The 144,179-nt window shown below is 43.0% G+C and overlaps 1 protein-coding gene across 2 annotated transcripts; it reads left to right on the top strand.

Annotated features, from left to right (window-relative positions):
• Positions 1-33,436: 33,436 nt before the first annotated feature.
• LOC123373338 (solute carrier organic anion transporter family member 4C1-like) lies at positions 33,437-142,094 on the top strand. 2 transcript variants are annotated; one of them, XM_045022329.1, is made up of 13 exons: positions 33,437-34,335; positions 45,136-45,399; positions 85,603-85,797; positions 90,721-90,817; positions 92,082-92,203; positions 93,450-93,565; positions 104,557-104,701; positions 108,429-108,624; positions 118,800-118,953; positions 122,996-123,183; positions 128,565-128,629; positions 131,132-131,269; positions 140,698-142,094. In XM_045022329.1, the coding sequence occupies exons 1-13, from the start codon at positions 34,110-34,112 to the stop codon at positions 140,820-140,822; spliced, it is 2,031 nt and encodes a 676-aa protein (XP_044878264.1). In that variant the 5' UTR covers positions 33,437-34,109; the 3' UTR covers positions 140,823-142,094. The 2 variants fall into 2 exon arrangements, with proteins under 2 accessions (XP_044878264.1, XP_044878265.1); XM_045022330.1 differs by lacking the exon at positions 45,136-45,399.
• The last annotated feature ends 2,085 nt before the right edge of the window (positions 142,095-144,179 follow it).

The following is a 144,179-nucleotide window of genomic DNA, read 5'->3' as shown; positions in this document are numbered from 1 at the left end:
TAATCCCTGCTCCCTCCCTTCAGAAGTTCCATCATGAACCTGAAAAAATGCTTTAATTGAACCTTAAAAAATTTCCATTTTGACAAACTGGTATATTCCTGGCCAAAAATGTTTTGTTGAAATCTTCCACAACAGTTCTATATGTGACATAAAGAGTCTTCTTAGTTACTGAAACAATTCTTAAACTCCGATTCTTTTTCTACTTCCTCATTGGAAACCCTAAATTTAGCTAAACTTATATGATATTGTTTTAGTAAAGTAAAGTGTTTGGAAATTGCATTGCTTTGTTCCTTTTTTGTATCTGTTATTTATATGACAGGTTTCAGAGTGGTAGCCATGTTAGTCTGGATCTGTAAAAAGCAACAAAGAGACCTGTGGCACCTTATAAACTAACAGAAGTATTGGAGCATAACCTTTCGTGGGTGAACACCCACTTCAACAGATGCATCCAGTGAAGTGGGTTTTAGCCCACAAAAGCTTATGCCCAAATAAATTTGTTAGTCTCTATGGTGCCACAAGTACTCCTTGTTCTTTTTAGTTATATGACTGTCCTTATTGTCTGTCTTTATATAATTGCTCTGTGGTTCAGGAAGCAGCTACACTTCACAGCTGGTGGTTTTTTTAGTGCACTCTGTTTCCTTTTCCAGATATTCACCTCACTCACTTTTCTTGTAAATGTAATGTCAAAGATTACTCAGTGTGTTAAAATATTTTGGAGAGAGAAATGAACAGTTATAACACAGAAGCCTGTAAACAAACATGACACACCCCAAAAGTTGCAGTCTTATTCAGAGCTTACAGAAGTTGATGGGAGTTGGACTGGGACCTATATTCATAAAAACTCTTCAGCTAGATCTTATAGAATTTATTTATTTGAATAGTTTAGATAGATACAGGCAGTTTTAATGTAGGCATTGATCTAAATGGAAGATTATATGTATATAGATTTCTTTGTGGCCTGGATTAGAAAAATAATTTAAGTGCTATCTGGGAGAAACATAAAATGCTTTGTAGCTAACTTTTATCTGGCTCTGAAATATTTAATCAAGATCTGAAAGAATGGTGTTCCATTTCTGCATATAAACATTGTAACCTCTACTATTCACTGCAGAGAAACAGACTCCCACGCACGTCTCATAGCTGTATGATTCATTACACTGGAATTTGCTGTGAATCTACTTCTCTTTTGCAGCTATCAAAATGTAGATGCATATGAGACAATGGGAACTTTCAAAGAGTCAATGAAATGGGTATGATTATAAAGAATTGTTGCTTATCTGATAAAACCATTACTGAAGCGTTCACTGAATTTTCACAGCATATATAAATGATTCATTGTGTAGAACAAAACTGTAAAAATTGCATCCCTGTTGTTCTCACCTATTGCAGAATAAAAGGAAAAAGTCCAAGAAGGTATATACATTTTTGCAAGTAGATTTGCCTATATGAAAGTGGTGGGCTTTTCTTTTAAACAGTGCTCCCATTCATGTCTTTCAAAAGAGAAAAATCCAAGTATTATCTGGGAAAATATTGAAGAAACAGTTAAAAGAATATAACACCTCACTGAAATACTTTCTAAACATTTAATGGCCCTAAAAATGATCAATGATTTGAAAGCTCACTCTGTCATAAAGATATTTTCCTTTACACATCTTCCCACCTTTCTTTTAGGAAAAAGACAATCAGTAGAGTAACATAAACAAGGAACAATTACATACTCAACATACAAACATGTCATGGTTAACATATGATGATTACATATACTACACTATTGACCCTGGGGTTGGATTCACTCATTCTGGCATATGGAGGTGAACTTACACTTCTATGTATTCACTTGATCTCTCTCCATCAAGGCGAAAGGGGACAAAGGGGGGATTCATCCTGAGGGAAGGCAGAAAGTGGCATTACTGCAACACCTCTTCTGCATTTCAGAGGGGGTAGGCGGCTGGAAATTTCTCTAGAGGCCACAGATGGAAAGGGCTTGTGTAAGCCCCTTGTTAGCAGAGTCAGCATTTGAGCCCCATAGAAGAGAAGTAACATTTTGTGCATCCAAGCACTAGCAGCATTGCTTTGATAATAGTAGCAGTTATCACTGTTCCATTAGAACATAGTTGAGTACCCATGGGGGATAAAAGTTATACCTGTCTTTTTTTTCCTTTTTTGATACTTGGTGAATGTCCCTTCTCTGAGAGATATGGCAAGGAGATCTTATTGCATGAAGTTTAAAGAGCTGTGGAGTTCACTGTATTAACAATGAAAAAGTTATGTATTATTGCAGGATTGTATTTAGCTTGTCTAGGAAGAGACATGGTCAGTGAAAACCCTGGGAAGTGTTACAAACTTCTAAGAACTATTTTACACAAAGTGCCAGACAAGAATGAACTTCTGGGACAAAGTTCAAAGGGGGTTCCCACGAAATCTCAAACGTATCCCTTCTGGTTATGCAAGAACTCAGCCTTTTGAGCTTCACCCTGAGGAGGGAACCTTTGTCTGCTAATCACTTATTACATGAGGAGACGGTCAAAGGCCCAAACTGTATAAAGGAAAGACTGAACAATTCATGGGTGTGCTTGTTCTGAGCTAACAGCTATAATGAACTTGTAACCACAGAAAAGCCCCTTGGTGGGCAGTACTGGGTTTACTAGGGCACCAATGCTGCTATCATGCCAGGCCTGCACTGGGAAAGGGATCCTAATGACTCCATGCCCATGGCCAGGATGTGTGGCAGAGAGCTCCTTTGGCTCCATGGCAGGAGCAGAGAGCCCACCATGGCCTGTGGCTGTAGGAGCTCCCTCTCCCCGCCATGGCCCCGGAGCCAGAGGAGTGCTTTCTCCCTGCCACAGCCCCAAGGCCAGAGAAGCACTATGCCCCAGCTGCAGCCCTGGGTTGGAGCACCTGTCAGCTCCTGCCATGGCCCTGGGACTGGAGGACCTGTCGGCGCCCCACCACAGCGGGCAGGGCTGGAGGTGGGATGCCAGAACCATGTTCGTTCCCCATTGGAGCCACAAATATGTTTGGTACCGGGCCCACAAAAGTTAATCCAGTCTTGTTGGTGGGGTTTGAAGGACTGATCACATGCCTGAGCCCTTGTTGAAGTTGGGGGTGATTTTTTGGTAAGGGTAAGCTTATTAGTATGTGTGCAAATTCTTTTATTGTTTTTAAATTGTTTTCTCTATAATGCTTTCACCTTAAGAATAAATGTGCTTGCTTAGAAAGGGCTGTATGGTAACTGCTAACTGTGGGCAATTAAGCTGTTTATAGTCTCTGAGGAGAAACCAATCAGGCCTCCTTTTGCAGGTTGCCTTGCTGGGGAACTCAGTGTAGGCAGGGAACTGTGCAGACTTGAAAAACCTGGGTCAGAAGGGAGAGAGATGTGGGCTCCCACCCAAAGGAGGTGATGGCTGGGATGTGAGAATCTTAAAAGTTAATTCCCTTGTTGGACTACAAAGGGAGCATATAGGTGCAGTTGCCCTGACCTGGGATATGCTCCATTTCTCACCCCTAAGTGTGTTATATTTTCAAAACTCAGCAGCAAAGTAATGCAGCAATTCACTGACAATTCAGGAAGGATGCCACAGCAACAGCATTCTTGTGAATCCTGTGAGACAAAAGATACCTTTCAGCAGAGAGGCTGACATTTGTTCCATTACCACTGACAATGAGACTATATAAAGACAGTCACTTCACTCTCATGGGAATGATGATCTATAATGTTATTTCAGCAAAAAAGATTTCCAGAAATTTTACAACTACATTCTTTTCCATCATTCTAATTTTGCTTTCCTACAGTCATTGTCTATATTCAAAGGTGTAAACAGCACATAAGATGCATCTTTTTTCCTTGTCATGTCTCACTATTCCCCCCATGGGATTCTTGTTTCAAAGATCAAACAGTTTGAAGCCAGCAGCAGCTGTGACAAACATTCTTGCTAGCTAATAAGGAATATGGTTGCTACGAAGTACATGTGACAGTGCTTTTGTCAACATTATTAATTCACTGGTACTGCAGCCATACCGTAAAAGAAAGATTAATGAAACACACCACCAAATCAATGCACAGGTCATTTGCAATATTTAAAGACTATTTAAATAAAAGCTGCACAAGAGTTAAATTAAAAGCACAGGTTTCCTTGTATCTCATGTTTTCAAGCTCCCATTTTGAAGAGTACTGGAAGACTCCACATTACTAGCATTCAAGAAAAAAAAGGGGGGAATTATATGAGATCTGATCCTTCTCCCATTAAAGTCAATGGCAAAAATCAGGACTGGTCAAATTTTTTCTGTTGAAACTGTTTTTTGACAGAAAATGGGTTTTTGACTAAATATATTTTTTCAAGAGAAGTGCCTGCTCTCTCTGGAAATTTTCATTTTTTTTCATTGATATATTTTGGCCAAAAACTTGAAAATTGCTGTGGGGAAAATAATTGTTTCTGAACAGCTCTAGCAAAAATCCCATTGAATTAAATGGGAACAAGATCAAGCACTTAAATTCTAACAGTATTTTAAAATTAAAATGGAATTAATGTTTAATTGTAAAGATTTTTTTCTAATGCACTGGGTTCACAGAACTCCAGAGTCTGAAAGAATTTTTTTCCAAGCAGTTTGTAGTGGGGTCCACCTTCTTCTAGCTCACTAAGCAGAGCTCATCGGCTAGAATCACACAAAGGAGTCCAACTCAAACAATTTAATTTGGTTGCAAGGGCAGACACTGAGGGACTTCGATTCTTTCCAACTTTTTCTGTGTCTCTACCTTTCATAGATGTAGACGTGTGACCTCTCCAGCTTGCATAATTCCACTGCTTGGAAAAACTATGTTAATTTCATGAATTATCTCAGGCAAAAATTTGCTGTTTTCACAAAAAATATTTTATTTTTTCTAAAAACAACTTAACCCCCACCCCCACACACTTAAATTAGGTGCTGCCGATCCATACCTCAAAATTTAAAATGAAAGGATTAAAGTAGAAAGTCACACCCCATTTAATGAACTCTTTCCCTCCAAACCCTCTTACAAAACAGCAACATTTCTCATCCAACCATCATCTCTCTCTGAGAATCCCTCTCCTAATGCCTATGCAAATAAATAGACCTCGCTGCATGCTGAGAAGGTTAACAAATTAGAGGTCTGATGGACCAGGGGGAGGTGGAATAGTCAGTTTCAGAACTGAGGCCCTGGTTTAATTCAGAAAAGGAACAGGTTGTGGTACTCTTCCAAGTTCTGCCGATAAAATTAGCTTTGCTCATGTCAGTTACCAAAACAAGACACCGTTCACAGTAGATTGTGTAGATGTTCAAAATATGATTGTGCAGCTCTGAGATGCCTTGGGCTCCCTGAGTTTGACTCCTTTTCAGTGGGTCTTTCTTGAGCATACTCTTGGGCTTTTCTGGGCTCAGCTCCTTCTTGATAGGAGGAGAAAAAGAGTGGTGACATCTCCCAAATACCATTCATCTGCGGCAACCAAGAGAATTCACTCACAGTAAATTGTGCAGCTCTGTGACTCTCTCCTTTCTCACATAAGGAGAAAAATAGTTAATACTGACATTTAAATTATCACCACTGAGCTCTTTTCAAACTCATACAGACATCCCTGCATTAGTTACACCCTTGGTTCACATTTTTTGATTTTCTTTACAGCTCCAGAGCAGCCTCAAACTATGGTACAGAGTATAGGCATGTACCAGCCTTTTCCAAGCCCTGATGAGGCCTTTCACAGAAGAAGGCCTGCTTTTAATTCTCTCTCAATCCAGGGACAATCATGATAGGCACTTCCAGTGACTGCAACTGCAGTAGTACTATATGGTGAAAGAGCCAATTTTTAAAGTTTTACAGTAGGACTTCATAGATCAATAGCCAAACCTTAAATTTCACCAGAAACCCAGCAGGAAACTAATGCAGACCATGGAGACCTGATGAAATATGCTGTCAGTGAGAAGTCCCAGTTAGTAAAAAGGCAGCCACATTCTGCATGTAACTCAAGTTTCTGAAAGTTCCATGTAATGTGCACACATATAGCTAATTCTCCAGGCAATGGTGGCATTGATAACTGCAACAAGATTCACTTTAAAAAAACATGCACCCTTTTCACCAAGTGTGCATGGGAAAAAGCAGCCCTGTCCATGGCTATTATCTGCATATACAGAAGCAGCTTAGTACTTCACATAAACCACAGTCAAAGAGGCTGATGAATTCTCTGATTTTTCTACTGGTGATTGCCTCAGCCTATCATATTTATCTCCATCTTGTCTGGATTGGGCCTCCACCAGCTAGCTGTCATCCAAACCCTAATCCCAGCCATACACTGATCAGATGAGCTAGAGATATAGAGCAGAATGTCATCAGCCTCATAAAGACAATGTCACCAGATTTCATTAACTCTAACAGATTCCTGTGTACATTAAACAAGGGGAGTGACTGTGACACTGAAGATCCCTGGGAAAGGGTCCCCTGTTCTTTATAAAAAAACCTCTCACATCAGACCTGACAAACTCACTCTACCAAACATATCTTGTAGACTATATATCCATAAATGTTAACGTAAGGAGTCTACAGAAAGCTTATAACTTATCAAGACTCATAATCATCATGAGATGTATATATGAGTAATATTTAAGGAATAATGTATTTATATTGAACATTTGCTTTATGGACTTGGAGTAAAATCAGTCATGATGGCCCAGTAATACAGGATGGTTAACTGACACTAGGCTCAATCATCTAGCCTTGCTTCATGCCAAGACTTTCAGTGGAAAAACATCAGAGACAACTGCAAACAACGGAAGCCACTTGGAGGTAAAAAAGGAATATTACAACAGACAGAGTTTTGCCCTGCCTATGAATAAAGACAAAAGATTGTTTCAGTATAACAGAGACTTGGAAAAGACACTCTGAACCCTTTCACTGAGGAGACATCTTGGGAAGCAGGGAGGTTCTCAAGAGAAATTGGATCCTGGTTCATATGAAGCCAGCCAGGTCTGTAACAGGCTCAACTTTCTGGAGAAAACCCACTTTATTAGATAAGAAAGATAAGACCCAGGTTTGCATTTTATGATTTTGTTTGGTATTGTAACCACTTGTTTCCATCATTCTCTCTTATTTCTAGGGAGCTCTCTATTCTTTCTTTAATAAACTTGTTTTTCTTTTAGTCTAAGTGCTCACCAGTGCTGTGTGATTTTACAGGAGCAGTAAAACTAGTAAACTGGTGTATATTTCTCCTTTGGGGGCAGATGATCTGGGTTTTCTGTGAGCAGCCAGTGTCAGGGGCTGGATATTACAGGGGAATGATTCAATGGGACTCAGCAATTGGGTGCACCTATTATTACCCTGCAAGGCAAAGACAGGTCTGGCACAGCCCATAGGAGGGTGCTTGACTGACTAACAGGCTGATGGTGTTGTAATAAATAAATAATTTATGTGTTAGGTGTTAGGGAGCTAACACTTACTTACCACAAACAAAACACCCTTATTCTGGAGGCACGGGATTACAAGGTACCCAATAATCATCACAGTGATAAGAAGGAACCTGGCGATATCCTGCAAGAATAACTTCACAGTACGTTTGTCTCTCAGAAAATGAGCAGTCTCTCTCAAGAGTAGCCCCATCAACCTCTGGCAGAGACATGGAATGGCAAAGGAGAAATTATACTGCAGTGGTATCTGTGGGACACTCTTCTTTTCCCATCACAAACTGTTTTCTAGTTTCATAAGTTAAATACAAACCAATACTACAAGTAGGACAGCAGAAATGTACTGACAGAGCATGGATGTAACAGATTATGTATTACTGATGTTTAATTCTTAGATTGTGTAAAACTATTCTATTGGCCAATAATATTCATTTCTTTACTGATTACATAGTTAACATTTCCACATTTAGCTTGATTTAAATGATGTTTTGTAGGAACACTGGCAGGATCTTGACAAGGGCCATCAGAACCAAAGGTCAGAGTAAGGTCAAACCTGGGGCTGGGAATAGCAGAGGAGTTTTTAGTCAGGTTCCAGGTCAAGGATGATACCAAGGGTCAGAGTCTAAGTGAGGTTTCAGGGTCTGGGTCAGGAGGTGAAGTCCAGATTAAGCCAAGGTCAAAGCCAGGAAGTCAAGAGCAGGAATGGTCATGGAGATTCATACTGTTGTCTTGACAATTTCTGGAATGCCCCTTGGGTTTATATAGGGCAGGGAGCCAATCATGAGCCAGGAGGCTGTTTTCTGTCAGACCTCTTGAGGAGGGACTTCCCAATGGTCTATGTCCACAGCAAGTCATGGGTAGGAGTGCACAAGCTGGTTACAACTGATGCTGGGTAGCAGCTCTGTAGGCCTGGGTTTGAGACCTGCTGGCCCTTACAAACACAATATCAGCAATCTTTTAAAAGTGAACAAAGTTTAAAAAATATAAACAAATTAGCTACAATTTTATGTTTCTCCTTTTATGTTGAAATGTACAAAATATATTGAGGATACATGGAACTTTATATTTTTTATAGATAGAAAGCACCATATATACTTAATAAAATGTGTATGTTGGTTAAATATGGCTCAGTGAGACTAGGGTCATTGACAGATGACTGGGGATGACTGGATAAGAAACAAGGACAAATACACAGAGGGGCAAAGATGAAAGCATAATAAAGAGTTGGAACATGATGGTGTAGAGAAGAGGGAGCCGGTGGAGAAATTAAAAGAAGGGTGATGTGGTGAGACTGACAGGTAAGTAAGGTGATCCCGGTGACAGCATTTGGTAAGTACTGGAGGTCAGTGGGGTCAGGAGGAGTTTACAATAATTGTAATGGGAATAAAGGCCTGACTGAAAGTTTGAGTTGTAGGGTTAGAGGGATTCAGACTGATCTTGGAAGAAGGAGAACTGAAAGGATTTGGAAACACCCCAGCTATGTTTGTCAAAGAGGAAGGAAGAAACAAAGATGACCTTCTGGTCACAGACCTGAATGACTGGGTGGATGGTGGAGTTATCACTAACCAGAAATGAGAGGAGAAGAGAGGGTTTGGGAAGGAAAGCAAGAAGTTTGATTTTGGTTGAAATACAGGAATGGAATATTGTTTTTTAATTCTGAAGACAAAATGTTGTTTAAGGTGTAACCTGTTTGATCCTGTAATGCTTGTTTTTACTGGGGAATAACTTTATTTTACAGTAGATTGAATTGCTTCAAACATAATCCTCCTAGCAAAAACCAAAACCAAGCTGTCTGTGATGTCAAGAAACCTTCCTTGATGAGTCATTAACTATCAAAACATTAATATTTTTCACTTTTTATTTTAATAAAAAACTCTTTAAAAGGAAGTAGCAGCTAGATGGAAGAGTTCAGATTGTGAAATGTGTGAATGTTTTTTCACTGCCTACATTGCTTCTGATTTTACATTCTATTTTCATCTTCCCCCACCCAGTTCCCATTGTAGGAGTTTGAGTGGAAACTCCAACTTTAGCAAATGTCAGGATAGAAAGTAAGTTTTTCCTAGTTATTTGGCTCTAAGAATCGACATATTTGTTCTTCTGAACTTGTATGATATTACAAATTATAAAGGACAGGTAACAGGAAACAGAGAGTTCCACCTCTATGCCAGTGGTTCAGCTCTACCTCAGGTTAGCAGTCTATGTGAAAGAGTTGATGTCTTATTTCAACCATGTACATCAATGGTCACAGCTGGCACTAGTTAATCATCTCAAAGGAGAGGCTAATGACTGAGCAGTCATTTTAACTAATTTGCCCTCTCACCTACAGAAGTGTTTTTTTGAAGTCAGGGTTGAGACATATTGGCAGCTAGCTTTCACTGATTCTACCTCTAGTGCATCTTTTCTGTGGATACAGAATACTGTTCTTTAGAGTTGTCACTGGAATCTTTTGTCAGCAATAAGTTTACTTAAAATAAATAAAATAAAAGAAGGTACAGTAACTCCCCACTTAACGTCCTCTTGCTGTTTCGATCTTACATCCCTGCTCAATTACAGAACATGCTCCATTTAAAGTTGTGCAATGCTTTGCTATAACGTTGTTTGGCTGCCTGCTTTGTCCACAGCTGGCAGGCCCCCTATCAGCTCCCCTATGCCCCCCCCCACGGCACCTTCCTCTCCACCACCCGCCTCCTACCCGTGGCAATCAGCTGGCTTGCAGCATTCAGGAGGGAGGGGGGAGGAGCGAGGACTTGGCATGCAGGCTCCCCCTTCCTCCCCTGCCTCCTGAATGCCACAAACCAGCTGATTGCCGTGGGCAGGAGGCAGGGGAGGGAGAGCGGCACCTGTGCGGCGAGTCCTCGCTCCTCTCCCCTCCCTCCTGCCCCCTGAATGTCACAAGCCAGCTGATTGCCGCAGGCAGGAGGGAGGGGGGAGGAGCGAGGATGTGGCGCACCTCCCCCTTCCCTCCTCTGCCTCCTGCCCGTGGCAATCAGCAGGGAAGGGAGAGGGGAATCTGCGCGCTGTGTCTTCACTCCTCCCCCTCCCTCCTGAACACTGCAAGCTAGCTAATTGCCGCCGGCAGGAGGAATGAGGACACGGCATGTGGAGTAAGGCGGGGGAACCTCCCAACTATTGTATTGTAATGTATGGCAAAAAAAAATTTCCCTGGAACCTAACTCCCTGTCATAAACATACAGCTAAGGGTAGCATAAAATCCCTCCTTTACCTGTAACGGGTTAAGAAGCTCAAATAACCTGGTTGGCACCTAACCAAAAGGATCAATGAGGGGAAAAGATACTTTCAAATCTGTGGGGGAAGGTTTTTGTTTTGTCTGTTCGTGTGTTCTCTCTGGGTCAACGAGGAATCAGGGCAGGGAAAATACATCTTCCAAAGCCATACCTGAACTAAGCATCTAAGATTACAAATTGTAAGTAATAGGAAGAAAATGTGTTAGATTATCTTATGTTTTAGCTTGTGAATTGTCCCTATGCTAAGAGGGAGGTTTATTCCTGTTTTTTTGGTTTTTTTTGTAACTTTAAAGTTTTGCCTAGAGGGAATCCTCTGGGTTTTGAATCTGATCACCCTGTAAAATTACCTTCCATCCTGATTTTAGAGTGCTTCTTTTACTTTTTTTTTTAATAATAAAGTTCTGCTTTTAAGAACCTGATTGGTTTTTAGTGTCCTAAAAACCCAAGGGCTGGTATGTGCCCACTTTCTTAACCTATTTGGTTGGTATATTATTCTCAAGACTCCCCAGGAAAGGGGGTGAAGATGTTTGGGGGGATTTTGGGGGAACAGGAACTCCAAGTGATTCTTTTCCTTGAATCTTTGTCTAACTCACTCGGTGGTGGCAGAAGTACTCATTCATGGACAAGGAAGGATTTGTGCCTTGGGGAAGTTTTTAACCTAAGCTGGTAGAAACATGCGGGTCCCCACATCTGTACCCCAGAGTTCAAAGTGAGGAGGGAACCCTGACACCCCCCATTTATGTTCATTCTTATGGGGAAATTGGATTCGCTTAACATTTCACTTAAAGTCGCATTTTTCAGGAACATAACTACAACGTTAAGTGAGGAGTTACTGTATGTGGTAGATCACATGGAAATGGTTACATTAAGCTGCTGCACTTTATTCTACTTGTTAAACTAAATTAAGGGTCAAATAAAGTTTATAGGCCAGTTTAATATATTCACAGCAATAACATCATATAATGATAAGCAGTTTCTTGTAGGTTTTAAGCACACCCTTTAAAGAACTCAGTTGATGTAGTACCTAGTTTGTGTATCATTAAGAAAACAGATGTCACAATAAACACACTTTAAAAAAATATATTGTCCAGCCTTGTGAATTTAGGAGTTGGACTTATTGTCTACGTTTTTAGAACACCATGGGACAGATAAACAGCTGATGTAAATATTATGCATTGATTGAACTATGCTGGTTTATGTCAGCTGAGTATCTGGTTCATTACCTTTAAATCTTAAAATAATTATTTTAAGTGGTTACCAATCATTAATAACTTAGTTTTAAAACAGCAGTCCAAACAGTGGTATTGAATTTTTGATATTTACTGGCTCTGTTTCTGGCTGCTATCCAAGTAGGTTCCTGTGAAGTAGCATTGGGTAAATTGGAGCACAGATATACAGCATTACCTGTAGTTTAAAGCCAAAATAAACCAGAAGATATCTCTGAGAGCAGCTGAGGAATTTAGGAGGAGGAGAAGCAAGTGACTTGCTTGGGCTCTAGAGGATTTAATGTGAGCCAAATCCAGAATAATGGGTGAAACATTAGTAAATGCTTCACAGTTTGCTGTTAGAATATTTATTCTATATTTTTGAAATTTACCTATCTTCAAAAAATATAGTATGAAAGATAGTTGTTGAAGATTTCATATTAGGGAAACTGAATTTATATTTTATAGTACCAGTACAAATGTCATTTTTATTTAATAAACCCATGATATTTTCTATAACAATTTATTAACATTGAAACTTATAAACACTATTAGAATTACATTACTATGAAAATATAAATAGCACATTTCAGAGTGTTTCTGAAGAGTTAGTAAAAGAACATAGATAAACAACCATAGATGAACGTAGATGTTTATAAAGTAAAAGTTATGGCATTGTGTAAAATTTTGAAGAAATTTGTCTTCAGGTGGCTGCTGTTGCTCTGCTTTACAGTAAACTGTAGTCATTTCCCAAAGCAGCTCTTAAGAGAAAAGTTGCCACCATCCTATCTGAAAACTGACTAAGACCAAGATTCTTTCTGGACCTACCAGGAGATTGAGGAGTGGCAGAATAGTGAAGAAAAGGGTGCAATGAGGCTCCCCTCACAGCACACCTGCACCTGAACCCTGACAAAATGGCCATCCTTGTGTCCCCTAGTCCACAGCTTCTCCTACAGGGCATGGAATGATGGGTCAAGGGTGAGGCCATTGCCCCTACTTTTCCTTATCTACCAGTGCAGCTTGCTAAGCAAACAAGGGAGCAAGATACTGCCTACTTAGAAAGCGGGAATGCAGCAGTCATTTGGGAGTCTATGGACTATGCTTTCAAGAGATGCGATAGAGGCCTATACCAGGAAGTACAGTTGGCTGCATCTGGGTGGGGTACATGCAACATACTCTAAAATAGCTCCAGTAGAGGGCTGATGAAACGTTGTTGGTTATGTCTCCGTGTATGCTTCCTGTGTCCAATACCAAACCAAGGACATTACACTGTCTATTCTCCAGAGAAATCTAGGAAACATTGTTATTTCCCAAGGCACAATGTCTTCTGAAACTGTAATTAGACATGGCACCTCTAAGCAGGAAATCTACCAGAAAAAGACAGAGTCAGGAAAGGAGCAGAAGAGGTGTTTCTTTCCTGATAATCAGCTCCTTGAAGGAGTTTAATCTGACACTTCCTTTTCCAAAAGAGCTTCCCATATAAATTGATTTTTCTGGAGATATGCAGCACAGTCTCCTATGTAATATTGCCAGCAGTAAGAAATAAGTTAAAAAAAAATCCATCTTCTGTTACTGAGGGCTTAACATTTTACTTCTGATGGCTGAGAACCAGAGCTACATTTTACAAATAGAGCAATTTTAATAAATTCACTATTTATACTACTGAACTACGTGTGCTACATTGACAGAGTGGTTAAGCAGAAATTGGCCACAGAGAGTTCCAAATTCCCACCCCTTACCTTGAGGTGAAGATCACTTCTACTGCCTTTGGGAAGAAAGGAATTCACCCAGAAATCATCCCAACATCATTATCAGTAACACACACCTCGCTTTATTAGCAACAGTTACTTTGACCAGCCAACAAGCAGTGCATCCTCAGCATCACTTGCCAAACATGGCCTCCTTCCTTAATGACATGCTAAACTATATCATACTGTTCAGGCACTAGGTGGCACTATGTGTAAAATACCTTATTTGAACTAACCTCAGCTATACTTGAGGGAGCATTAAATGATCTTATGATGAACACATCTGGTGTGTATAAGCAAACTCTGTAGCCAGTCCATATCTGGTACAGGACCATGACAACTTCCTTTGGGCTCTGACTGATCTTCATGTACAGTGTGGTGTGAGCTGAACGGGTCCACATGCTTAGGCTTTTTTCTGGGCCCGTGCCCCAAACCCAAGTGTATACTCTTGGCCTGCTATGTCACTACTGCCACACATCCTCTCTTGCTGCCCATGCCATCCCTTCTTTCCAGGAGAGCTTGTAACAGGAAGTTGGTGCTGGATTTTCTGCCATCTCTCAGCCAAATCAGAGATCGGTGGTGGTGTACAAGGCAGTTTCTCTTATTTGCTCATCGCCCTGCCAATCTGGGCTCTGGAGACAGGACTAGCTTTCATAGCACTGCTGATGATCTGTGGCATGGCTGCTCCAACATGGAAAAAGGGGTAAACAGTGAGGTGGCAAAATCTTCAGATGATACAAAACTACTCAATATAGTTAAGTCCCAGGCAGACTGCAAAGAGCTACAAAAGGATCTCTCAAAACAGGGTGACTGGGCAACAAAAAGGCAGATGAAATTCAGTGTTGATAAATTCAAAGTAATGTACACTGGAAAACATAATCCCAACTATAAATATAAAATAATTGGGTCTAAATTAGCTGTTACCACTCAAGAAAGAGATCTTGGAGTCATTGTGGATAGGTCTCTGAAAATATCCACTCAATGTACAGTGGCAGTCAAAAAAGTTAACAGAACATTGGGCATCATTAAGAAAGGAATATATAATAAAACAGAAAATACCATATTGTCTCTATATAAATCCATGGTACACCCAAATATTGAATACTGTGTGCAGATGTGGTTGCCCCATCTCAAAAAAGATATATTGGAATTGGAAAAGGTTCAGAAAAGGGCAACAAAATTATTAAGGGTATGGAACAGCTGCCATATGAGGAGAGATTAATAAGACTGAGACTTTTCATCTTGGAAAAGAGATGACTAAGGTGGGATATGATAGAGGTCTATAAAATCATTCCTGGTGTGGAGCAGGTAAATAAGGAAGTGTTATTTACTCTTTCTCATAACACAAGAACTAGGGGTCACCAAATGAAATTAATAGGCAGCAGGTTTAAAACAAACAAAAGGAAGTATTTTTTCACACAACACACAGTCAAACTACAGAATGCCTTGCCAGAGGATGTTCTGAAGGCCAAGACAATACCAGGGTTCAAAAAAGAACTAGATAAGTTCATGGAAGACAGGTCCATCAATGGCTATTATCCATGATGGACAGAAATGGTGTCCCTAGCCTCTGTTTGCCAGAAGCAGGGAACGGGCGAAAGGGGATGGATCACTTGATGATTACCTGTTCTGTTCATTCCCTCTGGGGCACCTGGCATTGGCCACTGTCGGAAGATAGGATACTAGGCTAGATGGACCTTTGGTCTGACTCTGTATGGCCATTCTTACATTCAAAGCTGATTGAACCATAGATACTAAACTAAGCCTTTCATTATTAAGTTATGACATTGCACCTTATATGGCTTAATTCTGCAGTCCTTGATTTCAATTTGAGTTTGCCTGTATAAAAAAAAAGAATGCAGACTAAGATGTGAAAGCACTGCATTCTTTCTCACCTGCTTTTCCTGGGCCATCTCAAAATAAGAGGAACTCAGTGGCTTAATAAAATTTAATCCAGATAGATCTTCTGGTTATCTATTTTACCTGAATCTAATTACTAACTTTTTAAAAAGAAAAACTTGTTGTCACTTATTTCAAGAAGTAAGAGAGAATACATCAGTTTTGAGACAATAAATATTGTGATAAACTCAGGACAGACAGCTGCAAGGGAGGGGTAGAAATTCGTCTCAGAGGGTTAAAAGGCCCTCCTCCCTATCAACTGGGGGGTAACTACAGGTCAATCAGGTTCAGGTGAGAAGGGGTTACCAAAGTATCAGTTAGAATCAGCTGAGAGGGAGCTACCTGAGGTTAATTAGGATCAGCTGATTCCAACTAAGGGCTGCCTGAGACCTTTTTAAACCCTCCCCGGGGAAGGAGGAGGGAAGCAGAGAGAGAAGGAGCCCTGTTGTCAGTTGGTTAGGAGCAGCAGGACAACGAGACTCACCAGGAGGAGAGGCAGTATCCTCTCCCACAAGGGAGAAAAATAGGCTAAAAAGGACTGGTGGAGAGAGGGAACGGACTTCTCCTGTGTCCCAAGGGGGACCATATTACCCAAGCCTGTCTTGCCGGGGCTAAAAGCAGCGGAGGCTGGGGAGACCGAGAAAGTGCCTTGCCACAATATATTGTTTAGAAAAACAGTTTATTAATGATTTTTTGTAAGCTCATTTAATTTAGTCCATCTGCCTTCAAGTAGATAATCAAATGGAGTCTTGTAATCAGGTGCAGAAACAAAACACAGCAACAGAGTGTCGGGTCTGTGTTGATAGAATCTTTATAAACATAAACCAAGGTTATATAGAATCAAAAGAAATAAAAAGACTTTTTAAACCTGGGGCTCACCCTAACACTCAGAGCTTGAGTAGGAAGCCCTGCCTTCCCACAGCATTTTCCTTTTCCCACCAACCCTTTCTTACAGCCCTTCCCCTGATCCCTTGTATATTAGGAAGAACAAGGGAAGCTGCAGTTAGCCCTTGTGTAATGGGGGCAACATAATGCCCTTGCACTCTGTCAAAATACAGTAGTAAATCAGTGCATTTCACTTTCTTCCTTTATCCTTGCCAACTGTATTTCTATTGTGGCTCTCCCATCTCCAGTGCACAGCAATATTCACAACAGGTTACTAAGAAAGGCAGCTAGAAAAAGACCATAGAGGCCCAGTTTTTAAAAAACACATTTCTAATAAGACAAAATTGCTTATTAGAGATTTCCTGTTATTTTATATATCCTGACATTTGTGCTTTTAGTGCCAACATTTATCTAAATTTGTTATTTTTCTGCCTGAAATATTTTCATGGACAAAACAGCAGAACAGACCTCTTTTCAGATTCTCATAATTTCTGATATATTAGAAATGTAATGTATTGCATGGAAATAGATTGTATTGCGATATATGTTTGCATTTTGTTAATGAAATGCTTTGTGGTGTTCTTGAAAAAATTGCATGACACCAAATGTTTAAACAGATTGAACCTAAACAGTAACACAGAAATATTAGGCCAGTCCAACTCTCACTAAAGTGAATGGGAGTTGTGCCATTGATTTAGATGGGATCTGAAATAGGCCTATTCCTTTGTTTTTCCTCTCTCTGTTGTGGGAAGGAGTTAAATATGAATAGGTAAATATTTAAGCTTTAAATAGCTTCAAATTCAACATGCAAAAGATTTTAAACTAATAATTTGTTCAGAATTAAACTATTTGTGAATTATTTTGGCTCCTTTTCTGAAACCCTTATACTGAGTGGCATTTACTCATTGAGTGGGACTACTTGAGCAATGGGAGAGTAAGCATTCTAGACCTGGAACAGATTCTCAGGAATATATTTTCTTGGTCATAGTCTCATCCCTATTTCCATTCCCTTTACACTGCAGTGCAATGGCAGATGAAATCCGCAGCAGAGGGGACTTCTCAAGTGGTTTAAAGGTGGTAGAGCTAGCTCCTACACAAACCACTCCCACTCCACCCCATCCCTCCACACACATACTTTCTCCCTGCCATCAGCACAGAAGATGCATCAGGGAAGTTAAAGGGAATATGGAGGTGGAATGGAGCTCACCTTGGTAATTATCAGCTGATGTGCTTCTTTAGGTACCACAGCTAGCTGGATTAAGAGTTATTCTAATTTACCCCAGTGCTAGGGCTACAGCAGCTTGAAAATCAAAGATAGCTCTATTTGGTCAGTTTCACGCCAAAATGGTTTCCAAAAATTCATTTGCTGGTGCAGTGTTGTTTAACTCTCTCCAGTAATAGGATTTTGGCCCCTCCTACCATCATGGAGAATCATGGAAAATCCCAGGCCTTCACAAAGTTCAGACCTGCTCTGGGGAAACCTTCTCTGATTGGCTGCCTTCCCCATTTTCCTGCCAGCTAGGGAAGAACAGCCACTCCCATTTGTAGCAGGTGGTGGGCAGAGTTCTCTCTCTCCCCTCAAGAGCAGAGGGAGGTTTTTGGGTAAGGGAGAGGGAGTATCCCATGCCATTTTCATAGAGAGGAGGAAGCAGAAAGAGCCCATCAGCTCAGAGCAGTCTGTTCCTCCATTGAAAAATGGGTCAACTCCTCTCTGTAACACCAGGTCAATGAAGGAGGAGAAGAGTACCCCCACTAGAATTGCCCCCTCTTGCTAAGTGTGAAAGAGTGCATGGTGAAGAATTCCTGGAGTCCCACCTCACCAGGCCTGGTACAGCAGGGTGAGGAGGCCCTGAACTTACACCCCACAATCCTGGAAGAAGGATGAAGGACCTCCACAACTGCAGCAGGAGCAGAGGTGTGCTAGGAGTCAAGGGGTAGCAGTGGGACTGCAGGAGTGCAGAACTGATGCATGGATTAATGGTCAGTGTTGATATGGAGCTGGAATGCACAAGATTAATTGGCTTGGAGCTGGGGTACAGAGTTAACATGGGGCTACTAGCATGTTTCATAGATAACTTACGTGGGTCCATGAGACAGGAAGATGTTGGTCTTTGGGGACACATCATTAATTGGCATTTTGGGAGAAACTGAGAGACCTCTGCACCATTAGGGAGCACTTTATATATATTTTGTGTCACAAGAGGTTGGAAGGTATGGGTTTTGATCTGTGTTCTAATTTTGGAACTCCCACACACAGGGGGAATTCAAAAAGCAGAAGAGAGATCAAAAATGCTGATTTGACCTAATCACACGATTTTTAAAAACTCTTGGCATTCATAATACTGCTGGTGATATGTTAGATTATGACAGTTGACTGACAGAACTTTGCAAATGAAAATGCACTTTTTGCTGCAGATATTTGCATTGGTTGGATATAGGATTTAAATTCTGTCCTTGATGTGCATCAACCAATAGTGCCAACACCTTATTACCTTTTAAAAACGTCACTTGTAGTAGAAGCTTTAGACAGATTAGATAAAGTCATCTGGCAATATTGCTTCATCCCTATCTGCTTTGCTTTCAAATTAAGGACCTGATCCAAGAGATTCTGAGCATCTGCAATTCTCTGTGGAGAAAGAAGTAGTTCGGGACTATTTAGAAAAGCTGGACGAGCACAAGTCCATGGGGCCGGATGCACTGCATCCGAGGGTGCTAAAGGAGTTGGCCGATGAGATTGCAGAGCCATTGGCCATTATCTTTGAAAAATCATGGTGATCGGGGGAGGTCTCGGATGACTGGAAAAAAGCTAATGTAGTGCCCATCTTTAAAAAAGGGAAGAAGGAAGATCCAGGGAACTACAGGCCAGTAAGTCTCACCTCAGTCCCTGGAAAAATCATGGAACAGGTCCTCAAGGAATCAATTCTGAACCACTTAAAGGAGGGGAAAGTGATCAGGAACAGTCAGCATGGATTCACCAAGGGCAAGTCATGCCTGACTAACCTAATTGCCTTCTATGATGAGATAACCGGCTCTGTGGATGAGGGGAAAGCAGTGGATGTGCTATTTCTGGACTTTAGCAAAGCTTTTGATACAGTCTCCCACAGTATTCTTGCCAGCAAGTTAAAGAAGTATGGGCTGGATGAATGGACGGTAAGGTGGATAGAAAACTGGCTAGATGGTCGGGCTCAACGAGTAGTGATCAATGGTTCCATGTCTAGTTGGCAGCCGGTATCAAGTGGAGTGCCCCAAGGGTCGGTGCGGGGGCCGGTTTTGTTCAATATCTTCATTAACGATCTGGAGGATGGTGTGGACTGCACCCTTAGCAAGTTTGCAGATGACACTAAACTGAGAGGAGTGGTTGATACGCTGGGGGGTAGGGATAGGATACAGAGGGACCTAGACAAATTAGAGGATTGGGCCAAAAGAAATATGATGAGGTTCAACAAGGACAAGTGCAGAGTCCTGCACTTAGGACGGAAGAATCCCATGCGCTGCTACAGACTAGGGACCGAATGGCTGGGCAGCAGTTCTGCAGAAAAGGACCTAGGGGTTACGGTGGATGAAAAGCTGAATATGAGTCAACAGTGTGCCCTTGTTGCCAAGAAGGCTAATGGCATTTTGGGTTGTATAAGTAGAGGCATTTCCAGCAGATCGAGGGATGTGATCATTCCCCTCTATTCAGCACTGGTGAGGCCTCATTTGGAGTACTGTGTCCAGTTTTGGGCCCCACACTACAAGAAGGATGTGGATAAATTGGAGAGAGAGTCCAGCGGAGGGCAACAAAAATGATTATGGGGCTGGAGCACATGACTTATGAGGAGAGGCTGAGGGAACTGGGATTGTTTAGCATGCAGAAGAGAAGAATGAGGGGGGATTTGATAGCTGCTTTCAACTACCTGAAAGGGGGTTCCAAAGAGAATGGATCTAGACTGTTCTCAGTGGTAGAAGATGACAGAACAAGGAGTAATGGTCTCAAGTTGCAGAGGGGGAGGTTTAGATTGGACATTAGGAAAAACTTTTTCACTAGTAGGGTGGTGAAGAACTGGAATGGGTTACCTAGGGAGGTGGTGGAATTCCTTCCTTAGAGGTTTTTAAGGTCAGGCTTGACAAAGCCCTGGCTGGGATGAAAAGGTGTGTGCCTCTGCTTTTTCATGAAATTTTTTTAAAGGTTTGGGTTTTGTTCCACATCGGAGCAGAACAAAATATCAAAACTGATTTTGTTGGGAAACTGAGCCAAATTCAAGGCCATTAGCTATTATTCTTGAACCACAAAACACTTTAATTTCTGAAAAATTAATACCTGGCATTTACCTTATTCTTTGTTTAGACATTTTAAATGGTTATTTTTAAGACTCAGAGACTTTAAGGCCAGAAGGAACCATCATGATCATGGCACATTGCAGGCCACAGAACATCACCCACCTACTCCTATAGACTATTCATTAATACGTCACTTCCTTCTCATCTTTCAGAACTGTTCTTATTTCCAATCCTCTTGACTAGTTTATAATAAAAAGCTTGCTTGAGACTTCCTTGTCTCTATTCCAAGATAACTAGGGTTTTGTAATCTCAGAACTCAACATTATGATTTCAACCCCTTTAAAAAGAATCTTTCTATACTTGCAGTTCATTATGGATGTTTCAGTTCTTATTTGCATTTGGTAAGTTTGTCAGCATGTATTTCTACATCTGTATACATCTTATGGGAAAGTGGTGACAATGTTTCAAAACTATATATATTTCTAACAGGTTTATACTCCACATTTATGGAATACTTTTTAAATGCAAGAATTTGTACATACTTGATGGTGAATAGAAATGTCTTGACTAATGTTGTAATTAGGTCTGGGAGGAAAGCAAGAATTCCAGTTTGCAAAAAAATTGCAGTTTTGATATTTGTTTTCAATCCACATCAGAACAAAATTAGAACCTTTCAAACATTTTCATGAAATCAACCTATTTCAAAATAGCCTCTCACCTTGAAAGTGGGAGACCCAGGTTCCAGTCCCTGTTCTAAATCGGGAAGAGGGACTTGAAGCTGCATTTCCCACATCTCAGGCCCTAACTACTTTGGTATGGGCCCCTCCCTCCCTGGATTTGATGAGAAATCCCATCCTGGACCATCAAAACAAATAGATTTCCACAAAGTTTTGGTTTTGACTTGCTGGATTTTTTGGATGGAAAAATGTCAAAATATTTCCACTGTCTCTATTGTAATCTGTTTCTGTTTCCCTAATCTTCTCTGTATAGTCATCTATATATATCTCCTGCCTGTTATCGCTTTTCAGGCGTATACTATTGGTGATATTCCTTTTGAGCCAGACCATTGAGCCCTAACCAGGATAGTTCTATTGAAAAGTATGGAACTATCTGAGCTCAGAGTCATTGTGCTCAAAGATTGTTTGTTTAAGAGTGAAAACCTGGCTCAGTAATGTCAGTGGCAGAACTGCCAATAATATCAGTAGGGCTAGGATTTCACCCTAAGCACATTCTAAGCTTTGTTTTAATTCTTTGTCTTTTAAAATAAGTTCCTTCAATGATATTTAGTTCTGCCTTAATTAAAGTGAGGATCACTGTTCGTAATTGTACCCAAGAACCTAGGTAGCCCCCTTCACCCTCTTGTTTTTGCATATTTGGATTGTCTCATTTCAACCCTGCTCTGGGAGCACAGTATGTCCTAGACTTAAGTAAATATAATTGTACACTTTCACATTCAGGACTCTGACCAGAAGTGGATTTTGATTTTTTTCTTTTTCTTCATATATATGTGGCTTTCCAGACACATCATCTATATGCTGCAGATTTTGATTTAAATTTCTCTGATGCCTTCAAAAAGTTGGATGAATGGTCTATGGAAAACTTGTGTTGCCACATTATTCCAAAGGCAGTTGAAGTTGAAATGTATAAACATTTTTGAAATTGTCACTTAATATCAGCGGCCAAATTAATGAGCTCACAGCAAGGAAGCATAAAATAACCCTGGAACATTTGCTAGTAACTTCCTCAGCCAGTCATGTTGTCTTTGCAAAGCAGAAGATTGACCTGTGGGATTTAAACTGACCTTCGCATTTCTTGCATCCCATTAGTGACAAGCGGGTTTGCCCATTTTATGAGTTGTTGTGTATCTTGGATCCCTTTCCAAGCTTCTTCCACTTATTTAGAATGATTTCTGTTCTGTTTAGTTCCTTTTCAAACTTTCCCTTAAAATGACTAGTAATTTTCCATGGGAAATATATTCTGGCTGGAATTGATTTATCATTTTTTCTGTCTAGGGACCCAATACTGTGGAAAACCTATTCATTTAGGCTTAAATACACCCTTGTTTAGAGGGCTAGGACAAAAGCCTTCTGTCCCAGTCTTAAACTGGACACAACTCTTCCCCTGGACTCTGATCAGTCTTTGGCTTCTCCTTGTTTGCTGGGTAGCTGTGTTCCCTCACAGAGAGAAAGTTGAGTCTGTTCAACATCTAGCACCATGTGGGGTTTCTCCCCAGCTCCAAAGCATGCACTGCCATGCCCAGTCTTTACAAGGAGGTTTGTTTCCTTGACTGAGGTAAGCATACAAACAACCAAACATTCTTAACTCATTCCTTAGCCTCAGGCTTCTGGGCCACCGCTCCCAGAATCTCTGGCACTACAGCTCCTAGTCTTAGTCAGCTCTGCTTCCCTTCTTGGAGCAATAGCCCCAGGGCTGCTTCCCTGAGCCCCTTGCTCCAAAGACCCACCACAGGAGCTAGTGCCACTCCTCTGTAGTTATCCTTCTCCACGGCACAGCCTACGTCAGCCCCTCCCTCAACTCACATTAGCAGCTCTTTAATTGGCTGGATTGTATTCACCTGCTCTGATCCAGAAGAGCTGGGTTCAGTGTATCCACAGGGACCAATTATCCTGTGACATACTCCCCCCTCACATTTCCAGGAGAAAAAATATATATATATTTTTCCTTCTATGAGGTACCTCTCAAGGCTACTCTCACCCCCTCTTGGTGTAAAACATAATATCATTTTCCACAAGTCCCACCTAATCACCCAATTCTCTGAGTCCTAGAGACCATAGCCAGGGTTCCCTCAAGTGCAAATTCTTGGTCCCAGTCACCTTTCATTTTATGCAGTGGGGGCCAGGGTCACACACTCAGGAGTCAGGCACAACAGGTACAGTCCCTACTTAGTCTTATTGTCATCTTCTGGACTTCAGGTTTGCTGCACACCTATGCTTTTCTGTCACTGCATGCAGAGTCTCTACTTCAGTTTCAAGTTTTTGAACCATGAGGAATAAATTATCTCTTTCCTGGTCCATGAACTGGAGATCTGTGACCAGTTGTTCTTTCTGGAAACTGAGGTTCTGCAATTTGCTTTCTGCTAATTCCAGTGGTTCCATAAATTCATCAGCCCGTGGGCGGGGGAGTGGGAGTATAAAACAGGTCCACACTATCCCTTTTGCTGTACTGGGTCCTGGTTCCAGCCCTCACCCCCTATTTGGGCCTCTGCTTGCTGGAGGGGTCCTTCCTGAGTCCCCATGCTAGTTTAACAGGTAGTTCCACCTGGGTTCCCATGGTACCCTTTTGAATTTGGGATTCTGTTTGGGTCCCCATCATATTCTGCGGGGCTTGAGATTTCATTTTGGCCTACCCAGTGTCCCGCCAAGTCGGGGACTCCATCTGGGTCTCTGTGGTATGCTGCTGAGGCTGGGACTCCATCTGGCTCTCTATGGTACCCTGTTGAGTTTTCTCTATCTGGGGCTGGGCCAATTCTTCCTGTAGGGCCAAGTATTGTTGCTTCCCCCCCCCCCAGTTCTCCCCTGAACCCAGGCCAACTCTTGTTCTACCATGACCAGCTGGTTGATGATTTACCCCTGGGAAATGGTTATATTGTCCAACTCTTGTTCAACCTTCAGTCCTTGGGAAAGATTGTAATTTCCCGGTTGGCATCCCTTTGCCATCCTTATTCTGGTCTCTACCCCTCTCACTTCCTTTCCTAGTCAGTCCCAGACCATCTCTGGTTTTGGGTTGTTATTCTAGCCCCTTTTGTATGAGGGCTGAGAAACCCACCCAGTTTATGGGCCAAGGCAGACCATTGACCATCCTGACTGCAGTCGAGCTCTTTGACCCTGAACCTCCAGATCAACTTCTGCAGTGGGTAGACTTGGGTTTTACCTTGGATACAGGAGATGTACTAGAAGATGTTAGTCCAGGCTATTTCCCTCACCTGAGTTTCCCGAACTGGAGTGCACCCACAACTTGAGTCTACAAGAGCCTGAACTATGTTCTGCCCACCCTACTGCTACTACCAACAACAGGACACCTCCACATTTTGGAGTTGGCCCCAACTGCCTGTTTCCACTGTAGTAACAGATTAAGTAATCACATTCCATAACTTGGCAATTCCTTTTAATATGTCTGGACTGGCCACATCAAAATTATGAAGCAAACCACAAGGCCCTTGATTGCCTTCCACCAGTATCTCCACTGCACTGCAGGACTACCCGGGACCCTTGTAGGTCCTGTGTATCCCCTGAGTTTTGGCCACTCAAGGTCTTTCCTCCTTGAGAGCTTCCCTGGGTTAAGCACTGGGGAGCTCCCCTTTGTTAACTGCACTGCCCCGGCTTCTCATGTCCTTCAGCCTCAAAGAAGTCTTCATCCAATTCCATAGCTTCTCCCACTGAGGCTGTCTAAAAGCAGATTACCTAGCTCTGCACCCCTCTGGGCAGCACCTTCAGGCACTACTCCAGGATGGCTTGATCCAGGACTTTCTCGATTGAACTGGTCTCTGAGCAGAGCCACTGCAAGGCAAAGTCACATAATTTCTGGGCCACTACCCATGCTTGGGCCTCTCACAGGAATGGTTCTACCTGAAATCTGTGTCTATATGACTCAGGAATCAGCCCTAAAAGGCCAGGGTGGTGGCCTTTACACTGGATAAGAGGTGTCTGTTCATTACTTATTTTCTGGTAAGTTGCCTGCGCCTCGCCCATCAGTAACGGTGCTATGTGAACTGTCCAAGTTGACTCCTCTCAGTCTGCTGCCTTTGCCACCCTCTCAAATGTATAGGATCATCTTCTGGTCAAAGCTTCACCAGGCCTGGAGCCAACTGGCCTCCAATCTGATCACCAATCACATTACCAGGCACGGCTCAGCTCAACTGCTTCTGTAGCCACTCCTGTTGTTTGGAGTGGACTTCTTGCTATTTCTGTTGTGCAACAATTGGGCCTCATGATGTTTGTTTGTTGTCTGGGTCTGGGTCTGGGTCTGCTGCTGGTGCTCTTGTTGGTGCTGCATAGCAGCCACCTGCTGGTGCTGTCCTGCTACTAACAGGCACATCATCTCCTCCATCCTTCCTCTTATTCTGGAAGGCCAGAATCCTACTTCTGGTACCCCATGTCACCAGCATGAGCTTCTCCCCAGCTCCTAAGGATCACTGCTATGACCAGTCTTTTGCATGGAGGTTTATTTTCTTAACAGAGGTTAATAAACAAACAAAAAGAAAACAGCTATTTAACTTGTTCCTTATCCTCAGGTGTCAAGCAACCCATCCTAGGGTCTCCTGCTCATGGCAATTTCCCAGTCATCTTTGCTTCCTTCCTGGAGCAACAGCCCCAAGGCTGCTTCCATGAGCCCTTTGTTCAAGGAACCCACCATGGGAGCTAGCTCTACTCCAGTGTGGGCCTTTCCTCCCCAGGGCACCACCTGTCTCAGTCCTCCTCTCAACTGCCCATTAGCAGCCCTTTATAGGCCGATGTGCAGCCTAGCCCTCTTTTGTTGGCTGGATTGGGCTAGGGTGACCGGATGTCCTGATTTTTATAGGGACAGTCCTGATTTTTGGGTCTTTTTCTTATATAGGCTCCTATTACCCCCCCAACCCCTGTCCCAATTTTTCACATTTGCTATCTGATCACCCTAGATTGGGCTCACTTGCAGTGGTCCAGAGGAGCTGGGCTTAGTCTGTTCACAGGGACCAGCTACCCTGTGACAACACCTTACACACATGCTCCTCTTATTTTCTCCACATGGGGTGGTGAGCTAAGTGGCACAAGTGCAGTTGAGCCCCAACATTCTTTAAGGGCCAGGTCCTCATCTGACAGAGCCAAATAGTAAGCCTGTAGAAGTCACTAGCAAAGTTTGGACACATGTATCTAACATCTACTATAATGACATAAAGTTTTGCCACATAGAATTTTTTTTGTAATATTGATAATTATTCAGATCTGTAATATCTTAACTTCACTGTGTGAAAAATATGGATGCAGTGTCCTCTATAGAAGGCCATCAGGTTTGGCTCATTTCTGCTCCATCAGGACCTCTGTTTCCACATTGGAGGCATCTTCCTTAGGTTAACAGGATAATCCCAGTGCTTCGGCCTCCTAAACAAAGCAGAAGTCCTTCCCTCCTAGTGCAAAACAAGAATCTAAACAACACAAATCCAAACCATAAATGAAACTACATGACTTTAAAAACATTATTAATGTTGCAAAGTCAATCATTCAAAAAATAAGAAATGCCCATGCAACTTTCTCTTATATCAAGCCCTTTATTTTGTGATATTGTGCATTAAGTAAGAGTGATATAAATTCATAGATTTTAGGTCTCCTGCTAGGGTAATTTTCTTCATAGTTTCTTATTAAAGGTAGACTCTAGGTTAAAAACAATCTTTTTCTTTACCTACCTCATAAACAACTCCTTAAACACTAAGGACTCTTCCAAAAAATTCCCATTGTTGCTAACACTAGTTCACCTACATCAGTTTAAGCAATGTTGATAGCTGTAGTGCATATGGTTTTCTCCGTCTTTGACAGGTTTCTGGAAGCCAAAATTCTCCCATACAAACACGGAGTTTCTAACTCATTTTGTTTCACACACATGCACCACCATGACTCAGCAAGAGCAAAAGTTATCCAAGGAACTTAAGTGGAAGCAAATGATTTTTTTGGACAGGGAGGGTAACAGTTAGTTAAAGTCAGACTTACATCATTTAGACAAATACTAGATTTGCATATATTAGGAAAGCTGGAAAACCCCTCAAAAATCCCTACAACGATGAAGAGTAAGAACTGCTGCGAATTTCATCTTATTAGTTTAGCTATGGGGCAACTCTAAAAGTTAACTCTAAAAGCCTGAACATTTTGAGTGAAAAACATATAATATGGGAATGAAGTTGCAGTTGGAACTGGTCAAACGATACATCTTCTCAAAGAAACCCAGCAATTTTATCAGAATAAATTTCCATGTACAACTAAGCATTCAACATATGACGGCTATAAATGTGAATATATGCAACGATCCAGAACATCCTGGAGCATGCTAAGGAAATAAGAAGCCAGGTAACTTGCAGGATTGGTACAGAAATCACCATATAAACTTTGCATTCTTAGATTTGGTCTACACTTAACATTTACATCAACCTAGCTGCATCATTCAGGAGTATGAAAAATTCACGCTCTTGAATGCCATAGTTAAGCTGACCTAACCGCTGGTGTAGACACAGCAAGGTTGATGGAAGCATGCTTCCATCGATCTCACTACCACCGCTTGGAGAGGTGGATTACCTACAGCAATGGAAAAATCCCTTCTGTTGGTGTAGAAAGTATCTACATGTTGGTGATACAGCCGCACAGCTACAGAGCCGTAGCTGTGCTGCTGTGATGATGATGGGCGATCACTTGTTACCGAGTATGATCATCTTCCATGGGAGTTATGGGTCCTCAGGTGACTAATAAGGCCCATCCTTGAACCACAAGTTCTATTACAATGAGGGCAGAAGTTTTCAGGCTCAGCAGGAGGCTGTTGACCATGACTGGAAGCCAGTCTCTCCTTCCTCCTGTGGCTCTTGTCCTCTTCAGCTTGTCGGCGAGCAAGTCCAAAATGCAGGGATCATCACATAGGACTTCACTCCATTTTAAGTGATCCTGGGCAAGTGTCTCCCAAGTGTTAATGTCAATATTAATATTATTATTATTATTGCTTCATGATAACATGAAAGCGACTGTTCTGAGCAGCACTGGCTCCCAGAGTGAACCTTTTAAAGTACACAAAGGCATCAAATAGGGCTGTATCATTGCTTCAACAGAAAAAAATGTGCTGCTGTAGCATTTATTGTATAGACGTGGCTTTAGTTAAACTGCTTTTCTTCTATTTTGAAATTAATTTTTTTTCCAAACTCACCAAGCCAATGTTCTGCTTTGCAGGGCCCAGGTCTGTAAATTAAGAGAAACCTATTCATAGGTCCTGTAATTCTGAAGGTAGCAATTATAATATAGCCACATTCTTAGGTCCAATGCATCTGTCTAATGAGGATTGGAATGCTCCAGAGCATAGAATTCTACCGCTGTTTCACAGTCAACCACTAGATGTCAGGTATCTGCAGGTAAAACAAATTACTATTGCCCTCAATCATCAGTTACTGTTTGGTCAGGCTGTGAACAGAAAGTAATAAACAAAATAATAAATACTCCCCACCTCTAGGGAAGAGAGTGAGTGTGTATCGGAGTAACTAGCACCTTCAAGAAGAAGTCTCTACAGACTTGCTTAACAGATTCACAATCTCAAAGACAAATATGCTGTTAAACTTTTTCTATAAATGAAAAACCAAGGACTATATTAAATAAATTTGGTTCTGTGTAGTTAGCAATGAACTGGCATATAGATCACAGAAAAGACCACCATACTTTACATAAATGAAAACACTGGCAGACTCGGCTGAGAAGTTAAAAGCTAAATGGGCTGTGCTCAAGGTCAAAGTGAGGCACATTTTGTGAGGAAGCTTGTACACCTGCTACTCATGCTGTACCTGTTCTGTGAATAAATGCAATACTTAATTTTTAAGGGGTGCCAATGTGGCACCTTTTGTAAGTACTAAATTTCACACATAAAAAGCAAACTAGTAAATGTTGTGGTAGCAGGAAGCAGGGGCGGCTCTAGACATTTCGCCGCCCCAAGCATGGCGTCATGCCCAATGTTTCCTACACAAACAGGAAGAGCACATAAAAAGAAAGAAGAGAGTATTCACTACTACTATTTTGAAATAGAAGGATAAACTAGAAATAATTACATCGCTCTGGTTAACCATTGAAAAAACATAACTTTTACCCCACTGTGCATACAGAGCCAGATTCAGCACCGCTGCTTCGGATCAGCATAGCTAGCACAATTAGGTTGCAGGGCAGTGTAAGGCCCTCACCACCCTGGTGAATAGCATGGGTACAGGAGACCTCTACACTAGACATGAAGCCATCTCTGTGCACCTGGTGCAGGGATTGTTCTGAGGTGGAAGGATAGAGAAGGGAGGAGGCGTGTCTGGGACTGTCATACCTGGTGATCCCCTGCTGCCACGAGATCCATCTGGTCCCCAGCAGGGCTTAAAAAGGGGAGGCACAAGATACCTGTCCTCAGTCTTTGCCTTAGTGCAGTTTGACTGACAGTTTTTAATTACACAATCACATACTATTTCTCAAATAATAGATTTTTTTCTAGTCTTAGATACACAGATGCAGCATCCTATAATAACTACAGACAGCATCCATTTATATGTAAAGTACACAAACCATTCTGACAACATTCTATCCATTAAGTATAACATAAAATAAACATGAACACAATAAACTCACCTAAATTTTCAGCTAAGTTAGTTTCATAGGTTTTAAAAAAAGTAAATTAACATTTTTTATATTCTAAAACCCAGGAAAAACGTTTGAAAAAACAAGCAACAACAATTCATTCCTGTGTAGAATTCCTGGAAAACTATCCACAAGAAACTTATTACTCAAAACACAACAGAAAGTCAGTGTTACAAGTTTTGTTGTGTTTCCTCTATGAAAAATTGAAAAGTACATAAATAAATTAAAAGATTTACCAAAAATGTGAAACAATTCAAAATATAAGTAATAAAACAAAACAAACAAAAACAAAACAATGATATGAAGAACTAAGCAGAGGAAAAGAAGGGAAACAGAGAAGGAAGAGAATAATTGTGACAGGATAAGTGGAAGAATATAGGAGTAAAGAGAAGGCATGACTGACGGGCTTGGCTACACTTGCAAGTTGCAGCGCTGGTAGAGGCTTTCCAGCGCTGCAATTAGTAACCGTCCACACCTGCAAGGCACATCCAGCGCTGCAACTCCCTGGCTGCAGCGCTGGCTGTACACCTGGTCAGGTTGGGGTGTAGCGATTGCAGCGCTGGTGATCCAGCACTGCTCATCAAGTGTGGACACACACCAGCGCTTTTATTGGCCTCCAGGGAATAAGGAGATATCCCAGAATGCTTTTAACTAAATTACTTCCTTTGTTTTGTTATGCAGCCTCTCTTTGTTTTGTTGTGAACTCCGATCGGAGCTCCGTTGAACTGCTTATCTAAAAAACAAACACTGATCACAGCAAACAGGAGCTATCTGTACCTGGCTGTGAACGATCAAATGAGAGGTAAGCAGTTTGCTTGACAGAGAAACAGCGTTGGATGCAGGCTGTTTGCAATTAAGACTAAGGGTTCGCGAACATTTTGTGATTTTTCAATCCAGGGAAGCTAACACACAGTGTTGGCTCCAAAAATCCACTCTCTCTATCTTCCCCGCTCCCTGTCACAGTACACCACAGGGAGTGAGTGAAACAGCGGGGAGTCCGTGTTGGAGGCAGGCTGTTTGCAATTAAGAGTTAAGACTAAGGGCTCACGAACATTTTGTGATTTTTAAATCCAGGGAAGCTAACACACAGTGTTGGCTCCAAAAATCCACTCTCTCTATCTTCCCTGCTCCCTGTCACAGTACACCACCCTCCACTCCCCTCTTTTGAAAAGCACGTTGTTGCCACTTGAATGCTGGGATAGCTGCCCATAATGCAGCACTCCCAACAGCGCTGTAAATGCTGCAAATGTGGCCACACACCAGCGCTGGTAGCTGTGAGTGTGGCCACACACCAGCGCTGGCCCTGCACAGCTGCACGACCAACGCTGTAACTCCCAGCGCTGCAACTTTCAAGTGTAGGGTAATATCACTACGTTGCCAGTACTGCAAAGCAATCCAGGCAGATCAATGTCTGCTCCCATGAGGAGTTCCATTGAAACCAATGGGACTCCCCATACATACGAGTGTAGCCATCCAGTTCCAGTTGCAAGGTCAGGCAGTACTTTGGAAGAGGCAGCAGTAGCTGTGTAATATCTTGTATGAGATTCCAGGTAAAATAGAATAAATTCAGGGTATCATTTCTAGCTGATGTAACTTTTTCTATTGTAAACATTATGTGATCCAATATTTCCATTCACTGGGGGAAGAGCAGTGACAAAGGAGGATTCTTTTTAAAAGAGGTAGCACTGTTAAAATGGCTTTGAAAGATAATTTGGAAAGGGCGTATGCACATCTCAATCCAGAAACTGAAAATGATGTAGAGAAATTTACTGAAGTTGAGATAAGATTACATAGAACATCTCTATTCACAGAGAAGCGATTTTATCATAGTGCCAAAGTATGAGATAAATATGTAGAGGAATGTTGACATTTGAAACCCAGCAGAAATTGAAAGCCTGCCTGAAAAGTGTCTTGCAGAAATCCGGTATTATCTTTTCAGGATCTTATTTTGTAGTAGATGGAGAGAGGATGAAGATGGTGTTAACAATAAATTGTGCCAAATACTTAGTCAGCTTCAGGGTAGGGTGAGATTGAGATCAGTATTCCATTTGACTCTAGAGGGACGAGAGAGTGATATAGAGAAGTGTATTTGTTCAGTCTGACAGGATCTCATCTAAAAAGGGTAGGTGTCTTCCCCAAAATCCTTCTTGCTAAAGGCCAATACAAAGTCGTAGTGTAGCTTCTCTGCAGTTGTCTTGTCTTCCTTAACTACTCCCTGTACTATCCAATAGTCAACCAGCTCTCAAGTAGTCACATAGGTTTCAGTCAGTCCAACTGAAATCAGAGGGACTATTCAGTGACTAAGGATAGCAGAATTGGGCCCTACATGATATTTAACAAACAGGCATAAATGCAGAGGGATGTTTAGCTAAGTCTGTGAGACAGGTGAAGGCATTTACTTTCATAGTATCATACTCTGCCTTGGTCTGGTAATGGTATGGTGACATCATCCACCAACTGTCACTCTCAACTGCTATGGAACAGTTTGACTCCAACATTCCATCTGACTTCTAAAAACGGTCCTTGCTCTAAAAAAGTATTTTCCTTCTGTTTCACAATCCACTGCTCTAGAATAGTTAGGCTGTCTTTTAAAGCAAAAATAATTATGTTCTTTTACTGCTTTGAATTATCACAAACCTTCTCTATTTTAAATTTTCTGTCCTCTTGCTATGTGCTTCCTTGAGTTGCTAGGAATACTTGAAACTCCAGGCTGCTTGCTTAAGGGAAAGAAATCCTGGTTGAGGAGTCAGACATATGCCCTGAGACTTAAACAAGGCCTTTTCTAACACCTGCTGACTTGATTTTATTCTTTCCTATGAGTCTAAACTGTTTTGGACTCATGAAAGGGGATGGAGGATCCCTTAGGACAAATTTGTACTGCCCTGTGATGAGCACCTGCTGGTGCTATTAAGTCATCCCTGGACTCCTTCCAAAGTGTTCTTGTTCAGAGGGGTAAGATGATTAACTCCTATTCTTTCTAAACAAACTAGTACTACCACTAAACACTTGATGAACACCCACACTAGATGCCTCCACAAAAGTTGTAATACCGCTTCCTTGTTCTGTGTCAGGAATATATTTATAGGCTTATGAGATGCAAGTATCTATCAGATCCACCACACAACCAGTCTCTGTGAGTCAACACTGGAAAAACTGTTCTCAGAAACAACATTTGGAAAATGTTTTTTGGTCAGAAATTGGATTAGTGATTCAGGATGGGTTTCATCCCATCTAACTTTCTGGGCATGAGGAAGGACAGCACCGGGAATAACTACCCTCTAGCTTTTTCTGTCAATAGCATTTGATGTTCTGAAAGTTTTAATTCCAGCAAGAGACTTTCAGGAGGGGATTCTTTCAGGTACTTGATTTTTAAAAATACAATGGGGTTTCTGTCTATCCACCTACAGTCTGATTTCATAGCTCTTTGCAACAATGCCAGTCGCTCACATCCACAGCCGCTGTGTGGTTGTGGAGCCTACATCAGTCACCCTAGCTGGGAGTCCAGGCTAGTCCCATCTCCACCGGCTGTTTTTCCCTGACTTCATGCACCCTGACAGGCTTAATTACGTAAACCATTATGACTCTAGTAACTAAAGGAGAACTGGGTATTGAGGCATAACCATGAATTTGCAAAACGCTTCCAGTGGCGGTGCGCTGTCACTTTGCAGGTTTCTTGGGTGATGATGCCTTGGTAGGGCGAAAAGCCCCCGCGCAGAAGAGGGGCAGGGAGGTAGAAGGCAGGCCGAGAAAAGGCGGCTGTACAAAGTTTTCCTTCGAAGGCGAGAGGGCTGCTGGCGAACGGCCCGGCCTGGGGCAGGGGTAGCTCCCGAAGGCTGAGGTGCACGAAGCCCCTCCCCTGTAGCGACCGCCCGCAGCCTCCCCTCAGCCAGGGCTGTGCTGGGCAGAGCGGCAGGTGCCGGGCAGCAGCCGTAGCCGCCCCCGCTCTTCGAAAGCGCCCGAGCCGGCTCTCCAGTCGCGGGCAGGGCAGGGCAGGGCACGGCGGCGCGGCCCCAAGGGAGGCAGCAGCCACCTACCCCGAGTATTTAGAGGGTCCGGTCCCGGGTGAGGCTGCCCCTGGCCGGAGCTGGGCAGGTGCTGAGCGCGGACGGCATCGCTATGAAGCGGGAAGGCATCGCGAACCTGGCTTTCGAGCCCTCCAGCCCCGACCTCCGTCTCCAGTCCAGGGTGAGCGTCAGCCGCCCACGCCCGGCCCCCGGCCGCCCCCCGCCGGAGTGTGAGGAGGGGCCGTGCGGGTGGGGCAGCTTCACCCCTCGGGCTCTGCAGCTGTGCAACAACCCCGAGGGCTACCTGAGCGCCTACAGCCTGCTGGCCGTCTTCCAAGGTAACCCTCCCCTGAGGGGGCGATCCCTGGGGGGGGGGGGGATCCCTACCGTGCCCCTGGGGGGGAAGGTGGAGGAGAAGGGTGGGATGAGATCATGGGCTAGGGAGGCTGTGGAGGGGACTTTGACTCTTGGGATAAGAGAGGAACCGGGGGTGTGAGCTCCAGCAGGGTTGGTGTCAGCCTAAAATCTTGTGACTTCGTCAGGCTCCATGTTATGCATATTCAGGCTCCTAACTAAAGTGACCTAGATAATGCCAGATTCTCAAGTGCTTTCCCACTACCCCTCTCACCCTTTTCTTTACTTATTCTTAAACTTGTCTGAGTACCTCTCTGGTCAATCGGTTTCACACCCTTTCTTGTGCCACTTCACTACTACTTATAATATAGGGAAAATGCTCCCACCTTTTACTTTATATGACTTTACAAAGAAATCAAATGTTAACACAACAATAAGTGTGTGGTGGTTAGGCCATGGATAATGCAACTAGCTGTGTTCCAAGCAAGTCAGCCACTGTTTTTCATCAGATTGGTTAGTTTAGCTACAAAATTAAAGTATATTTTCAGACCCTTGTATCTGGTGTTCTAACAATGGCTTAGTACTGAAAACTTCCAGCAGTCAAACCTGAGAGCCCAGTGCATCAATGGGTATACAGTCATGACTACACACAGGCCCTGATCCTGGAAACTCTTAATCAGGTACTTACCTTTATGCATGGAAGTTATGCATATGTGTAAATTTCTGCAGAGTTGGGACCATAGTCAGGATAACTTAACTTTTTTTAAAAATTTTTTAAACAAATGTTTTCTAGGTGTCACTGACTCCAGTAAAACAATTTTTCCTGGTGCTTGAGTCCAGTAATCACTGAGTTCTAGGACTAAATCATAAAACAAAGAAATAGCTGAAAAACTTGCAACATGCAAGGTTATTTTGCTTGTAATGTTCACAGTGCAGTTCTAGAGATCAAGAATCACCTTCGGGGGTGGCACCAGCCTCTTCCCAATTGGGGTGAGGGGGCTGAGGAGAGAGAGCCAGGAAATTGGGGTGTGTGCGTGCAATACATCTTGTGGGCACTGGTCACCTTTACTTCTGCAATTCTCTGCCACCAGCAACAGCGCATAAGTAAGGGAGGCAATACCATACCATACCGCCCTTACTTCTGTGTAATGTTTGACCTTTGGGCTGGGACAGATATTTTCAGTCAGTATTACATTTCCTTAAAACACATTTGTGGAATTAATGATAATTTTGCCTTGATCTTGCAGAGAGCCATGCCAGGTGGCTGCCTGAATTAAGCCTCTTTCACTTCATTGGTATGCTTACCAGATTGCACCCTCCTCTGTCCACTAAAAAGAAAGCAGGAGGGGGCACTAGCCTCTTGCCCAGTATTTCAGTGGTTACAGCAGTGGTTCTCAACTGGTACGCAGAGGTTTTCCAGGGGATACAGCAACTCATCTAGATATTTGCCTAGTTTTATAACAGGCCACGTGAAAAGCATTGGCAAAGTCAGTACCAACTAAAATTTCATACAGATAATGACATGTTTATACTGCTCTATATACTAAAACAGTGTTTCTCAACCCTGGGGCTCACGACTTATTTTAGACTTGTATGGTAAACATGAGAAAGTAAGCAATTTTTCAGTAATAGTGTCCTGTGACACTTTGTATTTTTACATCTGATTTTGTAAGTAGTTTTTAAGTGAGGTGAAACTTGGGGTTATGCAAGACAAATCAACCTCCTGAAAGGGGTACAATAGTGAAATAGTGTTTCCTAATATCCAACCTGTTATATCCTTGGGGCAGCCGGTGTAGGAAGCAATCACTTGAGGCCAGAGAGCAGGCAGCTAACCAAAACCTCCATTTTATTTACAGATATACAGAGAGCTCACTCAGCCGGTTGAAACTGGTTGAGCTAACCCATAATAATCTAACTCAGTTGCCATAGCAACAAAAACCATGACAACCAAATACACAACACAACCAAGACCTCCCCCACAGAAACTTGAGACCATTGCTTCTTGTTCTGTCATCTGCCACCACTGAGAACAGCCTAGCTTCATCCTCTTTGGAACCCTCCCTTCAGGTAGTTGAATGCTGCTATCAAATCCCCATTCACTCTTCTCTTCTTCAGACTAAATAACCCCATTTCCCTCAGCCTCTCCTTGTAAGTCATGTTCCCCAGCCTCCTAATCATTTTTGTTGCCCTCTGCCCAATTTGTCTACATCCATTCCATGGTGGGGGGGGACGACCAAAACTGAACACAATACTCCAGGTGTAGCCTCACCAGTGCTGAATAGAGGGGAATAATCACTTTCCTTGATCTGCTGACAATGCTCCTACTAATATAGCCCAATATGCCGTTGGCCTTCTTGGCAACCAAGGGCACACTGTTGACTCATATCCAGCTTCTCATCCACTGTAATCTCTAGGTCCTTTTCTGCAAAACTGCTGCTTAGGCCTGGTCTACACTAGGACTTTAATTCGAATTTAGCAGCGTTAATTCGAACTAACCGCTCAACCGTCCACACCAGGAAGCCATTTAATTCGAACTAGAGGGCTCTTTAGTTCGAATTTGGTACTCCACCCCGGCAGGTGGAGTAACGCTAAATTCGACATGGCTAGCTCGAATTAGGCTAGGTGTGGATGCAAATCGAACTTAGTAGCTCCGGGAGCTATCCCACAGTGCACCACTCTGTTGACGCTCTGGACAGCAGTCGGAGCTTGGATTCTCTGACCAGCCACACAGGAAATGACCCGGGAAAATTTGAATTCATTTTCCTGTCTGGGCACTTTGAATCTGACGTCCTGGCTGGACATCGGGGCGAGCTCCGCAGCACCTGCCACGATGCAGAGCTCTCCAGCAGAGGAGTCCGGGCAATCCCAGAATAGAAAGAGGTCCCCAGCATGGACTGACCGGGAAGTCATGGATCTGATCGCTGTGTGGGGCGAGGAGTCTGTGCTCTCGGAGCTGCGCTCCAGCAAGCGGAATGCAAAGACCTTCGAGAAGGTCTCGAAAGCCATGAAAGACAAAGGATACAGCCGGGATGCGATGCAGTGCCGCGTGAAAGTCAAGGACCTAAGACAAGGGTATCAAAAAGTCAGAGCGGCAAACGGACGCTCCGGAGCCAAGCCCCAGACATGCCGCTTCTACGAGGCACTGCATGCCATTCTAGGTGGGTCTGCCACCACTGCCCCACCAGTGACGGTGGACTCCGAGGACGGAATAGTGTACCGGGACAGTTCCTCCTCGATGTTCGCCGATGGGGAAGATGAGGAATGGTCTTTGGAGGACGGCGCAGGCGACAGCGAACCCACTCCCGCTTTCCCTGACAGCCAGGATCTCTTCATCACCCTCACAGAGATCCCCTACCAACCCTCCCCTGCCGTTAACCCGGACTCAGAATCAGGGGAAGGATCAGGCGGTAAGTGCTATAGACTTGTAAACATTTATTTTTTATAAAATATGTATATAAAAAATAGAAACACTATATAAAAAATTGTAAATATTAAACTATACGAAAAGTAGGTCCACACAAAGAGGGATTGAAGAAAAATCCTCTAGCGACAATTCAACGAAGGTGTCATACAGTTCCTCGAAAAGCCTCCGCAGGAGGTTTCTTGGGAGAGGTGCCTTGTTGGGCGCTCCGTTGAAGCAAACTCTTCCTTGCCAGGACATCCGAATATACAGAGGGATCATCGCCTCCACGAGCATTGCTGCATATGGTACTGGTCGGTGCAGCGCTTCCCTTAGCATCCTCTCTTTCTGGGCACGGGTGACCCGCCTCAGGGTGATCTCGTTCTGGAAATACTGCATCTAAGTAGGGCAATTAGTGTATTGTTACTATTGTTAATGGTTTAAAATTAGGTTGCATAACAATGACCCTCGCCTAACAGCCACGTGCTAGAGGCCACAGAGAACAAGCATACATTGATCTTTCCCGTGCACTGGTGGGAGGGGCTGCAAAAGGCTCATCCTTTCTGCTTTCCACATTGCCTTTAGCAGGAGAGCACAGCTATCCACTAACTGATAAGCATTATCTACTGTAAGGCTTACCAGGACTGTGTGCAAGACGGATTCAGCTGTCTCTCCCCGCTTGTCCGCTCTCCTGTGCAATGGCACCGCCAATGAGAGCGTACTCCGAAATCTCGAACTAGTTCTGAGATCTCGCGAGACTTGGTGCCCTGTATAGTCTTGCTCTCTTAAACTGACTTGACTGTGTTCACTGTCCGCAAACCTGTATTTGGTCAAGGAAATCACTTACTTTTTCGCATCACACAGCTTCGGCTCTTTCCCGGACTGCCCCGGCATCCCCCTCGCAGAGGCTGGCTCAGATTAGACGGCGAAAGAAAAAGACTAGGGACGAGATGTTCCAGGAACTGATGGCCTGCTCCAGAGCAGAGGAGGCAGAGCAGAGACAGTGGAGGGAGACCCTGTGTCAGCAGCATCGCACACACATCGAACGGGAGGATAGGTGGCGGCAGGAAGACCAGCAGGCGACTCAAACGCTGCTTGGTCTAATGAGGGAGCAAACGGACACGCTCCGGCGCCTTGTAGATGTTCTGCAGGACCGCAGGCAGGAGGAGAGAGCCCCCCTGCACTGCATCTGCAACCGCCCTCCAATGCCAAGAAGTCCTGTCCCCCCCTCACCCAAAGTAACAAGAAGGAGGGGCGGTAGGGGCCGTGAGAACTGTCACTGCACCGCAGCAGAGCGCTAATGTACAAGACACCTCTCGCGCTCTAAATTTGTAGAAGTTCTTCCCTTACAGGATCACCCAGTCCCAAATCCAAGTTTCAACCCCCCACTGTGTATAACATTATTAAAAGCGGTTTGCTGTTACTCACTGTTTCCGTCACGTTTCTCGTGTCAGAAGACTTTGTGTGTAGGGGGGGGGGATTTTTAATTGCAGTGCATAGCCCACATTACCAGGGTACAGACTTGGGGGCAGGGTCAACTGCAGGGCACACACAGACTGCAGTCACTAGTCACCAGGGTCAGTCTGTGTGGTGTATGCTGCCCCGGGTGATTCGTTGATGTGTATGCTTGTCCAGGGTCCTGGCGCCTGCCATCCCCGAATGTAAAGGCAGGCTTCCCTTACGATGCACTTCGACCGTAGCCACGAGCCTCTCCGCTGCCCTGAGCCCCAAAAAGAGCCCTCATCCAGGGACAGATACTCACCCTTCCCCCACACACCTCACCCCTTCCAACGCCCAAACCCACAGCCCACAGCCGTCATGCAAACCCCTATCCAAAGACGGCACCCCTCGCCCCTTCCTGCAAACCCATCCATTCCTGCAAACCCACCTCTACATGCACAACCACTGTAAACCGTCCCCCACCCCACAGACCTATGTAGGAGCAGGAGGCTGTCCGTCCTGTATTGGACAAGCGGTCTGTACATCAGTGCACACCGAACCCAGCACAGTATGCTTCCATGTTTCAACCCAGGAACAGAAATGCAAAGTCAACGAAAGATTTATTATTAATTACTGTTACATTTCATTAGTTTTAAAACGTGCTTTGGAAGTGGGGGAAACTTGGAGAACCGGGTTTGTGAGCTCAGATCTAACTCGACACATACAGACACAGGCTCATGATCAGGCTCTCTTAAAATCAAGTGGACAGTCACAGGTTACCCTGCTCTGCGAGGAAACTAGCTTTCAAAGCCTCCCGGATGCACAGCGCTTCCCGCTGGGATATTCTCTCGGCACGGGTGTCTGGCTGATCGTAAACAGCAGCCAGGCGATTTGCCTCAACCTCCCATCCGGCAAAAAAGGTCTCGCCCTTGCTCTCACAGAGATTGTGGAGCACACAGCAAGCAGCAATAACTACGGGGATATTCTTTTCGCTGATGTCCGAGCGAGTCAGTAAGCTCCGCCATCTCCCCTTGAGACGTCCGAAAGCACACTCCACGACCATTCTGCACTTGCTCAGCCGGTAGTTGAAGAGTTCCTTCTCACTGTCCAAGGCGCCTGTATAGGGCTTCATGAGCCAGGGCATTAGCGGGTAGGCCGGGTCCCCGAGGATCACTGTAGGCATCTGCACATCCCCTACCGTTATTTTGTGGTCCGGGAAGAAAGTACCTGCCTGGAGGCGTTTGAAGAGACCAGAGTTCCTGAACACACGCGCATCATGAACCTTGCCCGCCCACCCGACGAAGATGTTGGTAAAACGTCCCCTATGGTCCACCAGTGCTTGCAGCACCATAGAAAAGTAGCCCTTTCGGTTAATGTACTCGCTGGCCTGGTGGGCTGGTGCCAAGATAGGGATGTGAGTCCCATCTATAGCCCCACCGCAGTTTGGGAATCCCATCGCGGCGAAGCCATCTATGACGACCTGGACGTTTCCGAGAGTCACTACCTTTGAGAGCAGTTGCTCAACGATTGCGTGGGCTACTTGAATCACAGCAACCCCCACGGTAGATTTGCCCACGCCAAAGTGGTTCGCTACTGACCGGTAGCTGTCTGGCGTGGCAAGTTTCCAGAGGGCTATGGCCACTCGCTTCTGCACACTCAGGGCTGCTCGCATCCGTGTGTCCTGGCGCTTCAGGGCAGGGGACAGCAAGTCACACAGTTCAAGGAAAGTGCCCTTACGCATCCTGAAGTTCCGCAGCCACTGTGATTCATCCCAGACCTGCAGCACTATGCGGTCCCACCAGTCCGTGCTTGTTTCCCGGGCCCAGAATCGCCGTTCCACACCATGAACTTGACCCATTGCCACCAGGATCTCCACGGTGCGGCGTACCCTGCTTTGTGAGAGGCCTGCGCCACTCTCCTCACCGCGCTGCCGGAGCCTCCTCGCCCGATTTCTCAGCAGCTGACTGTGGAAGAGGTGGACGATAAGGTGCGAGGAGTTGACAACGGCCATAAGTGCAGCGATGATCGCAGCGGGCTCCATGCTCGCAGTGCTGTGGCGTCCGCGCTGTAACCGACCAGAGAAGGGCGCGATCAGATTTCCCGCCGGCGCTTTCAGGGAGGGAGGGCGTGATTGACGGTTCAATGACGACAGTATCCCAAAACCGCCCTCAACACATTTTTTCCCCCAGCAGGCATTGCGAGCTCTACCCAGCATTCCAATGGGCAGCGGGGACTGCGGGAACTGTGGGATAGCTTCCCACAGTGCACCGCTTCGAAAGTCGACGCCGGCCCCGTTAATGTGGACTCAGAAGTTCGAATTAGTGTATTTAGTGTGGATACACAAATTCGACTTCATAAGGTCGAATCCACAAATTCGACTTAAGTAGATTCGAAATAGTCTTGTAGTGTAGACAAGGCCTCAGCCAGTCAGTCCACAGCCTGTATTGGTGCATAGGATTCTTCCCTCCTAAGTGCAGGATTCTGCACTTGTCCTTGTTGAACCTCATCAGATTTCTTTTGGCCCAATCCTCCAATTTGTCTAGGTCACTCTGGACCCTATAATGCTGCTTACTTCTTGTTTTCAATGTCACCTGAAAGTGAGAACAGGCATTTGTATAGCACTGTTGTAGCCGGCATTGCAAGATATTTGCATGCCAGATGCACTAAAAATTCATATATCCCTTGATGCTTCAATCACCATTCCAGAGGACAGGTGTCTGTGCAGATTACAGGTTCTGCTCAATAACTACCCAAAGCAGTGTGGACCGACGCATGTTCATTTTCATCATCTGAGTCAGATGCCACCAGCAGAAGATTGGTATGTGGTGTTTTTTTTTTTTTTTTTGTGGTTCGGGTTCTGTAGTTTCAGCATCACTGTTGCTCTTTTAAGACTTCTGAAAGCATGCTCCATACCTCATCCCTGTCAGATTTTGGAAGGCACTTCAGATTCTTAAATCTTGGTTCAAGTGCTGTAGTTATCTTTAGAAATTTTCCATTAGTATATCTTTTCATTTTGTCAAATTTGCAGTGTAAGTGTTCTTAAAACAAACATGTGCTGGGTCATCATCCAAGACTACTATAACATGAAATATATGGCAGAATGTTGGTAAAACAGAGCAGGAAACATAGAATTCTCCCCAAGGAGTTCAGTCACAAATTTAATTAACACATTTTTTTAACTAACATCATCAACATGGAATCATGTCATCTGGAATGATGGCCGAAGCATGAAGGGGCATATGAACGTTTAGCAAATCTGGCACATAAATACCTTGCAATGCCAGCTACAGAAGTGCCATGTGAACGCCTGTTCTCACTTTCTGGTGATCTTGTAAATAAGAAGCAGGCAGCATTATCTCCTGTAAATGTAAATAAACTTAGTCTGTTAGTCTATAAGGTGCCACAGGATTCTTTGCTGCTTTTACAGATCCAGACTAACACGGGCTACCCCTCTGATACGTAAATAAACTTGTTTCTCTTAGCGATTGGCTGAACAAGAAGTAGGACTGAGTGGATTTGTAGGCTCAAGTTTTGCATTGTTTTGTTTTGGAGTGCTGTTATGTAACAAAACTACATTTGTAAGTTGCACTTTCATGACAGATTGCACTACAGTACTTGTATGAGATGAATTGAAAAATACTATTACTTTGATTATTTTTACAGTGCAAATATTTGTAAAAAAGATATAAACTGAGCACTGTACACTTTGTATTCTGTGTTGTAATTGAAATCAATATATTTGAAAATATAGAAAACATCCAAAAGATGTAATAAATTTCAATTGGTATGCTATTGTTTAACATTGCAATTAATTTTTTTTATCATGATTAATTTTTTGAGTTAATTGCATGAGTTAACTACAATTAATCGACAGTCCTAGTAAAAAGTTAAAATAGTAATGACTAGCTTTAATAAAGTAAGTCAAAGATTAATGACTTGCAACTAACATCCTAGTTCTTTGGTGCAGTACCTCTAGTGGACCACACTGTGGACTAGCCTTCACATACTGCAGAAATGCAAGTAGTTGAAACACTGTTCTTTAGCTAATATTTACTCGAGTGCTAAGAACTCTTGGAGTAAGACCTGGGAGTTGCCAACAGTATAGTGTCTGGATCAACAGGCTGCCATCTCTGCTAAAGCAACTGTGTTGCTCCTTTTGTAATAAGGAGCCATTGACCATTATTTTGCCAGCAATTACATTTAGCACTAAATTATAGTTTAAACTCTCATAAATGAATTTGCTTGTTATTTTAGTCAGTGATTGAACATAGGTAACTAAACCAATGACCAGTTACAATAAGAATGTTTAACAGCTTTTTGTAATCAGTTACTGACCTACTTCACTTTTGTGGTGTACAGGTATTTAACTCTTGTGAGCCAGTTTCCCATCTTTAAAATATAAAGATGCTTACCTACTTCATATGAGTGCTCAGGGACCTAAATAGATGTTTGAAGTGCTATACATATGCCAAAAAAAATGACAAAAGCAGAAAATCAGTTTGATATTTGCTCAGTCCTTTAGGTCATTAAGGCCTCTAGTCACCACTGTGTTTGGTGAAGTAAAAAACAATCCATCACGCCAACAGTTTGTCATAGTGGCCTTGAATACTGGAATTCCTCTCCCCTCCCCCCAGTACTCCAACATATTAATTAAATAGCTTGGATATTACAGTTCATAGGGTGAGCCCTTCTCCAGGCCTTTATGCTAGGTGTGGCAATTAAGTCGCTCTCCCTGACCCAATACTGGGCTTTAAGGATTTCCCTCAGTGCAGGAACTATGGAGGCAAGCTGTAAGATTGACTGAGGACCCCTCAGAAGCCTTGCAGTAATGGATATGCTGGGCATGGGGCTAGCAGCAGGAAGGGTATGCTGCAGATGGTCTGAGTAGTGTTTCTGCCTATAGGGCATTCTTGAGAGGCTGCTATAACATAAGTTTGTCTATGCTTACAGCTGTGTGTAAAGTACAGACACTGCATGCCTAGCTAGTACAGTTATAAATCGCATGTGGATGGTGAAGCACTGTTTAGGCAAGTAGAGTACAAGCACTCCTGAACCTTGTGGGTACATACTGGGTAAATACCATGGGTATATAATCACCGAAGCAGTATCTCCCCACCTATCCTGCTACAGGAGTTTTTCCCTGCCACAGGGAAAGGCTTCTGTAGCTCCCTGCAGTGGGGAAAGGCTCTGGCATCTCCCTGCTGCCCAGCCGTTCCCTGCTGCCTCTCCCCTGCTAGAGCCTTTCACTGACTTGTGTAGCTACACACACAGTGTGGATTCAGCCTGCTTTTCAAACAATATATGTTGTCACAAGAGGTGTGCAGTATAGATGTAGCCTTAGGACATATACCCTATATGGCTCTCTACAGGCCGGAGCAGTACCTCCTCTGTTTATGCTGCTATTTTTAGCAATGTTACTGTCCTGCTGGAGCCCTTCACTGCCATGTGTAGCTTCACAACACACTGGGGATGCAGTCTGCCTTTCACTGAAACATGTAGCTACACATAACTATGCGCTGCTGCAAGCAGAGACAAGACTTTAAGCAGTCCTGAGAGTTTCTGCAGCTCCAGATCAAGAGGGCACAAATGTGCCTTGAACCTGAATCTGGATCTCCCACATCCTGGATGAGTGCCCTAACAACTAGGCTAAACACTAGATGGAGAGTGGCAAAATCTCCTCTTCACTAATAGTTTCAGGTCAATCAAAACCTTTCTGTAAACTGTTCATCTGGAGAAAAAAAAATTGCCCAGTACTAAGGTCTGAATTAAGTTCTTTGCTGTCATGATCACTAAACTCTCTCTCAAAAGAGCTGAGTGATTGAATGGCAAGATTGAATTTGAACTTGCACATGATCCAGTGGTAAGATTACACAGTAGTTTTTCAAGAAAATAATACTTATTTGGTTTGTCTAATTGTCTCTCTCTTTCTCTTTTTTTTTAATAGGTATTGTGGTGAATGGCCTAATAAATGTTAGTATTTCCACTATTGAAAAACGTTTTGAGCTGAACAGTTCCCTCACTGGTGTCATCTCTGCAAGCTATGACATTGCTTTTTGTGTATTGTCGCTGTTTGTATCTTTCTTTGGAGAAAGAGGGCACAAACCAAGATGGCTTGCTTTCTCATCATTTATGATAGGATTGGGATCACTTGTGTTTGCCTTGCCACACTTTGCTGGTGGAATATACCAATTTGGATCTAAACTTGAAGGTAAGCTCATATTTTAGTATTTTTGGTATTTTTCTAACAAAATGAATAGGATAACTGAATGTGCACAGAGTTGTGTTAAATAGATTCCTATGTATTTGAATATGAAAGTGCATTATCTAGATTAGGGTATCAAGTGCAGAGGAAGATGTGGGATATGTTCCCTTTTTTTGTTTTGCATCCACATAGTATTGCTTACTGAGGCTTTGGGTGTGCTTACAGTTGTACCCATCTCATAGGTGTGTGTGTTTTTTTTGTTTTTTTTGGCTTATTAAGGTTTCTAGGCAGACTCTTGGGCTCCCTACTGATATAGATCAATGCCTTCTTTATGTGCTGCAAAGTATGAGGCACGATTAAATTGCTGGTGGTATCTTCTCCATTAAGGTTCCATCTTGATGTTAAACTTCACTAACTGCTACCTTATCTCAATTTTCTGTTTTTAGTAGGGCTGTTGATTAATCACAGTTAACTTGTGCGCTTAATTAAAAAAAATTATCACTATTAAAAAAGTAATTGCAATTAATTGCACTGTTAAACAATAGAATACCACTTGAAATGTATTAAATATTTTTGTATGTTCTTCTATATTTTCAAATGTATTGATTTCAGTTACAACACAGAATACAAAGCCTGCACTGCTCACTTTTATATTTTTGATGAGATAGTATTTTTCAGTTCACCTCAGACAAGTACTATAGTGCAATCTCTTTATTGTGAAAATGCAGCTTACAAATGTAGATTTATTTATTTTTTTGTTACATAACTGCAGTCCAAAACAAAACAATGCAAAACTTGAGCCTACAAGCAGGGCCGCCCAGAGAATTCCGGGGGCCCGGGGTCTTCGGCGGCGGGGGGCCCCGCTTCAGCAGTAATTCGGCGGCGGGGAGCCCTTCCGCCCCTCTTGCCCCCCCCCCGCCTGGGCGGCCCTGGTCTCACGTCGGGCACAAGAGCGAGACTGGCCCCGCAACCAGCGGGTCCGTGCTGGGAGCAGACCCCGGGCTGCCCGGCTCCCCGCCCGCCCTGTACCTCAGCTAACGGAGACACGTCCTCCCTGATCAGTGTCCCGGGGCCAGGACAAAACTCCCGGGGCTCCCTGCCGCCTCCCATGGCCGCGCGCGCTGCCCCTTCCTCCCCCCCTCGGGCTCCCTGCCGCCTCCCGCGGCCGCGCACGCTGCCCCTCCCCCCCCCCCGGGGCTCCCTGCCGCCTCCCGCGGCCGCGCGCGCTGCCTTCCCCCCCGGGCTCCCTGCCGCCTCCCGCGGCCGCGTGCGCTGCCCTCCCCCCCGGGCTCCCTGCCGCCTCCCGCCACGCTCCGCAGCCCCCTCAAGGACACACCGGCCCCGACCTCCTGGTGCTCTCTTGGTGGCCCCGCCCCGCGGCCGCGCTGTGTCGGCACCTCCGGCGGGTCTCGAAGATGGCGGCGGCCCGGCTCCTGGCCCCGCGGTTGCAGTAGCCACGCTCGGTTCCCTGCCGGGGCCCTCGGGCGCCCCCTCTCCCGCGCCGGCTGCCCCGGAGCTGAACGACCCCCCTCCCGCCAGCAAAGACGGGAGAGGAAAAGTTTTCCGGGCCCCCTGGAGTGAGTGAAGGACCCCGCTCCAGGGGCCCCGGAAAACACTCGTGGGGGCCCCTGCGGGACGCGGGGCCTGGGGCAAATTGCCCCTCTTGCCCCCCCCTCTGGGCGGCCCTGCCTACAAGTCCACTCACTCTTACTTTTTGTTTAGCCAGTTGCAAAGAGAAACAAGTTTGTTTACATTTATGTAAGATAATGCTGCCAGCTTCTTATTTACAAGATCACCAGAAAGTGAGAACAGGCGTTCACATGGCACTTTTGGAGCTGGCATTGCAAGGTATTTATGTGCCAGATATGGAACACTTATTCGGCCTATTTGGGAGTACTTAAATTGCAATCTCTCTGAGTACTTAAATTGCAGTCTCTCTGCTCTGTGTCTTTACAGCACCTAGCACAACAGGGTCCTGGACCATGGCCAGATCCTATGTTAATAGAACCAAAGTCTAGGAAAATTTGTCTTCTAACAAAGTATTGGAAATTGACTTCTGGTATGGGTTGTCCTTACAATGTTGAGGAGGTAAAAAGGCAAAGTGTTTGTTTTGTGCATATGTGGATTTGTAATTGGATCTATCTCTGACACTACTGCACTGGAGATGATATTGACCTTTTCTGTGTGTGACTTTATCTCTTCAGCAACTCTGCTCTTTTCTTCTAGCAGGTAATGCTGGGGAAACTTCTTTCAAAGTGTCCATCATTGTTGAAGTTCCTGTTCTGTGTATATGTGATACACTTCTGTCACCTCATTAAATCAAGATTCTGCACTTGATGCTTTCTCAGTGCTTGCTGGAGTTACACATGACACTTGGTGTCAGAATACCTAGCACTGTGAAGTGTCAGGAAGACCTTCATGTCAGCCTAGAAACATGACATGCATTGTGGCTCTGCCATTTTTTTAATTAAAGTGAACATATCAAACAAAATGATTAAATCTTTCCAACCACCACACCCTATCATATATTCTCCATCATAAAACTGATTTGGCTGAATTCCTACTTCCTTCAATTCTTACGTCTTTTGTAGTAGGGTCTAGTGGGCTTGATGGACTATACTGTTGCTTCTTTTAAAATAGGCCTAATTTTTTCACTTAAAAAATTCTATACTAAGTTACCATCTATAACTCTGTGCTGTTGTCTAGCATGTCATATCTTGCAAGGTGAAATGGCTGTAGATGCTGTGCACAGGCCATGAAGAATTTCTTAATTCAGGCTAAGCAAATGTTTTGCAAATTCTGTATTTCTATTTCATGATGCATGTGTCCTTAAAAACTCTACCCCCCCCAGTTAGTTACAAAGGGCTGAAGTCCCCCATCATTTGCCTAGTACTCTGGAAAGACAGCTTAAGCACATCTAGGCCAATACTTATCAGGCAAAAATGTTCTGTGTAGTAACAAATGATGCTTCTTGCCTTCAAGGCTGAGCATGCTTCTGCCACAGTGTCCCCCACACCTATTGGCTTTGAGAGAGATGTGTGAAGGGACATGTGCAGACATGGCTTTACTCTAAATTATTTGACTCAGGAAAGCGAAGTACTAAGGTAAACATAACAGTGCGATTAACATCAAAGTGTGGTTATGCAAAGTTGTTGAAAAACTTTAATTGATGGTGGCATTCATCATGATTCATGGGTAAGACTAGAAGCTATTGCACATTAGGAAGAAATCTCAGACTGCAATCACACTAGCATGAAATTGTAGACCTATTTTTAAACAACTTGTATTTAGAAGATCTTGTTGCCAAAAATATAAGCACAGCACTTCTCCTCTCTGACTTGACTCTTTTTCCCATGCTACATTTCTAGTAACCCGCCTCCGTCTTTGGTGTGCCCTACTCAAAGCTAGAGAACCTAGAAAAAGAGGACCCTGAAGCCAAAAGTCAACTACCTCTGTGGGTAGATCAGCCCCATAATAGTTGTTCATCATTAGTCTGTGCACACTTACTGCTGACTTATACCATCTCCTACTGATATTTTGGAAGGGAGAAAGATAGTAGAAAAGTACTATTTATTTTTTCTTAAAATCTTTTGTTTTCCATCTTTCTAAGACCTTTTTTTCCCCCTATGCATGCCTTGACTTGTGTGCACCAGAACTGTTGATGTCTTGATGGCCTTTTTGTTTCAAGGAAAAAATTCAATATTTGTTTCTAATAACTCAGTTGTTATATATTTGTTTTATTAATCATTTGGAATTTTTACTATAGAGTACTGACATTAATTTGTATATCCATACTACTGCTAATTATTCATTGTATGTAGACAGAGGATCTGTTACAGGGTCACCAGGTTTTGAAATGCTTTTTAAACCAATACAATCATCCACCCCCTTGTTAAGGAATTGGGATTAAAAAGTATCCAATGGCTGATATTAAGAGTGATTCTAATTTCACATGCAAGCCAGTGCTCACAGCTTGTTTGCTCAGGAAAATATCTTTTCTCAATGTACCTTGAGCATCTGAGGTTAGAATAGAGTCTGGGTTTAAGCAACATATACAAGACCTGGTTTGAGTTGACTCACTACCATAGTGCTTACATCTTGTTTAGGATTCTACTTAGGCCTCTTCTTTTCTTACTAAAAACAAGAACGGAAAAGCAAACATTGATCCAAACAAAGAACCCAAATTGATAAATTTGAGGGATTCCAAAGAAGTGTGACTTTAAAAACAAAGGATTGCATGCACATTTACTCAGGAAATCCAACACTTCAAGCTGAGAGAGACCAAATGTGATAGCTGTGTGTAAATTTAGGTAATATATAAAAGTGTTTGGATGCCATCTGAAACTAAAATAGAAAAGGGAAGTAGGCTAGATATTAAAGCATTGAGTGAAATCAGTTAGACACTAACTAACTTGTCAGAAAATGCTGTGATCATGTCTCAGGAAGACATCGCCAAAAACTGGTAAGAAGAAATACGGGGTTAATGTAAGAGCAATCCTGTCCTAATCAAAGGGCCAAATTTATACTCCGAGTGATGGGTGTGTAATTCCATTGCCTTCGTTGGGATTGCTAAATTATAACTAACTAGAATTTATTACAGTAGAGCCTGGAGGACCCAGCTGAGATGGGGGTATTACTGTGCAAGATATTATAATAGTTCCTGCTCCAAAGTGCTTATCATCTAATTAGAAAAGACTGAAGATATGGGAGAAATGACTTGCTAAACATCAGAGCGGGGAATGGAATCCAGTTCTCTTGCTAAACCTCTCTCTTGGTAAACAGACCTTTGAAACACACGGACTAGAATCTAACGCAGCGGTAGGCAACCTATGGCACGCTGATTTTCAGTGGCACTCATACTGCCTGGGTCCTGGCCACCGGTCCGGGAGGCTCTGCATTTTAATTTAATTTTAAATGAAACATTCTTAAACATTTTAAAAACCTTATTTACTTTACATACAACAATAGTTTAGTTATATATTATAGACTTGTAGAAAGAGACCTTCTAAAAATGTTAATGTATTACTGGCACGTGAAACCTTAAATTAGAGTGAATAAATGAAGACTTGGCACACCACTTCTGAAAGGTTGCTGACCCCTTATCTAGCACCTTCCCTCTCTGTTTTGTTAGCACTGCAGAGATCACAGGAGTAAAAGCAGTAAACATCCATTTTGTCAAAGCTGGTAGGATATGAGTTCATACGATCTCTTGTAATAGCTATGTTCCACTGGAAAAAATTGAATGGTTATTAAAAGTGCTTTCTGGCCCATAGCTGGGGAACTTTCCTCTGAAAGAGATGGGAAGGTCTTGATGCTCATGGTCATTTCTGAGCAATATGTAAACTATCTTTACATCTGTGCCAAGAATTGGGGGTAGCCGTGTTAGTCTGTATCCACAAAAACAACAAGGAGTCCGGTGGCACCTTAAAGACTAACAGATTTATTTGGGCATAAGTTTTTGTGGGTAAAAAAACACATCTTCAGGTGCCACTGGACTCCTTGTTATCTTTACATCTGGGTTTTGATCAAAAATGCTGCCAAAATCACTCTTTGAAAAAGGAACTACCTACAGAATAGTGGAAAGAAAGTGAGTTACTTTCATGTTCATAAATACAACATAACTGGAAATGTGGTCACTGATTTAATAATATCCATATTTGAGAAAAGGGACTACATTTACAGTTGCTTTTCAAAGTAGAACCATACTTTAAGGAAGCCACTGCATAATACTATTTTGTCTTTTAAAACCATTACCAGGTTGAGTGAACATTGTTAATGAATTACTTAATGCCCTTCAGAAGTTTCATTAAGTTCCTCTAAAGTTGATTAGAAATGTGGTTTGTACAAAGAGGAAACATAACTTCTTCTTTCTTGGAGCACACAGTGGTAAGAACTCTCAAAGTGAGTATTTAGCTCTGTGTCAGCATTTAACTTGGTGCTCTTCAGTATGAAGCACAAGGCTAACCACTGCGGGGGTGGGGAGGGGGAGGGAGCGTGACAAGTAGGGGCATGCTTCCCAATAATAATTAGGGGCATAGAGCTTCTCTGGCCCTGGGGTCACAGAGGCAGGGAAGGGAAACCTCCTGCTGGGGCAGGGGAGGGGAGGGGGCAGCAAGATCCTTCCCAGGTTAGGTGGTGGTGGTGGTGGTGGTGGGGGGGACGGACAGTGAGCTCCTCAGGGGAAGGGCCACATTTAAATTCCTGTATATGCCCCTTCTAACCACTATACTTACAGTGAATACTTACAATGTGCAGTGTGATGTATAATTAGTTGTAAGGCCATGAATACAACTGTCTGTCAAACTGACTGATCTTTTGAGGGCCATCTTAGCTTTTATTACAGTATTTCATTAACCATACATATGTCAGATGTGATGGGTTGGGTCACAGACCCCCCCCCCCTTGGGACTCTCAAGTGGTGTGCTGAGACTACCTCTGAGCCTGTTTTTCTCTGCCAGTTTGGGTCTCCAGAACCCTGCATTGTTGAGCCAGACACGCAAGCCTGCTGCAACACAGACCCAGGGCCTGAACCATCCCCCTAAAGCTGCAGACTTAACTGAAAACAGCTTAGCAAGTGTTCCTGTCTCCAGCACCCATACACCTGACTCCCAATGGGATCCAAACCCCAAATAAATTCATTTTACTCTGTATAAAGCTTATACAGGGTAAACTCATAAATTGTCCGCCCTCTGTAACACTGACAGAAAAATATGCATAGCTATTTGCTCTCCCAGGTATTAATCACTTTCTCTGGTTCACTAATAAATAAGTGATTTTATTAAGAATAAAAAGTAGGATTTAAGTGGTTCCAAGTAATAACAGACAGAATAAAGTAAGTCACCAAGTGAAAGAAAGCAAAACACACATATCTAAGCCTAACACATTAAAAAACTGAATACAGGTAAATCTCACCTTCAGAGATGTTTCACAGCCTAGACTTCTCCCTAGTCTTGGCCCAATCCTTTCCCCTGGTACAGTTCTTGTTAGTTCCAGGTGGTAACTAGGAGATTTCTCATAACTGCAGTCCTCTTTGTTCTGTTCCACCCCTTTTAATAGCTTTGGCACAAGGCAGGAATTCTTTGTCTCTCTCTGGGTTCCCACCCCTCCTTCTAAATGGAAAAGCACCAGGTTAAAGATGGATTCCAGTTCAGGTGACATGATCACATGTCCTGTGAGACTTCATTACCCCCTCGCTGGCACACATACGTATACAGGAAGTCTTACAAGTAAACAGAGCCATTTACAACCAGTTGCCCTGGTTAATGGGAGCCATCAAGATTCCAAACCACCATTAACGGCCCACACTTTGCATAATTACAATGGGACCAGTGTTAAATTTCATATTCCTAGTTTCAGATACAAGAATGATACATTCATACAACGAGGATGACCACACTCAGTAGATTATAAACTTTGTAATGATACCTTACAAAAGACCTTTTGCATAAAGCATATTCCAGTTACATCATATCCACACTTATAAACATATTTTTTTTAAAATATGGAATGCAATGTCACATCACGTATGCATAAACAGGCTGTTGCCTTAAAGTGAGCATATTAAATGACTTATCTAAAACCAAAATTATTAGCTAAAAGCAGTTTGAAATATTCCTAATCCCCCTGGACTCAGTAGGAGCATCTCACAATAGAATGGCTTGCGTTACAATATTGATCATGTTACATTTTTCAAAGCATGGTAGAGACACTGACTAATCCTTAAATGTCTTTGCTAAGATGTTATCCCCACTTACCATGTGGGGAATCTGAGACAAGCAAAGAGCAAGGCAGGGACAAAGCTTGGATTAGACTATTAATTGCCCCTTGAGCTCACTAGATCATGCTGCTTTTAGAAATATAAGGGAGTGAAGAGGGAGGTCAAGGCGGGAAGATAAAGCATCTGAAAAGCTGAATTTTTAGGAGTGCTTCAGAAATCACTCAGTTAGATCTGACTTGCTGAAAAGCATGAGTACAATTTGCTTTGCAGCTATAGATACACAGCAGCAATTTTTTCCAGCAATTTGTCAGATTTCCTCAAGTGTCCTACTTGGAATAGAAAAAATAAGGTACTGGGGCAGGGAGGAACAGGTGACATGCTGAGGTACTTTCCACCTCTTCCATAATACTTGTATGTCACTGTCACAACCATGTATACATCTACAATGACCTTACAATGGGGGCACCTGATAGCACACAGTAGTTAAAGTGGCACACTAAAATGGGGGCAGATACTTGCTTCCCTCCCCATCTCTGTCAGTGTCAGATGACCTGTCAGTGTAAAACTTCATACAGCAACACCTGGATCCAAGTTTTACAGGCAAGTTAAATCTTCTACTTTGTACACTGCTTAACACAGATGGTCCAATGCAGAAGACTAACAAAAATGACTCCTTCAAATATGATACTGTTTTTGTAGTTACTGTGACAAATTTTCAGATTTTCGTTAGTCAATATTTACCTGAAAAAAATTGCTCTTGAAGTTGGGAGTCAGATGGCATGCACAGAAGAATAAACATGTTAACCCTTGCCTCAGTGTTCTAAAGTGTTTATTGCAGAAAAGGGGATAATGGGAATGCCTACAAGAGTTTGAGGATGCTCCAGGCTATTGGTTTGTGACAAGAAGAAAATGTTTAAGAATAGATGATACAGAGAGTTTGTAACATCAGTTATTGGTCATCAGGGGTGACATACAGAGTATAGGGGGATGCTAGTACTTTGGTATTGGACAGCACATAACTTATACAGTGTGCAATGTCCCCAATGTGGGGTATACTGTGGGCGAGTTCAAGATACAGTCAGCAAGCAGTGAGGGTACATCACGCATACAACAGTTAAAGACAGTCATAGGTATAAATAAGCAAGCCAGGTAATGGGGATAGAATGACCCTCACATGGCAAAGTTAAGGTCTGTCGCACTCGATCTGAGCTCATTTATAATAAACGATACAAAATGTTTGAAGCGTCAGTTATTGTGTCATTGGGGGTAATATACAGGTTGTGGGGGGTTGTTAACGTTTTGGTGTTAGGCAGCACATACTACTACTTAGCCAAAACTGACTTGAAAGAAAGGGCATCACTCTAAGGAAGCAAACTTTGTGTAATATAGGGATAACTTGCATAAGAGGAGTTTTCTGGGTATTACATGTGTGCATAGTGGAGTCATCATTCCTTGGTCAGCAAGTAGCTGTGAAATCATGTGGCAAAGTGCGCCATCCCCCTTCTAGTCTACAGCAAGGCTACTACTGCGCTAATTTGCTTTATTACAAGTGCCAGAGGCTAGTGTAGTAGATACAAAAAGTTCCTACACTGCCAATGAACAATGTGAGTGTCAGTATACCACATGATGGAATTTGTTTGCTCCTTTTTAAAAACAGCTAGGAAATCACACACACAAAATGTATCTAAAGAACATTAAGGCAGAAAAGTAAAACACAAAGTTGAAAAATGCTAATATACGCTTGCTTGGGCAACCTAATTCAGTCACCTTGTGCTTAAAGGCTGTTTCATAAGGTATACACATGTGATAACACTGGGGTCCTCCCTCCCGGAACTTTTCAGTATATGGAATGAATGGTGTTCACTCCTTGTTTTCTCCTGGTTCAGTGTTTGATCCCATGCCTAATTTATAGCACACTAGTCAAACCCTGCTCTGACTACAATATTAACTTCTTCATGAGGTTTTCTGGGCTCCTCCCTGTAGTACGGACTAACTTTTGTAACATCCTTGTGACATGAGGATATATTACCTCTCTTTTACAGATGGGGAAGTGAGGCTTGAGATTAAAAGCAGAAGTATCAACTAATTCTCACAGTGCCCAATTTGAAATAGCTAGCATTATATACCACTTTATATGTTCAAATCACAACTTCCATTGACTTCAGCTGCAGCTCAGCATGTCTTCAAATGAGACTGTAGGGTATCACAATAGTCACTTAACTTGAAAATGAGGAATGGACGATCTCTTCTGTTCTTCAGAGGTGCATTTATCTGCCCTACTCTTGAAACATTATTTCTTTTCCTGTACTCTAATGCCTATTCACTGAAGACCTTCCACCTTCTGCAACAAATGAGGTAGTGGTCCTTCAGCCAATAGTCTCTTTTATTACACAAGTCTGATTTATCCCTAGAGCAGGATGAGCCTGTGCACTGAATGAAGCAGGGGCTCCTGTGGTGATCATGTTATTAAAGACAATAGCATAATGCATATGGAAAAGGGAGCCAAACTAAAACTGGTCTTGCATGTCCTAACTTTTGAGTGTTTGACTTTGCAACTGTAATGATTTCTTAATGTAGCTTTTTTTGCATGTGTAATTCACATACTACCCAGAGCACATCAGTTTGATATGAAAAAAGAAAAGAAAATTGATTAATTAATTTGCATTAATTAAAAGTATTCCTCATGTATGCATACCTATACAAAGACTACTGCTTATTGTGCTATAGTCCTGCTTACGTTTACCCTTATAGTTTCAGAGTGCTTGTAACTGCACTTTGGGTTTTAATGGACTTGTGGGGACTATGAGCACAAACACTTAGGTGCTGACATAGAATCATAGAAATGTAGGGCTGACAGGGACCTCATGAAGTCATCAAATCTAGCTCCCTGCACTGAGGCAGGACTAAGTAAACTTAGACCATCCCTTACATGCTGTTTGTCTGACCTGTTTTTAAAAACTGCCAATGATAGGGAGTTGCACAACTTTCCCTGGACCCCTTTTCCAGATCTTAACTACCTTTTCAGTTAGAAAGTTTTTCCTAAACTCCATTGCTGCAGATTAAGCCTCTTACTTTTTGTCCCCCTATCAGCGAGGAGAACAATTGATCACAATCCTCTTTGTAACAGCACTTAATAATTAAGACCACTCTCTACCCGCAGCATTCCACTCCTCCATCCTCACAGTCCAGCAGTCTGGAGTCCCAATACCCACTGCACCCAACACCCATCCATCTGCAGTTTGACCCTGCTGAAGTATAGCACCCACTGCATCGTACTCCAAAGGAGAAGGTTGGGTATGATCCCTAGACATACATAAATCTGTAGCCGTCTCGGGACCCCTCCTATTCCATTCCCCCATTCCTTCCATTCCCCCCTCCCTGCTAATGAATTTTTTCATTTGACTCTCTCCTCTGGTTGTTGTTTTTCAATAAAAGAATTGCGTTTCTTTTGAAAGCAATCTTTATTCTGTTAAGTGAAAGCAAAAGGAGCACTGCAAAGCAACATACCATTATGTTAAGGCCCCTTCTTGCATCATGTGCACCAATCACCTCCTAGCATTACAAAGCACTGCAACCATGAGCCTCCTGATCCTTATGGCCTGGCACTGTGCCTCTCTAACAGCCCTGGTTTCTGGCTGTTCAAACTTAGCCTCCAGGTGCTGAGCCTCTCTGATCCAGCCCTGAGTGAAGCTTTCACCCTTCCCTTCACAAATATTATGGAGCGTACAGCACGCGGCTATAAGCATAGGAATATTATCATTGGCCACGTCCAGCTTCCCATAAAGGCATCGCCAGCAGGCTTTTAAATGGCTGAATACACATGCCACAGTCATTCTGCACTTGCTTAGCCTGTTGTTGAACCGTTCCTTGCTGCAGCCAGAAAGAGGCAGGGCAGGCCACGCAATACACAAACTATTGAAAGATGGCGCCAAATGCGGATGGAAGCACAGGGATTGTTGGGATGTGAAGCAATCCATCATGGGGTATTGGGACAGGACCCAGGATGCCCCATGACCCCTTCTGCCTTCCCACAAGTCTTAGGGCTTGGCTACACTGGAGAGTTGCAGCGCTGGTGGAGGCTTTACAGCGCTGCAACTTAGTCACCATCCACACTTGCAAGGCACATACAGCGCTGCATCTCCCTGGCTGCAGCGCTGGCTGTACTCCTGCTCTGCCTCGGGTATAACTATTGCAGCGCTGGTGATGCAGTGCTGGAGTGCAAGTGTAAACAGTGATTAATCTTACTACGCTGTAACTGACCTCCGGAATTTTCCCATAACTAAATTACTCTCTTTGTTTTGTTATGATGCATCTCTTTGTTTTGTTAAGTATCAGAGGGGTAGCCATGTTAGTCTGGTTCTGTAGAAGCAGCAAAGAATCCTGTGGCACCTTATAGACTAACAGACGTTTTGCAGCATGAGCTTTCGTGAGTGAATACCCACTTCTTCGGATGCAAGCAGTGGAAATTTCCAGGGGCAGGTGTATATATAAGCAAGCAAGAAGCAAGCTAGAGATAATGAGGTTAGATCAATCAGGGAGGATGAGGCCCTGTTCCAGCAGCTGAGGTGTGAAAACCAAGGGAGGAGAAACTGGTTCTGTAATTGGCAAGCCATTCACAGTCTTTGTTTAGTCCTGAGCTGATGGTGTTAAATTTGCAGATGAACTGGAGCTCAGCAGTTTCTCTTTGAAGTCTGGTCCTAAAGTTTTTTTGCTGTAGGATGGCCACCTTAAAATCTGCTATTGTGTGGCCAGGGAGGTTGAAGTGTTCTCCTACAGGTTTTTGTATATTGCCATTCCTAATGTCTGATTTGTGTCCATTTATCCTTTTCCTTAGAGACTGTCCAGTTTGGCCGATGTACATAGCAGAGGGGCATTGCTGGCATATGATGGTATATATTACATTGGTGGACGTGCAGGTGAATGAACCGGTGATGGTGTGGCTGATCTGGTTAGGTCCTGTGATGGTGTTGCTGGTGTAGATATGTGGGCAGAGTTGGCATCGAGGTTTGTTGCATGGGTTGGTTCCTGAGCTAGAGTTACTATGGTGCGGTGTGCAGTTGCTGGTGAGAATATGCTTCAGGTTGGCAGGTTGTCTGTGGGCGAGGACTGGCCTGCCACCCAAGGCCTGTGAAAGTGTGGGATCATTGTCCAGGATGGGATGTAGATCCCTGATGTTTTGTTGTGAACTCAGGGCTCCGGGAGCTGCTTATCTAAAAAACAAACACAGCTCCTGTTTGCTGTGAATGAGGCAGGCAGGGGGATGAATGTCTACAGCTAGTGTTTGCTTGAGGAGAGAAACAGCATGGCGGGGCGGGGGAGGGGGAGAAAGGGAGTCCGTCGGAGCAGCTTATTTGCATTTAAGAGTGAATGAGGGGTCTAGGAAATGGTCAGATTTTGCAAGGCAGGGAGCTGACACAGAATTTGCAAGGCAGGCTTTGCAAGGCAGGGAGCTGACACAGCGTCGGCTCCAAAAATCCACTCTCTCTCTCTCCCCCGCTCCCTGTCACACTCCACCCCACCCCCCTCTTTTGAAAAGCACGTTGCAGCCACTTGAACGCAGGGATAGCTGCCCATAATGCACCACTCCCAACAGCGCTGCAAATGCTGCAAATGTGGCCACACTGCAGCGCTGGTAGCTGTCAGTGTGGCCACACACCAGCGCTTTCCCTACACAGCTGTACGAACACAGCTGTAACTCCCAGCACTGCACATCTGCAAGTGTAGCCATGGCCTTAGTGGCAAAAGAGAAAGAGATGCTCTGTGGGATAGCTGCCCAGAGTGCACCGCTCCGAATAGTGCCGCAAGTGTGAATATGCTATTGTGCAGGCAGCTGTCAGTGTGAACACACAACAGCGGGTTTCTTTCAGTGCTCTCTGAGCAGCGCTCTAACTGCCGGTGCTGTAACTTTCCCAGTGTAGATGTGCCCTAAGGGTCCCTGTCCTACCCCTTGGTGACTGTGAGGAGCACTCCTGTTATCACTTTACCTCTTCCTCATGGCTGCTGCAGCCCTACTGGGGTTATCAAGGGGTCAGGAGGACGGCAAAGGTCATAATAGAGTGGCAATGGTATCTTCACAGGAATATTCCCTCAATCATGCTCAATCACTACCCCCATATCCTAAAAAACAAAAAGTAAACCAAAAAGAAAATGGAAATTCACTATACTGAACTCCATTACTAACAGACATATTGGAGCAAGCTTATGCTCCAATACGTAGCAAAATGCTACACCATGTTTCTGCTTCATACATACCTATTGACCCTCACTCTATCAGAAGAAGCTACAATGATCATGGGGTTAGCTGCAGCAAGATGCAAGAGCTTGCAATGTCATCTGATGAGAGATGCAGCTTTAAATAGAAGAATTAGAGATCTCTCTGGGCTATAGCAGGCAGGTGCTCCAAGTAGATGATCACAGTGCCCTTCTTGGCTCCAAAATCCAGAAATATGAAAGGCTTTTCAAAATGCCTGTGGAGTTTTAGGCCTGCTAGAAAGCCTCTGGAAATAGCAGCCAGACATTCCACTAGGTATGTCAGGAAGATGGGAAAACACAAGTTTCATCCTCTCCTAACACTTGTATAATCTCAGTGTCCTTCAGAACTCCTCTGCACCAGCATCCACACAGTGCTATGTACCCTCTATCTGCTGGGTTGAACCACTGCCCTGGTGAGTTCTATTAGTGTGGTACCACAGATCGCTGTGCAACCAAGGCTAAGTAGGGGCTAACAGAAGGTGACACCCCAGAGGAAATTCTTAGGACATGGATGTTAGTACAGGAGTGGGCAAACTTTTTGGGCCAAGGGCCACTTCTGGGTGGGGAAATAGTATGCAAGGCTGGGACAGAGGGTTGGGGTGCGGGAGGGAGTGTGGTGTGTGGGAGGCGATGCGGTGTGCAGGAAGGGGCTCAGGCAAGGGATTGGGGTAGAGGAGGGGTATGGAGTGTATGAGGGGGTTCAGGGAAGGGGGTTGGGGTTCAGGAGGGGGCTCAGGGCAGGGATGCAGGAAGGATGCGGACTATGGGAGGGGGTCAGGGCAGGGGGTTGGGGTGCAGGGGTGCATCGGGGCTCAGGGCAGGGGGTTGGGGTGCAGGAGAGGTGTGGGGTGTACAAGGAGGCTCAGGGCAGGGAGTTGGGGGGTGGGGTACAGGAGGGGTTTGGGCTGCAGCCCTCAAGAGTCTCTGGGGTGGCAGCTGCGCGCACCAGGGCCAGGGCAGGCTCCTTGCATGCCTGTGGAGGGCTCTGTGTGCACTGCCCTTGCTGCGCCTCCACGTACCTCCCCCGAAGCTCCCATTGGCCACAGTTCCCTGTTCCTGGGCAATGGGAGCTGTGGGGGGTCGTGCCTGGAGGCAAGGGCAATGCACGGACCCCTGTGGCCCCCCCACCCCACTGCCTGGGGGCCGCAGGGACATGGTGCTGGCAGCGCCGCGGGCCGGATCCAAAGCCCTGAGGAGCCGGATCCAGCCCACGGGCCATAGTTTGCCCACCTCTGTGTTAGTATCTAGCAACTCTTTAGCCTGTCTACTGTAGATAAAATGGTTGTGTGTAGGTTGTGCGTAGCTAAATCCTGTTTGCTATGGCTGATGTCAATTCTACCTTTAGTCTAGTAAAGACAAGGCCTAAGAGTAGTGGATGTGTGTAGGGATTCTTGTACAATTTTCACACTGCCCTCCAATTCCTTGAGGGTACAGATGTCTCTCATGGGCTCAGGGCTTCACTCAGGTAAGGCAGAGTTAAGATTTTCTGGGGATGTAGTGTGACATTACCTTAGCTCTATTTCTTAGTTTTCAGAAAATTGAATATAGGTACATTTGAGATTCTGAAGGGATACAAGGCACTGACTGTCAACTTTAACTCTATGTTAATGAAGTTTTTGGGTAGTGAATTGTATTTGCACTATCCCTGGATTTGGAAGATGAGGTTAGGTTCCAATTTTTACTGAATCAGTTCCCACACCCATTTGTGGTGAGTTATTTTAACCCCAGTGGGCTCTTATTATACTACAGTAAAATATGTTCTCCATACTACATGAGTTAGTGCTTGCAGTTAAAGGTACCTGTTCTCTCTGGGGGATGGCATTTAGCTGCCATGAGGAAGCTTATGATTAGTAAACTTTGTGTTCCATGAGCTCTGCTTGAAAGCTTTTGTGAACATTGGTCTCTTAAGGTCAATTTCCTTGTTATGCTGCAATAGTTGTCAAATAACTCTTTCCCCCATCTCAGAAAGTCCTCCTCAAATTCTGCACATGTTGTGGGGAGATAAGAGAAGAGGTGCTCATTCTTTGGGACCTTTAACCATTCCAGCTCCTGCAGTGCATGCAGGTGTTGTATAAATTGGTTTTTGATTTATTGAATTGGCCAGAGCTCTGACACAGAGGCAGGGATTTTTTGTGGCCCTAGTTGTGAAGGATGCAGTCATGTGAAGCCTCATACAAAAGAGGTGTGTGAACATGCCAAATCAGACTGTTAATGAATAACTTTCCCAGTTCTGGTGGGCTTTCAGAGAGTGAAGAAATATAATTAGTTTTGAAATTGTGTATATGCATTTGGAGGTTACTCCATCTCTATGAAAACCTTTCACCTGCTCAGTGTTTCATTTTACAGTAAGGGTTAATGAGGAAATATAGTCAGGAAAGCATTGAAGTATGCAGCCTTATGCAAAATTTTAATTAGATGTTAGCTAAAAATAGTAATCCTTTCATGGGTTTTCTAATTCTGAGAAGTAAATACAAAGCCCAAATTATCAAAAGAATGTTGTTTAGAATACACCCACAATTTTATTTGCAGAACATATATTTGTGTGAACATATCCAGTGGTTAGGTTCAAAATTATTTCAAAGTAGATCTGCTGACTCTAGTCTATAAGAAAATGGGAGAATATACCAACTGTGAAAATGGATCCCTTTAAAAAAGACCATTTAAAAAAATTGAGACCCTTTAAAAAACCCTTAAGTGACTTGAATGAAATCTCTACATGTTTCTTCCAGAGCTACTGATCTTTGTGACTGTAACTTTCCTGAGAAACTGACTTAAGAAAGGAATGGAAAAGTGAAGACTAAACAATGAAGAGATGGCAGTGCAAAAATTAAGGGAGCATTAAAGATGATCAAACAAAAACTAAGCATATAACCTATTATCTGATATGATATACTTTTAAAACATTTGTTAGCTTTGAAACCAACCAGAAAGAATGTAACTATGCGTCAAAACACCCACATCCATAAGCTGTTATGTCTGACACATCTCTCACCCTTGAACAGGCAATATCCATTCTTACTCATATTCTTAGTCCAATCCAGACCACAACATACACTAACAGTGGGGAAACTAGAATTTCCTACCCTTGTGCTTTCAAAATACTAGTTATGCTGATGTATTTACAATGAACCAAACTTATGTGTTCAAATAAGTATAGAATGTATTTCTTTTTTTTTAGTTGCTTGCATGTAAGTGTCAGAATACTATATTGTATGCATTTGCAAAATCTTATGTGTTTCATGAGGCCAATGCTGCCTCATGAAGCAAACCCATACTATGCTCCCTATCCCAAAATAAAGAACAGAGAAATTTTGAATGATGCTAGAGAAATTGTAAGGGGAGTTTTGAGAGGGAGTTCTCCAGACGAAAGAGGAGTCACTACTTGACCCTTCAACTATCCCCATATTGAGTGGTATAAGTCATCTCTGCCTCCTGTTGTGAGGTAAAATTTCTAGACACCATTAATGACTGCTTCTTGGAGCAGCTAGTCCTAGAACCCACTATGGGAGAGGCAATTCTTAGTTTAGTCCTAAGCGATACACAAGTTCTGGCCCAAGAGATAAATATAGCTGAACCACTTGGTAATAGCCGCCATAATGTACCATATATACTCGTTCATAAGCCAAATATTTTTGGTAAAAAAAGTGAAGCATCAAAGAGCAGGGGTCGGCTTATTAACGTGTCTACACCAAAATTCGATGATTTTAAGCTCTATGGAATTATTGAATTGAATATCTAATACAGTGTTTCCCTCTTCCAGCAGCTCCCTTTGGCCAGTGGGAGCCACGATTGTCCAAACCTGCGGATGGGGCAGGTAAACAAACCAGGCCGGCCCACCAGGAACTTTCCCTACACAAACGGTGTCCCAAGTTTGGGAAACACTGATTGAATACATTGTAATTTTGTTTACCTGGAGCGTCCAGAGGCATGGAGCCCCTCAGTTCCCAGTGGCCATGGTTCGCTGTTCCCAGACAATGGGAGCTGCAGGAAGTGGTGGCTAGCATGTCCCTCGGCCCGTGCTGTTTCCTGCAGCTCTCATTGGCTGGGAACGGCAAAATGTCTCAACCCGCCAGCGACTTACCCTGCTAGGCTGGGAGCCAAAGTTTGCTGACCCATTTATTGATGTCAATACTGCAGCCTTTTAAAGTTGCCATGCATTTCACAAAATGCTACACCTTACAAGCCAATCAAAAAATACAGTGAACAATAGTACTACAGCACTGGCGTCAGTATGCTACTGTGTAATTTGATCTCTTCATGCATTTCTACCAATGGACCTTGTAAATCTCAAGCCAATATGAAAATATAACGCACAGAATCGATGGAATCTCTAATAAAATTTAAATAGCCTGTTATTGCCACAGACATGCCAGTCTACAGGGCTGCTTTGAAATAAACAAAGAACAATAAGAATTTGACAGTGATAAAGCAGGTGACATTCCTATATAAAGTCCTACAAAATCTATAACTATAACAATAATAATCTTTTTTTCTACTAGTATTTAAAATGAACGGTGAAATGAAAAGAAAACAGTCTGCTTATCATCCAGTGTTCAAACTTAAAGTTGTTGAATATGCAGAAACAATAATTGTGCCGCTGCTCGTGAATTCTGTATCAATGAGAAGCAAGTAAGAGAATGGCAAAAAAATAAAACACTAAAAGATATGCCAAGAAGCAAGAAAAAATGTCCAACGAGGTGCGCCTCATTTCCTGAGCTGGAGAAAGATCTCAATAATTGGGTTGTTGAATGTTGACAAAATGGGTACATTGTCACTAGAACTGGAATTTGTCTTCATGCACTGCAACTGTAGAAAGATGACAAATACAAGTCAGTAAAGCTGTCAATGTTTGTCGCATCAGTGGGTTGGTGTACGTGCTTCATGAACCATCATGGTCTCTGTCTTCGTCAGCGAACGAAGATAGCGCAAAAGCTGCTGAGAGATTTAGAAGAAAAAATAGAATCTTTCCAAAGGTTTATTACAAAATATCAAAAGGAATATGCATTTGAGCTGTCACAAATAGGAAATATGGATGAAACACCAAAGATATTCAATCTCCCGAGCACAGAATGGTAACCAGTGTGGGTGAAAAAACAGTTTTAATGAAAACCACTGGCCATGAAAATATCCATTTTATGGTGGTTTTATCACGTTTGGCAAATGGATCAAAGCTCCCTCCTGTCATTATTTTTAAAAGAAAAACCTTGCCTAAAAATGTGAAATTTCCTGCTGGTATCATCGTATGTGCACACAAAAAGGGATGGATGGATGAAAGTGGGACTATTGAATGGCTGGAAAAAGTGTGGAATAAGAGACCAGGAGCACTTGTCCAAAACAAGCATAGCAGGTTTCTTGAAATGTTCGGGGCACACAAGATGGATGAGGAGAAAAATGTGACCAAAAAAAAAAGAAAACTACTTTGGCTCTAATACCTGGAGGCTTAACTTCAGTTCTACAACTGCTTGATGTCTGCTTGAACGAACCCTTTAAAGATAGGCTATGTAAAATGTGGTCTGAATGAATGTGCTCAGGCATGGTGAAGTTGACAAAAGGCGGGAATCTTATGAAGCCCGAAATCAATCTGGTTGCCCAGTGGGTAAAGGACGCATGGGTGTCCATTCCCTCGGAAATGATAGAAAAATCATTTTGGAAATGCTGCATCAGCAATACACTCGACAGGTCAGAAGATGATGCCATATTTGATGATGACACAACAGAAGCTGATGATAAGAAGGAATCTGAATCTGAAGATGACACTGCCAACATCTATGATGCAGCTGTGTCTAAAGCCGAGTTTAATGAACTGTTTGGTGAATCAGAGACTGATTCGGACTGTAAAGGATTTTAAGACTTTTTAAAGTCTCATATTGTTCTAAGGTACTTGTTTTAAATCTCCATTTACTTATTTTAAATATTGACTGTAATTTTGAAGGTGAATACATATTTGTTCAGTTATTATAAGAACAACAGGTTTTTTCATTAGATTACATTAAAATAATTCTAGCAAAACTTTTGAGTGTTTCTTGTGATGCCAACTTTTAAAATATAGCAGGGGTCAGAAAACTTTGGCTCCTGGCCCATCAGGGTAAGCTGCTGGCGGGTCAGGATGTTTTGTTTACTTGGAGCATCTACAGGCACAGAGCCCCTCAGCTCCCAGTGGCCGTGGTTTGCCGTTCCCAGCCAATGGGAGCTGCGGGAAGTGGTGCCGTGCCTGTGAACGTTCCAGGTAAACAAAACATCCATGCCCGCTAGCGGTTTACCCTAACAGGCCAGGAGCCAAAGTTTGCCAGCCCCTGAAATATAGGGTTGGCTTATGAAACAGTCATGCAGTTTTTGCTATTTTTACCTATCCATCTTGGGGGATCGGCTTATAAACGACCAGGCTAATTAACGGGTATATACGGTAATTAGATTTAACATCTTTGTGTGTATGTGGGGAAATACCAAAGGAGCCGACTACTGTAGCATTTAACTTCTAAAAAGGGGGACTACACAAAAATGAGGAAGCTAAGTAAATGGAAATTAAAAGGAACAGTCACAAGAGTGAAAAGCTTGCAAACTACATGGAAACTTTTTAAAAACCCCATCATAATAGAGGTACAAATTCAATGTCTGCCCCAAATAAGAAAAGTATGATGGATTCAACACACATGTGGAGAAGGGTGATCCATTTGATATAGTGTACTTGGACTTTCAGTAAGCTTTTTGACAAGGTCCTTCACCAAGGGGTCTTATGCAAAGAAAGCAGTCATGAAATAAGAAGGAAGGTTCTCTCATAGATCAGTAAGTGGTTAAAAGATAGGAAACAAAGGATAGGAATAAATGGTCAGTTTTCTCAGTGGAGAGAGGTAAACAGCGGGGACCCTCGAGGATCTGTACTGGGATCAGTGATGTTCAACATATTCATAAACAATCTGCCAAAGGGCCGGAGGTGCTGCCCCTCTCTGTTGGCCGCCCCAAGCACCTGCTTGCTGGGCTGGTGCCTGAAGCCAGCCCTGCCCATGGGCTGGCTGCCGGCAGCGACGCGCTGACCCAGGGGAACCCCTGGGCTGGCTGCCGGCGGCGGCGCGCTGACCCAGGGGAACCCCTGGGCTGGCTGCCGGCGGCGGCGCGCTGACCCAGGGGAACCCCTGGGCTGCCTGCCGGCGGCTCAGACTCCCTCTCCCTCCTAGTGCAGCGGCCGCTGAAAGGCTTTAAAAAAAAAATTGGTGGCGACACTTTTTGGCATCCCCAAATGTTGGCGCCCTAGGCAACCGCCTAGTTGGCCTAAATGGTAGCACCAGCCCTACCTCCTTCCCCACCCCACCTGGGCTACCTTATCAGTTATCTCCCTTTTTTTTTTAATTAATAAAGAAAGAATGGTTTCAAAACAATAGTGACTTTATTTCCTTTGCCAGCTGTGATTGAAGTGGGGAGCGTGGTTGGTTTACAGGGAATTAAAATCAACAAAGGGGGCAGGTTTGCATCAAGGAGAAACGCACACAACTGTCACACCATAGCCTGGCCAGTCATGAAACTGGTTTTCAAAGCCTCTCTGATGCGCAGCATGCCTACCTGTGCTCTTCTAATTGCCCTGGTGTCTGGCTGCTCAAAACTGGCAGCCAGGAGATTTGCCTCAACCTCCTACCCTGCCATAAACATCTCCCCCTTACTCTCACAGATATTATGGAGCACATAGCAAGCAGCAATAACAATGGGAATATTGGTTGCGCTGAGGTCTAATCTAGTCAGCAAACAGTGCCAGCGAGCTTTTAAACGTCCAAAGGCACATTCTACCACCATTCTGCACTTGCTCAGCCTATAGTTGAACTGCTCCTTACTACTGTCCAGGCTGCCTGTATATGGCTTCATGAGCCATGGGAGAGAGGGGTAGGCTGGGTCTCCAAGGATTACTATTTGCATTTCAATATCCCCAACAGTAATTTTCTGGTCTGGGAAGAAGTCCCTTCTTGCAGCTGCTCAAACAGCCCGGAGTTCCTAAAGATGCGAGCGTCATGCTCCTCCTCCTGGTTGGTGGTGGAACATTTTGTTGGACTTCTTCAGTTCTTCAGACTTTTGTTGGACTTCTTCTTTTGTTGGACTTTTGTTGGACTTCTTCAGTTCTTCAGACTTTTGTTGGACTTCTTCAGTTTCCTTTGGTGAAGACCTGATGCAAAGCTCATTGGGGCTGAGTGTATTTCCATCAATTTCAGATCTGAGAGATATACAAGCCCAATGAGGCACTTCTTCAAACTTATATCCCCAGACAATGTGAGGTTTTATTTATTTAAAAAGACTTCTAATACTTACAGCAAATTTTTGATTTATTTCTTTAAATGTCTGTATATCATATTTGCATATGTATGCTGAATTAATCTTCACACTGAAATTAAATCTGGGCATATTTTAACCAACTGCAGAACACATTAGAGGACTTTTCAAGGTAATATGTTGTTACTGTAGCAAAACACAGGCTCCTCTAGTTGGCTTATAAATAATTCTTATGCTTTCTTTTGCAATAGCAATAATGTTTATACTACTTATATAAAGCTAAAGAGAAATAAAATACATAATATACTTTACATGAGTAAACACTTGATACAGTTTAAGTGGAATTCTAGGAATCAGGAAACAATCTATTTAGAAAAGTAACTAAAAAAAGAATCCAACACCCAATCTAAAACTCCAGTTGCTAAGTTTGCAAACTACCTCAGATTTGATATTAGACAATCAGAAGTTTGAGTGCTCCTTGCCTGTGTGTTTAACAGGGGGAATATGTGTGTGTGTGAGAGAGAGAGAGCAAGAGAGAGAGAATATAAAGCTAATATGATCTATTAGATATTCTGTCCTTCATACTTACATATTGTATATGGAAATGGATTAAAACAATTTCTTAACTCAAAGTGAAACTAAAATTATAAATTTCAGCTTTCTATAAATAGGCACAAGAAAAGAATTTCTAGATAAAATCCAGAATCTGTGACCTTGTTTAGAAGTTTTCAAAGAAGTAAGCTTTAAAATGATCTAGAGTAATCTTTTTTTTACTGGAATAGCTGGTTTAAGTTACCTGGGTCTGAAGCATGCCCAAAAAAAAAAAAAAAAAAAAAAAAAAAGAGGGTGGGGACGATGGGGGATAGAGCGGAAGTACCTGGAACAATGTTACAGGTATTGATAGATTAAGTTAGGAGCTCCCTCTAGTGGCTTGTCTTCTTATTATAAGTTGTTTCATTTTACAGTTAAATAGATTCCAGTGATTTGCATCATGTCATTCCCTGATTAATGTATACATTGCGATATAAGCTATACACAAATTTAAATACAGGATTAAATATATTTCTAAAACTCCATGTCAGATGTCTCCCTTGTCATCTGAAAAATTTAAAATATTGGAATTTTAGATATAATGTATTTAATGGTCTGTTCTGGTCAGTTAGTTAAAAAATAATCACTGATGCCAATCTTCCCAATCTCTAGCCTTCCCAATTAATTATGTGTGCACTTAGTGTGATGAAGGGGTTCAACGGTGAGGGTACTAGCTAGGACCATGGGAGATGAGGGGTCAGGTTCCAGCTGTGCCACAGACTTCTTCTGTGACCATGGGCAAGTCACTTAGCCTCTTTGTGCATTAGTTCTCCATCTGTAAAATGGACAATAATGCTCCCCTGCTTCATCAGAGTGTTGTGATGATAGCTAAACTTAAAAAAAATTGAGATACCCAAACACTGTGGTGATAGGGGCAGTATAAGTACTTTAGAACTGTGGTTCTCAAACTTGGGCCGCTGCTTGTTCAGGGAAAGCCCCTGGTGGGCCAGGCCAGTTTGTTTACCTGCCACATCTGCAGGTTCAGCCGATCGCAGCTCCCAGTGGCCGTGGTTCGTTGCTCCAGGCCAATGGGGGCTGCAGGAACCGGCGCAGGCCAAGGGATGTACTGGCCACTGCTTCCTGCAGCCCTCATTGGCCTGTGGATGCAGCAGGTAAAGAAATCGGCCCAGCCCACCAGGGCCTTTCCCTGAACAAGCGGCAGCCCTAGTTTGAGAACCACTGCTTTAAAATGCCTATAATTGAAACTAGGAAATTCTAGGTTAGCTTTTCTTGTCTTCATTATTAAATATGTGCATGTTGAATCAAAGAGTATAACTTCAAATGAACTAAGTTATCCATCTTCAGCATGGCCAAGTATTTAAAATAGTATTTAATTAATATTAATATTGTATGTGGCTTAAGTCAAATTTCTCAGATCTCTTCCTAGTGGACAAATGTCTTCATGCCAAAAACTACTTCCAAAACTGGCATCGAATGATTACTTTTTTAGAATACTCAACAAGGACACCAAGAACTGAAGGGGAATAGAGAATGAACTATTCTCTTGCCCCTCATCTTTTCTTACCCCAGATACTGTGTTGGCTGCAGTTTACAGCTGGGATACTTTGGAGTGGTGTATCTTTTCTATGGGGGTATGTCTACACTACGGGATTATTCCGATTTTACAGAAACCGGTATTTGGAAACAGATTGTATAAAGTTGAGTACACACGGCCACACTAAGCACATTAATTTGGCAGTGTGCATCCATGTACCGAGGCTAGCGTCGATTTCCAGAGCGTTGCACTGTGGGTAGCAATCCTATAGCTATCCTATAGTTCCTGCAGTCTCCCCCACCCATTGGAATTCTGGGTTGAGATCACAATGCATGATGGGGCAAAAACAGTGTCGCGGGTGATTCTGGGTAAATGTCGTCAGTCAATCCTCCCTCCGTGAAAGCAAGGGCAGACAATCATTTTGCGCCCTTTTCCCTGGATTGCCCTGGCAGACGCCATAGCACGGCAACCATGGAGCCTGTTCAGCCTTTTTTTCACTGTCACCATATGAGGCTATGGCTACATTAGCGCCTCAAAGCGCTGCTGCGGCAGCGCTCCCGCGGCAGCGCTTTGAAGCACTAAGTGTAGTCAAAGCCCCAGCGCTGGGAGAAAGCTCTCCCAGCGCTGTCCGTACTCCAGCTCCCTGTGGGGAATAACGGACAGCGCTGGGAGCCGCGCTCCCAGCGCTGGGGCTTTGACTACACTGGCGCTTTGTAGCGCCGCAATTTGCAGCGCTGCAGAGGGTGTTTTTTCACACCCTGCTGCAGCGCTGCAAATTTGCAAGTGTAGCCATACCCTATGTCTACTGGATGCTGCTGTCAGACGCGGTACTGCAGTGCTACACAGCAGTATCCCCTTGCCTTTGCAAGTTAGCAGAGACGGTTACCAGTCCTATTGTACTGTCTGCTGCTTTGCAAGTTGGCAATGATGGTTACCAGTCATATTGTACCATCTGCTGTTGTCATGGGTGCTCCTGGCTGGCCTCGGTGAGGTCGGCCAGGGGCGCATGGACAAAAATGGGAATGACTCCCCAGGTCATTCCCTTCTTTACGTTTTGTCTAAAGGTAGAGTCAGTCCTGCCTAGAATACCAGGCAAGCCTACTAAAGAACCAGAGAGGCAAATGGCCTCTCCAGGTCAGAGCCCCAGACATCCCGCAAAAATGATGAGCTGCATGCCATTCTAGGGCATGCCCCTGCAACAACCCCACCCATTGCTTCCCTCCTCCCACACCCCTCCTGGGCTACCATGGCAGTTATCCTCCCATTTGTGTGATGAAGTAATAAAGAATGCATGAATAAGACACAACACTGACTTTATTGAGATAAAACGGGGGGAAGGCAGCCTCCATCTGCTATGATATTCCAGGCAGGACTGAATCTCCATTAGACATTAAAGGGGGAGGGAGCGCAGCCTTCAGCTGCTATGATAGACTCATAGACTTTAAGGTCAGAAGGGATCATTATGATCATCTTGTCTGACCTCCTACACAATGCAGGCCACAGAATCTCACCCATCCACTTCAATAACAACCCCCTAACCTATATCTGAGTTATTGAAGTCCTCAAATTGTGGTTTGAAGACCTCAAGCTGCAGAGAATCCTCCAGCAAGTGACCCGTGCCCCATGCTGCAGAGGAAGGCAAAAAACCTCCAGGGCCTCTGATATTCCAGGCAGGACTAAATCTCCAGGAGACAAAGCTTAAAGAAGGGAATGACTGGGAGTCATTCCCATTTTTGCCCAGGCTCCCCCGGCCGACCTCACCGAGGCCGGCCAGGAGCACTCACGGGATGTTGATGACAGATACCAGTCCTATTGTACCATCTGCCATCAGGAAGGGAAGGCAATGGGATGCTGCTGTGTAACGCTGCAGCACCACGTCTGCCAGCAGCATCCAGTAGACATACGGTGGCATTGAAAAAAGGTGAGAAACGATTTTTTCCCCTTTTCTTTCACGGTGTGGGGATCTGGATTGACGACATATACCCTGAACCACCCGCGACAATGTTTTTGACCCTTGAGGCATTGGGAGCTCAGCCAAGAATGCAAATGGTTTTCGGAGGCTGCGGGAACTGTGGGATTGCTAGAGTCCTCAGTCCCTCCTCCCTCCGTGAACATCCATTTGATTCTTTGGCTTTCTGTTACGCTTGTCATTCAGCACTGTGTTGAGTCTCTGCTGTGGCCTCTGTCTATCATAGCCTTGGAGATTTTTTCAAATGCTTTGGCATTTCGTCTGTTGGAACGGAGTTCTGATAGAACAGATTCGCGGGGCTTTTCCTGTCTACCTGGCCAGTGCATCCGAGTTCAGATTGCTGTCCAGAGCGGTCACAATGGTGCACTGTGGGATAGCTCCCAGAGGCCAATACCATTGAATTGCGGCCACACTAACCCTAATCCGAAATGGCAATACCAATTTCAGCGCTACTCCCCTCGTCGGGGAGGATTACAGATACCGGTATTAAGAGCCCTTTATAGTGATATAAAGGGCTTCATTGTGTGGATGGATGCAGGGTTAATTCGGTTTAACGCTGCTAAATTCGATATAAACTCGTAGTGTAGACCAGGCCCAGCTGTGGGACTTCAAATTTCTGTGCTCTATATTATAAATACCTTTCAAAAGCACTAAATTCACACATGTGTAAAAAGAAAAACCTAACAAATCTACCAAATAAAATAAAAGATGGGACTGAGGAGGAATGATTTCAACTCTTCTTTCTAATCAGTGTTTTATATATAAGAAATTACTTGGAACATATTGTGGCAGGTGCTCTGTAGTTTTAATTGTTTTTTTATTTTTGTTTTGTTTTGTAATGAAATGCTATGATAGCCCTGTTATCAGACATTGCATTTTGCATCTGTAAGTAATTTAGAACTCTGGATGACATTCCAAGGGGATTTCATGGGTTTAAACATAAAGAAAGTGTATATTGAACTATTCCATGGGGCAGCACTGTAACCTCAAGAGTCTGTTTGCCTTTTCAAGATGTAGGTTTAGTGCACTGATGATGGTGCTGCTTTTGAATTATGAGGGAGAAAAAGAGATTTTATGGAGAAAAGGCAGTAAAAACTGGCAAGTAAAACTAGTGGTAGGATTTTCACAAAGGTTGGCTGATTACTTTAAAATAAGTAATTTATCTTGGTTTAGTCTCAATTTTAAATTCTCTCTTCCGAATACAATCTATAATCTGTACTCATTATTAACTATTCAAGGTGTGTGTGTTAACTCAGTGATTTACTGATAAGGAGTGCCATGTGACATTCCTGACTGAATAAATATACAAGCACTTCCAGCACACACATCTTCTTGCAGATTTTTAGTACAGACCTTGCCAGCGAGCTGAGTGAAACTTTGATGGTTGAGTCACAAATAACTCCTATTAGAAATGCTGATAACCTTAACTATGAAGGTGTAAATAATATCATTATAACGTAGTCTACTCCTGTGGTTCTGAAGATACAAAACTGGAGCACTGAGACTAACAATCAAGATAAAGCATCCTGGGGGCATTCAAGTTCAGAAGAGCCAACTGACTGTGAAGGAGATATGTTCCTAATGAGTTCACAATCAATGTCACTATATGTCATTAGATTGCAGCATTTTTACTTATCAAAGATGAAGATGGAAAAAGAAACTTACATGCAGAACTCAGTCCTATGAAAAGCTCAGAACCACAATTTAAAATACAATCCTTGGTTATTATACAATAATATATGCATTCTGTAATTATGCAGGTGATTCAGTGAGCTTTGTTAAAGGATGAAGGCTACTAAAAATTGCTAGTAATAGCTTGTCATATAGTGGCAAAATACTTATTGATGTTGTTTACATTAAGTACCTTCCAGCCATCCACACTGTTTGAATATCTCCTGATCTCTACTCATTCTCTCAGCTGATGGACTTTTTTGTGTCCTACTGTGCTTCATCAGCTTCCTTCTAAGGAATCATTTGAAGCTGAAGGCCATGGGTTTAAAGATGTGAGCTTTACTTCTAAGCACTAGAAAAAAAGTATATAGAGTAGTACTTGATTGAACATGGTTGGTTGAACATCTATCCATAGCCTTAAATATTGTATAGCCTTAAATATTGTATAGCTTTTTCATATTATGAGGCAACAGAATTACTTGGGACAAAATATACAGAGCATCCACGATTTATTCTAGTTAAAACCAGCAAGTGGCCCGTTTATGCCATGTCCCATGCTGCAGAAAAAGGTAACCCCCCCTAAAGGTCCCTGCCAATCTGAGCTGGGTGAAAATTCATTTTTGGATTGTTTAGTGGCCTACGTGAAATCAGTTTAGTAAGGTTTTAAAATCATAAACAAAACTGGTACCACATTGTTTTAAACCCCTTCCTTCATTTCTGCCTCCTCTCCATTTCTCAGCAGTGTCATTAGAAAAGCCACAAATTCATAGAAGCAGGAGAATTAACTCCCTCTTAGCTTCATGATGGCCTTTCTAGAAAAGGGATGAATCCTATTGATTGAGCATTGTGGAGGAGCTTTGCCTACTCAAAGCTGTGTGTGAAAGGGAGGACTTCATTCTCTAGGTCTCTCAATGTTGACAATCATTAAGTTTTTTACAAAAAGAAAGAAAACAAAACCAAATATTAGTGAAAATGACTCCTTGCTTTACTCCCAATCACACCCCTCTTTTTCCCAGTCTTCATTCTCCCTCAATAGGAATGGCACAGTCCTGCTCCTAAAGACAAGTTTCTAAATGCAATTAGATTTAGTGTCAAATTGCTAAACATTATGTAAGCCTGATTGTGTGAAATAAGTGTAGGAGTTAGTCACACATGAAAATGGTTAATGTGCCTTAAGATGTTAAAAAAGCTGCAAATTTTCTGTAAAATAGTTCCATTTTTAAAAAAAGTGACTTCAGGGTAAATTTATTTAAAACCAAATAACTACAGTTAATTCATTTGGGCGAATTTTCAGGACATGCTAGGCACAAAACTATAATTTTTTTTAGCAGTATCCCATAAATAAAAAGTGTGTGTCATTGTATGGCAGATGGTTGCAAATAAAAACACAGGTTTTGATATGAGCAGAGTAATCCAAATATTTTCCTAAAAAAACCCAGGACCTTGGCTCCCCTTTTGTAAATGTTTTAATAAATATCAATTTAGGTTTTACTGATAGATTAAATATTTTGATTGCAATAGTTAATTGGATATATTTAGAGGCAATTATTGTGGATAACCAAGTAGTGAAATGTATATATTGCTTAAGCTATTGGAATCTTGGGTATTCAAATGGAAATTGTTCATACTGTAATGAAGATCACAGCTTATAATAATGTTCTTTAAAGACTTGACCACAAAACAGCGTCTGTAATGGACAAACAGAACAGTGTACTTAAGACAGAAAATTGCATTTAGATATCCCTGTTTGGCTGGGTTTTGGCTAAACTGACTACATAGACAGTTCTCCCAAAAGTAAAGAAAGCAAAGAACAGATGTGGTGTACATTCCTTTGTCCTGTTCACATAGAAGTATTCTGATGCTAGGAACTTTAGGCATGTGAATCTTCGAAAGGGGAGAACTTGTCTCCAATTGCTAGTTCATGGTGTAATAAAAGTTCTGTTTAACTTTTTTTGGCCAAAATGCATGTGCACGTAATGGGAAACCGCATATGATCTGCAGTCTTTCATTTATCTCTTTTGTGCACAGCTATAAATATTGTGCACTCTAATGTGCTTTCTAAAAATCTAAATTTAATGATTTTTGTATTCTCTCTTTTGTGTTACTTTTTTATGTTAATATAACTATATCCAACAATGATACCAACATCCCTTTGTGTCCTTTGCCCACTCCTTTCTTTGTGGTTTTCTCCTATCTTGCCTTTGTGTGTGGAATGATCTAGTCTGTCTCAGGCCCCATTTTTTTCATTAGTCTTCCATAAGAAGCTACTTCTCCCTGACATTCACACATGGATGGTGGAGGTTGGGGAAAGAAGGAGTGAAAAATAGGCCAATTTTTTTTAATGTATCTTAAGTAGTTTGCTCTTTTGGATCTCTGAGGACATCTTGTGTCTCTTAGGTCTGTCTTCTAGATTATTAGCTCTCTCTGAGTCAACAACTCTTGATTATTGGTCTTGAGTAATGCCAGACACTATCTACTGTTCATATATATAAAATAATTCAATTGGCATACTAGTGAGATTATCTTTTAATTTGCTAGAACTTGGATAAACTTTATCTATTTGCTGTGTTTAGCATTAATGTATAACTACAAATATATTCTGGGTCATCACATATGAGGAGATATTGGTGGGAGGGATATCATAGTGGGAGGGATAGCTCAGTGGTTTGAGCATTGGCCTGCTAAACCCAGGGTTGTGAGTTCAATCCTTGAGGGGGCCACTTAGGAATCTGGGGGAAAAATTGGTCCTGCTAGTGAAGGCAGGGGGCTGGACTTGATGACCTTTCAAGGTCCCTTCCAGTTCTAGGAGATTGGTATATCTCCTATTATTATTGCAGTACTTATGAGCTGTTAATGCATACTGTAAAAGTAAAATCTTTACAATGTATCATGCCATAAAAACAACACTTCATGTACTACAGAATAAAGTTTTAGAGACATTGTATGTATTCATTTTGTCTAAGTTAGCCTGATGTCAATTGGACTTTAGATAGAAAAACTACATACACTTCCATAAAAAGGCTTTGAAACATATTGAATTTTATTCATGTGCTGTTTCTAATATCTTTTCAAATGCCAAAAGAACACAAGATGTATTGCTTAAAAACCTGGGTTATTTTGGATTAATTAAAAGGGCTAAAAATGTTTCTAATGCTCTACTCCTGTTCAAAAATACTATTGGAGGAGAACAATAACATAAAATATGTATTTCAGAGTAGCAGCCGTGTTAGTCTGTATCAGCAAAAGAACAGGAGTACTTGTGGCACCTTAGAGACTAACAAATGTGTTTGAGTATAAGCTTTCATGGGCTAAAACCAACTTCACTGGATGCATGCAGTAGAAAATAAAGTAGGAAGATTTTATATATATATATATACTTAGAGAACATGAAACAATGGGTGTTGCCATACACACTATAACGAGAGTGATCTGTTAAGGTGAGCTATTACCAGTAGGAGAGAAAATTTTTTTTTGTAGTGGTGTAGTGAGGTGGTGTGGCTCCCCGCCTCCCCAGAGGGGGAAGAGCCCATCTGGAGGCCAGAATGGGTGGAGCTAGGGAGCTCTAAGCCTGCCTCTCAGACGGTCAGGCAGTGACTCGGAAGTATAAAGGCTCGCCCTCAGAGTTCAGTAAAGGCCCAGCTGCTGGAGAGACCAGATGCCTCTAGCCCAGCCTGCGACTGGGAAACCCCCGCGGCCCAAGGCGGCCACCCAGACTTACCAGGCATGCCCTGCGCCCGCTATCCGGAGGAGTTGCCGGACCTGCCCTGCGCTCGTTACCCAGAGGAGTTGCCTGGCCTGCCGATCAACCCCTGCCCCGAATAACCCATGACCCTGGATCCCCCAGAGGCCAACACCAGGACCCCAGTAGGCCCCGAGGGGGAGTGTGGAAGTAGCCCGGGGCAGCTGACCCCAGTCTGGCTGCAGCACTGCCAGCGCCTATGTTGGTGTGTTGCAGCCAGGATCCTCACTGATAGCAGCAGGTCTTCTGCTGCTGCTAAGGCCCCGGGCTGGAACACAGTGGAGTGGGAGGGGCTGCATCCCCCCTGCCACCCAACTCGTGGGTGGCAGACTCCCCCTCTCCCTGGCCTGAGGAGGCTGGGACCTATTGTTGTTGCTCAGCCCTGCCCAAGGGCCTGAGCTCCTGACTTAGCGTTTGTTGCCCTGCCCTGACCTAGGGCCTGGGCTAGTTACGGTTTGTCCCACGATTGTTCAACCCTGACTGAGGGCCAGAGCCCTGACTTAGCATTGTTGCCCGCCCTGAGCCAGGGCCAGGCTTACCGTGTTTCTTCCGGTTACAGCAAGGGCTGCTGAGGGAGACCCCATGGCCGGACTAATTCCCCAAGATCAACTGTGGGTAGTGAGCCGGTGTAGCTCTCTGCCACCCCGGAGAGGGTCGAGCCTCAGCAAACCCTTGTACAAGTGGTAATCAAAATGGCCCATTTCCAGCAGTTGACAAGAAGGTGTGAGGAGCAGTAGGGGGGAAAAATAAACATGGGGAAATAGTTTTACTTTGTGTAATGACCCATCCACTCCCAGTCTTTATTCAAGCCTAATTTAATGGTGTCCAATTTAATTCCAATTCAGCAGTCTCTCATTGGAGTCTGTTTTTGGCCAAACTGGACAGTCTCTATGTAAAAGAATAAATGGACACAAATCAGATGTCAAGAATTATAACATTCAAAAACCAGTTGGAGAACACTTCAGTCTCCCTGGTCACTTGATTACAGACCTAAAAGTCGCAATATTACAACAAAAAATATTCAAAAACAGAAAGCTTATGCTCAAATACATTTGTTAGTCTCTAAGGTGCCACAAGTACTCCTGTTTTTTTTGCTAAAATATGGATGCTCACTGAGGCCTGATCTACACTACGGGGGGAGATCAGTCTAAGTTATGCAATGTCAGCTTTGTGAATAATGTAGCTGAAGTCAACGTACTTAGATCTATTTACCGCGGGGGTCCACACTATGCTACGTTGATGGGAGATACTATCCTGTCGACTCCCCTTGTGCTTCTCATTCAGGTGGAGCACAGGAGTCGATGGGAGAGCGATCTGCTGTCGATTTAGTGGGTCTTTACTAGACCCACTAAATTGACTGCCAATGCATTGATCGCCACGCATTGATCTCCCGGTTAGTGTAGACAAGCCTTTAGAGGAATTGGTGCTGAATTTTTCCCTGCAAGCACAAGGATTTGCCACTTCAAAGAGGGAAGAGCCAGTTATTCCCAGCTGCCCCTGAGGTTTCCTTCCTTTCTACAGCATGTTTTGAGGGACTGCCCCCCTACGGCAGCTTCCTGAAGAGCCTTACTGCCATTGAGTAGTCTACATCCTTCCACCATGCCTCTGCAGCTCTAGCCTAAGGAGATAGGGATGGTAACACCCATGGCATTTTTTTTAATGTTAACTTCTGCATGGGTTTCTGCTCAGAAACCTGCCATGCCCCAAGAGCTCCTGCCCCTCTTCTACAGTGTAAATTGAAAGGAGCATGGGGCACAAAGTCTGTGTAGGTTTTTTTTAGTAACAAATTCTTTAAAAACTGAAAAATTGCCTCACCTGACTTAATGGAAAATTTAGTAGGAAAATACTGCTCATTGACCAGACTGAAACTTCATACACTAGTCTGAAGTGAATTTATATGGTGTCTTAAACTCTTTTTTTTTTTTTTAAAGAAAGGAGTTTATAATGGAAAGGATGACAGACTTCATTGTAGTAGCTTTTTCTGCCTAACTCTTCAAGAATTCATGTTAGGTTCTGAATGATCACTAGATAATTTCTGTTCTCTTCTGTTACTGAATATATGGCTTGCTTGTTAGAGAAATACTGTGACAGCTACATTGCTCCTTTGCTAGCACTGGTAGGGTCAAAAAGTATTGTTTGGCTTAATTCATAAAACACTACTGTAGAAATTGGTATTTAGTCATGCTTCTGGAGGGATGATTCTGAATGTTTGTTCTGTATTCTGTGGATAAACATAACCTACTTATATCACTTTCTCTTTACTGTAAGTGTTCTAAAACATTTTTTACAATAGCTGAGAATTACCCAGTACAGCCATTCTGTCAAATGAGTGGGATTTTTCTTCTTCAGCATTGCACGTGTATATATAGACATTTGCAAAGAATGCTGCACATACTTTTGTTCTATTCTGTCAAATAAGATTAAGGCTGTTTGATGTCGGTGGAAAAGCAGTAATACTCCAGAGGGAAGGAAAAGGGGAGAGAATTCATTTAAGCAAGGAAAAGCTAACTATTACATGTAACTAACTTTTAGGTACCTGAAAAAAGTTGTGCATTAACACAATTCCTTCTTCTGCCCTGTGTGCGTGTGTAAGAGAAATACCAGTAATGTTGTTTCCTCATTCTAGGAGTTAAATCCATGACATTTGTTGTCATGGGGAGATTGCTAAGGTGTAACATATTAAATAGGAACACTTTCTTACAAACCTAATTCTTTTTTTTTTTTTTTCAGGGGAGGAATAGTGGGTAGTTGAATCTTTTAAAACAGATTTTTCTTCTATCTCCTACCCTTAATCTCTAAGATTTTTAGTTAAGCAGTGGAGGGCTTGAGGGTGTCTTAGGCCTGGTCTACACTAGGAGTTTATGTCGAATTTAGCAGCGTTAATTCGATTTAACCGTGCACCCGTCCACACCAGGAAGCTAATTAATTCGACCTAGAGGGCTCTTTAGTTCGAATTCGGTACTCCACCCCGACGAGGGGAGTAGCGCTAAATTCGACATGGCTATGTCGAATTAGGCTAGGTGTGGATGCAAATCGAACTTAGTAGCTCCGGGAGCTATCCCACAGTGCACCACTCTGTTGACGCTCTGGACAGTAGTCCGAGCTTCGATGTTCTGACCAGCCACACAGGAAAAGCCCCGGGAAAATTTGAATTCCTTTTCCTGTCTGGACAGTTTGAATCTCATTTCGTGGTTGGACATCGGGGCGAGCTCAGCAGCACCGGCAGCAATGCAGAGCTCTCCAGCAGAGGAGTTCATGTAATCTCTGAATAGAAAGTGGGACCCAGCATAGACTGACCGGGAAGTCTTGGATCTGATCGGTGTGTGGGGTGAGGAGTCTGTGCTTTCGGAGCTGCACTCCAAATAACGGAATGCAAAGACCTACGAGAAGGTCTCCAAAGCCATGAGAGACAGAGGATACAGGCGGGATGCAACGCAGCGCCGCGTGAAAATCAAGGACCCCAGACAAGGCTACCAAAAAATCAAAGCGGCAAACGGATGCTACGGAGCCTGCCACCACTGCCCCACCAGTGACCGTGGACTCTGACGATGGGACAGTGTTGACGGACAGTTCCTCGGCGATGTTCACGGACGGGGAAGATGAGGAAGGGTTTGTGGAGGACGAGGCAGGCGACAGCGCTTACAACGCTGGTTTCCCCGACAGCCAGGATCTCTTCCTCACCGTCACGGAGATCCCCTACCAACCCTCCCCGGCCGTTAACCCGGACCCTGAATCAGGGGAAGGAGCAGTCGGTAAGTGCTTTAAACATGTAAACTTTTATTCTTAATATAACAGGAAGCTGAAGTATGTGAAAAGGAGGTCTCTACATATATGGGGATAGAATAGAAATCCTCCTGGGAGATCTCCACGAAGCTCTCCTGGAGGTAATCGAAAAGCCTCCGCAGGAGGTTCCTGGGGAGAGCTGCCTTATTGGGTGCTCTGTGGTAGCACAGTTTTCCGTGCCAGGCTTTCATGAGCATTGCCTCCCCGAGCACGGCTGCATAGGGCCCTGGTTTGTGCTGGCTTTCATGCAGCATGCGCTCTCTATCTCCTTCAGTGACCCTCCTCAGTGCGATCTCGCTCGGCGACTCCTGCATCTAATTAGGGGAATTACTGTAATGTTACGCCTGGTCCAAAGTATGTTTAAAAAATCTCCGGACAGACGGCGTAGCAGAGACTCAGCACGCTGCTGCGTGACAAGCGTAACGGACAGCCAAAGAATCAAATGGATGTTCATGGAGGGAGAGGGGACTGAGGACGCAAGGTATCCCACAGTTCCTGTAGTCTCCGAAAAGCATTTGCATTCTTGGCTGATCTCCCAATACCTGTACGGTCAAACACATTGTCCGCGGCGGTTCAGGGCATAGCTTGTCAATGTACCCCCCTCCCACACTCCCAGAAGGAAAAGGAAAAAAAATCGTCTCTTGACTCTTTTAAATGTCACCCTATGTGTACTGAATGCTGCTGGTAGACGCGATGCTGCGGCACTGTACTGTAGCATCCTTTCCCCCCTCCGCCTCATGGGTGGCTGACGGTGCAGTATGACTGATATCCGTCGTCATCATCATCAGCCTTGCTGTAGATGGTGTAGTGCAATACGACTGGTACCCGTCCTCATCATCAGCCCATAAGTAGACAGCCTGCTAACCGTCTTCATCATAGCAACAGGGGGCTGAGCTCCATCAGCCCCCGCCCTTCATGTGTAAAGAAAAGATTCTGTACTGCCTGGACTGTCATAGCAGCAGGATGCTGTTTTCCTCTCCCACCACACTGCTTAATGTCCTGTCTGGACAATCATAGCAGCTGGAGGCTGCCTTCCCCTCATTTCATTTCAGTAACAAGTCACTGTTTCTTATTCCTGCATTCTTTATTACTTTAGCACACAAATCAGGGGACACTGCAACGGTAGCCCAGGAAGGCTGGGGGAGGAGGGAAGCAACAGGTGGGGTTGTTGCAGGAGCACCCCCTGTGAATGCCATGCAGCTCATCATTCCTGCATAATCTGACATGGAGCGGCTGTGCTCTCTGGTTCTCTGAAACACTGGATCTCTACTACACTAGCCCCATCTTCTATGCAGGAATTATTCTATTTTTAGATACCATAAAGGAGGGATTGACTCGGGGAGTCATTCCCAGTTTTGTCTTTTGCGCCCCCGGCTGATCTCGGCCAGGGGCACCTATGACAGCAGCAGAAGGTATAATGCAATACGGCTGGTAACCATCATCACCTTGCCAATTTACAATGGCATGGTGGATGGTACAATATGGCTGATAACCATCTGTGCTGTCATGCAAAAGCAAATGAATGCTGCTGTGTAGCGCTGCTGAATCGCCTCAGTCCGCGGCATCTAGTACACATACGGTGACAGCGACAAGAGGCAAAACAGGCTCCATGGTTGCCACGCTATGGCGTCTGCCAGGGCAATCCACGGAAAACGGGCTCGAAATGATTGTCTGGCGTTGCTTTCCCGGAGGAAGGAATGAGTGACTACATGTACCCAGAAACACCCGCGACAATGAAATTTGCACCATCAGGCACTGGGATCTCAACCCGGAATTCCAAGGGTCGGGGGACACTGCGATGGGGTGGAACAGGGGCAGAGTTTATGCTTTCCGGATTGCCTGCAGCAGGAGTGCACACGAGATAGGTGCTGTGCATGCTCTTGTTCACAGACACAGACTAGACTGTGTTCATTGTTCGCAGAAATGTATCTTTGCAAGGAATTCACTCCCTCTTTCCCATCACACAGCTTCGACTGTCTCCAGACCTGCCACAGCATCCCCCTCACAGAGGCTGGCAAAGATTAGGCGGCGAAAGAGAAAGACACGGGACAAGATGATCGCTGAAGTTATGGGGTGCTCCCGAGCCAATGCGGACCAGCAGAGCCACTGGAGGGAGACCCTCTCTCTGTACCAGCGCTCACACAGCGAACGGGAGGAGAGGTGGCGTGAGGAAGACAAGCAGGCGACTCAAACGCTGCTTGGACTAATGAGGGAGCAAACGGACACGCTCCGGCGCCTTGTGGATGTTCTGCAGGACCGCAGGCAGGAGGACAGAGCCCCCCCCGCAGTGTATCTGCAACTGCCCTCCCCCGCCACAAAGTCCCATACCTCCCGTCACCCAAAGTAACCAGAAGGAGTGGCGCCAGGGGCCGTGAAAACTGTCACTGCACCCCAGCAGAGTGCTCAAGTACACAAAAGCTCTCATATCCTAATTTTTGAGAATTCCTTCCCTTCCTGACTCACCCTAGCCCCAATCCCAGTTTCATCCCCTGACTGTCTGGTTAATTATTAAAAATACTTTGCTGTTAATTACTGTTTCCGTCATGCTTTTTTACACAACGCTGCGTTTGAAGGGGTGGGTGGGGAAGGGGGTAGGGTATTGCATAGGACAGTCACCTTTAGCAGCGTACAGAGACGGGGGCAGGATCAGCAGCAGGTCACACACACAGTGCAATCAGTAGGCACCCTGGTCGGTATGGGAGGTGGTTTGCAGGTTCTGTGTGGGTGGGGGGGTACGTGACTTTGTAGCGGGGGAAGGGGGTTACAGATCTCATGCAACGGTCCCTGTCCTGGACCACAGAGCCACGCAGCAGAGGAATCTGTATCTGTCCTCCCCCGCCACAAGGCCACATAGCCCCCGCACACAGAGTCCCAAAAAGGAGGGATGGCAGGCTCCGTTGAAACAACCAGTCCGGCACTGCAGACCACTCTGGGAGCAGGAGCCTGTCATTCCTCGAGTTTAGAGGTGGTCTTTACATCACCGCACACCCTACCCAGCACAGTCTGCTTCCCAGTTTCAACCCTTTAATGCAAAGTCATCAATAAAGAAACCTTTGTAAAGTTACAGTGGAACATGTATTTTATTTTTAAACGTGTGTTGGAAGTGGGGGAAGCGGGGTGGACGGGGTATGTAACTGCAGATGCTGGTCAACAGTAACTTGGTAAAGAAACAGGGGCAGGTTCAGCTTCTCTGTAAAGAAACTGAACAGTCACAGGTCACGCTGCTCGCTGCTCGCTGGTACTTGAAGAGTTCCTTGTCGCTGTGCAAGGTGCCTGCATAGGGCTTCACGAGGCAGGGCATTAGCGGGTAGGCTGGGTCCCCGAGGATCACTATAGGCATCTGCACATCCCCAAGAGTTATTTTGTGGTCCGGGAAGAAACTACCTTCCTCAGGCGTCTAAACAGAGCAGAGTTCCTGAAAACACGCGCGTCATGAACTTTGCCTGGCCACCCGACGTTGATGTTGGTAAAACGTCCCCCATGGTCCACCAGTGCTCGCAGCACCATTGAAAAGTAGCCCGATTTCTCAGCAGCTGACTGTGGAAGAGGTGGACGATAAGGTGCGAGGAGTTAACAACGGCCATAAGTGCAGCGATGATCGCAGCGGGCTCCATGCTCGCAGTGCTGTGGCGTCCGCGCTGTCACTGACCAGAAAAGTGCGCTAACAGATTTCCCGCCGGCGCTTTCGGGGAGGGAGGGAGGGCGTGATTGACGGTTCAATGATGACAGTTACCCAAAACCACCCTCGACACATTTTTTCCCCCAGCAGGCACTGGGGGGAAATCCCAGAATTCCAATGGGCAGCGGGGAGTGCGGGAACTGTGGGATAGCTTCCCACAGTGCACCGCTTCCAAATTCGATGCTGGCCCCGTTAATGTGGACTCACACAGTCGAATTAGTGTTTTTAGTGTGGATACACAAATTCGACTTCGTAAGGTCGATTCCACAAATTCGACTTAAGTTGATTCGAAATAGTCTTGTAGTGTAGACATACCCCAAGTGCCTATCAGTATTGCTCCATATCAGCTGGAGCACTGATTAATAAACAATAATCTCTGTTTTAAACTAAAAGAACAAGAGTACTTGTGGCACCTTAGAGACTAACAAATTTATTTCAGCATGAGCTTTTGTGAGCTACAGCTCACTTCTTCGGATGCATAGAATGGAACACACAGACAGGAGATATTTATACATACAGAGAACATGAAAAGGTGGAAGTATGCATAACAAAAGGTGCCACAAGTACTCCTGTTCTTTTTGCGGATACAGACTAACACGGCTGCTACTCTGAAACCTGTTTTAAACTATAAATTTCTCTATATTTTGTTCTTTAATTTGAAGTATTGTAGGTTACAAGGGTATCAGAGAATTCTGTTTGATATCTTGTTGCATACAGAACTCATCCTCTAAACAAGAGTTTTAATTCAGGGTATTTGGGCAATCAAAAATTAAAAAGCCACTCATTTTTATGAGGAATTTTCCCACTCTCCCGTGTCTGGTAGAGAAATATCCTCATTTTTCATATGGGAATATTGTGGCACAGAGATGCTCAGTGACATGTCTCATGTCTCACAGGAAATCTGTATGAGAGCTGGGATTAGAAGACTAGGAGTCGAGCACTCCTGTGCTATTAACTACAGAATGCATTATATACAAGGTGCTTCCTTACCTTTATAAGCACAAACTATATGATGAATCAGTCAACTGTATTTTATTAATGTCTCTATAAATGTGTTTTTTAGATACCTGTCAAGTATCAGGAACTAGCAGTGCTAACTTCACTTGCAATACCAGCAAAGAGTCTTCACTCTCCAACTACCTCTATGTCTTCATCCTGGCGCAGCTGCTACTGGGAGTCGGAGGAACTCCCCTGTACACTTTGGGCACAGCCTTCATTGATGATAGTGTCCCAAAACACAAATCTTCTCTCTACATAGGTAATATTGTTTTAAAATTTAAATTGGTAGCAAATGATTGCTGAATTAACACTTTATAAATATTGTAATTTAAAAAATCTGCTAGTAGGAAGTGATCATAAATGTTGTAAACACAACACTTCTCATTAAGTAGCTGAAGTAACAGATTTGCTTGCTGACAACTTTTTTATATAGAAATCGTTTCTGCAGTGGTTGCTGTAATGGTTGGCATGTAGATGTTTTGGAAACAGACAAGGCTATGCTTATTGTCTCAGCAGGTTGGAAATTTGCTGACTGGCTATTTTATTTGTTAAATAGGGTGGGTCAGGATGAACCCCACAGTATCTTGAACACTTCACCCAGACTCTTATTTTCATATGTTACTGTAGCGGGGAGAACACCTGCTCCAGCCCGGAAGGGGTTGGAAAAGCCCTGCAGAGGACTGGGGCTGGGCAAGGGAGTAAAACTCCGGCTGATTGGGGGAAGTGGCTGCAGCTGGGGCCATGCCCCAATCTAAGCAACTGGGCCTTATAAGAAGGCCAGGGAAGTCAGAGGGAGCAGTCTCTCTCTGACTTGAGAGGGAAACAGGCCTGGCTGCTGGGGAACTCACCCAGGAGGTGGGCCGGGCCGGGCCGGGCAAAGCAAAGCAAAGGCCTTAGGAGCTGGGAAGCCCTAGGCCAGCAACTCCCCAGGCTGCAGGGCCTAGTTTTAGGCCTCCTAGGTAGTGGGCTTGTAGGGGGGCAGCCAGAGGTGGGTAAAGGCAGCCAGTCCAAACTCCTTGTTGTCTGTGATGATCGACTGATAGACTGCAGGGCGCGGGGGCTAAACAGAGACTGGCAGTAGCCACAACTGAGGCAATGTGGGGATGGGGGTGGGGGTTCCCCTGGGATGGGGAAACTCAGTAAGACTGTGGGGTACTGCAGGAGGCAGAACTCTGAGATAAGGGCACTGGAGTCCTGGGAGGAACACGGGGGGCCAATGGCAAGTGGATCACTGGCCTGCAGAGGGTGATCCTGGGTTGAAGAGCTAATTCCCAAGGACAACCTGCTTACCCTGGTGAGCTGCATGCCAGAGGTTGCCGAGCCCTCATCTAGACTTCAGATAAACATGTGAACTTGTAGAAGAAAAAAGTAGTGTCATCTTAAAAAGCAGCCTATTTTAATAACACAACAAAACTAGAACGGAAATATAACAAATGGCTAAGTAACTAGGTTAATCCTTCCATGTTTGAGCTGATAATTTATTACTGTACACAGGGATGCATTAATGTATTACAAGATACCTACAGGATATTTTTGCTTTTCCTGACAGATATAGTGTATGCTTTATTATGCATTGTGTGTGTTTTTGAATTAAGGCACCTGTTTTTAGTTAAACCTTTGTTAGGCACAAAAAGGCACTCAAGCATGATTTTTCTTTTTTAGGTATTTACCAAATTTATTTTAAGAGTTAAATTACATTCTTTCTTTTCCATTTGCACATTTAAGTGCATTCTAAAACAGCAAAACCAAAGTTCTATCTGGTATGAAAAGGAAAGTAACTTGATGACTGCTGATATTTTAGGATGTAGTCCAGCAGTTATTAGGCAGGTAAAACTCCCCATTCAACATGCTCAGAGTTTAGAGTGAGTTCCCATTCATGATCATAGGTCTTTAAAATCTTATCCTAAGTCTCCTGGATCCAAGGATCCTACAAACTTGGGGAGAAATCCTGATCCAACTGAAGTCAATGGAAGTTTTGCAACTGACTTCAGCAGGGCCAATATTTCACCCTTGTTATCTAAGGAGATACTCAGATAGTGTTGAATAGGTAAGAAATCCAGTCCTATCCCTAACAAATTCAGTCCAGAAATTTCAGCCTACAAGGAAGTTGCACAGCTGGGCCAGATAACTGATGCAGCAAAATTGTAAACATTATACAGAATTTTAGCAAAAATCCTTTCTATGTAATCAGTCATGAATATTTGGTTGAAAGTTAGTGTGTATCTCTGTACTCACCAGTGGCTATGATTCTCTGATATTGTGGCTATTAGGCCTAAAAAGACTAAGGGTATGCTTATACTGAGTAGAAGAAAAAGTGTGTTAACTCAGATTAGCTAACTTTGGTTAAAATATCAGTGAAGACATAGTAACTTGGAGACATCATAACAGCTCAAGTTAAAGTATATAGGGATAAACTAGAGCTGCTGATACAAGTTAAAAGAAGAGTTGTTGTGTCTTCACTACTATTTTAATCAAGTTTACTAACATGGGTTAGCTAACCTGAGTTAAGAAAGCATCTCTTTACAGTGTAGACCTGCCCTAAGGCAAAATCAAGAAAGCATGCTGCTTGTTCTTCTCCTATCTAGCTTTGCAGGGAAAGAACTGTCTGTATTGCTTCTCTGGGTGTACAAAAGAGCTCTTTTCAGTGAGACTAGCTACCCTTGCCTCTGCTTCCTCTCGTTCCAATGACTTAGCAAGATGTGTGAAAGCATACAGTGCCATTGCTCTTGAATCAATAAGACCTAAAGGAAACAGGGAGCTGTAGTCTTTACTAGTATCGGAGGGGTAGCCATGTTAGTCTGGATCTGTAAAAGCAGCAAAGAGTCTTGTGGCACCTTATAGACTAACAGACGTTTTGGAGCATGAGCTTTCGTGGGTGAATACCCACTTCACCCACGAAAGCTCATGCTCCAAAACGTCTGTTAGTCTATAAGGTGCCACAAGACTCATTGCTGCTTTTGTAGTCTTTACTGTGCTTCAAGTGTTAGGGATATTACGGCTGACAGAGCTGCTAACACAGACACCTGACTTCTGGTCATAGTAGATTTAAAAAAAATAAAGTACATTTTCATTTTACTTCTATAATGCTTTTATTTAGAATTTCCAGGCTACAGGTGTGTTCTCTTAATAATTTAAGCACTCAAACAGACTGGTATTTTTTTTACTTTAAAACATTTACATTTAAGGCTAAAAATAGTAGACATGCTACCTAACATGGCAAGGTTCAAGTGCTTTGAAACACACAAAGAGAAGTAGCCATATAATTCAAGCACTTAGCTATTTGTTGTGCAATTCTTTCACACAGTGGGGATGCAAGCTTTCTATTCCATATAATACAAATCTCTTTGTAGGCAAAATGCATGCAGTAATATAAATCTGGTATTGTGTAAAGGCAAAACTACTTTTACAGATTTGAAACTATTTTGAGGAAGAAGAAAGCCTTAAATAATAGGTGCATGCAGTGTAGTGTAGTTGTAGCTGTATCAGTCCCAGGATTTTAGAGAGACAAGGTGGATGAGGAAATAACTTTTACTGGATCAACTTCTGTTGGTCAGAGAGAGAAGCTTTTGAGCCACACAGAGCTCTTTAGGTCTGGGAAAGGTACCCTGAACATCACAGCAAAAGGCAAGGTGGAACAGGTTGTTTAGCATAAATAACTAGCACATATTGTAAGAGACAATTCAAGGTAGAATGACCCATTAACACTTCTGCAGTTATAGAACAAAAAGAGAAATTTAGTAAGTTACAATGGGGTCCTCATTGTAGTCCTCAACAGTGATGACTACATTAATGAGGCCAAAAGACTACTATTTGATACTACCTACTCTAAAGAACTCAAAGATGACTCCCACACCACTATTTACCCAGGAACTTAAGAATATCATCAACTCCTTCTCCAACCAACTCCAAGAGAAACTATACAAACTCATCTCCTATGACCCACCCTAGGGACCTTCTACATGCTTCCCAGCATACACAAACAAGAGAATCCAGGCAGACCCATCATATCTGGCAGTGGCACTCTTACTGAAGGAATATTGGGACTCCTAGAAACCATTCGCAAACTACTCATCACACGAGGGGCAGTTTCCTCCAGGACACAACTGTCTTCCTCCACAAACTGAAATATTAACAGCCTCCCTCAGAACATCATCCTCGCCAGCATGGTTGCTACTTCCCTTTACACCAACATGTCTCTTAACATTGGCATAGCTGTTTGGCTCAAATATTTACAAGACAATGGACAACCCTCAGATATCACCCCAAACACATCACCAAAGTCATCCATTTCATCCTCACTCCTAACCATTTAACATTCACTAACAAATACTTTACCCAAACCATGGGAATAGCCATGGATACAGGATGGCTCCCCAATATGTCAACCACTTCATGGACCACCTTCAAGAAGAATTTCTGGATAAATGCACCATGAAACCAGTGATCTACCTGAGAGATATCAATGATATTTTTATCCTCTGGACAGATGGTTTAAAATCCCCTGTAGATTTCCACCACAACTTCAACTACCATCATCCATTCATCAAACTTTCTCTAGAACACCCCCACACTAGCATCAACTTCCTGGACACAACGATCAGTTTCAACAGTGGAACCTTACTGACTATCATATACAATAATCCCACAGGTCACCAAACCTATCTTAATTGATCCAATAATCACCCCAAACACAGAAAAATATCTGTTATTTACAGCCAAGCACAGAATATGCTCTGAGGAAAAAGTCTGGGATATACACCTTAACACACGTAAAACCACCTTCACCAAACAAGGACACTCCACCAGAGAAGTAGATTGCATCATGGAACGGGCCACCCAAATACCCAGAAGTTGATCCAATAAAAGCTATTACTTCACCCACCTTGTCTCATAAATAATAGTTGTAAAAGATCATGTTAAAGATATTAATAGTATAATGGACAAGTGTATATTTTGATTTTTACAAATCTTTGATTTCTATAAATCATTACACTGAACGTGTAAATGTGATTGTTCCCTCCCCTGAAAATGCCATGGAATTTATTTTTTGTATTTTATTGTGTGTCTATGAACTTTTATTGTTATCTACATGCTTAATTTTTTCTTTAACCTTACATTTTAGAACTGTATGTCCTACTGAGACGTGACATGGAAAACATTTCTTCTTTTTCTTTCCTTTTAGGAATTGGCTATGCCATGTCATTGCTGGGTCCTGCCCTTGGCTATGTATTGGGAGGGCAGCTGCTTAATATCTATATTGATGCCCCTCTTCAAACAAGGCAAGGCAATGTTCTGGTTTTCTTCTGTTCAGCCAACAGAGTGCTATTTTTATTGATCCCTGGTTCCTAATGGTAATCTACTAAAATATTCAGGTACTTCCTATGGCTTCATTGAGGATTATGGCTTTTGCCATGAGAGGGGAAATAGCTGAGCTCCACTCCATATAATAGCTCTTTCCTTCAGAGAACATAAGATTGTTCCTGTGGACTTTTTTGGAAAACCCTCTGACCTGTTAGGCAACAATCTAGTCTTCCCTAATGACTTCCAAGAAAAGAGACCTAAACTCTAATCTTTTCTATAGAGAAAAGTTACTCCTTGATAATCAGGAGCATGAGTTTAGTTCCAGCTTTTGGAGATGGTGGTTACTACTTCTTTTGTTTGTCAACCTTAAAATAAGACCAAACCTGCATTCTCAGCACATGAACATTTTCTGTCCAGAGACTTCCTTTACTGGTGATATGAGGAGTGGGATCTCACTTCTTTCATTTCAGGGGTTATGTTGCAGGATTCCCACAGTAACATTAGATTTTAAAAAATCTGTATGGGTTATCATTCCTCAATGATTTAGGACATAAACCACTAACTCCTTGGGATTAGGAAGAAACCTCTCCCATGGGCATGTAATTGCATAATTTTCCATTACGGGGGAGAAGGGGGTTCTTTGAAGAATCTATTACGGAAATGCAGTAGGATACAAGACTAGATGATCTTTGGGCTGATCCAATATAGCAATTCCTACAATCCTGATTTGTCTGAGTTATAGTTGCTGTTTGCTTTTGCATTTTCCTGACTTTTGTGACTTCAGTTATGCAACTTCAACGTGATGGGACTAGTATCTAATTCACATTTGCCTTGTGTAAAAATCCACTGATGGTAAAGATGTTCAGAATTGTTTTGAATAGTATTAAACATATATTTAGTGATCAGTGATGTGGTGGTGACATTGCACCTTACCAAGACCTGTTTTTTCATTGCTCCCTTATTAGTCAGTCCGGTACATTCTGGTTCAACAGTCTCCATTTTGACTTGATTATATTTATAATGTGCTGAATGCTTATTATACAAAAAGTAAAACAATAGAATTTAATAAGTCCCAAAAACTATGAGGAAAAAGCATGGTACTGGGAGGCTTTCTCCTAGTGCCATGGGAGAAACTGAGTGCATAGCTTTTAAAGCCATAATAATTTGGGGCAATATTCTGTGTGACTAGTAAGATGTTTATGTCATTATTAAATCTGCATTTTCCAAATTAATCTTTTCTAGCACAGAGATTGAGCCAGATGACCCCCGGTGGCTTGGGGCATGGTGGATAGCATTTCTCTTGTGCTGTTTTGGAACATGGCTTCTGATAGTACCTTTTTCGTGTTTTCCAAAGCACTTACCAGGTAAATGTTAATTATTAATCAACCAACTATTAGGAGGGAGTTTGGGCTTGTGGCTAGAGCAATGGACTGGGAATGGGCACTCTGAGGTTCTGTTCCATTCACTTGGCTTACTGTGTGATGTTGAGCAAATAATTTAATTGCTCTATGCTTTCAGTGTACCGTTTGTAAAAACAGGTATAATGCCTTGTAGTTAGGGTATTAATTAAGCTTTGTGTAACAGGTAAGCAGTGAAATTCTAGAAAGCTTGTTGGGCAGGAGGAAGACAATTGACTGTGGGAGGGTTTTTGAAAGGTTTAATGGGAAATAGGACTGGGGGAGGATTGAGGGTCTAGTTGAAATAGGCTGAGGGCAAGGGGAAATAGGGGATGTAGTTATATGGAGATATACATATCTCATAGAACTGGAAGGGACTTTGAAAGGTCATAGAGTCCAGTTCCCTGCCTTCACAGCAGGACCAAGTACCATCCCTGACAGATTTTTGCCCCAGATCCCTAAATGGCCCCCTCAAGGATTGAACTCACAACTCTGGGTTTAGCAGGCTAATGATCAATGATGTGGTGGCTAAAGTTTTCAAAAGAAAATGCGCCTCACATTAGGCTCCCAAGTCCATATTAGATGTTTAAATAAATGACCTGAGCACCCAACATCTCCTACTGACTTAATTAGTCTTGCATTGCAGCCTTTGATTCAGATTCAACCTCCCGCCTTGCTGTATAGGCGGAGCAGAGAGGCATGTCCGAGTATCCTAGGACAGGGTTATAGACCTCAGGAGCTTTATAAAACCTTTTCTGTTAGTACAGCTAGTATTACAAAGAGGACAGGCTCTTCCCAAAATATTTTTTAAAAAACATTCTGTGTGGGGAATGACAGAAAAAAGGAGAGAAGGAAGAGGAGAGTTATAAGTATGGGTGCAGAAAGGTGATATGGATAGGGTAAAATGACCAGGACAGGGTTCAATGAATCTGAAATTTCTTTTGATGGGCCTGATAACACCAACAACTCTCATGCTTGCCGTTGACGTTTTTACTGTGATACACTCAGCAGAGCTCTACTTTCCATAGGAATGGATTATAGATCTGCTTTTCATTCTGCATTGTTGCAGTGTCTAGCAAAATCTACATGATGTCTCCTTTTTTGGGAAATGGCGCATTTGTTGTAATACTGCACTTTAATTAAAGATAAATTTGTTACAAGCACTACGTTACTCCTTATTTTCATCGTGTAAAATAAACTTGTTTTTCTGTAGGTACAGCAAAAGTACAATCTGAAAAAATTTCTGAAACTCATGATGATGGAAGTGAGGCATTTGTTGAAGACAGGAATATTGGGAAAAATTTTAAAGATTTTCCAGTGGCTCTTTTGGTAAGGTAAACAATAAAGTCAATGCAAGATTTTTAGCTGTTCTTTGCATATTATGGTAGTTTACATAATTTTGAGATACTTTGACCCACTTAAATGAGCTTCATAGACATGTAGAAAACTCACTTCTGTTTACAGAGGGGCTTGCATGGGAAATATTCCAGTTCTGTTTTGGGACAAGACTGTAGGAATAGATACTGGATAGTGGCAAAAGTATACATGTTACATTGTGATCTTCTATTTGTAGCATAGAGTATAATTTTAACCACAGTCAAGTGGTGTTCGGGGAACTTCCACCCCTTCTAAACATGGAGTCTTGAATGAACTTCCAGCTCTGTCACTGAGCCATGTAATCAAAGTATCTTGTTTACTCTGGGAGAAGACTGGAATCTTTGAGTCATGTTTAGAAAACCTCACCCTGAAAACTTTCTTCCAGTCAAAATAATTTTTCGGGAAGGAGGGGCAGTCAACAGTTTAGAAGAAAATCAAACTTCAGATGTTAGCTACAACAGAGCTTGTATGAACTATGAAATACCTCCTTCTCATGGGAGAATCGGATGCCTGGTGATAAACCGTGCAAAGACTTTCACAACACATACAGATAGCAAACTCCTTCTGTAGTGCAAAGGCTCTTTTATCTAAAGTGGGTTAAAAATAGTATTTTCTTTTCCATTAGTAGTCAGGCTTATATGAACCATCCATGTATATCTCTGGTTACTTCAGGAGACTAATTTTAACATGACGTGACTCTAAGGTTAGACTGACTATACTTTTTCAAAGCATTACTCTTCCATCATACATTGGGCATGAATCCAGGTTTGACCTTTCTGTTACAGATGTACAGCAACCTTAAATTATGGGATCTCTCTCTAAATACAACATATGTATTTTGGATGTACTATGCTTTGGAGTTGCCAAAAGAGTGTTGTTACTGTTCACTTCTGTTACTACTGTATCATGAGGAATCTTTGCATTTAACTGACCTTTGGCTAGAGACTCATACCTGAATCTTTTGTCCTCAAGAGTGAAGACTGCAACTAGTCTGTTTTTGGAAACAGACAACTATTAACTTGTTCTCTGAGGATGAAAGGTGTAATGGATCCACACTCTACCACCCACTTTCAGTGCAGAGGTGTGGGTACAGCTTTAAAATGTTTTTAATGCTTTTCCCCTTTTGCTCAGAATAGGAACTGATAGAGTAGAGCAAGGATAGTGTGTGGTAAGAGTGGGATTTAAGCATCTTGTAAAAATGTTATCTGAGTTCTCACTGCCCTTGAGCCAAGCATAATCCCAAATCTGTAATTCTTTTGCAGATTAGACAACATTAGATATGTAATAAATCATTAGACAACAACATCAGATATGTAATTTCTCCTTCCTGAGACTACTACGTATGTTTTACAATCTCATTCTTGCAGCCTGGGAGGGGAAACATGTTAATGCATTCTAAGAGGTTAAATAAGAAATGGAACTAGTTAGACACCTTTTCTGTAATTCAAAAATGAATTTTTAAAGACAATTTCATAGACCATCTCTCAATATTGCATTATTTGACAAGATGGTGGATTTAAAAAAAACCCCATAGATAATGCTGTTGTCTAGTTACCTTTAGTGATGTGTTTTCTTTAACAAAAAAGGTATGTCTTAGAGGGGGTTTCATTTCAATTAAAAAGTTCATTTAAAAAATTCATTTAGTGAAAGAACTTGCGTTGTTCTTTGAGTTACTGCACATGTGGATCCCACTTATTGTGTCCATTGTGCCCAGCACAGCAGTTCAGAATGTTGACTCTAGCAGTATCTAGTAGGGATTGCGCATGCTTATGCTTCCGCTGCATGTCCCCCTGCTTTCCCCCATTTTAAGTCATAAAGGGCATAGTGACCCCAACCGTCATTCAGTTCCTTTGAACTGCCATAGGAAGTGAGATGGAACAACATAGTGTTAGTTTGTAGGAACCTTGTTATTTAGTGATTAAACTGATTGTTGATTCTTTTTTTTTTATAAATAGGAGTAAGTGTTCTGGTTACTGTTTCTTTTAGCTTGTAGGTAGTGGATTAAAAATATAGAGAGAGAAGCGCACAGTTTATAGCAGAACATATATTTCTGGGTTTCAAGCCATATCCCTCCTCCGGGGGGATTTTTCTTCTAATAGCCACAACAAATACCTTTACTGCCTTGGTAAGGAATATATCATTGCTAAGTGTGCTATTTGCAAGTCCTTCAAGAAGCACAAACCAAAGGAGAAGCAGCCTGAACCGACACTTTTTCTTATAGAAAGGTCCATGATAACAGAGGCTTCTTTTTTCATAACTCATCCTTCCAGCTCTCCTGTGACCAGAGATGTGACATCTGATTCAGGAGCAGTTAAGAAGACAAAAGGAATTCAGAAAAATCCATCAAAGCAGTCAGGGATCCTTGCTGCCTTAGGACTGAGTGGCTCTGACTTTATGCAGAGTTGTTGTAGCTGTGTTGGTCCCAGGATATTAGAGAGACAGGGTGGGTGAGGTAATACTTTTTATTGAACCAACTTCTTTTGGTGAGTGACACCTGAAAGCTTGTGGCTCTGACTCTGTACTTTTCCTGGTACTGAGTCCTGTCTCTGGGGCCAGGACTCAGGAGCCCTTGCAGCCATTGAAAGGGAAAAAAGCAGGACTTGGGCAGGTGGTGCCACACTGTAACAGAAAACCAGTGCAGACACCTTCTCTGTCTTTGGCAAGGAGATCAAGAAGATCATCTACCTTATTTAGTAGTACTGGAGCACTCAGGATGGTCTTCATCAGTGACTCCTTTGTTGGCACCAATGACTTTTATCAAAGCCTGCACTGAGTTTCAGCCACAGGACAAGCTTCAAAGCAGAGAGAGGTAGCTACAGCGTCCTCAGTGATGGGAACTTTTACAATTAAATTTGAGCTCTAAAAGGTTTTTTGTGCCTTCGCCAGATATCAGCATCACTCCAGAACCCGAGTCATCTTTCCTGAAGGTTTCCCCAATTTTGGTGCCAGACAGATTCCCTCCCTGAAAAGATGTGAGGATACTTGTAATGAAAATCTCTTTGAATCAACATACAAATACAATTAAGGATATGATTCCCATCCAGGTCCTTCAGTCTTCTGTCATGTCTTTGGTGTTAGAAACTTTTTCATCCAAAGACTTTGACTCCTCTTCAGATTGATAGGAGTTCTCCACAAAAAAACCCAAAATCCGATTGATGGAAACAAAATAATCTAAGGAGGCATATGGGGAAGGACCTCTTAATAGATCTGAGGATGTTAATTCTCACCATGGTCCTTGGTTTCCTCCATATTGGCCAAATGTCCCTTTCCCAAATGGTCTGTAACCATGGTCTTATTGGCCTTCATGGATCACAGTTTTTGTGAAACATTGTCTCATAATATACGGGATCTATACTTAAGTCACCTGTGGCAAATTCTCATGGTTTTATCATTCTCCTTGTCATGTTCAAGAAATGAAGGAGCAACAAATTGTTAGTGATGGTGAATCAAGAGAGTCTTCCCAATTCACTTGGTCTTTCTCCCTTGCTTGATACACAATTTTCAGCTGATGATTTAAACCCTGTCAGGAATTATTGAAGCATATTGCAAAAACACTGGAAGTTCCTTTGGAGACCATTCAGGAGAAAGTGTATAAATTGTTTGATATCCTACAACCAACATCCCAAAGCAGCGTTGAACTACCAATAATGAAGGGATGTTGCACCCATCAAAAGATCTTTGGGTTACCACTGCTGTGAGGCAAACCTTCAGCCAAACCACGGCTGCTCGCTCAGCTACCCCTCCAACAGAGCTGAGGTGAGTAACCGCTCAGACATACAGGAACAATCCAGCTTCACTGACTTACCCTTCCAACAGAGCCTGCAGTGACTTTGCCCTCTAGCATGAGGCAGCAACCTATGCCTGAGCCAAGACGGGATCAGATGAACCCCAGGCTCAGGTATTTCCCCAACCCTACTAGAACTGCAGATCAATCTGTGCAACAGCTCTACCTGGCCAGGAATCCTCCTGTTGCCTCGCACTGTATCATACTCTCGAGATTCCCAGCCTGCTCTTGATCCTGTTCCTGCCTCAGCCTTGCTTGAGTCCTGTTCCAGTCTAGTCCATGCCCTACTCTGACCTTGCTGCAGCCCTGTTACTGACTCTCTTTAGCCTTGCCTCTGCTTCCTGACCCTTCCTGGAGCCTGGATTTGACCTGGACCTTGGCTTTGACCCTCTTTGTATCTGGACCCTGTCTACAATACTGACTTGGTTTGTCTCTGGATCCTGACTACCCAGCTTTGACCCCTGGCTTAAACCTCAACTCCAACTACAGTACTGATTCTGGCTTGTCTACAGGCTCTGACGTTGGTTCTGACCTTGGCCTGTCCCCAGATCTTGATTCCGGTGCTACCCTTGGCCCAGTCCAGACCCTTCCTCTGGCTTTGACCTCTACCCCAAATACTAGGCCTGATTAGTGGGAGGTGGTGCCTGACACCTTCTTCCACTTCAGCTACTTCAAAACACACTGATTGTTGATACCAGGTACCATCCAAGTGTTATGAACATTCTTCTACCCATCTGGCTTTATCATCTAAGCAATTAAGAAAGTTTACTCATAAGGAGAAAGCATCCTAGAGACTGGATCTCTTTGGGAAGAAAAACTACATTTCAGCTTCCTATCAAGCTATTCTATCCAAATACGATTATCTACAGTGGGATAGATTTTAAGGATAAGTTACCATCAGCATCTAGAGATGAATTTAAAGCTCTTTGTGAAGAGAGTCAACTGATTGCTAAAACCTCTCTTCAAGCTGCATTACATGCTGCGGATTGTGGTGTTTTGAGCAGTAGCTACAGGTATTGTGATGAGATGCTCATCTTGGTTATTTGCATCAGGTTAACCAAGAGATGTACAAGCAACCACTGAAGATTTACCATTTTTGGGCCACAATCTATTTAGTACTAAAACTGATGAGTCTCTGCATTCATTACAAGACTCAAGATCCACATTCAGATCACTTGGTTTATATACTACTATGTTTAAAAAGAAAAGTTTCATCTTCAGTCTTCATTCTCTAGATGTAGAAACATGTAGAATCATCTCCTCCTCCTCATCATCAGAGGCCTTCTGAGCAACTCAGAAGGAAACATATCAGAAAAAGAAATTAGTTCCACTTTCTTCTTCTATAACTGATCAGTCGAGTCAGGCACATCAAACATCAGATTTGATGCATTGGTTAAGGATCTTGGACTAGTCTACAAGGATCTTTACCCTTTTACTCCAGCATTTGGTTTCCATCCTTCAGATTACCAGGAGCCTTGGGTGATGGTCATCACAGATCAATGGGTCCTTCAAGTCATCAGTGATGGTTATATCATTCATTTTCAATCCTTTCATCCCACCCATTCTAGTCCCCTTTCAGGGCCACTCTCATGAGAGTTTTGTTCCAGGAGATAGATGAACTAATTCAATGGCACTGTCACTCTTTACTGAGCATGGTATATGCACCAACGAGTTCTTTGATGGCTGCTGAGTCTGATGCACAAGTGACAGTCTACAGGTAGGGCACACCCATGAACTAGCACTAGCAATGCTCTGAATCCAAGCAGCAGATTCTTTCCTCCTCTGATGCCAGTCATCACAAAGCTTGATCCAGTATACCTCACAGTGCCTCGTTCTATTTACAAGTTGACTCTGCCAACCAGAGCAGCATTCTGCCCTTCTTTCCCAATCATCAACAGAGATTCCAAAGGGTTCTAAATCATCTTTGCAAGCATCCTGAAATCTGCGCAGTGGTCTGCCTCTCTTTCTAGACCCTTTGTGAGTGTGAGAGTACAGCACTAATTAAGTTGGGGCAATAGAGTTAGTGCCTCAGGAATATATCGAGAGATGCTTCTATTCTCTTTATTTCCTCATACTGAAAAAGAAAGGAAGTTTGTGCCTGATTCTAGATCTCAGGATTCTCAATTAATACATTCAATGTGCCAAATTCCATATGGTAACTTTCATTTCTTGTTATCCCTGCTGTAGATCCCATGAATTGGTTCATTACCCTCAACTTACAGGATGCTTATTTTCATGTGTAAATATACCCCAGACACAGAAAGCACCTACATTTTCTGGCTCTGGAGAGTCATTACCAATTGAGAGTTTTGGGGTTTTATTGGCACTGAGGGTATTCACAAAGCATCTATCAGTAGTACCAGCCCATCTACTCAGCCAAGGAATCCACATTTACCCATATATAGATGTTCAGGGGAATTCATGAACACAAGCGTACTTTCAGGAAAGAAAATGATTCATTTAATTTCATCCATGGGTTTGAGGATCAATTTTAAAAAGTCAACTCTGATTCTATCTCAATCTACAGAGTTCATCAGAGCTCTCCTGGACTTAGTAGCAGAGAAGAGCATTCCTCCATCAGACAGATTTCAAAAAATAAAAACAAATATGATTTCTGTACTTACCCTCAAAAAACAATAAGAAAATGCCTCAAATTTCTAGGCCATATGGCTTCATGTACATTTGTAATCCTATTCACCAGATTACATCTGAGACCATTTAAACATGGAACAAGTCAGTTTATAGACCAACAATCCACTGTATGTCACTGAAGGAGCTGATTCCAGATCAAATTTTATCCTCGATGGAATGGTGGATGATATAGGGAATAGTATGTGTGGGAATTCAATTCACCCTTCCAGTCCCTTCCAAAAGCACGTCAACTCCAGCTACAGTACTGATTCTGACTTGTCTACAGACTCTGATGTTGGTTCTGACCTTGCCCATTCCCCAGATCTTGATTCCAGTGCTACCCTTGGCCCAGTCCCTACCTCTGGCTTTGACCTCTACCCCAAATACTAGGCCTGACTAGTGGGAGGTGGTGCCTGAGATCTTCTTCCATTTTCAGACTTGTGGCCTCTGATCTCATCTAGAATCCATGATTCACATACATGCTCTAGAAGAACTAAGAGCATTGAGATTAGCTTGCAAAGTGTTTCCATCTAGCATTAAGAATTCTTCAATCCATATACTCATGGATAATTCCATGGCTGCTTATCATCTAAAAACTAAAGACAGGGAGGTGTGAGATCAGACCTTTTTTGCCAAGAAGCTATAAAAGTGAAGGAATGGAGCATTCAGAATCACATCAGTCTGACAGCAGGAAAATGTCTTTGTCCCCTGAGTGAGAATTAAAAAATGTACTAGTAAACCAAATTTTTCAGCTGTGGGGACTTCTCCAAATAGACTTATTTGTGTCAGTTCAAAACAGGAAAAATCTGATATTTTTTTCTCAAACAGGAAAGAGGTTGGCATCCCTAGCAGATGCCTTCATGATTTCTTGGTCATGTCATTTGATGTATGCTTTCCCCGCATTTCCCCTAATCCTAGAGGTGTTACAGAAAATAAGGCAATTGAAGGCTCAAGTTATAATGGTGTCTCCCCCTTTGCCTTACCAATTTTGGTTCTCAGATCTAATGCTACTGTCAAATCATCAATTTATCACACTCCCAGTTCGGAAACACTGTTCTCACAGTGTCACAGTCTGATCCTCCACCCAAACCCAGCCTCTTTACATCACATGGCCTGGATAATATCTGTATGCTCTCAGTAGACAGAGAGTGTTCTTCAGAGATACAGAACATTCTTCTTCAGAGTAGAAAATTATCCCCTAGGACTACATACACTGCCAAATGGAAATGTTTTTCTAAACATTTTTCTTTTTAAGCAAAGTCTAAAAGATGCTCCATGTCAATGTTCTATTACAATTATATATTCCCTATTATCTTTAAAGCATTCAGGACTATCTTTTGCTTCAATTAAAGTCCATTTGGCAGTGATAACTGCAATTTATCCTCCACTAGAGGGGAGTACAGTTTTTTTCTCATCAGTCAGTGAAAAGACTTATCACAGGGATGGTTCATATTTTTCCTCCAGTGAGAAAGATCATTACAACATGGAAATTAAGTAAAGTGCTTTATTTGCTCATGGACCCCCTTGCTGAACTTCTGTCGAATTGGTCAATTCATCTACTATCAAGGAAAGTGGAATCCTGGGTGGCAATTACATCAGCTCATAGACAGGACCTGTCAAAAAAATCTCCAGGGGTTATAGGCTTAGGCCTTCCACTCCTACAGCTTCAACTCCAGCTCTGGGCCCTTCAAGACACTTGGGAAGCCATTCTGAGGGGCTGGTCAAGTTGGTATACCAGTCTCCATCTCTCAAGACCCAAACTCCCTCACCTTTGCAAACCCACTTCTGCGGTGCTTGGTCACAAATTACTTCAGACCCATGGGTCTTGAGCACTGTGGAGGTGGAATATACTCTCCAGTTTGCTTTTACACCTCCCTTCGCGCTCTCTCTGTCCCTCTTCAGGGAGCACTCTCATGAGAAACTCCTTATCCAGGAAGTACAATTGAAGCTTTGTTTGGGAGCCAAAGAGGAGGTTCCATGTGGTCTGAGAGTGAAGGGGTTTTATTCCTGCTGTTACCTAATCCCAGAAGCAAAGGGGGAGAGGGTCTCGGACCAATTTTAGACCTGCATCAGCTCAACAAATTCTTAAAACAGAGAAAGTTTCACATTGTCACCTAGCTTCCCGAAGGCTCTCTCTGGGTCCTGGGGAGCGGTATACTGCCCTCTACTTAAAAGATGCCTACTTCCATGTGGCAATCAACCAAGTTTACAGGAAGTATCTCCGATTTCTGGTAAATTAAAATAATTACCAGTTCAATATACTACCTTTTGGCCTGCCAACAGCTTCCATGGTCTTTACAAAAGTTATGGCAGTAGTAGCTGCATTCCCCATAATTGGGATTTCAATTTTATCCCTACCTGGGCAACTGGATCATTAAGTGCCAGTCCAGACTGCAAGTTCAGAGCAGTGTTGCCCTGATCTAGTCAACATTCAAAGCTCTGGAACTGTTAGTCAACACAGAAAAGTCTCTCCTCTCCCAGATCCAGAGGATGGAGTTTATAGGGGCTGTATTGGACTCATCTCAAGCCAAGGCCTTTGCCTAGAACCTGGAGTCCAGAAGAATCTGATCAATTGTTATAGGTTTGAAGACTAACCTGGTCACAACAGCACAAAACTGTTTGAGACTTCTGGGACATATGGCCTCTTGCACTTAGGTGGTTCAGTATGTCACACTGAGCCTCAGATCTCTGCAGGAATGGCTGGCATCAGTCAACTTACCAAGCTACCATGAGCTTGACTTGGTGGTGTAGGTGTTCCGTTTACCTGTCTGCAACTGACACTCATGCTGGTGGCAGATGTATCTGCTCTGGAATGGGGAACCAACCTATCCTCTAATAATGCAGGGTGTATCGTCCTCAGAAGACTTAGCTTTACACATTAGTGACAGAGAACTGAAAGCTACCAGAGTGGCATGCCAAGTATTGCTATTGCAGATCAGGGGAAACAGTCTATTAGTCCTTACAGACAACAAGGCAGCAGTGTTCTAACTCAGCAAGCAGGGGGAGCCCACTCTTCTTCACTCTGTCAAGAAGCAATGTTGGGAGCTCTGTATTGACAGCTCAATAGAACTATAAGTATCTTATCGGCTGGGTGCACAAAACAACCTAGCAGACCACCTGAGCTGATTGTTTATGAGTTACCATGAGTGTTTTTTTCAACCAGATGTGGCCAGATACATCTTCCAGCTGTGGCGGTTTCCCCAAGGAGACATTTTTATGACAAAGTCCAACAGAAACTGTCAGCAGTTCTGCTATCTATGGGGTTACAGCCTGTGTTCTGTGATAATTGCCTTTTTAACAGCTGTGCTCAGGCAGACTGACCTACAGTTTGTCACCAATCCTGCTCATTCACAGGTTATTACTAAAGATGAGAGAGGACTAGGCCAGAGTCATACTTATAGCCCCAGCATAGTCCTGTCAACACTGATTCTCCATTCTATTGTCAAGACTTATGGGTTCCCCATTTGAACTGCTGGCTACCTGCTCTCTACTGCATCTGTCAATGAAGGTGGCATTTTTGATGGCCATTACCTTAACAAAAGAGTAGGGAACCTGCATGCCTTAATGCTGGGGCCTTCATATACAATCTTTTTTTAAGGAAAAGATTTACCTGTGTCTTCATCCAAAGTTCATCCTAAAGGTGGTTTCATCTCACCATATAAACCACCCAATTTATTTGCTTGTATTCCATTGGAAGCTTCATATAAGCAGGGAGGAAGAACATTTGCATAACTTGGATGTCAGAAGAACTCTAATGTTCTACCTCGACAGACCCAGGCGCTTCTGTAAATACTCCCAGCTGTTCGTAGCAGTGGCAGACAGAATAAGAGGACAATCAGTTTCCAGCCAGATAATTTCTTCCTGGATGGCATCCTGTATATGCCAGAGTTCTCTTGCCAGCAAAATAAAACCACCCCCAATGAGGAGAGGTAGCTTTGTTGGTAGGAGAATGTCTCCTGCCAGCAAAGCGCTGTCCACACCAATGCTTTTTGTTGTTAAAACTTTTGTCGGTTAGGGGTGTTTGTTTTTTCACACCCTGACCAACAAAAGTTTTAACGACAAAAGCGCAGAGTAGATATAGCCTATCTCCTTGCTTCTCCCTAATCACTCATAAACTTTTAGCCCCCAAATCCCCACCCCAAGAGAATATAGTTAGAAATAAGAGGATGCAAAATAAAGGTGAAAATTTGCTTTCTCTTGTTATTTAGCCTTCCTGGCAATATGATCTCTTCCTTTGGGAGGCTTTAGCACAGTCTAATAGATGGAAATCGTATCACTCAAACATCTAAAACTAGAATCGACAATTCATGTGTACTGGAGAAAATAATCCTTTGAGACTAATTTATGATAAATCTATTTCAGTTGTGGAAGAGTAGAAAATCATATTCAGAATTTCAGGGTTTGTAATACTTTGGTTTAAAAGTCTTGGGTATCAGTACATTTAAAATGTTATTTTTAAACACATTCAGTAATAATAATACTATAGTGAAGGAATGTACAGTATACTAAATAAGCTTTTCCCTCCCAGATACTGCTGAAGAATCCTGTGTTGATGTGTTTAATAATAGCTGCTTCTACAGAAGCTTTAGTTGCCACTGGCTTTGCCACATTTCTGCCAAAATTTATAGAAAATCAGTTTGGACAGTCATCCAGTTATTCAGCTACACTAGGAGGTAAAGTGGCTTTTCAATTTTTTAATCTCTTTAAATAAAAATATCTTGTGCTATATATATTGTACTGCCTATGTTAATTAGCTGGTAGAGGAGAGAAATTAATTTGGGATTGGTACATACTTGCAATTGTAGAGTTTCTCTAACCTTTAATATATACATATTTTTAGCAAAAATTTGTCTTTTTAATACAAAATGCCAACTTCAGAGCATCAGTGGACTCTTTCCCACACCGTTCCACTTAGTGCCCTTGCCTACACTAGGACATCTATCACCTGTAATTCACTAGTGGTGCAACTCTACCAGAAGAAGCTATAGCATCAACAGAACTCCAGGCATTTTTATCACTCGTAGGGATAGACAGTGTTGTGATAATTTGGCCTACAAATTTACCCTAATTGTGAGCTCAACTGTAAAAAATGAGTGTAAATTCATAAATGTCACAATAACCTGTAACAACAAACGTTGATGGGAAGTGGTGCAAAACAGAGACAGACTGAATTAGTCAAAACAAAAAGGCCTGCTGATCCTCAAGTACCGTGTTAAGATCATGCTTGATGAACAAGAAAAGTGTGGAACCAGAAATCAGTGAATCAAAACTGGTATGTTGGAGATTAAGCCTTTTGGTGGCCAAAATAATGGGGGGATTGTCTATTCTAACCACCACTCCATTTCTGGGTCCTTCGAGGAAGACTTTGGGAAGAAAAATTGGCCACTGGCATGAACTTCACCAGCTTAGTTGCCACCCCCACCGTCTCCAGTGACCCTGGATCATCTTCACCCTAATGCTGAATGATGTCCTGAGCAGATCAGGCTGGAGGGAGGGAGTAAGATGACATGGCTATCTCCAGCAGCTCTGGCTGAATCCTAAACACCACCTGGGATGTGAGACTTTGTCTCTCCCACTCCCCCCGAAATGTATTCTTTTTCCTTTTCTACCTTATTTCTTCTCTTTCCAGTTTCTCTCTTTTTTACTTCTGTCTAATTAGAATTACTCCTTTTTACTTCTGTCTAATCCGGCTTAGCTGGCCAACACTGCATATTTGGCAACACTGCAGCAAGCCTGTGACCAGAAAGAGGCAGCTAAAAGCTAAAAGAGGGGTGGCTCCAGGCACCAGCGCTCCAAGCACGTGCCTGGGGCGGCAAGCCGTGGGGGGCGCTCTGCCGGTCGCCGCTAGGGTGGCAGACAGGGTGCCTTCGGTGGCTTGCCTGCGGAGGGTCTGCTGGTCCCGCGGCTTTGGCAGACCTCCTGCAGGCACGCCTGCAGGAGGTCCGCCGAAGCCGCGGGACCAGCGGACACTCCATGCTTGGGGCGGCAAAATGTCTAGAGCCGCCCCTGGCTAAAAGCAATACATTAACAGCTTTATGCTGGTACAAATTTGACAGGTCTTGGAGTAGCTGATAAAACTATGTACCTTGCCTGTGTTTTTCTAGCTGTGAGGTTGCAAGTGAAAGACAATCAGATTTTCTATCTTTACTATTCTGTTCTCTCCCTTTCTGTGTGAGTGTTTGTCTTATTTTGTCATCTAGGAACTGGGACCAGACTTTAACAACATGAGCAAGAACAACAGTTCCAGCCCATCTCAACTTACTGTATCTCTTTTCTCTAAAAAGGGCAGTTATTATAATCTTTAATACCATCAAAGTCACTGTCAGACAAGGGTTTTTTTTCTTCCTAAAGGCCTCAGTTGGCATGCGACCAGGATTTATCTCCAAATTTGGTCCACTGTCTGATCATTAGCTTCCCTGGCCCATTCCGGGTACTGATGGGAAGTGCGATGTGAACGCGGGTTCATATCCCTCCATATTAAGTAGGATGAAGTCTCCATATATCAAACCCTGATCCTTGTTTAAAATTAATGTTGAACAGTGACTGGGTTATATTAACACCTTTGATTCTTTGGCCCCATATATTCCATCTAAATTAATTCAACAGACAATATATGAATAAAAATGTCTTGAGTCATGTTCACAAAACAGTTTCCACCTTTGCTACCTCTGGTGAATGCCATTTATGGTTTTCTTGGGATAGACTCAGCTAAAGCGTTAATCCATAGGAAATTAGATAATAATCTGAATGTCACTTGAAGTTTGTTTAACGCCAAAGTTATTTTAGGGTAGAGGGGAAGAAATGGCAATTGGGGATTTTGTTTGCAGTGATTACCACTTTTGTTCCCCCTCCAACTGCCCTTCACCCTATATCCCCTGGCCTGGCTGCTCCCTGACTACTGTTATTGGCTCTCTTTTTCCATGGGACCCTCATCTTCTGTGCTCCCAGCAGTTGTGGGGTGTAGAATTCTTTTGTGATAGAAAAGAGAAGTGGAATTAGTGTGGGGCTTATTTTATGCCACCACAATTATCTGTGTTAAATCTGTTCTTTAATACCAATATGTTCATTAATGGCCTAGAAAAGGGATTAAACAGCATCTTAATGAAATAATGATATCAAAGTGGGAGGACTGAAACAATACAGAAGAACTTGGGTATACCGATTAGAGAGGGATGGAAAATAACAATGAATGAACATGTTGAGAAAAATACAAGTTAAAATACCATGCAATAAATTAATTCAAATCAGATATTCAATTGCATGGAGCAATCTGAAAAGCAGTGTGGTTAAAAAAGACAATTAGCCTTCTGGTGGGCTGAATCCACTGCCTAATTGTTAAGATTTTGTGGGGATTACGTAAAAGCAGAGTTTTAAGGAGGTTAATAAAATAGTTTTTGCAGATGTTGATGGGAAGCTCTTATAAAACATGAGGGGCAGAATGGGAGAAAGCACAAAGGTGCTTGTTTGACAATGTAACAAGTGTGTGATCGTGGCTGGCATCATTGGCTGAGCAGAGGGGAATTGGACCCTCTTGGTTATCAGTGAGTTACCCCACACCACAATTACTGCCCTTGGAACCTTTCAATCTGTTGCTTCTTTGACCAGAGTGAAGGAGTTCCCTGCAGGAGTTGTTACCTCAGTTGTTGCTGTGATTCCACTTATCCCATTTAGCTATCTCTGCTGAAGGTACATACTTCTACTGCTTCCTTGCCTTCCTGGCAGGTCTCATCCTTTTATTTCTTCTTGTTTGTTTTTTTAACCCCAGAAATTCCTCAGAAAATGGGGTGGGGAAATTGACAAGGGGTTTGGAGGACCAAAAAGCCCAATATCTGCACATCCTTGGAACTCATTATGGAAAATCTTGTGCTTAAAATAGCAGTAAATTGTGTGGAGGAAGGTTCCAGCTAGGGTGACCAGATAGCAAGTGTGAAAAATCAGAACAAGGTGGGAGGTAATAGGAGCCTATATAAAAAAAAGACCCAAAAATCAGAACTGTCCCTATAAAATCGGGACATCTGGTCACCCTAGTTCCAGCTGACTGAAGGGTGCACTAAAAAGGTGCAGACTTTGAGTGTGTGAGGAAGTGCTATATTAATCTGATGTGTCTACCACAAAATCTAAGATTGGGCCGTGCCTTTGGCAATAAGAAGTTTGAAACAACAGCTAAATAATGAGAGGCCACAGATGCATGCATATAAATCTAAAGAGAATAATTTATGTTATTTTTGTGAGAACTGTTATAAAAGTTTAATCATGCCTTTTTAAATTCCAGTAATATAGTTTGAAAATGACAAAAACTCAGGATAAATAAATTTTGATTTTTCAAATATGAAATTATCCTAAATTGCTTAATTATGTCTTATATTTTTGTGTAATTGCTGGTGTCTAATTTTCCTCTAGGGATTGTATTAATTCCAGGAGCAGCACTAGGCCAAATCATAAGTGGCATCTTGGTTTCCAAGTACAAACTGGATTGCAAAAACATAATCAAGTTCATGTTAGGCACTTGCTCAGTGGCTCTACTATTGAACACAGTGTTTCTGTTTTCTAAATGTGGGAATGAACCATTCGCAGGTGTCTCTGAAACATATAACGGGTAAATATATTTTAATGTACTCTTGGCTTGGTAACATTGTTCAAAATGAGTAAACTGTTTTATATTGCATAAATATACTTTTCAAATGGTCTTGTTTAATTTTTTTTAATGTATAAAAAACATACTTTGAGAAAGTTGAGAATCCTCTCCAGGCCTGAGTCCTGCTAGAAGTAGATGAAAACAGGAAAAATTCAAAGTTCTTGTAATGTTATATGTCCAGTAAAAGGGTCTGGCAGGCTGACTCTGCTCAGCAATTATTTCTCTGTCTCTTGCAGATGTGGGCAGCTGTTGTAGTTTCTTAGGTTAGATGTCTGTGTTTCTTTGGAGAATGTTTTCCCTCAACCCTCTTCTGTTTCTGTCAGAGGTTGGTTAATTTATGCAGGTTTCTTTCTTGAGAGAGATTCCCATCCCCTGCTCTTTCACTGAAGTACATTGAAGGATGGCACAGAGGTTGAAATCCTAACTTTGCTGCTTTGACAGCGAATGGTCTGCAACCAGTGGCCCTCCAGTTCTGTTGTGTACCATTCTTTCTTAAAGGCTGGTAGGCTTCAGCTCTCAGAGTAGAGAGAGACTTAGCCCTGTAGTTTTACATTTCCACGCACACCTGCTTCTTAGCTGAAAGGCATTTTGAGCCCAGCAACTTAACTGGTAAATTGATCTTGTTTTAGGTGGAGTGAGGTAGGCCTCATTTGAGATCAGGTAACATTGTGTCAGTCATTTATGCCAGTCATGCAAAGGGCCAGGGCTCTGGCCTTCCTGGATAAAGAACATGAGCTGCATAGGTCTTGCCTTTTTTGGCCAGCAGGACAACCCTAGCTGCTGAAATCTAGACAAGGGGTGGTTTTGCTCACTTGGGGTATATCTACACAGCCCACAGGAGCAAGCCTTCTAACCTGGGTTGACAGACTTAGGGTAACATGTCTCACATTAGTGCTCTAAAAATATGTGTGTAGACAGCACTTTGAACTTGTGGCTTGGGCTGGAGCTTGGGCTCCAAAGTCCATCCCCCCTTCCTTAGCTTCAGAGTCTGAGTGTCAGCCTGAACTGCAACTAAAAAGTGTTGTCTTCACAGCTATATTTAGAGTGCTAGTATAAACCCTGCTAGCCCAACTCTGTTAACCCTGGCAGGTAGTCTTGCTCATAGGAGTTGTGTAGATGGTGTCACTCCGTCTGTGTATCTCCCTTAGTTGTCTGGACTGCTTTCTGGAGACAGAGCTTGATTAAGCCTTCCTGGCCCTGATTTAGGAATTCTTTCATTTTTCTGAAGTGTCCATACCTCCTGTGCCGCTAACATTTTACTTCTAATTTTATCAACTGTTTTTCTTTAGTTTGGGATGGGTGCATAAGTGAAATATGGTCTCTTGGGTCAGATGCTCCTCTTGACTTATTCTTCCCCTCTTTTATTCTTGCATATCTTCTAATGGATACTGTCCTGTAGTATGGTCAATGAAAAATCCAGGTACTAGAATGCTAAATTCTATTCAAATCAAATGAGAGCTACCTTTCTCCTACCCAAATTAGGCAAAAATCTCACCTACATGGGATAGAATTCTAGTCTTAATGTGGCTTCTTCTGAAAAAAAATATGGAGGAAAAAGGATCAGTCAGAACAGTGTTAAACACTAAAAAATACATAAAGTTATATTTTAACCTTACTTTCAGAACAACGGGTTCCAGACAGTGTACTTATAAGAATTGTTTTAAATTCCAGTGGGTAAGTAAATCTACATAGGTAGACAGTAGTAGCAGTATTTTAGTACACTTTTTAATTGTGCTTGGGGAGTGTGTTTACAAATAGGTAGAGAATTTTTGTTACTTATTATTACAGTAGTGCTTAGATACTGCAGCTGGGATGGGGCCCCATTATACTACAAACACAATAGGAAGTGATAGCTCCTGACCCAAAGAACTTTCATACTGAGTAGACCAGACTGACTCTGTATGTGTGGGGTTGGGGTCGGGGAGTGGAACAGAGGTGGAGTGACTTGTCTAAATAGAGTCCCACTCAAGTGTCCTATCTACTGGACTACACTAGCTGTATTTGAAACTTTAAATTAGTCTGATTCTATGCTTGTATCTGTCAGGATTCTGGTCTCTTTCTGTAAATGGATTTTGACTTCTTGAGCAACTTCAGCATTTCCATTTGACACCCAGTCTCCATGCGGCCCTTCTATAAAGATAATCAGCTTGCCCTTAATGTATAAGAAATTTTGTTTTATTCCCAAATACCTCTGTGTGTGTGTGTGTGTGTGTGTGTGTGTGTGTGTGTGTGTGTACACATATATATATATACACACACACATTATTATGTGCAAGTGGCTGCATGAAGTGAAGAGAAAGCAAGTGGTGTGTCCTAGTGTGCTGGACTACTTTGGTGCTAAGCAAAACACCTCAAAATTATCATCGTTGATGATATCTACGTTATCCATCTTGTCATTGATGCATTTGAATGTGAACAAGTTTAATAAATTCTAACATAGGATAAGGGAGACAAAAGTTACAGTTTATGTTGCTGTACTTGAAAATTACTCGGTGTTTCAATAGCCTTCTAACTTTATATTCTAATTCTGTTGGTCTTTATAAAAGCATAACGTATGATGCTTCAGAAGAATACTTTTAGTATTGTTACTATTTTAATTTTCTATTCAGAAGGCCCCTTTAAAAATGCAGTTATTAGATCAAAAATCTATCCATTTAATGAGAGATTTTCAAAGGCACAAATAGGAGATGAGAACATGAGAATGGCCATACTGGGTCAGACCAATGGTCCATCTACCCCAGTATCCTGTCTTCTGACAGTGGCTGGTGCTAAATGCTTCAGATGGAATGAACAGAACAGGGCAATTATTGAGTGATCCATCTCTTGTCATCCAGTCCCATCTTCTGGCATTGAGATTTAGGGACATTTAGAGCACCGGTTATGTCCTTGAACATTTTTGCCAATAGCCATTGATTGATCTGTCCTCCATGAACTTATTATTTTGTGAACCCAGCTATAATTTGGGCCTTCACAACATCCCCTAGCAATGAGTTCCACATGTTGAGTGTATATTGTGCAAATAAATACTTTGTTTTAAAATTGTTGACTATTAATTTCATTGGGTGACCCCTGGTTCTTATGTGAAGGAGTAAATAACACTTCCTTATTCACTTTTACCACACCATTCATGAATATATAGACCTCTATCATATCTCCCCACCCCCTTCGTCATCTCTTTTCTAAACTGAACAGTGCCAGTCTTTTAAATCTCTCCTCAGATGGAAGCTGTTCCATACCCATCATAATTTCTGTTGGCCATCTCTGTACTCTTCCCAATTCTAATATATCTTTTTTTGGGATAAGATGACCAGAACTTCACACAGTATTCGAGATGTGGTTGTGTCGTGGATTTATATAGTGGCATTATAATATTTACTATCTTATTATCTATCCCTTTCCTAATCATTCCTAACATTCCATTAGCTTTTTTTGACTGCCACTGCACATTGAGCAGATGATTTCAGAGAACTATCCATGATGACTCCAAGATCTCTTTCTTGAGTAACAGCTAATTTATAACCCATCATTTTGTAAGTATAGTTGGGATTATGTTTTCCAGTGTGCATCCAGAGAATCATAGAATATCAGGGTTGGAAGGGACCTCAGGAGGTCATCTAGTCCAACCCCCTGCTCAAAGCAGGACCTAGTCCCCAACTAAATCATCCCAGCCAGGGCTTTGTCAAGCCTCTAAGGAAGGAGATTCCACCACCTCCCTAGGTAACCCATTCTAGTGCTTCACCACCCTCCTAGTGAAAAAGTTTTCCCTAATATCCAACCTAAACCTCCCCCACTGCAGCTTGAGACCATTACTCCTTGTTCTATCATCTGGTACCACTGAGAATAGTCTAGAGCCATCCTCTTTGGAATCCCCTTTCAGGTAGTTGAAAGCAGCTATCGAATCCCCCCTCATTCTTCTCTTCTGCAGACTAAATAATCCCAGTTCCCTCAGCCTCTCCTCATAAGTCATGTTCTCCAGCCCCCTAATCATTTTTGTTGCCCTCTGCTGGACTCATTCCAATTTTTCGACATTCTTCTTGTAGTGTGGGGCCCAAAACTGGACACAGTACTCCAGATGAGGCCTCACCAATGCCGAATAGACAGGAATGATCACATCCCTCGATCTGCTGGCAATACTCCTACTTATACAGCCCAAAATGCCATTAGCCTTCTTGGCAACAAGGGCACACTGTTGACTCATATCCAGCTTCTCTTCCACCATAACCCCTAGGTCCTTCTCTGCAGAACCGCTGCCTAGCCACTTGGTCCCTACTCTGTAGCAGTGCATGGGATTCTTCCGTCCTAAGTGCAGGACTCGGCCATTGTCCTTGTTGAACCTCATCAGATTTCTTTTGGCCCAATCCTCTAATTTGTCTAGGTCCCTCTGCATCCTATCCCTATCCTCCAGCTTATTTACCACTCCTCCAAGTTTAGTGTCATCTGCAAACTTGCTGAGGGTGCAATCCACGCCATCCTCCAGATCATTAATGAAGATATTGAACAAAACTGGCTCTAGGACTGACCCTTGTGGCACTCCGCTTGATACTGGCTGCCAACTAGACATGGAGCCATTGATCACTACATGTTGAGCCTGACGATCTAGCCAGCTTTCTATCCACCTTATAGTCCATTCATCCAGCCCATACTTTAACTTGTTGGCAAGAATACTGTGGGAGACCATATCAAAAGCTTTGCTAAAGTCAAGGAATAACACGTCCACTGCTTTTCCCTCATCCACAGAGCCAGTTATCTCATCATAAAAGGCAATTAGGTTAGTCAGGCATGACTTGCCCTTGGTCAATCCATGCTAACAGTTCTTGATCACTTTCCTCTCCTCAAAGTGCTTCGACATTGATTTTTTGAGGACATGCTCCATGGTTTTTCCAGGGACTGAGGTGAGGCTCACTGGCCTGTAGTTACCCGGATCCTCCTGCTTCCCTTTTTTAAAGATGGGGACTACATTAGCCTTTTTCCAGTCATTCAGGACCTCACGCAATTGCCATGAGTTTTCAAAGATAATGGCCAATGGCTCTGCAATCACATCCGCCAACTCCTTTAGCACCCTTGGATGCAGCGCATCCGGCCCCATAGACTTGTGCTCATTTAGCTTTTCTAAATAGTCCTGAACCTCTTCTTTTTCCACAGAGAGCTGGTCACCTCCTCCCCATACTGTGCTGCCAAGTGCATTATTTTGCACTTGTCAACATTCAGATATTCAATGTTTGATGTTACAGTTTAATTACGATAAACATATTTTATGTTTGACATGCTGCTTTGAACATAAATACTCTTTACAATTTTTTTTGCTAATTCTTAAAATATTTGGAATTGATACATGTTTTAAGAGAGCAGTTGAAGACCCACTGTAGGAAGAAACAGCTTGTACAAATGTTTGTGGCAATCTGCATATTGTACTGATGATTAGCCAAAAAAATCCAAATTTGATTAAAGACGGTACCAGCAAAGGGACCTTTTAAATGTGTAGGCTTTCACAGAAAGCTCAAGTGGTAGTAAAAGCACTCATTTCTGTCACACAGAGTTTCTGAAGAGATTTAAATTACTCCTGTTTCATAAACAGATAAAAGGACACACATTGCTGTGAATCAAGCAGAATAAAAAAAGAAAATATCAGCTATCCTGAAACTCAGACAACTCATCAGCAGCCAGTTATTCTATCATGGAGTGACAGAGCTAGAGGCAACTCCAATTGTTTGAGGGTCTTCCAAAAAGCCAGATGGTGTTGTGGAAAATAAATTCCATGCTCTAGTACCTAGGGATTCTAGCTTCCATTTAAAGATAAGCATAAACATCAGTTATATGCAATGCAACTGGGTAAATGACTTCTCAATATTTTGTTCCCATTCCCCATCTTTAATTTTAGAAAAGGGCTTAATATGTTGTCAGAACAATATGGTGACAAAAATAGGACCTTTAATTTAATAATTAAGAAAGTGCTGTTCTAACTTTTCTGCCTTTTGCTCTTTTTGCCATAAATTGAACTCTGGTGGCCCCAAGTGGCTCTAAACCAAGTACATGCAAGTGAACCCATGCGCTCCCTACAATGTGCATGAAAGAGGTGTTTGTGTCCTAAATGGTCTGGGAGAACCAGGATCCTAAATATCAGATTTAGCCACTTCTGATGTGCTGAGGAATACCCAGGAACAATGTCATGTAACTGCAAAAAGTGGACAGTGAAGAACATCAAAAATTGTAGCATAAATTGGAAACAGAGAAATTGAGATACATTAATCTAGGACAAATATGCCTCATTCACTTTATGTGAATTATCAGATGGAGTTCACTTTATGTGAATTATTTTGGGGCAGTTCTTTGGCCTCTGGTATACATGAAGTCAGACCTGATGATCATAATGGTCCCTTCTGGCCTTGGAATCTATGAATCTGTCTGTATTAGTATTCATGAATTAAAGTCAAAACTCTTTCTCTCACACATATAATAGGAAAATGACACAAAACATTGAGTTTCACCTGTAGGCTTATACAACTTATAATAGAAACAATTACTAGATTCATAACTGAATATATCAGATACTTTCAGGATACAGTAGTCTAGTGAAATATTCTTACAGTTTTTTAATCTATTAAAACATGAAATAAGACACACACATCATGAAATGCAAATGGTGACTGTCCACAAACTACTAAAGAAGAATGTGAGAATAAGAGCAAAACATTTTCGTGTGTCTTACATGGTTAAATGCAAAAACACAATAATGCAAATTTAAGGTTACACACTTAAGGCCATGGGCTAGGATTTTCAAAGGAGCTGAAGGGAGTTAGTTGCCCAGTTGCTAATGAAATTCAAAAGAGTTGGACACCCAACTCCATCTTACTACATTGAAAATCACTGGCTTAAAAGTCACGAAGTGTCTTTTAGGGTTTTAAGGTTAAACAACCTTAAATTTCACACAACCTGCTTCCTTGCACATATCACCATAGTATCTAAGTACCCCACAATCTTTAATCCCTGTTAGGTAGGGAATCCTACTATCCCCATTTTACAGATAGGAAACTGAGGCAGAGAGAGATTTGCCCAAGAACACACAGGAAGTCTGTGAAGGAGCAAGGGCTCTCCCAAGCCCCAGACTAGTGTCCTGTCCACTGCAAGGCTGTTCTAAAAACTCTAACTCACATGTTCTGACTTTTCGATTCCTAATTATAGAATCTTAATGCTGCATCAATTTATAGTAGATTTGAAGTTAATAGTTCTTTTGAATATTCATTTTAAAATCTTTTTATATTCACATAGATTTAAAGTAAAGAAAACCACTTCAGTGAGCCAACTTTAAACTTTTTCTTCAAACAAGGCATTTTGCTAGTCTTGCTAAGATCTAAAGTGAAGCCAACTTCAAGGAAAATTAGTACAGAAGTTTTAAATTTTTGAACATCTAACATAAGAAACCTGGATTTGGAAAGTGCACACTTAACTATGGGAAGAGATTATACATGGAAAACTCTAGCCCAAAAGGAAAAGAGAATTTTCTTGAAAACTCTGAATGCATGAAACAGAACTATACTGCAAAATCCTTTGTATCCATAACTCTACAGTATCTTTGCACTAAAATAGTGAACTGCTGTGGACAACAGGTGCAGCTGAACCACTGCCGATGATGATTAGCAGCAGGTCTGTAAAAAATCATGCTCTCTTCAGCATCATTTCAGCAACCGTGGTTGAATACTGCATAGTTGTTGCAATGATGTCGAAGACTTCTTGTCTGTCTCAACCCTCACAGCTAAACTTATCAGCACCATTTCAGCTGCACTCTTTTCTGGCATCCATTGGCAACAGTTCATTTTTATGTTGTCAATCATGTTACCTGTCAGAGGTCTTGGTCTGACAAATGACATACAAAATGACTGGGAAAGAAAAGGGGATTTAATAAAATAGCACTTCTTCACAGGTTCTTTGGGAAACTTTAGAACAATACACAGCTAAATCTGTAGACATGGTAACTGGTAGAGATTCTATGAGCGTGTGGGAATTTAATCACATGACTGACACCCACTTTGAATGTGGTGTGGCTAAATCTGTAGGTACTGAACTGATGACTCATTCCTCTGAGAATCTCTCTTTGCAAGAATATTTTGACTGATGCTTGAGTTAAAATTGAATATAGTCCCATGAAGTTGGGAAGTAGGTGGGTGTTTATTGTTTTGTTTGGAAATTTTGAAGGCAGCCATCATAACAAACACTACCTCTTTGTAGAAGATAAAGATACTTTTATGCCCTTTGCCTTTGTATCAGTGTAGTACCAATCTTTCTGCACCTATTAATGCTGAAAATAATTCATTGTAAAATTTTTGAGTTAAGACACATAGAAACAATCCTTGACATGGTGCTGATATCATTTTGTGCTCTGATTCTCACCAAGAAAACTTAATTGGCAGTAGTGGTGATTTTGTACAGTTGAAATGTCAAAATGATTCACTTGAGACCATGGATGGAACTAATGCATTGTGCATTCTCGACTCTATTATGATAATATCTCAGGAGAAAAACCTGCCCCACCAACATCCCCTTCACCTCCTTGAGCTCTTGAAGAGAATGAATGTGGTGAAATCCCTGCTGTTCTGATGGCACGCTGGATGCCAGTCTCTGTTTTGCAAAAACTACACATTCCCTAGGAGGATTGTTAGGGTCAATCAGCTGGTTCCACCAGTCAAGTTTCCCTGGAAAAGTAGTGGAGTAAAAGCTTCTCCCACTTGCTTCAGTTGCATTAGAGTCCATGTGCACCAAATAAACACAATAGTCTTTTCCCTATGTGCCTGGATTTGCTCTTTGATAGGAGCATTGCTGATAAGTCAGTTTTCAGTATATTTTTGAAAAATTTAAGATGTCTGCAGAAAATTCTTTTTGTATAACTATAAAGAACAAAGACATGTTACCATTCAGTAAAATGACTGAATGCTTCTAGACATAGAACTTTGATGTAGCATTCCACATGCAGTTTGACTGCTGTGCATAATAACTTAGTTTTATAGCTAACTGAACAGTCACTGGCAGGAGAAGTGAATTTCCCTTTTAAAGATATTCATTTATATTTTTTAAGAGTCTACTTCTAGGAGCACATAATAAAAATAGAAGTTTATAAACTGACCCAAATTTCTCCCAATTGAAATTGGAGGGTGTTTAAGTGATAGTTTACAATATAGCTTGATTTGTAAACTACTGATATTGCAGCATTCCCTAGTTTCAGTAGAACTAGCTGTGAAACAGCTTCTAATGCAAAGTTGTTTAATGTGCTGTTACCCTCAGGAAATTCATCCTGTCCCATCCTTGTGCATTGGGGGAAAGTCTTTCTAATTTGCTTCTCATATAACTTTAACAGTTTAATGTTATAAGACTGTGCATGAAGTTTACTTCAGCTATTGATCTATAGTAACTTTGCCACTCTGGAGGTGAGAGGACTAAACCTAGATTATGTAGATGTAGTACACAGGAGTTAAAGAACTCCTTTATCTGTGTTACCAATTCCCAGAGCAGCTGTGCAGCTCTGGGACAGAGCTTAGGTGTTGTTTTGCCACTATGCAGTTAGCACATGTAGCCTTCTTGGTGTTTGAACAATCCAGATGTCATCTGGCTAAGGGACTAATAAAACAGCAGATATCTGAGAGATGGATCATGAGTCAGACTGAGTTAAAGGAATAAAATCAACATGATACTTGATCAATAAAAGCAGTTAAAATGGCTTATATTTTACAATATAATTTTCTACTTTATCTTTAAAATGTGTTTTTTCTCTTGTCTGTAGCTTTGTTAATGATCCAAAAAACAGCTAGGGAAGCTGAATATACAGAGTATATAATAAAAATCACTAGACAAGTGCTGTCAGATGCACTGAGTATACAAACTAGATTTTTTCCCTTAATATTTCAGTATAGTAATTTTAGGTATTACAATAAGTATAAAAATTTCACAGAGAAGTGTGATCTTTACTTTGTAATTAGTTTGAATGTTATTATGGTAGTAATGTATGTTTGTGTAGAACTGTAGATTAGTGAGCATATGAGCATTCTATTACTGATTCGTGTCTCTCTATTCTCTATTGTAAATTATTCTTAAACTGAGTTAATGAAATATATTGTTTACTCATTGCCTGTTTAATCTTTACCTTACAGAACAGGCAAGTTACAGAACTTGACTGCACCATGTAATGCTAACTGCAACTGCTTACGCTCCTTTTATTACCCAGTTTGTGGCAGAGATGAAGTCCAGTATTTTTCTCCCTGTTTTGCAGGATGTACATCTTTTACTGTTCAAAAAAGGAAAAAGGTATTTTTTATGCTATGTCTTTAAAAGGAAAAAAAATGCACAGTTTATTCTGTATCTTGTTTCTTAGGAAAATTTGTATGCCATTTTCAATTATTATTAAATGTAAGATAATTGTTTCCATTACTAAAACAGTGAATCAACATTAGCTTTATAATACATAATTGTTAACTAAAATAAGAAAAAGAAAAGAAAACCCAAACAAAACCCCCTCTCTGAACCTAGAAGTGAATGAGGGGTCTAGTGTCTCATAGTTGTTACATGTCTGAAGTGTTTTGTTGCAAATGTAGTTCTCTGTGACAATTCCAGCATTGTACTCATTCCGTAAAACGATAGATGGACTAAACAGAAGATGCTACTATTGGTAATTTTTAGTGTCCAAAACAGCCAGTGGCTTTAAATCAACACCTGGATTTTGAGATTTACTTATGTATCTAGAAATTATTTAGAATTTTCTTTGCTGACTTGTCAGAAAATTCTTCTTCTGCTTCTTCTTCTTCTTATTATTATTTTTGTCTCTGAATCAGGCTGTAAATGCCATCACTGAGAGATTAATTCCAGCACAGGATTACTTGATATTGACCTATATACCTTAATATAAATTACTGCTGTTTTAACAAACTTCATCCCTGTAATATAATCCAATAAAATAAAATTGTGACCTTTGAACAGGATGGATTAATTTTCTGAAATTATCTAAACTCCTTTATTTGGGGCTCAGATGATGATAGGACTTAGATGCTTGGCTAAAAAATCATGTGCCTCCAGTCAGTGTTAAATTGATATATGGATCTTTATCCATTATTATACAATAACGCCCCAAATGCATTATCAGTTCATGCAGGTTTGTTAGGATCAAAATAATTCCAAAAGCTGCTGTCTTTCTGTGCAAGGGTGCCAGAGCAGTCTGGGAAGGTTGGGGCAAAAAACATTTTGCTTGTGCTGGAGTCTTAAGAGTAATTATTTTGGGATCCCCTAGAGAATAGCCTTTCAAATGTCAAGGTGAGATGAGAGGAAGGAACTTGGGATTTCAGCAGAGGTGGCATTAAAGTTATTTCCTTTAATAGGCAGTGTTGCAGAAGTGCTAGTGAGCAAGTTTACAGACATGCAAGTAGAGAAGAATTCGGAGGCAAGGATAATGCTATGGTTACAGCCAGAAAAGGTGAATTTTAGGGGAGAGGGAGTTGTGCTAGCGCATGCTGCTCTTGCTCCAAAGCAGTTCTGGTTCTGAGAGTTAAGTCCTGCTCTGATGAATTTCTTTCACTAAATTCATGCAGGACTTAGTTCTATAGGTGCGTGCAGCTTGGGGAACAGGGAGAATACAGTGCTTCAGTACCAAAAGGATGCCTGCAGAAGATGGCAGCTACACTTAGCCATGTAGAAGTATAAGAACTGTACCACAAGAGAAGGAAGGAAGCTGCTGTGTGGAACTTTTAAGACCAATACATATGGAGACCTGCTCATGTTTGGTTTATAAACTCTGGTTGGCAGTTGCTTCCTCCTGATCTCCCCAAAACAGTGCTTCAGGCCCTTTGCCCCTAAATCTGAAGCAGGTCATACTTCTCAATTCAGGACAGCATGGACAAGAATCATCATCTTGCCATGTCCTCAGGCACAGTAAACTCTTAGATTCCCCTGCTGTGGAAAATGCTGAAAAATGCACAGTGGGAGAAGGCAGGCAGAATAGCAGCCAGTCAAGGTAAGCTAGAAGATGGCCTCTTTCATGGCTTTACCTACCACAGAGAGACCATGTAGAATCTGAGTAAAAAGGTAAATAAGACAGGAATTTGCACAGCCATACAACTTCATTATACACAGGGATCTGTGTGAGGTTGTGGCTATTCCTTGTTGAAGGAATATTAAGCTCTCTCTCTTTTTTTTTTTTTAGAAAGACTTTGAAAAAAAATCTGGAGGCTTGTGATGGGCCTGGTGCCCCAGCGCCCCCTTGTGGCAGGGGCGGGCTGGGGGCTTAGCGCTGCACCACTCGCTTGTCCTTTGGTCTGCCCCTGGTAGCCGGCGTATTACGGCCTAGCGGCCGGAGTCCGCAAGCGCCCCCTGCGGGGCGGGGTAGCGCGGCCTAGCAGCCGGAGTCCGCAAGCGCCCCCTGCGGGGCGGGGTAGCGCGGCCTAGCGGCCGGAGTCCGCAAGCGCCCCCTGCGGGGCGGGGTAGCGCAGCCTAGCGGCCGGAGTCCGCAAGCGCCCCCTGCGGGGCGGGGTAGCGCGGCCTAGCGGCCGGAGTCCGCAAGCGCCCCCTGCGGGGCGGGGTAGCACGAGGTGGGGTAGGGGGACTCGGGCCCTCCCTCTCCACCGAGCCCCGACCCAGGGCCCTGTTTGTGGCAAGTTCTCCTTGCCGCCCGCTCGGCGGGGATCCGTCCGCAACACCACTCACCCCACCCTCCTCTTAAGGGGAAATGCCTTAATATAGTGTGTGCCAAACACAAGTGCCCAGTACCTTTGCTTCTGTATCTTACCTTTTCCTCACTATCCTGCCCCCCCCAACACACACACACTTTGTGTATTTAGAATGCAAGTTTTTCAGAGGCTTTGCCTTCCTTCGTTTAAGTCATGCACTATGCCCAATAATAGTGCTTTATAAATAAGGTATAATACATGATTGACCTCACTGGAATGTACCAACAACCTTCTGAGGAATAGGAAGCTATATTAGAAAGAGCATTCTACAGTTTCTAGCCCTTTCTGTTGCTAATGAGTGGAGAATATGGAAGTCGAGACTGAGAAATATGAAAGTAATCCAGTGAGTATTGTTCTTGAACAAGGACAAGATATTTAGATTAAGTTGAAACAGGACAAAAGCTGAATAGGCACAACAGTGGCAGGGTAGCCACTGCAATAATGCTGTCCTTCAAGTGCCATATGTGATATTATCATTATCTTTAAAATACAGCCTGGAGGTGCCAACTGAGATTAGTGTTTCATTGCCATAGCCACTATATAAACAGATGATGAGACAGTTTTTGATTTACAGTCCAAATAGAAAATACAAATGAGAGGGAAGTTTTTGGCAGACCTGAGTCCCAGTGCAGTGCCTTAACTATAAAAGGCCATCCTTCTTCTCTAATCTACCTTTGGGAATTATATTAGTGGAAGTGGAGAGGTTTGACCAGAAATTTTATTGAAAATATTAATACTAAATCAGCCAATGCTGACAGAACAAGTGGATCTTTAGAATCTTGCTGGATAAAGTGTGTGTATGTGGGAAACCTTCCAGGTTATAGACAGACAATTGTAATTTAGGAATAAGGGTTTGTTAAGGCAACTGTTAATTTTATTAGCCTATGATGAAAAAGGGTTATTTAGAAATTAGAACTAGCACATGAAAGGTATCCAGACAAAAAAGCATTCATACTTTCAGAATTTTGAATAGCTTCATATTGCTAATTTGTAACAAGAGGGTATATTTATGGGAGTACAGCACTGTCCTGTTTTGGGTTGTTTATTCTCAGCTTTACTTTTTTCTATAAAGTGCTTGAAACTATCCACTGACGAATTGAGGGGACACCAGCAGAATATTCAACTTTTCGTGTTCTCAGTTTACTTATTCTCACCCTGAGGTTATGTTTAGTGCAAAATGAAGTAATGCCTAATTAATAATAAAGGGGAAGATTTAAATTAAAATTAATCTAAGCTAATAATTAGTCTGGCAAAAAAGGTTTAATGTCTAAATACAAAATATCACAAACAGCGTTCAGGAGTAACTATTGTTTGGGTAATAGGAGACCTCTTGTGGTAGCTTGCCAGCCCAGGAGGAAAGCAAAGTAATAAGTGGAGGAGAGCGTTAGTCTTTACAGTTGGAGGCATGTAAGTGAGTATAGTTATTGTCAAAATTAGGTGGAATAACCAGGATAGTGTGGCTAAAAATATCACAGAATAAATTAAGGGTTCACTAAGTCAAGCACTGTCCTTGAAATAAGTAAGTATATGTTAATGTGTGGATGTCTGATCACTACTTAATCTCTATCAATTACTATAATTTACAATTTTACATATTTTGAAATAATACTGTTTGCTGTGTGCATTACTTGTAGACTTACCAAAAATGTTCCTGTATTGGGCTGCCAAAAAGATTACCTGACACAGAAGAGGTCCCTTTTGAGGCTCTGGCTGGGAAATGCCGAACACAATGCACATTCTTGCCTCTATTCCTGGGCTTTTTCTTTTTTGCTGTTGTTTTCACTTTTATGGCTGTTACTCCAACTACTGTGGCCATCCTCAGGTATTTGGTTTTTATACTTTTCAATAACATATTCCTGGCTTCACAGCAGAGTATAAACTTAGCATGGCATGCTTCCTTCCCCAGACCTGAAGAAGAGCTCTGTGTAGCTCAAAAGGTTGTACCTTCCACCAACAGAAGTTGATCCAATAAAAGATATTACCTCACCTACACTGTCGCTCTCAGTGGCAAGGAATGTAACTATTCTGACAACTTGCAAAATAAATATTTTAAATAGTTTATTCTTTTTATACAGGATCAGCTCTATAATCAAAATGTGTAAGGAGGGCTTTGCACCCGTCTGCTACTCCCTAAACTCTAATAATCACCGTGTAGTGTATAACCAATTTTAAGCAGGTTAAGCCCGTTGAACATTAGATGAAGAGATTACTGTCATCTGTAGATTATCTACTGTTTCACAACCACTTTTTCTCTTATAAAAATAGAAATAGTTTCCTTTCCACTTGGTGGCACTACTTGTAGCACAAGATTCCTTTTTAAAGAGGCAGATCACACTCTATCAATAAGAGAGAGGAAAGCTAGTCTGTTTATCCTTACACCATACATATTCTCATTTTTGATGAAGCAACTGGCTTTGCCTGCATCACTGAGACATGGTTCAGTGCCACCTCCAACCCTATCTTAACACAGCCAATCTTCTCATGTGTATGTTACAAGCCAAGACAGTATCCAGAATGCACCAGATAAGAGAAAGTGGAGTAACAATCCTGTTCCCCTCCAGCCTCTGATACTGAAGACATTCCATACCCAGAAACAAAAAGTGCATTCATGTGGGCTGTGAGGCAAAAGGACAAAAGGAATTTAGGAATTATATTGGTTTACAGACCTCCAGGTGAAAACTTCAACAACTTCCTGGATGAACTCTCTAATACATGGCCCAGGATGGTATTGGAATCCCCAGATTACTTGTCTTCTATTATCTCAACCTTCACATGGACAATCTCAATTGTATGGTAGTACTTTGATCTCATGACCTATACAGAACCCATCAGATTCTTTCAGGTAGTCTCTGACCTATATATGTCACCATATGTGGTATGTATGTTGAATCCTGTCTTCCAGCTAGGACTGCATATTGGAGATATCACCAACATAACACTCTCCTGAGCTGATCATGACCTCTTCCAGGTAGAGATCAAAGCCTGCCTGCCTTCCTTTCTTCCCATCAGGATAGAGAGCAATCAAAACTGATTTGCCCCCAAAGACTCCTGAACTCCCTAAGTTTTCAAATCTCCTTAGAACAAGTAACCCAAATACAAAGCCAAGGTGCTGATGAGTTGGTACAACAGTACGATCACCTGTTGTCCTTTACCATCAATGCTTTGGCCTCTCCTCCACCTTCCCACACTGACCAAGAAGAATACTCTGCTTCATAGGTGAACTACTGCCAGTGAAGTGCATAGGTGGAAAGTTAGAGTACCAGTGGTACAAAAGACACTCTGAATCCCTCTGCTAGCACACAAACTGTACCGAATATCACCACTGACATAAAGGAGGCAAAATGAACCTTCTCCTCTTCAATCAGCATGGCAGAATTGGGGCCAGAAGAACTATTTCTCATATTGAATCAGCTAATCAACCCAGATTGCATAACTCAGACACCAGACCAAAGTGGTTGATGCTTCGAACAGCTGCCAACATACTTCATTGATAAGATGGAGTGGAAGATGATGATATTCATGCTGTCCACCCTGTTAAGTGAGAAACCATGACTAATGTCATCAAATTGGTGACCAAACATTGATTGTCAATCTCCCAGTCAAAAGACCAACAAAATACACCTACCGCTTCAGGGGCAATGTACTAGGCAGATTGAACCTGGGGTAGAGATCTGCCCATTGAATGTTGAAGGCCTTTTACAGTCCATGTGCAGCTTCCTGGAGAAAGCACTGAAGATGATTAACACCAACATCCTTGCCCTCCAGGAGACCCATGTTGCAAATGAAGAAAAAGGCCCATTGCTATAACATCAACAGCTATAAACTTATAGCCAGCAATTACCACCCAAAATATGGGTTGGCAATCTACATAAATTAGGAGATCAATGAATATTTGGTCCGACCTCCTACAGAGTACAAAGAAACAACTAGAATCTGTGTGTACATTGGCAAGCTTACTGTCCCTAACATGAGTACTTGTGGCACCTTAGAGACTAACAAATTTATTTCAGCATAAGCTTTCATGAGCTACAGCTCACTTCTTCGGGTTGAAGTGTTCTCCGACTGGTTTTTGAATGTTATGATTCCTGATGTCAGATTTGTGTCCATTTATTCTTTTGCGTAGAGACTGTCCGGTTTGGCCAATGTACATTGCCAATGTACATGGGAGAACACTTCAACCTCTCTAACCACTCAGTGACCGACCTGAAGGTGGCAATTTTGCAACAAAAAAACTTCAAAAACAGACTCCAAAGAGAAACTGCTGAACTCAAATTAATATGCTAATTAGATACAATTAACTTAGGTTTAAACAGAGACTGGGAATGGTTGGGTCATTACACTAATTGAATCTATTTCCCTATGTTAAGTTCTCCTCACACCTTCTATGGGTCATCTCAATTATCACTTCAAAAGTTTTTTTTCTCCTGCTGATGATAGCTCATCTCAATTGATTAGATTCTTCCTGTTGGTATGCATACTTCCATCTTTTCATGTTCTCTGTATGTATAAATATCTTCTGTCTGTGTGTTCCATTCTATGCATCCGAAGAAGTGAGCTGTAGCTCATGAAAGCTTATGCTGAAATAAATTTGTTAGTCTCTAAGGTGCCACAAGTACTCCTGTTCTTTTTGCAGATACAGACTAACACGGCTGCTACTCTGAAACCTGTCCTTAACATATATACATCAGCTCTGCCAACTGCACAGGATCTATGCAGCAAACAAAGCAAGCAAAGAACTGACACACTGGGCATTGGCAAATGATATGCTCCACCTTTTTGATGCGAAATAGTATTCTCTTTCCACTCTGCAAGATGGGGCAGAGAATACTGCCCTGACCTGATGTTCATCTCTAAAGATGATCCATGCCCCCAAAGCTGAAGACTTTTGACCATTTTACTATGCACCTAATCACCCCTGCAAAGAAGAATAACTCCCATGGACACAGGTCATTATACACCAATGTTTCTCACCAACTAGTGCATGGATTGGTGCTGGTCCCCGAGATGACCCTGATATAGTTTAGGAAGTCAGCAAGCTGGTTCCTGGTATCAAAAAGGCTGAGAAACACTTTCATATACTACTTGCTGGACTCCAGAGATCCAAGATCTCTTCTGCAACTGTGAGGAGTGTAGGGACCCAGAAATTAGAAAATCTCTTCTGGTATTACTGGATGTAGCAAGATGGAAACTGTGGCTCAAGCAGACATGCCTGGAATCTGCTGAGACACCTAGGGGCTGCAAATCCCACACATGTCACTAGGTCACAGCTGAAAGTCAATGCCATTGCTGCTAAACTTTTGTGGACATCAAAACAGCCAGTGGATAAACAGTATCGCAGACAACTCCGGCATCAACTCTAGCAGGTGTTGTTCACATGTGCTTCACTGTCCCAGTGGTCTGGACTATTCACAAGTAAGGAGATTGATCCAGTCATTTCAACCATGAAACTGGGAAAAGCAGTGGGAAAAGATGACATCTGCCACAAGTTCCTATGTAACCTGAGTTCAGTGGCATGGAATTGGCTGATGCAGCATTTCACCAACATCCTAGAGACAGGTGAAATTTTCTGCTTGTGGAGAGAAGCACTCCTAAAGCCTGGAAAATCTGCAGATGACCCTTCTAGTTATAGGCCAATTTCCCTCTTGAGCACCAGCTACAAGGTGATGGAGCATATGATTTTGAACTAAACTGGGCCCACATTTCAAAGCCTTCCTCTTTTGTGAAATCCTCCCACCATAAGTAACACTCACAATTTGAACATCCCTCTTGTTCCCAAATCCCTGCCATACACACATTCTTACTCCCTTACTCCAAGCAGACTCCCGATCCCATAAAAGGAGATGTGCTAAAGACTCCTAGAAATCTTCTGAGGATTTTGCTGTTGCTATTGATTTTTATGTTGAAGGTGCTCTGATTCTGATGATGAGAGTGGCAGTATAAAATTCTAAGAAAGGTAGGCGCATGTTAACCACAACTTGGTTGTCTTGCCAGTGTCTGAAACTCAGATGGTCTTTGATCCTGAACACACTCTGCTAGAGACTCACTAGATTCCAAATTAATATGTAGACCTATAAATGTGTGGGGCTTACCTTCCCATTGAAATGAGACTTCATTAATACCATGTTAAAGCAGCTGTTCACCCATGCAGAGCTACAATATGGATGTTAATACGTGTCATAACATTCAGAGCATGATAATTGCATCCCTGTTATACAACTTGTAAAGTCTCATGGCCAAATTTAGAAACAGTGCATTAACATTTTTACTATTTAAAGCTTACAAGTTACTTGAAAAGCACATGAATTTATAGAATAACTTTATATACCAGAAAAAGTACTAAGATAGTGGTTTAACATACTGCACTGTACTGTATTATCATGCTTCATTGCATTGATCTTCTGTTCTTGGTGCTCCAGCGTGAGTCCACATGGGAGTTGCATTGACAATTCGATTGAGTTAGTCTGGAGGCAGAGAAAGAGCAGCTATGTTTGGATTGGGGAGGATAAGGGGAAAGCAATATTTTGTGTTTGTGTCATCATACTTCTCAAAAATTACTTGAGATTGCTCAAAGCCTATCCCTTTCAATTATCAGTAGCATACATTTTACTGGGATGCTGGACTGTTAGCAGTAAGGTTCAACCAAAATCGTTTATTTATTATGCTTGCTGCTGCTTGTTGTATTGCCTTATGTAATGCAATATGCTGATGCAAGACAAAAATCTACAAATAAGTGCAATATCTACTGATTATACATTTGGTCCAAAGCATTAAAAAAACCCACCTCTACTATGTACTTAAGCATAGTCCCCTGCCACATCTCCACTTCATAATGATTAACCAAGACATAAGTAATGTGCGTGATCTAGAACTGAATCCCTTGCTTTGAATATCTTGTGAAAATACATTGGGAAAAAGACTATGATGATTTCTCCTGCCAAAGCTGTCTGTGCTTTATTGCAGAAAACTAGTATAGTATATAATGCATAATGATATATTATGGAAGTTGATTTTTGACTCTTTTGTGAAGTAAATTCCATTTAAAGTTTTTAGGTTGCTTTGACTCCATATACAGACCAAAGTATTAACAGATAATGTAATTTTTCAAAAGCCCAAGTGTAACTTACCAAAAAAACAAGATGAAAAACATCAGTTTAAGTTAAATTTACATTTGATAAAACCCTTAAACTGCAATTTTGTTTGCAGGTGTGTGCCAAATAAACAGCGTTCATTTGCTCTGGGAGTGCAGTCAGTATTTCTACGATTAGTAGGTATGACATTTATTATCTTTTGCTTAAATACCTGTCCCAGCATAAAATGTCTAATTGGAAGACTTCCTTTTCAAATACCCAGACCGACTAATTTTAAAGAAAATGTGTATGAATGAATTTGCTGCAGTCTCTCTGTCTGAAAGATTAGGCCAAACTCAATCTCGAAATAGCTTAGAATTCATCATAGGAATTCAAATGTGGTACTTTACTTATTTTTTAGCATTAATGCTGTCTTCTCTATAAATAGTTGTGCAAAGAGGCTAAATGGGTATGCCAAAGGAAACAAATCCCAACTGCAGAAGAATAATATTTAAACTTGCATCCTCTTAACAAAAGCAACCCCCCTCCTCCCAAAAAAATGCAATTCCATTCTTTGAAAACTTTCAGGACTTTTAAGACTCCACCAATCAAAAATTCTGTGGTTCTGTAACACTTCACTTGATGATATTGAGTTCCTTTAGCCACATTTTTATTATATAATTTAACACTGATGAAAATGACAGCACTTTAGATGTTACAAGTAAAATGGTAAAGAATATATGAAACCTGCTGCAGTGTTTTGTGTCCTTACTTTTAATGGGTACATATGTACATTTTAGAAGTCTGGCGGACAGATAATCTGCATAATTTAGTCATTCATTTCCAAACCCCTTTTAAATGGTTTGTGCTGACTTTCTATTTTCTTTATTAAATTATTTTTTGGGGGTAACTGATGTGGATGCAGAAACAGTGAGACACGCATGCCAGAGTATGGTTAAATGTGAAGGACGCAACATTTAAAAACTATTACACAGCAAACAACTTCTCCAAGTACTAGCAAGGCCATTCCAGTATGGAAGTTAACTAATGGCCTCAAGTTCTACAAACCTGAGGGTGGGTATGAGCGCATTGCTCCCCTACACTCCAGGCTTGCATGGGGACCCTGGCAGGAAGCTAATGTCCCAACCCATTTACCTCATCCACACTGGAGGTAGGAGAGATAACATGAGGGGAGCCCTACCCTGCACAAGACATGGAGCCATAGTCTCTTACCATGCAATGTTGTACTCAGGGCCTGTTGTAATAATTGAGCCTACAAATTTACCTTAATTATAAGTTCAATTGTAAAAAGTAAGTGAAAGTTCATAAAGTGTCGCAGCCTTTCAAATTAATGTTGATGGGAAAAGTTGCAAAAGGGAAATGGAAAAAATAAATTAGTGCAAACAAAAAGACCTAGTAATATAATTCAAGGACTGTGTTAAAATCATGCCAAGTAAACAAGACACTGTGGGACTGGGAATTAATGAACCAAAAATTGGAAACTAGTTCTAATTGATGGATAAAATAATGAGGGACTGGACTATTCCACCTACCACTCCTTTTTGGAGTCCTTTAAAAAAAAGAGAGAGAGATTCTAGAGAGAAAAACTGGCTACTCGAGCAAGCTTCATCATCAGGCTGCCACCCCCAATGTCTCCTAGGATCCAGGGCCTTCATCATTCTGGTCCCAAGAGATGTCCTGACCAGACTAGCCCCTTCCAAAACACCCCCCAGATCACATCACTACTGCTACCAGCTCTAGCTAAATGCTAAATAGTACCTAGAATAAGACAAAATAAGAATTTAACAGCCACAACAGCTCCAACCCAGATCAGCTAACTTTTCTTTTCCCCCCCATCCTCCCAAAAAGACAGTTATTATTATCTCTAATACCATCTAACTTATTAGCCAAGGAAGTTTTTCCCCCCCCAAAAATCTGTGCCTCTCAGAGAATAGGGGAGTGAAAAGATGTGGTAGAACTGAGATGGTTGGTAAAAATAGCACCAAGGAATTGAGAGCTTTTCCCTTCTTAGCCAACAGATAACTGTTTACTGAGCTGCATTTCTTAAGATCAGTACATCAGGTCGTTTGGAACTGGAGTGACAGTACATGTGTGACACAGTGTTCAGTTATATATTGTACTGTTTGTCATCACTTAGGAAAATCTATTCCAAAATCCCTATCCACGTCTATCATGTGTAAGGGGATAGCTTATGTTTTTACATGAGCACTGTCAGGATTTATTATATAATTTAAATACTAATTTACATAATGACTGAAATACCTGAAAGGGCTTAAAAATTGTACATATTGGATCCCTAACATATAGCCACCTCTTGGGTGGGAGGTGACAACAAATGAGCACACAATACTGCAATGGGAAAGAGAGTAAATATTGATCCAGGACACTAGGGCAAACTCCCCTTCCTAATAAAAGTACTATAGTATCTTTAGCGTTCACACGGAGTGGATGGTACCTTAGTTTTTAAGGTATTCTTTGCAAGAACGTACAGCAAGTTGCATGGTCCTCTATCTCAGAAGGACAAAGGGCTAAAATAAGATGATGAGATTTGAATGTCTGGTTCTATAATCTAGCTACTCAAAACTTGATGCTTCAATCACCAACCTGGCCTCTCACTCTATGAATTCTGTTGATTCAGTTAAGACTCTTTCAATTATCTTTGTACACTTGTATCTCTTCTAGGCACTATTCCTGGACCAATTTTGTTTGGTGTGGCAATAGACAGTAGTTGTACTCTGTGGGATATTAATAAATGTGACATTAAAGGAGCCTGCTGGGTCTACGACAACTCAAAAATGGCCTACATGCTGATTGGTATAAGTAAGTGATTGCATATTTAATATGTACATAACACAAATGAGTGTTAAAATCTTTAATAGCAAAAGGCATAGCTATTTTGAATTTCACTGCCAGGTGACAATTGAGGAGTAAGAAAATAGCCTAATAAGACTATGTAATAAGTTTACATAGAACTCAGCACTTTGCAAAGAGATAAGACAAGTTCCCTCTTCTGAAGGAACTACTATTTACATAAGACATGATAGTCAAAAACCAGGCAAGACACAGGTCCACAGTTTGGTAGAAAGGCTGTGGGGACTCTTGACAATTGAAAGAAACAAGGAGGGATTGTTTGAAGAGTTAGGTATTTAAAGATAACCTAAAATGGTTTTTTTCTTAGGTGGCTTGTGCCCTTTATAGCTTCCTTATAGATGAACAAGAGCCTGAAATATAGTGGGATTTGTGTGGTTGCCCTCCACCTTCCCCCCAGTTTTTTGAGGCAGGAGGGGAGTTCCTCTTGCTGACTTCCCTAGTTTGGCTGGAAGATTATTAGAGGTCTCACATAAATATTGGCATTTTCTCACCCTGTAGTTATAATTAAACTTTTAACAAATACATATTTTCTCCCCAGTGTTAGTTTAGCATTGCAGTTGAATGAGAGTTCCAAAGAAGAACAAAAATAGACCTTCAAAGATTCTGACTAAAAATTAATGAGTTCTTCTTCGAGTGATTGCTCCTATGCATTCCATTGTAGGTGTGCGCGCCGCGCGTGCACGGCTCTCCGGAACATTTTTACCCTAGCAACTCCGGCGGGCCGGCTGGCACCCCCTGGAGTGGCGCCGCTATGGCGCCCATTATATACCTCAGCCGGCCCGTCCGCTCCTCAGTTCCTACTTCCCGCCCGTGACGGCAGTTGGAACAGTGGAGTGCTCCCTTACCTCCACAACCCTAGTGTTTCTCCATAGTTCTAGTGTATATAGTGTTAGTAGTTAGTTAAGTTCTTGTTATAGTTGTATATATATATAGTGTATAGAGTTAGTAGTTAGGGAATTAGAGGGCTTACCCCTCTTCTTCCGCCCCGGTGCGGGCTTATGCCCGGAGCACCGGGGTTCAAGCCCTGCGCGGCTTGCCAGCGGCCCATGCCGGTCAGCGACCCGCACGACTCCTGCCTCCGCTGCCTCGGAGAGTCGCATAGACCAGATAAGTGCCCGATTTGCGTGGCCTTTAAGCCTCGTACGAGGAAAGAGCGGGACTCCCGGCTAAAACAGTTACTGATGGAGTCTGCGCTCCAACCTCCGGCGCCAGCTCCATCGGCGCCGAAGCCTACCTCGACGAGCAGCGCACCGGCAGCACCGAGCCGCTCCGGTACCGAGCCAGCACCGAAGACCCGGCGCCACTCCCTCTCCCCGGGGAGGAAGCACAAGGTGCCGAAGACGGCCACTGCAAAACAGCAGCGGAAGCCGTTAGCCCAGCCGCCTCCGACGAAAATGGTGCAGGCTGCGGCAGTGCACGCAAAGTGCACCGGGCCGTTGACTCCGGCGCCGCAAGGCCCGTCGAGTCCGGCACCGCCCAGCTCCCCGGTGCCCACCGAGGAGGAGCTGAGGATCCCGTCGACGCCTGAGGCGTTCGCGATGGCGAGGGAGCTAATCGACCTGACGTCGGCTCCGTCCCATCAGCCGCTGGCACCAACGGTGCGGACACTTAAGTCCCTCGGCAAGCCTGCGATGATTCGTCCTCCATCCCCGGGCGACCGAGGCGACCGCGGCTCCAGGATCCGGACTCGATCCCAGTCCCTCTCGCGGAGACGGTCACCGCCGCACCGCTCCCCATCCCGCCGGCGATCAACATCGCGACGCCTCTCAGCGTCTCGGCACCGGTCGCAGTCCCGGCACCGCTCTCCATCGCGGGGCCAGTCGTACCCCCGGCGGCGCTCCAGGTCCCGGTCGAGAAGTCACCGGCACCGCAGCAGGTCCGCATCCAGGCACCGCGGACATCATCGGGACTCCCGCAGCCGTTCAAGGCGCTGCAGATCGAGATCAAGATCCGTTTCCCGGCACCACCGGTCGAGCTCCCGGCGCCGCCGGTCGAGCTCCCGCCGCCGCAGGTCGAGCTCCCGGCGTCGTCGATCTCCTTCCCGGCACCGGAGATCTAGCTCCCGGTGCCGCCGGTCCAGCTCCCGGCACCGCGCGGAGCGGAGGTCCCGCTCGCCACTTGCCTCCCGAGACAGCCGGCACCGACCTTCGGCACCGGAGGCTCGTCTCACGCCGGCGCTGGATGCCCGCCCAGGCGCCGCCACTGCTCCACCCTGGCCTTCAAGGGAACCCTCCGTGGCCTCCCCTCAGGGCAGTGCGGTGGACTTCAGAGCCGGGTCACTTCCACCGGACCATGGACCCCAGTATTGGGGGCATTGGGTACCCTGGGCGCAGTATGAGCAGGGACCTCCCCTGCCACCCAGGCAGCCGGGCTCGGCGCTGTCGGTGCCAGTGGCCACCATCAGTAGACCCCCCCCGTCTCCACCAACTCAAGCCGACGCCCACGGCCCACCTTTAGGGCAGGACTCACTGCCACCAGATCACCAGGCGGTGGAACAACAACAGGAGGAGGTGCTGCCGGGCCACTCCTCGTCCTCCTCTCCCGATGAGGCGGTGGCAGGGGCGTCGCCATCAGAGCCCCCGCCTATTGACCTCAGGGCGCACCAGGACCTTCTCCGAAGGGTGGCAAAAGCCATTAATTTGCCCATCGAGGAGGTCCAAGAGGTCGAGGACCCTATTACCGATGTTGTGGGAGACGAGGCCCCCGTCAGAGTGGCGCTCCCGTTTATCCGCACCATCCAGAAGAACAATGCCACCATTTGGCAGTCACCTTCCTCCGTCACCCCCACGGCGCGCGGCGTGGAAAGGAAGTATTCAGTCCCGCCCAAGGGGTACGAATATCTGTACATACACCCCACCCCAGACTCTCTGGTGGTCCAGTCAGTCAATGACCGCGAGCGTCACGGACAACCTGCCGCTGCGCCGAAGTCCAAGGAGGCCAGGCGCATGGACTTATTAGGGCGTAAGATTTATTCGGCGGGCGGTCTCCAACTCCGCATCGCTAACCAGATGGCCCTATTGTCCAGATATGCGTTTAATATCTTGGGGTGCCTCGCAAAATTCAAGGAGCTGACCCCTCAGGACTCCCGCCCCGAATTCTCGGCGCTGCTGGAAGAGGGCAAGTTAACCTCCAGAACCCTGATTAAAGTGGCCGTGGACGCAGCTGACTCGGGGGCTAGAACGGTGGCATCCGGAGTGACGATGCGCCGCATTGCGTGGTTGCAGTCTTCCACCCTCCCACCTGAGGTCCAGTACACCCTCCAGGACCTCCCGTTTGACATGCAGGGCCTGTTTTCTGAAAAAACGGACGCCAGGATTCAGACCCTAAAGGACGGGAGGGTTGCAATACGGACACTGGGCATGCACACGCCGGCCACGCAGAGGCGTTCGTTCCGTCAGCAGCCCTACCGTCCCTTCAACCAGGCCAGGTCTCGGCCGTTTAACAATCGCCGCACGGCCCCCTTCCGCCGTAGACCGTCGGGGGGACGGCGCAACCAGGCTCAGGGCTCGTCCAAGGCTCCGCAGGCTCAGAAGCCGGCCTTTTGATGGGACGCCCGAGGTCGGCCCACCACTCTCCCCCCAGGATCCATCCCTTTTGTTTTCGAATCGCCTTTCCCGCTTCCTTCCGGCGTGGTCTGCTATAACATCGGACAGCTGAGTCCTCAGCACCGTCCAGCACGGCTACCGCCTACTGTTTATTTCGCCCCCTCCCTCCCACCCACCTTCCCCGTCCCTCTTCAGGGACCCCTCTCACGAGCAAGTCCTCTTACAGGAGGTCCAGTCTCTGTTGAGCGTGGGTGCCATCGAGGAGGTGCCTCCCTGCAGGCGGGGCAGGGGATTCTACTCCAGATATTTCCTCATCCCCAAGGCGAAAGGAGGTCTTCGTCCCATCTTAGACCTCTGGGAGTTGAACAAGTACCTCTGCAAGCTCAAGTTTCGGATGGTAACCTTGGGGTCCATTATCCCTTCCTTGGATCCGGGAGACTGGTTTGCCGCCCTCGACATGAAGGATGCTTACTTTCATGTGGCAATTTACCCCCCCCACAGACGCTACTTGCGCTTCATGGTCAACGAGGCCCACTACCAATTTGCGGTGTTACCCTTCGGCCTCTCCACTGCCCCGAGGGTATTCACCAAGTGCATGGCGGTCGTGGCCGCAGCTCTCCGTCGTCGCGGAATCCATGTGTACCCATATCTCGACGACTGGCTGATTCGTGGTCGCTCTCAAGAGTTGGTGGCAGCTCAGGTGTCCGAGATACTGCACCTGTTCCGGTCTCTCGGCCTCCTTGTCAACGCCGAGAAGTCCCAATTAGTTCCGGCACAGCGCCTGGAGTTCATAGGAGCGGTCCTCGACTCCAACCTCGCCAGGGCCTGCCTCCCTCGTCCTCGACACGAGACGATGGTCTCGCTCATCCGGGTCCTGCAGGCCTTCCCTTCCACGACGGTGCGGTCCTGCCTCTGCCTGCTGGGTCACATGGCGGCGTGCACTTTTGTGACCGCCAACGCGAGGCTGAGGCTTCGTCCGTTCCAGATGTGGCTGACATCAGTGTACCGCCCCCACCGCGACCCTATAGATATGGTGGTCATGGTCTCGGACCCCACTCTCCAGACGCTCACCTGGTGGCTGGATCCGGAGGTGGTCTGCGCAGGGGTTCCGTTCCGCCCCCCTCGCCCGTCGGTCACCCTGACCACAGACGCTTCGGCGCTCGGATGGGGGGCTCACATGGGAGACCTGCACACCCAGGGTCTCTGGTTGGCCCAGGAACTCTCCCTCCACATCAACGTACGGGAGTTGAGAGCGATCCGCTTGGCTTGTCTCGCCTTTCTAGCACACCTCCGAGACCGCTGCGTAGCGGTATACACGGACAACACGGCGGCCATGTTCTATCTGAACAAGCAGGGCGGGGCCCGATCCTCCCCGCTGTGCAAGGAGGCGATGCTCCTATGGGACCTGTGCGTGACCCACTCGATTCGCCTCGAAGCGTTCTTTCTACCAGGAGTGCAGAACACGCTGGCCGACCGTCTGAGCAGGTCCTTCGCCTCCCACGAGTGGTCCCTTCGCCCCGATGTGGCTCACACCATCTTCCGGAGGTGGGGATTTCCCCAAATAGACCTGTTTGCCTCCAGGACCAACAGGAAGTGCCACAGGTTCTGTTCGTACCAGGGTCGGGCTCCGGACTCCATCTCCGATGCGTTCCTCATGCCCTGGACGGGTCCCCTCCTATACGCGTTCCCCCCGTTCCCGCTGGTCCACCGAGTACTACTCAAGCTGCGGAGGGACAAGGCCCGCGTCATACTCGTCGCTCCGGCCTGGCCGAGGCAGCACTGGTATACCCTGCTCCTCGAGCTCTCGATTCGGGATCCCATTCCCCTGCCGTTGTGGCCGGACCTCATCTCTCAGGACCTCGGCAAGCTTTGTCACCCGAACCTGCAGTCGCTGCATCTTACAGCCTGGTTCCTGAGTGGTTGACCGACGCAGAGAGGGGTTGTTCGGCGGCGGTGCAGCAAGTTCTGCTTGAAAGCAGGAAACCCTCGACACGCTCTACCTACCTCGCGAAGTGGAAATGCTTTGCTCTTTGGTGCGATCAGCGAGGTCTTAACCCGTTCTCGACCCCTATCCAGACGGTCCTCGATTACCTCTGGTACCTGAAGGGCCAAGGTCTTGCGATCTCGTCCCTGAAGGTGCACCTGGCAGCACTGTCAGCCTTTCGGCCCGCTATAGATGGTCGCTCAGTCTTTTCCAACCCAATGGTTGCCCGCTTCCTCAAGGGGTTAGACCGTCTTTACCCTCAGGTGCGTCCGCCTGCTCCGACTTGGGATCTGAACCTGGTTCTCACCCAGCTGATGCGGCCACCCTTCGAGCCCCTGGCCACGTGCTCTCTGCTCCATCTCACCTGGAAGACGGCCTTCCTCGTGGCAATCACATCCGCCAGACGAGTCTCCGAACTCCGTGCCCTGACAGCAGGTCCCCCATATACCGTCTTCCACGGGGACAAAGTGCAGCTTCGACCACATCTGGCCTTCCTTCCCAAGGTGGTGTCGGCCTTCCATCTTAATCAGGAAATCTTCCTCCCGGTTTTCTTTCCAAAGCCGCACGCCTCACCTCGTGAACAGCAGCTCCACACCCTGGACGTCCGTAGGGCCCTCGCCTTTTACATCGACCGGACAAAGTCCTTCCGGCGTTCCTCCCAGCTCTTTCTGGCAATTGCTGAGCGCATGAAAGGCGAGCCAGTTTCCTCACAACGGATTTCATCCTGGGTGACGTCCTGCATACGAGCGTGCTACGAGCTTGCTCGCGTCCCCCCGTGCCGACTCACTGCACACTCGACCAGGGCGCACGCCTCGTCGGCCGCCTTCCTGGCCCATGTTCCCATCCAGGACATCTGCAGAGCGGCCACATGGTCTTCAGTCCACACCTTCGCCTCCCACTACGCGTTGGTGCAGCAGTCTCGAGACGACGCAGCCTTCGGCTCTGCGGTATTACACTCCGCCACGTCTCATTCCGACCCCACCGCCTAGGTAAGGCTTGGGAATCACCTACAATGGAATGCATAGGAGCAATCACTCGAAGAAGAAAAGACGGTTACTCACCTGTAGTAACTGGTGTTCTTCGAGATGTGTTGCTCCTATCCATTCCAGACCCGCCCTCCTTCCCCACTGTCGGAATAGCCGGCAAGAAGGAACTGAGGAGCGGACGGGCCGGCTGAGGTATATAATGGGCGCCATAGCGGCGCCACTCCAGGGGGCGCCAGCCGGCCCGCCAGAGTTGCTAGGGTAAAAATATTCCGGAGAGCCGTGCACGCGCGGCGCGCACACCTACAATGGAATGGATAGGAGCAACACATCTCGAAGAACACCAGTTACTACAGGTGAGTAACCGTCTTTTTTTCATCTGATTTTTTAAAGGTACTCGGGTACCTTTTGACTTCAAAGATAGATGCAAATGACCATCCCCTTTGGCAATGAGGCTACCTATTTAGATGTTTAAGTTTAGCTACCAATGTTTGAAAATTAAACAAACAACCCCCCAAACAAACAAAAAACAAACAAATCCTCCCCACCAGCTTTAACAAATACCTTTTAAGCATTATCTTTTTAAGCTATTGATTTTATTTAGGAAGTTTATCAAGTTTACAAATCCATGCCATATAAATAACAGAAACAAAACAATAATTACAACAACTAGCTCTTGTCTTTATAATGTCTATTTAAACATCAGATCTTTCTATTTAACAAGGTATTACCATCATTATGATATTTAGATCAGGCATATCTATCAAGTGTTAAGTAAAAAAAAAAGGGTATGTGGGTTTTTTGAGGCAGGTGAATATACTTTGAATATTGAATAAAAAGTAACCAAATATCTAAGTATCTATCAGTTCTCTGCTATTTTGCTGGGTATATGACTAGTGTGTTAATGTATGTGTTTCCGTGACTTCCACCTCCCATTTTTTTAAGCCATTCCTCTATGGTTCGGCTGTTTTTCTTTTCCAATAAGATGCTACCAATAGCCAACCAGCTACCAACAGATGACAGAATAATTTTTCATTTCTTCTAGTATGACCATTCCCACAGATCATTTGGTAATAAATATCCAACGTTTGATATTTGATTACGGATTGTATACCAGGACTCTCTAATGAATGGACATGCCCACCATAGATGCATAAAATCTCTTTCGCCACAATTTCTTAGACATTTATCCCCATTCAGTCTATCTATATTTTTTAACCTGACTGGTGTGAGGTACCATTGAAACAGTATCTTAAAGACAATTTTTTTATTGTGCTACAAACTGATGTTGCTGGTCCTCTTTTCCAGATCAAACCTCATTCCTTTGGGATAATTTCCCTATCCAGGTGCTTTTTTCCAATGTGTCATATATGGACTTTTTTTGTTAGAAAAGTTGTCTGCAAAGATTAATATAAATTAATTTTTGTTTTTTCCCTAATTGATCAGTTGCCATTGCTTCTAAAGTTAGCTTTCTGTATAAAACAGGTTTTCTAAAAAGTAGAGAAACATAAAGCCTGACTTGACAGTAATGATACCAGGGGAGAGTGGGCCAGTTTAAGTTAGTTTTGGTCTCTAAACAAGTTAGAAAGTTCCTCTACTGAATAGCTGGCCAACTTTGTGTGACCCATAGTTCTCCTAATATTTGAAGCTCTCTGCTTCATGATTTGGACTGAGATCTGGATTACATTGTACATCAGGAGGAGTGAGGAAAGAAAAAGAGCACAGACTCAATAGTTTTCCCTTTGCACATCACCTTTAAGGAGGGAATTGAGGAAGGATATAGAGGACTTTTGATGAATGAGGACATGAAGCTAAGAATTGGAAAACAGGGTGAGCAGGAAGTCAAAAGAACTGTGAAGTGTACTTGAGAGGAGGATGTGTATTCAGGAAGATTATTCAGAACATCTTAAGTGAGGATGAAGAGTTTCAGCACAGTGCAGGAGGTGACAGGAAGCCAATGAATGGACATAATCTGGGGCACTGTAGGTAAAGCAAAAAGGGAAGATTATTTTATTGTCTTGAACAGCCTGGAGTGGAGGAGAAGAACAGAATTCTAATGAGTATTATAGTTCTCACAGCAAGTGAGAACCAGAGGGCAGATGAGGGACCAGATCCAAAGCTCCTGGAAGTCAATGGAAAGACTCCTGTTGTTTTTAGGGGACTTTTGATTAGCTTTATGGATAAGCATGCTTTCTGCCATTAATGGGTACCATAGTATGGAGCTATAGTATTGAGTCAAGTTTACACTAAGACTTTCAACTTAGAAGTAAATATTTTTAGTTCTTTGCTTTATACCTTTGTGGCACTCTTACGAACTATGGGGTCACATATTTATAGCTTCTGTTGGCCAAACTCATTGCACTCATCAAGAGATCATTACATCCCTGCATTTCCCCTTACATTCCTCTGTGTCAGAGGCTTTGTATGCCACTCACCCCGCATTATTATTTGTTTGGGAGATAAGTCATTCAAGTGTCAACATGTTAAACTCTATTGGGAGGATGAACCATGATGAGACAGGTATTATAGGAATTAACAGGTGCTGTGGACCAGGTGTTTGATCTGTAGACAGTTGCAGAGGTGTTTGAAGCTGGGGCTGTGCTAAACAGATGACAGGGTCTCCATATGTCCCCCCATTGTCCCCCTTTTGGTTGTCTGATTTACCCCCCAAATCAATAGTTTTGTCATAGATGTCTAGATAATTTTGAAATTGATCAAATGGGATGTTTAAAAGTTATGGCATGACAGACAGAGAGATGCCATCAAGTTGAATGTAAGGCTTTCACAAGCTCTGTCAATTAACTAACTATATGTATTGACAGTTGATCTTCAACAATAAACAATTTCACTTTTCTTCATATAAAGGTGCAGCTTGTAAAGTCATCACTATCATTTTTATTGTCACTGCATTCTGCTTATATAAACCGCCACCGGACGATTCTGCAACTTTGCAAAAGGATGCTGAAACGGTGTCTGCTGTTCACATGTAAAACTGTTATGAGAAAACCAGGAACTTTAAAAGAAACCAAGAAGAATATACACAGCTACTGAAAGATAAGCTGTGTGACAGCTTTAAGTGCAGCATTATCTGAACATGATTTAGTTCTTAAACAGCTTAAAATGATTTTAAATATTTGTGGATATTTTGTGTAACATTAATTCAAACTCAGGAAATTTTATATTTCAACAATGTACCTTTAAATATCACAGGAAAGAAATTGGGTTATTAACACTTTTATTTTTAACTTTCCGTATACCCAATCAAAAATACTGTAAATATAGGAAATGTCTTATAATTCATTGAGTTAAGCAAATTTCAGTATTATCAGTAGAACACAAGAAGGATGACATAAAAGCTGAACTGGAATACCCCAAAAAAGCATGAATAAACATGAATAATTGTTACTGCCTATAAAGGCAACATTACACCCTAAGAAGACAGACTTTAGGACAACAAAATAGTAAATGGGTGTATTAAAGGGAGCTGTCAATTTTACTTTAAACTGGCAGGAATAACTTGTATCAATGTTTTGGGCTACTAAATAACATTTAAGATTTGATTGATGTAAATTTATTTATACCATAGTTTCTTGAGTAGGAAGAAATAGAAAAAAACAAGCACTTCTGTTTTCTCAATCTATTTTGAACAAGTTAGGTTAAAAGTTTAAATTGTGATAACTTTTTGTAATCTTAAATATATTTGTAGGAAAAGAAAGTAAAGAGTAGTTTTCTTTATAGGAAAACTAACAAACTTATAAATAATAAATGTTTGTTCAACTGGGTGCCTTAGCATTTGAATTCGGACAATATCCAAAAGGATGATGTCAAATATTCTTGTTATATATTTTTTAGAAAGCTTCATTTCTCATGATATACACTCTGGAAATTTTGAAAATAAAATCTCTTTTCTTAAAATGTTTTACTTGTTAGATGTGTGCTAGCTCATTATTTTGAGGTTACTCCTAAGTGCTTCTGCACTAATTATTTTCTAAAAAAGGGATTTAATTATGTTTGCTGAATACAAATACACAATGAAAGACTATGCAAACACATTGATAGAAAAAAGTACATCCAGTTGGGACCTTGCAACCTTGAGTAAATCTTTAAAATAATAGGGTGTGTATCTGTAAAAAACTTAAAATAAGGTGTACATGTCTTAGTAAACACAATTTTTTAGCATTAAACATTTTATTACATGAAAATCTATTCGATTTAAATATTGTTTACTATGGTGAAATAAATCTATTTTTAAATCTGGTATATAATGCTGTTTTTGTTTTTAATGTATATGAGATGTTATTTGCTTTGTGGGTTGGCTTCAAAGTTTCTGCTTAACTTTGAAGTACCAATAATGAATAACATCACCTTCTACCTAACCCATTTGTGTCTGTGTGCATTCTGTGTCTTGGTACTCTGATGGGTACACTGACTGAGCCTTTGGGATTCAGAAGAGGAACTTTTTGTGTCATCAGCCCCTGCCACCCTGTGCTGGATCCTGGGGAAAGAAACCCACTTACCCTTTCTTATAGGCCTTTATCAAGGACCACTACTAGTCGGTAAACAAGAGGGTTTGTTTGGCAGATGGATCCTATTAACCTGCCACTGAGTAACCATGTAACCTGGGACTAGCCAGGCATCCACAACTAAGGACTGTAGCTCAGATAGCTGGAAAGCATAATTCTCCGCTTTGGACTACCTCTTCCTTCTAACTGCAGCTCTTAAAGACACAGAAACAGAGTCTGGAATCTAAGAGAGAAGGTCTCATGGTGGATCTTCTGTTTTTTGTTGGACTATTCTGTTAACATAAAATAAACACAGCAACCAGGATGTGGCGAAGATACCCTCCACCCCATTTATTGGCCACATGCATCCAATGTCTTCATTGTGGGATTAGAGAGTGTTTTTAGTCTAATACTTGCCCACAGGATAATGTTAACATAACTTTTTGATTTGTATAATTATCAGTGTTATCACATATGGTCCCTATGTTCCCTTGCACAAAATGTGTGAAGGAACAAAACTAATTCTGAACAGAAAAGGGAGAGGAAGGGATGTGCTTGTGGTTAAGGCATTGGGCTGGGACTCAAGTTCAATTCCCAGCTCTGCTATGGACTGCCTGTGTGACCTTGGGCAAGTCACTGAATTTCTCTGTTTTCCAATCAGTAAAATAGAGATAATGCTACCTCTCTCCTTCCTGTTTGTCCTGTTTATTTAAGCCGTGAGCTCTTTGGGGGCATGAACTGATTCTTACTATGGATGTGCATACTGCTTAGCATAACTGGGGACATGGCAATTCAAGGAATTAACAATAACTAAAGGACAAAAATGCAGGTGGCTGGACTAGATAACTTATTAAGGTCCATTCCAGTTCTACATTTCTATGATTCTATGAGGCATATAGGAGAAAGTGGATTGTGTTCTCCTTCTGAGAGAGCTACCTGCACCTTCAGTTGCCATTGGGAAGAGGTGCCCAGGCAGAGAAGGAAGAAGTTGTACTGCAGATGCACAAAGACTCTCCTCTCAAAGCTGTATAGCTTGTTGAATATGTCATCATAAGTTGCAGTAAGTTCCCAGTACATCATGTGATTGACCAGAGGCAGTGCATATGTACTACAGAGAACGAATGAGAAGCAGTCCTTCAGTTCTGCAGTAGTGCCTGAAGTAGCATGGAGACCCAAACTCCATGAGATCCCCTGGGTTTAGCTGTCCTTTCTCCTTTGATTTTGGCTTTCCTGGCCAGGCTCTCTTTACACTGACCCACTTACATAGTTACAGCTCCACACTTCTCGAGGTGACTGTAAAGTTAGCACTCAAATGCTAAGACCTCCTGTTCTGTGTGTTTTTGTGAGGCGGGGAGGGAAGGATGATCCATTGTTTGAGCTGATTCATTCTTTTATGTCTTGCTGTAACTCCCATCTACCCTTTCCCCATTTTTTCCACTGTGATTTTATGTGTTGTATCTAAATGTAGATTGTAAATTCTTTGGATTACCCTATGTCTTGCTATCTGTGCTACAAGTCACCTAGCATACATTTTAGATGAATGAACATGAAATTTCAATTTTAACACATCACAGATCTTACTAAGCGTCCCCTCCTGGTAACTCACTAGAATTGCTATGAAGGGAATGCAAACCTCTGTGCTCTGGACCCCAGGGTGTTTCAAGCTCCTGGTGCCTGAACAGAGTCCAGGCACTGCCCTAATTTCAGGGACCCTCGGCACATACTCATGGCACAGACCTTTTTTCTGGCACCCCCATCCTCTGAGTGTTGGAGCCTGCTGTCAAACTGCACAGCCCCACTGGGCGCAGTGCTAACCCTTCAGATTCCCCAGTACACAAACACACC

Source organism: Mauremys mutica, chromosome 6, assembly GCF_020497125.1.
Source record: "Mauremys mutica isolate MM-2020 ecotype Southern chromosome 6, ASM2049712v1, whole genome shotgun sequence".
NCBI classification, from domain to species: Eukaryota; Metazoa; Chordata; order Testudines; family Geoemydidae; genus Mauremys; species Mauremys mutica.
Note: the sequence above shows the minus strand (reverse complement) of the source record. Positions and strands in the feature narration are given on the sequence as shown.

Coding starts and splice junctions, on each gene's coding strand:
- LOC123373338 (XM_045022329.1), top strand. CDS start 34,110: ATGAAGCGGGAAGGCATCGCGAACCTGGCTTTCGAGCCCTCCAGCCCC. Junction 34,336..45,135: donor CCTGCTGGCCGTCTTCCAAG/GTAACCCTCCCC, acceptor TTTTTTTAATAG/GTATTGTGGTGAATGGCCTA. Junction 108,625..118,799: donor GTCTCTGAAACATATAACGG/GTAAATATATTT, acceptor TTTACCTTACAG/AACAGGCAAGTTACAGAACT.